Below are 141,351 nucleotides of genomic sequence, written 5' to 3'. Positions count from 1 at the left end.
TTCAGACTCTGCCTCCAGTTCAAAAGAGAAATTAAATTACAATAAGTTTGCTTTATATGGAATTGATTCATCAGGAGGCAGAGTTCCTCTAATCATATTTAAATATAAGCACTGGGAGCCAAACATTGACCGGGGGTTAAAGGAATATTGTGGGTGATTTAATGGAAACCCATTTATAGAGCACAAAAAGAATTTTAAATCACATCGGAGTAGATTGAGGTGATCCCAAATGTGGCAATGAACTTCCACAGCCACTGCTATGTCTTGGAAATGAGATTATTTTAAAGCATTATTGGGCTGGTTGTGGAAGTGTAAAAAAAAATGGTGAGAAAGGAGCAGGAAAAATGTGAATTTTGGCCCCAGGGCAGCTGAGATTTTCACAAGGTAAATAAAAAATGTGTTCATGGCTCCCAGGATTTTCTTTACCTTTGTTCATCTCCAGCACAGCTGGAACTCCGTGGATGGGAGAAGAGCAGCAGGGAAGGGTGTGGAGCCCCAGGAGGGGCTGAGGGAGCTGGGAAAGGGGCTGAGCCTGGAGCAAAGGAGGCTCAGGGGGCCCTTGTGGCTCTGCACAAGTCCCTGGCAGGAGGGGACAGCCGGGGGGGTCGGGCTCTGCTGCCAGGGAACAGGGACAGGAGGAGAGCTCAGGCCTCAGGCTGGGCCAGGGGAGGCTCAGGGTGGGCAGCAGCAGGAATTTGCCCATGGAAAGGGAGCTCAGGCCTTGGCAGGGGCTGCCCAGGGAGCTTTGCAGTGCCCATCCCTGCAGGTGCCCAAGGAAGGGCTGGACGTGGCACTCAGGGCTCTGGGCTGGGGACAAGGTGGGCATCGGGCACAGCTGGGACTCTCTGGGCTGCGAGGGCTTTTCCAACCCCTGGATCCTGGGATTCTGGCATGGAGCAGCACTTTTGCCACTGTTTCGGGATCTCTGCATTTCTCCAGCCTCCCTGTGCCCCTCAGCAAAGGAGAGCACAGGGAAGGACAAACTAAGACATCACAGCCTTTAAAAACACCAAAATCCAGCAGCCAGGGTACAAGGAGAGAGGGCAGGAGAGGTGGGGTGGGAGCCCTCGCTCCTCCTCAGCCAACACCTCGTTTTGGAAGTGCCACCTCCATGATTCTCCTCAGGCACCTCAGCTCAGAGCTCCTTTCTCTGAGCCCTTCCAGCCTGGCCTCAGCAGGGTCATTTCACCTCAGCCTGGCACTCCCAGCATTCCCTGTGGAATATCTCGAGGCTACACAACCACAAATCCTAGAGAAACAATATTTAAGTTTTCGAAGACAATTGCCTTGTTTTTAAGCCCAACCGCTGGCTTGGCCCAGGGTATGGATTTTGTGCCTGGCAATCTCCAATTTGCAGCAGATGCGAAGGAAAAATATTCCCTGCACATCCCCCAAAGTGCCCAAATTCCTTCTCCTTTGTGTTCACTTAACCTTGGCTTCCATCCCACATAACTCCCCTCACCTCAACTATGTTCCATGGAATAACATTGAGTTTTGGTCAGTTCATTGTTGGCTTTGTTTGCCCTTGGTGTGTGACAGCCTTGGCTGGGGAGGCTGTGGAGAAGGAATCCAAGATGGGAATCCAATCCTTTGCCTACTACTGCAGGAATAGTTTCCATTCTGGCCTCTGTTTTTCACACTCTCCTAACTTTCCAAAACACCTTTGGATATGGAGTTTTCCATGGGTGGTGTTTGCCTGGAGGTGAAATTTTCTTGGGTGTGTGAAAGTTGGAGCAAAGACGTCGCTTTTTCTTTATAGGAGAGTGGAAAAACCCCACTTTTGTTGTTCCAGATTGAGGGGGAAACTGTGTAGAGTTTTCTGCTGAGAGTTGGGATTTGACAGCACAGCCAGAACTGCTGGACTCATCCCTGTGTCTGCAGGGCACGGTTTGTGTCCAAGCAAGCAGTCACCCCAACTCATTCCTGGCCCTTTTTCCCTGTGGAAGCACAAACCCAGGAGCTGGGTCAGCTCTGAGGGGCTGGAAAAGCTAAAGTTAAATTTCTAATCATTTGTTGGAATGTGTTTCATGAGCTTGTGTTGTCAGGGTGTTGTTTGTCCAGCTAAATCAGGAGAACTGAGTGGGATTAAAAGGGTTGGAATCTTCCTTGTGCCATTGCATTTCTTTTTGCTGCCTAAAACATCTCCCAGATGTCTGGAATAGCAGCTGAGGAATCCTACACAGAGCCTGGTGTGGAGGAACAATTATCCTGCTGTGGAATCATGGAATCCCAGACTGGTTTGGGTTGGAAGGGTCCTTAAAGATCATCCCATTCCATAGGCAGGGACACCTTCCACTATCCCAGGTTGCTCCAAGCCCCATCCAGCCTGACCTGGATCACTTCCATGCTTGTACAGCTGAGAAGACACTTTCAGGTCACCTTTATTAATGAACAGTAATTAGCAACTCATCAGGAATGAACAGCAGTGGAAGGGGTGAGGAGCTGTAGCTCCCCAGGAAGTTGTCACTCCATGGGTGACACTGGACAGGGAGAAGTCCCACAGCCACTGCCCCCAGCGGGGTGGGACATTCCAGCAGCAATTCCAGAGCAGGAGCAGTGGATGAACAAACCCAGGGATCCCTGTCAGTCTGTGCTGCTCTGGGGAAGGAGCAGAGCAGCCCATCCATCTCCCTGGAGGAAATTCCATAGGTATGGCAGTTCTCCCACAAATCCCAGCAGCATTTCAGTCCAGCTCAAGCCTTGCCCTCACTCTGGACTTCTCAGGAGCACGAGGCCAGACCAGGCAGCTCCTGAGGTCACCTCCAGCCTGACTTTCCCAGGATCCCACACCACATTCCAGGGCAGCTGCTGGGTGGTTGTGCCACATGTCCCCCGTGGAAGTGGCACCAGGGAGCTCGGCAGAGCCACGCACTGCATGGATTATTCCCAGTTCCCACTGCTCAGGAACTGGGAAAGCATCTCCCCCTCTTTGGATGAGTGTTGTCCTAAGGAGCTCCCCAAATTTATCACTCACGTGAGGTCTGGCTGTACCTGGGCCTCTCAGGTCACCACAATCCCTGTCCCTGCTGGAAGTCCCCACCTGCCACCCCTGCCAGGTGTTTGCTGTCCTGCTGTTAGCACGAGATACCAGCCCCACACTGGGATTATCTGCACTGCCATCGTTATCAGCCCTGGGACCCCATGCTCTGCTCCTGCTAAACGTGTCCAGAGTGCCTGGGAGAGATCACAGGAACCCAGAATATCCTGAGCTGGAGGGACCCACAGGATCAGCCAGTGCCCTGCCCAGACCCCCCAACAAGCCCAGCCTGGGCATCCCTGGATGCTCCTGGAGCTCTGGCAGCCTCGGGGCCGTGCCCATTCCCTGGGGAGCCTGGGCAGTGCCAGCAGCCTGTGGGGAAAGAAGAGCCTTGCCCTAAAAGCCAACCTAAATCCCTGCTGGGCCAGCTGCAGCCGCTCCCCGGGTCCTGTCAGGTCACAGGGAGCAGAGGTTGGAGCATTCCCTCCTTTTCTCCTCACACGAAAGTTGTACCTGCAATGAGTCGCCTCTGAGTCTCCTCCACTCTCCCAAGTGGGTCATGTCCTCACCACTCTGCCCCAGAGGGGAGCAGCTGGTCCTGCAGTGATGGGACAGGGTGGGAACGTGAGACACCAGGGACAGAGGTGAGGACTGTCCTGCGGGTCAGCGAGTGCAGAGCGAGGCACGCGCGGTCAAAATCCTTTGTGGCTGGCAAGTGTAATCCTGTGGTCAAGGACCAGCAATCAGCACTGGCCTCACACAGAGGAGCTTCTGGCAAGGAATCATTCCTGAAAGTCAGCTTCCATTTCATTGCACATCTGGAACCAGTGGCAGCTTGCGGTTCCAGAGGTCACTCACATTCCCTGTGCCCAGGGAGAAGGGTGATGGCACTGGGAGGAAGCTGAGGGGGGTCATCACATGCTGTCCTGACCTTTTCCTTCTCCAGGCTGCAAGGCACAGCTCAGATCCCTCTGCCAGCTGCTCGTGGTGATGCCTTGGAGCAGCACCTCCAGGATAAGGGGGATTTGCTCTTCTGCTTCCCAAACTCTGCGGTAACAAAGGCTGGAACAAAGGGGGTCCATAGCACCTCTCCCCAAGAATGACCAAAATCAAGAGGACCAAAAACTAGGAGAGTTGAAACAGCCCCAGGGCCCTCAGTTCCCTGCTGGCCCCATGTCAAGGAGCTCTGTGATCCTGCAGGTCCCATTGCAGCTCCTCAGAGGGACAGCTCCAGGCTCTGCTCCTGGCACAGGGACAGCAGCAGGGAGCGGCTGGAACTGGCCCAGCAGGGATTTAGGTTGGCTCTTAGGGCAAGGCTCTTCTTTCCCCACAGGCTGCTGGCACTGCCCAGGCTCCCCAGGGAATGGGCACGGCCCCGAGGCTGCCAGAGCTCCAGGAGCATCCAGGGATGCCCAGGCTGGGCTTGTTGTGGTGCAGTGATCAAAGCAGGAACAGGCAGATCTGTAGGGCAGTGAAATGACCTGAAAGAAAAAAAATCCCATTGGAGTTGGTAGCTGGAGCCCAATCCTGGCCTTCCACCAGGAAGGACCTCAGAGCTGCTGCTCAGCACCTGGCACTGACATCTGTGTGACATCTGTGCCCCAGCTCGGCTCGTTGGCACTGCTGGAGGAACCCCTGACTTCAGCAGTGCTGGCCCCATCTCATTTACTCCATGGTATCCCTCACACAGTTCACAGAATCCCAAGATTCCAGGGGCTGGAAAAGCCCTCGCAGCCCAGGGAGTCCCAGCTGTGCCCGATGCCCACCTTGTCCCCAGCCCAGAGCCCTGAGTGCCACGTCCAGCCCTTCCTTGGGCACCTGCAGGGATGGGCACTGCAAAGCTCCCTGGGCAGCCCCTGCCAAGGCCTGAGCTCCCTTTCCATGGGCAAATTCCTGCTGCTGTCCACCCTGAGCCTCCCCTGGCCCAGCCTGAGGCCTGAGCTCTCCTCCTGTCCCTGTTCCCTGGCAGCAGAGCCCGACCCCCCCGGCTGTCCCCTCCTGCCAGGGACTTGTGCAGAGCCACAAGGGCCCCCTGAGCCTCCTTTGCTCCAGGCTCAGCCCCTTTCCCAGCTCCCTCAGCCCCTCCTGGGGCTCCAGACCCTTCCCAGCTCCATTCCCAGCTCCCTCAGGAGATTTTTCCTGTCCCTGAGCTTCCTGAAACTCTTCACAGTTGAGGCAGAACTTTCCCCATCCCAAATAGTTGCTCTTCTTTCTGGCCTTGAAGGAATCCCTTCATTTTTTTCCCTTTTGCCCTCCAATTCCTCCAGTTTGGCCAGAGACCTCCCTGGATCCCACAGCTCCTGAAGCTCCACTCCATGAAATATTCCTGAAGACAACACTTCCAGGGATCCAGGGACAGCCACAGCTGCTCTGGGCACCCTCACAGGGAGAATTTCTCCCTAATTTCCAACCTAACCCTACTCCACATCAGCCCCTGGTTTTGGGACGTGTCAGAGCCCAACACGAAACTCATTATGCAAACGAGGCCGGCTCCTGGTGTTATTCCTCAGTAATGAGCAGCAGACCTTGAATGGTGACCTTTCCCTGTTGTTGAGTTTTCTCTGCTGCTCGGTTTGTTGGGTTTTTTATTTTTATTGTTACAACTCCGTCCTCGCCTCACCAGGCCCGAGCCGGGTGGATTGGGCACAGCTGAAGGTCAGGAGCTTTTTCCTGCCAGCTCTGCCCATGGAAGTGGCTGGAGCAGAGCTGGAGGGGGGAGTGTTTATGGCCATGCAGATGAGCTCGCACTTGGACGAGTTCCTGCTGGAAGGAGCAGGGTTGGAGCTGGGATGGAAGCACAGCTCTGTGGGGACACGCTGTGGTGGCTCCCGAAAAACACAACCCAGCTTTTCCTTGGCTGAAGGAGGGAGTAGGAGCAGGTGAGGAACCCAAGATGCCAACTCAGAGGGACAGCAGGGACCAGGGTCTGGTGGCCAAAATCCAGCACTGAGCGCTTTGAACTGAGGAAAATGTTGATTCCAGTTCTGCACTTGGTGTCCTGTTAATTCAGCTGGATTCAGAGGAAAGGCCAAGGGCATCCCAGCTGGAAATCAGGAGCCAGCCAAACTCTGGGATTGCCTCTGGAGTAACCCCAGGGGTGGGCAAGGATCCCTCTGGGAGCACCGACTGAACTGGGGGAGTTATTCCCGTGCAAGGGAATACATAACTCCAATACCCTGCGGTATTCTCAGCAGGCTTGTCCAGCTCCAGCTGCCCTTCCAGGGGAAATTCTTTGATTCTTTCAAAAGGAGGCTCAGGGGGCCCTTGTGGCTCTGCACAAGTCCCTGGCAGGAGGGGACAGCCGGGGGGGTCGGGCTCTGCTGCCAGGGAACAGGGACAGGAGGAGAGCTCAGGCCTCAGGCTGGGCCAGGGGAGGCTCAGGGTGGGCAGCAGCAGGAATTTGCCCATGGAAAGGGAGCTCAGGCCTTGGCAGGGGCTGCCCAGGGAGCTTTGCAGTGCCCATCCCTGCAGGTGCCCAAGGAAGGGCTGGACGTGGCACTCAGGGCTCTGGGCTGGGGACAAGGTGGGCATCGGGCACAGCTGGGACTCCCTGGGCTGCGAGGGCTTTTCCAGCACCAGGAATTCCAGGGATTCTCCTTTGACTCCCTCTCCAGCCCCTTCCCAAGCTCCATTGCCTATCATGGAAGTTTCAGTCCCATGGGACTAAACCACCCAAATTCTCAAAGTTGTTTTGGTTCCTCAGTCCTACTGATTAAAATATGGATAATACCCCTTGAAGGTTTACACTTTCCTTTGCTTCCCTCGGAAGGCAAATCCACATTTTCCTTTGAAATTATGGAGTCTGTGGTGGTCCTGTCACCAGGAAACCTGGCCTTGGACACTTCAGGGATCCACGGGCAGCCACAGCTTCTCTGGGCACCCTGTGCCAGGGCCTCACCACCTTCACAGGAAGGAATTTCTTCCCAATATCCCATCTAATTCCACTCACTGTCAGTTTGAAATCATTGTCCCATGTCAAAGGACAGGTTTAAGGACCTGGTTACACCTTAGAGAATTCCAGACAGGAATGTATCCATCATTCCAGCCAAATAATCACCTGTAATTTATGGGGTCAGAGCATATTCCTATTTGGCCATTTCTTCATGGCTTGTTTGGTTTCTAGTTTATTTTTTTTTATAGTTTTTTGTTTCATAGGGTTTTTTTTTGGTTTATAGTTGTTTTTTTTTTATCTACATGTGTAAAAAGCAGGAGGATCCCGTTTTGGCTCACCATGGATTCTCGACATGGACTTTTTTTGCTGGAATGATATCCTAGAGAAAAGATAAACATTTTGCTTTTTTAATTGTCCCTTCCAATCAGAAATTGGATTGAGAGCAATGACTCGACTGGAGCTGGGACCTTCATCCTCCAGGGTGCTTCAAGAGAAAAACCAAGGGATGTCCCGCTGCCCTGATTGATGGAAAAATGTGCCTCTGTATGAGATTAAATCTTCTCCTGCTTCCCTGGCAATAGTGCCCCAGATATTTTTCTATCTAATCAGGCTCCCTCTCGTTTATCAGGATGTTTAGGCAGAGCTGGAGGTCAAACAAACGTCTCTGTGCTTGGCCAGGCACAGGCTGAGATGGAGCCTTTGGAGTGAGGAATGGGAAGAAATCTCCTCCCCACAGGTTTGGGCTCCTGATAAGTGGGGACACGAGTGTCACATCACTCCCCTACCCACTCTTGGCCACTTGTGGTTTTAAATCTGATATTCTCAGCAATATGTGGAATGTTTATCAAAATTAAAACCTGAATAAAGCACAAAATATGAAGTTTTAGGGCTCAGTTTTAAGAGAAATTCTGGGTTTGATGAGAGGTTTGAGACCTCCCTTCTGGGATCAAATTACTCCAGGTGAGCTCTGAGCTGTGGGATCTGTGTTTGTATTTTAATGATGCAGAATTTGATCATTCTGGGTGTGGGTTGGCAAAGTCGACCCCCAGAGATGGGGATCCCTCCAATTCAAGGCTCTTTGTCTTCAGCCAAACCATCCAAATACATTCCAAATTCGGAATTTGGGTGTTTGGGGTTGTTCTGGAGGAGGATCAGTTCGCCAGGAGGAGCCTTTCCATTTGGGATCAGCTCAGATGGGAATGGATCAACACGAGGAATATCCAGAGCTGAAGCTCAGCTCCTTCCACACATGGATGAGTGGGATGCAATCCAGGTCTGAATTCGTATTTGAGGGAATTGCGGACAAGGAAGGTCAGCTCTGTCTCCTGGTCAAACAAAATTCCTGACTTACATCCCTGAGTGCTGGCTTTTCCTTTGGGATATCTTTTGGGATAACCTCAGTGGAAGCACACATGCAAAACCAGGAATCTATCCCGTGAAATCCACTGATTCCCAGCTCCACAACAAGCTGAAGGTCACTGGAGCAGACAAGGAGCAGACAAACAAATAAACACCCACTTGACTCCAGACTCTTGGATGTTTGTGGGACCAAATCCTGACTTTTAGCTGGAATCTGGTGTCGGTTATAACCAGTTTGCATTAGGAACCTTGTGCTGCTTTTTTCTGCCACAGAACATCAAATTCCTGAAAATCAGACTCCAGGATTTCCCCGCCAAGTCAGCACTGCACACAGTCCCAGATTTACACACGCACCAAAGTCTGCAGACACACTGTGAAAAATTGGATTTATTTTCAAAATGAACACGAATTTTGATGAAAATGGTAATTCCTCATCTTTGTTGCATCCTCAGGTCAGCAAAAGGCAGTGCCAGAAATACTCAGCTCATGGTTCTTAAATGTGGCACTGCAACCAAAAACAAAAGCAGGATCAAAAGGCACCTCCATGGTTTTGGTGGGATAAATGTATAAGCCAGGCTTTTCTGGACATCACATTCAGAGTAGTTGAGAAATTCCAAGGTGAATCAAGACTTCCTGGCTTTTTCCTGAAGCTGTTTCTGGAGCCTTCCATGGAGACGCCAGGATGTGTTTCTAGAGAGCTGGACACGAGCAGCTCCAGCAGGGCAATTATCCGTAGGGAATCCAATTAAAAGATTACTGTTCTCTTGCCAGGGTGTTCTAGAGATGCACAGAATTATCTGTTGAAATCCCTCAGGCAGCTTACCCGGAATAACCTTCTCCTGGATCCACTCCAGCTCCCAGGGGAGGCTCCAGCTCAGGAAATCATCTCTGTGTGGAGCAGCGCTCCAGCTTCAGCTCCAAGTCAGGCACGGATGTGAGAGGCACTTCCCAGCAGGATGAAGGGAATTGCACTGTCCCTGCCTCCCAAAATGCAGATGAACGGCAGCAGGAAGGTTCTGGTGGATTTCAGAGAGCTGGGAGGAGGCTGCTGAAAATCAACATGGATTTGCTGAGCTTTGTAGAGTCATGGAATGATTTTTGGGTTAGGAGGGATCTTGAAGATCATCCCAATCCTACCCCTCTGCCATGGACATTGGGACACCTCCCACTGTCCCAGGAGCTCCCAATGCCCAGCCTGGCCTTGGGCACTGCCAGGGATCCAGGGGCAGCCCCAGCTGCTCTGGCAATTCCATCCCAGCCCCTGCCCACCCTGCCAGGGAACAATTCCTGCCCAAGATCCCATCCAGCCCTGCCCTCCTTCAACCACCCTCGGTGCTACCACTCCATGCCCTCTTCCAGAGTCCTGGAGTGGAGATTATCTCCCAAATCCCACATCCCCTCACCCTGGGAGCCATCCCAGCGAGGGAGATGACCCCATGTGACCCAGCAGACCAGCATGAGGACTTCCCCTGGCTCCCAGAACCATCCTGAGGGAGCTGGTGCTGGATAGGGGATATTGGGAAGCCAGCCCAGCTCAGAGCAGGCTCAGTGCAGGATCCAGAGCGTTCCCAGGGGTGCCACCAGACCCTCACCCCGGAGCCCAGGCTGGCTGCCAGGGCAGGGCTGGCCTCTGCCTGCCCCTCCAGAGGCGAGGATTTTCTGCTGGAAGCAGGAGCTGGGTTGCAAGACCCGTTTGCACAACAGGATCACAAATGGGCCCAAGGTCAAGGCAGGGGGAGGAAACAAGAAACGAGGAATGTTCTTATGTTCATGCAACACATCCCACATTTCATGGGCAGGGATTTCTTAACTCCTGTGCTGACACCCATGTTTGCCTCCCTTGGGTTGGAAATGATCAGCTCTCCTTGCTTTTAACCATGTGGGAAGCCCCAAATAACCCTGAGTCTCCAGGTTTTCTGCGGCCTCGGGATGAGTTTTGGCCTCCGTGACCTCCTGGGATGGTTGCGTGTCAAGCTGGGATTTTTCCTGCCAAAATAAACAGCAGTGGAAATGCAACTTTCTCCGACAGCTGGCCTCAGGAGGTCGTGTGGGGTGGCTGCTCTGGTTTTCTGGGTCATTCAAACGTCCTGACCTAGCCTTTGCTTCCCCTCTGTCTGTGCAGCAGCCACTGGGTCCACAATTCCAGGATTCCATCACTCCCAGGAATGGGAACGAGCCTCTCTGGGCTGTATCAAGTGAAAAATAACCAGCACTTCTTTAATTGTCAACTACAGGGTGCAGCAAACCCAAAATATGCAGCAGTTCTAGACCTGACCTGGTATTTCTGCCAGACTCTGAGCTCGGCACAGGTCGTACCCAGTGGCCAGGTGCTCATCCCAGAATTCTGGTGGGATTTGTTCCTCCTGTTCCTGCCTGTGGCACAAACACAGACCTCACCATCCCAGAATCCCGGAATGAGCAGGTTTGGAAGGGCCCTCTGGAGATCACCCAGTCCCACCCCCTGCCCAGGCAGGGTCACCCTGAGCAGGTGACACAGGAACACATCCCGGTGGCTTTGGGATGTCTCCAGGGAGGGAGAATGCATCACCTCCCTGGGCAGCTGTTCCAGAGCTCCATGGAAAAACACCTTTCCTCGGATTGAGGAGATTGAACTCCAACCCATTTCTTCTCCCTGACTATTTAGTAATAAGAATAAAACAATCATTAAAAATAGAAGGGATTAAGATATGTGAAATTGTGAGTTCCTACATCTGGTTTGCAACCTGGTCTAGGGGATGTTCCCTTCCCATGGCAGTGGGAACAAGATGAGAATAGCGGAAAAAGCTTCCAACAGAACAAGGCTCAGGAGCATCCTGGATTTTTTCAGAGCTCAGGAGGGCTGGGATTTAATCCTTGGCTCCAGGCCTCTGTTTTCTAAACAGCCTTCATTTAAAATGTTCCTTGCTAAGGAGTCAGGGAAGTGGTGGAATTCTCCTGTCCATGGGGATCAGGTTGACTGTTTTCCTGAGGAATTGTGGGAACAAATCCTTCACAGCTCCATGAACTTTTCAGGAATAATTCTGTAGTTCCATGAACATGTGGGTTACCAACACCACACTCCATGAAAGTCGGTGTTGATGGGAACTTGGCTCCAGTTCAGGCTCTCCAGGTGCTGTTCCATCCCAGCTCCCCATGGAATTCCATGGACTTCAGCCAGGAGAGCAGAACCAGTTTGGTTTTGATCCATGCCAGCAGGGCTGGAACCAACGCGAGCCCAAATATCCCTGCACCTCCATCCTGATCTACTCCTATCCACCTGCCATCAAACCCTCTCTGAACATCCATGGAACGCACCCATGTCCATGGAATTCACCCACATCCATGGAATACACCAACATCCATGGAATTCACCCACATCCATGGAATGCACCCACATCTGTGGAATTCACCCACATCCATGGAATTCACCCACATCCATGGAATATACCAACATCCATGGAATTCACCAATGTCCATGGAATACACCAATATCCATGGAATGCACACACATCCATGGAATTCACCCACATCCATGGAATGCACCAGCATCCATAGAATACACAGCATCCATGGAATACACCCACATCCATGGAATTCACCAATATCCATGGAATGCACCCACATCCGTGGAATGCATCAACATCCGTAGAATATACCAACATCCATGGAATACACCAATATCCATGGAATACACCAATATCCATGGAAAACACCAATAGCCATGGAATACACCCACATCCGTGGATTACACCAACATCCATGGAAAACACCAATAGCCATGGAATTTACCCACATCCTTGGAATAAACCAATATCCATGGAATACACCGCATCCATGGAATACTCCAACGTCCATGGAATACACCAACATCCACCCACATCCATGGAATACATCAACATCCATAGAATACACCAATATCCATGGAATACACCAGTGTCCATGGAATACACCAATATCCATGGAATACACCAATATCCGTGGAATACACCTCCATGAGGATTTCTGTCCTGGCTCAGCCATGAGTCCAAGAGGGACACTCTGGCACACAAAGCACCCTGAGGGGGACAGGTTGTGATTTCTCTTCTGAGCCCTGAAGAACCTTCTAGAAAGGCTCTGGCTGTTCCCCTGCGCTCCCCTTTTTATTTCCCTTGTCCCATCCGGAGCTCCATGAAGTCCCAGCACCTTTGCCCCAGAAGGGAAGCTCTGACAGGAGCATCCAGGTGACCTTTGCATCCTTCCTTGGTCTCCTCTGCATTTTTTTTTCTCTTCCCACCCTTCTCTTTCCTGCCTCTCCCTCCCCTTTCCCAGACAGGGTGGGGAGGTTTTAGGTGAAGAAATCCTTCAAGAGGATGGACAAACCTGAGGGATTAAGGAAGGACACGCAAGTGGGGCAGGCATGTGGTCACACCTCCCCAGACTAATCCTCTGCTGGGACTGGACACCGTGTCCTTTTACTCAAACTCTCTGGATGCATTTTCCCTCCGTGAATCAAACTCCTTTGGAATGTTTGCACCTACAGGGTCCTGTGGCACAAAAGTCCCACAGCTCAGCAGTGTGAGGGAGAAGGGGATAAGGTAAATCGGGAAATCCAGGAATTGGATCCAGCTTCCAGGCCACCGTGGTGAGGAGATGAAAGGAGAAGGAATGGGACTGGAAAGCAGGAGTGCTGCTGTGGGAATTCAGCCCTGTCAGACTCTGAGCTGTCCCTGCCCACGCGAGCTGTGGCAATCAGTGGCCTCTGGCAGAGCCCTACTCTCCTGCCAAACCCAGGGCCTGGAGCTGCAACTGCTGCTCTGCCTCCCTCTGCTTTGGGAGGACAGGACTTGGCAGGAAAAATGGGAATTCAGCAGGGCTGCCTCACCCAGTTTCCATTCCCTGGAAACCCCCAGGCTCTGGAGGAATTGATTGTGACAGTGGCAGGTGGGATGGGATGATGGTGACCATTGCACACCTGGGCTACAGGTTCTGGGAACTGTTTCCCACTGCAATCCCAAATAAAACCTCAGGTCTCTCCTTGAGGCCAACCACAAACTTTTGTCCTGGTACCATCTGCTGCCTCACTCGCCTGTCTCTGGAGTCTTGTGTGGATGTGGAGAGAACCTGGAATGGTTTAGGTTGGAAAAGACCTGTAAGATCCCATAACAGCACCACTAAGTCCACCCCAAAATCCTGTTCCAAAGAGCCACATCTACATGGCTTGAAATCCCTCCAGGGATCTTCTGGGCAGCCCCTGCCAAGGCCTGAGCTTGGAAATCCTTGGAAAGCGATTTCCATGGGGAAATTCCTGCTGCTGTCCACCCTGAGCCTCCCCTGGCCCAGCCTGAGGCCTGAGCTCTCCTCCTGTCCCTGTTCCCTGGCAGCAGAGCCCGACCCCCCCGGCTGTCCCCTCCTGCCAGGGACTTGTGCAGAGCCACAAGGGCCCCCTGAGCCTCCTTTGCTCCAGGCTCAGCCCCTTTCCCAGCTCACTCAGCCCCTCCTGGGGCTCCAGACCCTTCCCAGCTCCGTTCCCTGCCCTGGACACGCTCCAGCCCCTCCAGGGCTCTCTTGTGAGGGCCCAACATGATTCTTCAGTGAGGCTTCAGCTCCACAGGTTGTGTTCATCCAAGCAAATGCCAGGATGACAAAAAGCCCATATGGATGTGATAGATCAGGACCCACTTTTATTTCCAGGACTCACAGTTGGCTGTCAAGTGTGTAAAGATGAGAGCAGAGGGCCCAGCTCAGAGCCTGGATGAGGGAAATGAGGGACATGAGGGACAGTGGGGCCTGCACACCAGCACTGCTGCTGGTTCCGGCCACTGAGGGCAGAGCAGCTCTGGATTCAGATTTTCCACTTCATGGAAGGAGAGGAGAGGTGGGAACAGACAGCACCTTGCTGTGTCACTGTCCTTGGTGACATTTGCACTTTTCATGTACCTCAGACCCCCTTCCAAAGCCTGAAGGAGCCCCAGGAAAGCTGGAGAGAGACAATTGCCAAGGGCTGCAGGGCCAGGAGCCAGGGAATGGCTGCCAGGGGCAGAGGGCAGGGCTGGATCTTGGGATCTTGGGCAGGAATTGTTCCCTGGCAGAGTGGGCAGGGGCTGGGATGGAATTGCCAGAGCAGCTGGGGCTGCCCCTGGATCCCTGGCAGTGCCCAAGGCCAGGCTGGACACTGGGAGCTCCTGGGACAGTGGGAGGTGTCCCTGCCATGGCAGGGCTGGGAATGGATGATCATCAAGATTCCTTCCAACCCAAACCATTGAAAAAAACCCCAAACGTAAGCAATTAAACAAACCAAAAAACCCCAAAAACCCCCAGCCATTGCTGCTGCCAATCATTTACTTTGCCTTTCTTGATGTTTTGAGCAGACATTGCCCTCAGGTACCCACAGGTTGTTGCAGTTCAGCTGCAGCACCAAGATTTTCATTACAGCTGAAAGAATGGGGAACCCCCCAATATTTCAAAGGGATCAATGTGGACACCTCAAGTTTCTCTTCCCCTCTGAGGGATACACACACACCTGAGCATTTCAGGTGTCACATCTGCTCTTCCCAGCCAGAAATATCCGTGTTTGCATTTTCAGTTCAAGGCTCTGTGCAGCCAACACCCTCATTTATCCCCTGAAGCTTTTGCAACAGCAACACATAAAACCATGGCAACAAAGCTGGGCACTGCAGCCTCCTCCTGCCTCGGATTTCTCCATCCCTGCAGCCTGGGCTGAGGCAGCAAAGCTTTTCTTGGCAGGACATCATTTCTCTCCACCACTCCCTGACCAGAGGGCACAGCCAGGTCTCTTCTGCCGTGTCCCAAGCGAAAGGAGGAAAGGAAATAGCCTCAAATTGCACCAGGGGAGGCTCAGATTAGGGATTAGAAACAATTTTTCTCTCACAGAGTGGTCAGGCCTTGGGATGAGCTGCCCAGGGAGGTTTGGAGTCCCTGGAATTGTCCCAGAGGAGTCTGGATGTGGCCCTTGGGGACAGGCTTTGGGCTGATGCTGGATGAACACAAAAGTCTCCAGGTGATTTTGGGACTCTGGGATTTTTCTTCAGCCACAAAGAATCATCCCAGGTGTCCCTCTCCACCAGGAATTACAGACAGAGCATCCCAATGTGGTCTGTGACCCTCAGCCACGGAGTTACTGGAACATTTAGAGGCAGGTTTTTACCAGACATGAATATTTTGGGGGCAGCCTGTCAGGATCCCTCTGGTTAGCAGCCAACATTGCAGCTGTTCCTCTGATCCTATGGGAAAAGATGGGGGTCAAACAAACCCAAAGTGTCATTACAGGTGATCAGACTCTGTCACACTAAATGAAGTCTCAGGATCTCTCAGGAATACCCCAATGATTTCACTCAACAGTCAAAGACCCCAAGAGATGGAAGAGCAGTTCCATAAGAAATAAACAATTCCAAAGGGTTTCCTCAGTTAAAAAGAAAACCCAGCCTCAATAGGGCAAGGCATCCAAAGTACCACATTTGTTTATTGTAGGTGATGGAGGGAAACAGTGGAATATTGGGAGAGAAAGGGATCGAGAAAACTCCTCTGGAAGGAAATGTCTGGGGGAGATCATTATTAACAACAGTCTTCTGCTGTCCAGAAGCATCACAGAATCATTTAGGTGGGAGAAGGCATCCTGTAGTGGTTCTGGTTCACTAATTTGAATTTTTTTAGCTAATATACTAATTGAATGTAGTGGGTTTAATGTTGGCTAAACTTTTTTTTCACTTATTAGAACTATTTATTTATGTTTTATTCTGAGATATCACAAATCACTTCCATACCTAACGTTTTTCTCTATTCACTACAAACCAATTAATACAAAACTAGCACACCTCCAAAACATGGGTGATCCCTTCCCACACAGGAATCCCATTATTCTATTACTCCATGAGCTCAGGAGCATTTTGCTTGGCAATAGTTTCAGACTAATGTTAAGGTTTCCAGTTTTCCTGCCCTTTGTCTGCTCCTCCTGTTTAATCATTCCCACCCTGTCTGTCCTTGACCATCTCGTTGCTCTCCAGACTCAGCAAACCCTGAGCAAAGGGGGACAAGCAGCAGACTGGGATTATTCAGGGAATCTTTGGTTTCATTTGGAACAGGCCTGGCCAGGAACAGCTGATAGAACAGCTGATAGAGGGGTTGAAGGAGGGATAAATGTAATAATTAATTGCCAATACCCACGTTATTGGCAGTTATTCCTGAACTTGGGAACTTCCAGGCTCCTGTCTCATTTCCATAGCCAGATAAAAGAGCTCCAAGTGACTTTCTCCAGCTGGGATCATCCAGGGGATGTCTGTGCACGGCACAGGGAGGTCCCTCTGGGGTTCTCAGAGCACACCGAAGCTGTGCCAGCTCCCTGGACTCCTGGGGGCAAAGCCAAGGGAACCTGCCAGGAAAAATGTGGGATCATGAGGAAATGCTGCCAGCAGCTCATCCCTGTGCTGGGAGGTTTCATCTCAGAACATCTCCAGGAGCAAGGAGAGCAGTAACCATGGCAATGGCAGGAGTTCCCACAGGGATCAGCCACACCAGGAGCACATCTCTGTCTCTCTGGGGTGTGCTGTGGCTTCAGGGTCGCTCCACGCTGCCTTCCTGTCCCTCAAAGATGACATTTCTTAGGCAGGACTGGCTGTAAAATGAAAATGTGTTTTTTACAGCAGGCCTGTCCCAGCCCAAGTGCTTGGGGAGCATTTTGCACCTCAACCCCACCATAATCCCCTTCCTTGGATGTCCCCACCAGAGCAGGAGCTGCTGCTGATGCTCCTGACCAAAACATTTTCCTTTTCCTCTCTCTTTTCAATCTCATTTCCCTCAGCAAATTCCTCCTCCCTCAGGTGTCTCAGAGCCTCTCAGAGGTGTCAGCATGTGCTATTTGCCAGAAAGAAAGTCAACACTCATCCATTCTCTTTTTTTTATTGTTTGGTTTGGTTTTCTGGGGGTTTTTTTGGAAGTTTTTGTGGTTTTCTGCTCCAGCTCATGAGTGAGGAAAGGGAAAGGGAAAGGGAAAGGGAAAGGGAAAGGGAAAGGGAAAGGAAAAGGAAAAGGAAAAGGAAAAGAAAAAGAAAAAGAAAAAGAAAAAGAAAAAGAAAAAGAAAAAGAAAAAGAAAAAGAAAAAGAAAAAGAAAAAGAAAAAGAAAAAGAAAAAGAAAAAGAAAAAGAAAAAGAAAAAGAAAAAGAAAAAGAAAAAGAAAAAGAAAAAGAAAAAGAAAAAGAAAAAGAAAAAGAAAAAGAAAAAGAAAAAGAAAAAGAATACCTATTTTGGGTGTTGAGTAGTCTGACTGCTCAGTGCTCACCTCTTGTGCCCAGACCAGCAAAGGAAATTCTTGTTTTTATTCCTGCTGGTGCTACTGGTTTATTCATAGAAACAGGGAATGATTTGGGTTGGAAGGGACCCTAAAGATCATCCCATTCCACAATCCCAGGTTGTTCCAAGCCCCATCCTGGCCTTGGGCACTTCCAGGGATCCAGGGGCAGCCACAGCTGCTCTGGGCACTCTGTGCCATGTCCTCACCACCCTCACAGCCAAGAATTCTTCTCATCATAATTATTATCATCATAATTTTACAGAGTTGATCTTTACTCTTCTGGCTCACCAAAAATGGAGTTGCATCCACGTTTATCCCCAGGAAAGCTCTTTTCCAATACCTAAACTTGCAGCAATCAGCACAAAGGCTCATTCCCAGATCCGACAGGATGACTGATGCAAGCTGTCAGCCAATATTTGACTTTCCAGGTGAGATTAGATTTAGCTTTTAATTTAATATAAACATAAAGCGTGCAGTGCAAGGCACTTATTTCACAGGCAGCTGTTCCAAGCTTTGTGCAGGTTGGAGGCTCCTTAAAGACAACCCTGATCTTTTTGGGGAGTTTCATCCCATTAGCCAGTGGAGTTGGAAAATCCTGAGTGTTCTGAATCTCCTTAGGGAAAGACACAGCAAAGGTAAGTTGCTGTTAGGTCTATTTCCTCTTGAAAAATGATAGCAAATTTGGATGTAAATCAAGGAAAAAACAGATTTTACAGACAGTAAAGGCAGTCTGTATTTCTATTTTCTCATTAAGTTTGATTAATTACCTTTATCCCCTATATCTGAGCACGTGTGAGGGTGTAACTGCAGAGGGATCCACCTGCACGTGTACCTGAATCTTTGTGTGCACACAAGGCTGAATTCCTGAATTCCTGAATGGAAAGACATCCCTAATTTTTTATCAGCAATGAAAATTCACTGCCTTTTCCCATTGCATGCAGCGAATTCCTTGTTCTTGAGGACTGGACTGGGAACAAAAGGCTTTTGGGGAAAGATTTCCACAGATTTTAGGGCTTAGTTGGCCTGAAGAACTGAAGGAATTGCCCACATTAAAGTGGGACAGCCTGGGTGGGAATGGGATCTGGTGGGAAGGAATGCTGCAGGGGGATTCTCCTCCTGTGGGACACACACCTGGTTCATGGAGTCTGAGAAGCACAAGGGTCTAAATTTTGGGACAAATGGGATCAAACGTGGCTTTGCAGCACCAGGCAGTGTCTCTGCCTCTCTGGGGACTTTCCCAAATGGTCCCTGAGGCAACTCCAGGGATGGAGACTCAGCCTCCATGTCCCTCCCATGTCTTTGTCTTCTCCTCAGGAGAAATCCTTCTTCCCCTGGAGTTTCTGTAGTGAAGGGACAGTGTACCTGTGACAGGGCCATGGGGACCCTGACCATAATGTCCCCCAGAGCAAAGGGACCTGAGTGGGCTCCAGGATGAGCAGAGGGATGGAGCAGCTCTGCTGGCAGCAAAGGCTGGCACAGCTGCCATTGTTCAGCCTGGCCAGGAGAAGCTTTGGGCTGAGCTCAGGGTGGCCTTGCAGGGCCTGAAGGAGCCCCAGGAAAGCTGGAGAGAGACAATTGCCAAGGGCTGCAGGGCCAGGAGCCAGGGAATGGCTGCCAGGGGCAGAGGGCAGGGCTGGATCTTGGCATCTTGGGCAGGAATTGTTCCCTGGCAGGGTGGGCAGGGGCTGGGATGGAATTGCCAGATTAGCTGGGGCTGCCCCTGGATCCCTGGCAGTGCCCAAGGCCAGGCTGGACATTGGGAGCACCTGGGACAGTGGGAGGTGTCCCTGCCATGGTTTGTGGTGGAATGGGTGATTTTAAGGTCCCTTCCAGCCCAAACCATTCCAGGATTCTGAGTAGGACCTTCCTGGGTCTCTGAACATATTGAACCACCCGGAGATGGGGATTCTCAGCTGAACTAGAACTGCACCTTCAACTGTCAGAGGGTGACTGTTATTAGATAATTGTCATAACACTGACAAAATACTCCAAACCAACTCTTTTAATACAGTCATCTGATTAAAAATAATATTTTCTTGAATTTAGCAGCATAATTGTCAAGGATGGCCAAGCTGCAAAACTTCACTTGGGCAGTGGAAGACATTTTCAAGGACACTTTCCTCAATTATATGAACAGCTGGAGGAGAAACATGACAGAAGCAGCGAATAAACTGCAGGCTGAGGTGGCTGCTGAAAACTTTGACTACGTTATCCTCTATCTGATGGTGATGATTGGGATGTTCTCTTTCATCATCGTGGCCATCCTGGTGAGCACGGTGAAATCCAAGAGGAGGGAGCACTCCAACGATCCCTATCACCAGTACATCGTGGAGGACTGGGGAGAGAAGTACAAAAACCAGGTTCTGAATCCAGAAGATCTCAAGTGTGTGATCCACGAAAACCTGGGGGCGAGGGATAAAACAAACCCGGAATCACCTTGATTTTCTGGGAATGCCAGCAGTGAGGGATTAATGGAGTCACACAGAGGCAACTCACTGGAATTCCAAAGAGCTGTGGAAGTGTTGACTAAATTAACACACAGGATAATGGAGTCCTGAGGAAATCGATGTGGTGGTTCCCGTGAGGATCTTGGGAAAGTCCAAGAAAAATCTATGATTTGATCTTCTGTCCTTTAGGAAAATAAAGCCAAGACAAGGATAACTTGATTATTTGAGCATTTTTTTTAAATCCACAAGTAGATGCGGAGGTTCTCACCTCAGAATAACTGCGAATTTGTGGTCAAAAGTGACGATTTAGATCCAAACTCTGTGACTTAAGCCCACCTTAAAAAAAACAACTTTAAAATGTCCAATAAAATCATCAATCTCCACGGATTGACTGAACAATCAATTAGGGAATGAATCACAGGAGGGACCTGATACCTGCACACACATTCACTCCCAACTCCTTTTTAGTGATCTGACTCCTATTTTCGCTCCTGTTAAATATTAAATTACGAAAGGTTTTTCTTTGGGAACCTTTGGCTTGTCCTGGACACAGGTTTTGAGATTTGAGCTGATACCATCACGCTCCAGATGTGCTGGTGGTGCAAGAGAAGCACAAGCAGGAGGCTGAAGGAAGGGATTCTCCTCTCCTCTGCTCTTCTGAGCTGCCTCTGGATCAACACCAGAAAATGTGGAGCTGCTGCAGAGTCCAGAGGAAACCACGGAGCTCCTTTGCTCTGGAGCCAGGCTGGGAGAGCTGGGGGTGATCACCTGGAGAAGAAAAGGCTCCAGGGAGAGCTCAGAGCCCTTTCCAGGGCCTGAAGGGGCTCCAGGAGAGCTAGAGAGGGACTTCTCATATATTAATGTATTGACAGTACAATGGCCTTCAGTTGAAGGAGGGCAGGTTTATGTCAAATGTTAGGAAGAAATCCTTTAGTATGAGGGTGGTGAGGCCCTGGCACAGGTTGCCCATAGAGGCTGTGGACTCTCCACTCCATTCCTGGAAATATTCAAGGCCAGGCTGGACAGGGTTTGGAGCAACCTGGACATGTCCCAGGAGCTCCCAATGTCCAGCCTGGCCTTGGGCACTGCCAGGGATCCAGGGGCAGCCCCAGCTGCTCTGCCATGGCCTCCCCACCCTCAAAAGGAAGAATTTCTTCCCCATATCTCACCTAAATCTCCCCCATTTCAGTGGGAAGTCATTCCCTGGCTCCTGGCCCAGCAGCCCTTGGCAATTGTCTCTCTCCAGTTTTCCTGAGGCTCCTTCAGGCCCTGCAAGGCCACCCTGAGCTCAGCCCAAAGCTTCTCCTGGCCAGGCTGAACAATGGCAGCTGTGCCAGCCTTTCCTGCCAGCAGAGCTGCTCCATCCCTCTGCTCATCCTGGAGCCTCCTCTGGGCTCTCTCCAGCAGCTCCAGCTGCTCCCTGGGCTGGGCCCCAGGGCTGGGGCAGCTCTGCAGGTGGGGTCTCACCTCAGGGGGCTCAGGGCACAATCCCAATCCCTTTCCTGCTGCCCACGCTGGGTAGGGGGGCTCTGGGATGTCGCCGCGGTTCCTGCCGGAGCTGCTTTAGCTGCTTTAGCGCAGCGCTGTTCATGTGGGGGAAGCAAAGCGGAGCACTCGCAGCCGCAGCCGAGCGGGCGGAGCGGCCCCGGCCGGGCCCGGCGCTGCCGGGAGCGCCGTGAGGGAGCGCCGCCCCCGCCCGCCATGGCCGCGCTGAGGTAGGAGCGGCCCGGGCCCTTTCCTTCCCCTCACGGCCCCGCGGGGCTCCGGGGAGCCGCATCTCCGCTCCCCGCAGCCTCCCTGCTCTCCCTGCCCTGCCCGGCCTAACCCTACCCCTTCTCCACCCCCGCTCTTCGCTCTCCAGGCCTCGTCCTTGCTCTCCAGGCTTCGTCCTTTCTCTCCTAACCCCGCTTCCATCTATTCCACCCCCGCCCCCCCCCCTTCCTTCTCTCCAGTCCCTTCTGTGTTTCTCACCCCGCTTTCCTTGATCTCCAGTCCCCGCTCTTGCTCTCCAGTTCTGCCACCGCTGTTCTCCAGCCCCCTTTCTCGGTATCCACATCTCCCTCCTGCTTCACCAGCCTCCTTTCCTACCTCCATTGCCTTCTTTCCTTTCCAGGCCCCCCGTTCTTGTTCTCCACTCCCCTCCTTTCCCTTCAGCCCCCCCCTCCTTATTCTTAAGACATCCCCCCCTTGTTCTCCAGCCCCCTTCCTTATTCTCCATCCCCTTTCCGTGCTCTCCATCCCCTTTCCTTGCTCTCCATCCGCTTTCAGTGCTCTCCATCCCCTTTCCTTGTTCTCCATCCCCTTTCCTTGTTCTCCATCCCCTTTCCTTGTTCTCCATCCCCTTTCCTTGTTCTCCGTCCCCTTTCCTTGCTCTCCATCCCCTTTCCTTGTTCTCCATCCCCTTTCCTTGTTCTCCATCCCCTTTCCTTGTTCTCCGTCCCCTTTCCTTGCTCTCCATCCCCTGCTTTTCTTGCTTTCCACCCTCTGTCCTTGTTCCCCAGTCCCTTCCTTGTTCTCCAGCCCAGGACAGAGCCGGGCTGGGATCAGGGGCAGCCCCAGCTGCTCTGGGCACCCTGTGCCAGGGTCCCCCACCCTCCCAGGGGACAATTCCTCCCCAATATCCCATCCAGCCCTGTCCTCTGGCAGTTCAAAACCATTGCCCCTTGTCCTGGCACTCTCTGCCCATATAAAAAGTCCCTCTCACTCCTTTTTATAAACCCTCTTAAGTACTGGAAGGGGCTCTAAAGTCTCCCTGGAATTTTCCTTTCTCCAGACTGGACAATCCCAGTTCTCCCAGCCTGTTCCCAGAGCAGAAAGGCTCCAACCTTGGGATCATCTTTGTGATCCCTGGTGATGCCATGGTGGAACAGAGTTGTGCCCCTGGCATTTCTGGGTTTGATTTTAATCCAACCAATGTGAACAAAACACCCCATCTTCTCTGTTCCTGTTTTCCAGAGTTTGGAGTATGTGAGAAGCTGCCAGAGGAATCACTCATATTTTAATTTCTGCTTCACCAGGTATGAAGATCTTGATTTTTTTAAAATTATTTTGATGTTGCTTGAGTTGCTTGGAACCTTGAGTTGTTCCAAAATCAGAATCAGGTTTGGGTTGGAAAGGACTTTAAAGATCATTTCATTCCAAGGCCTGCCATGAGCAAGGACACCTTCCAGGTTGCTCAGAGTCCCATCCACCCTGGCCTTGGTGAGTGACACCCCTTTTCTAGCTCAGAAATGTCACATTTAAGTGCACTCAGATCACTCAGTAGCTCAGGGCTTTCCAAGGCCTCGTGGCTGGAGTTGTTCAGCAATCCCCAAAGGAATATCTCCAGCCCTGTCTTGTGGGAATGATGGAGCTTTTGGCAGGCAGGCCGAGATGTGCAGCCAGGACACCTCCAGAGGGTTTGGATGCTGAGGATGTTGTGTGGATGTGGTGCCTCGGGGCTGTCCTGCTCTGCAGACAATGCCCTGAGAGCCTGGGCTGGGTTCCTGTGCAGGGCTGGAGCTGCAGTCCAGGGGCTGGGATGCAATTCCTGCTGCTCCACAGGCCTCCCTTGTGCCTTGGGCCCAGCTGTGGGGCTGTGCTGCACAAGGCAGAGCTGGGCAGAGATCCTGGGGCTGGAATTTGGGCTAATCCCAAGCTCTGGGATGTGGTGCAGGGAGTGAGCCACGACCTTGCTGCCTGCTGTGCATGCAGAGGATCCCAGAGGATTTGGGGTTCATTGGGAATTGCTGGCACAGCCCTGAGGTGGGACACCCTCTCCTCTTTCTCATCTGCAGGAGTCTGATCTGCTTCAACTCCCTGGGACAAGGCTGCACACATCCCAGAATCCCAAAATCCCAGAGTGGTTTGGGTTGGGAGGGACCTCAAAGCCCCTCCAGTGCCAGCCCATGGCAGGGACACCTCCCACTGTCCCAGGCTGCTCCAAGCCCCATCCAGCCTGGCCTGGGACACTTCCAGGGATCCAGGGGCAGCCCCAGTGGGATGGCTCTGCTCATGGCCACAGCAGCCTGGCAGGACAACCAGCTCCCATTTGTTAAGGAATAAAACTCCAGAGGAAAGCTGGGAGTGAGCAGCCTGGCAGCTGCAGTCCCAGGCAATCCATGTGAGCCTGGTGCCATTTTATCCCAGCTTGTGGAGCAGCTGTCAGGGAATATCTGGCAGAGCCTGGTGCTGCTGTCCCTCCTCACGTGGCTGCACACGGGAGCTCCTTGCAGGTGAGGGGAGGGAGCAGTGCCCTTGTGTGGGGCCCAGGCCCTGTGTTTGCCTGCATTTTCCTGGGGAAGGAACAATGCCTGCCTGTGGATGTGTTCCCAGCTCCTATCTGTGCCTTATCTCCTCGGGAAAGGCAAACACAGAATTCCAGCTGTTTGTTTGCCTGCGGGCTTTTAAGATATCCCAACCTTGAAAAAGCAGTGTCAGAGCTTTTTGCTGTTGCACTGATGACCTCAGCACTCATAAATGGTGTTTTTTAAATGTGAAGGGAACCCTGGAATGGTTTGGATTGGAAGGGATTTCAAAGCCCATCCAGTTCCACAGGCAGGGACACCTTCCATTAATCCCAGGCTGCTCCAAGCCCCAATGTCCAGCCTGGCCTTGGACACTTCCAGGGATCCAGGGACAGCCACAGCTGCTCTGGGCAAAATCTGCCCCTTTTCCCATTTTCTCCACTCTTCCCACTTTGTTCTCCCTTCCCTGTGCTGCAGCTTCTCCTGCTTTTTTCAATGCTGAGCTGGATTTGATAAGGGCTGGGATCAGATGGAGACTGGAAAAGCCAAGAGATGAGATGGGGAGAAGTGCTTGGCCACTGGAGACTGGTGGATGTGGGGATAGAGCCTGGAGGGAGCAGTATCATTCCCACTCAGTTCCAGCTGCACAGGACACTGTGGGGACACAGCAGCACAGGTGTCAGCTCTGGGAAACATTTTGGGGTTACATGAAACATGGAGAGAGACAATTGCCATGGGCTGCAGGGCCAGGAGCCGGGGAATGGCTGCCAGGGGCAGAGGGCAGGGCTGGATCTTGGAATTTTGGGCAGGAATTGTTCCCTGGCAGGGTGGCCAGGGGCTGGGATGGAATTGCCAGAGCAGCTGGGGCTGCCCCTGGATCCCTGGCAGTGCCCAAGGCCAGGCTGGACATTGGGAGCAGCTGGGACAGTGGGAGGTGTCCCTGACATGGCACTGGATGATCTTCAAGATTCCTTCCAACCCAGACCATTCCATGATTCCATGAAGTAAAAATACATTTCTTTTGGAGGTGTAATGACCACCCTGACATTTCCCCAGCAGGATAAGGAGCTGCACAGTCAGGATCAGCACAGAAATAGTGACTGATGAACAGGAATTTTGTGGTGGCTGCCACTCCAGGGCTCTGGTACAGTTGGATTTTGTCACAGAGATCTCTGGAGGAGCTGGAATGTTTCCAGAGGGGTCTCAGCAGGGTGAGAGGGAAGTGGAGAGGAGAGGATCCTCTGGCTGGGGAAATCAGAACATCTACCCAGAAGCTGAGCAGGAAAGGAGCTGCAAGAACATTTAATTTCTGCAGGAAGCTCAGCAGCAGCTCTCTGGTGCGGTGCTGATTTATTCAGCCCAGCTTTTCACCATGCTGGAGTGTTCCCTCCTGCTTTCCCACTCTTGTTCCATGGACAGGAAAGGCCTCCAGAGGTTAATTTGGATTCCAGCAGCTGAAGAGTTGGAGCAGAGAGCCCAGGGCAGTGCTGTGTATGTTGCAGCCTCCAGCAGGCTTTTCATCCCAGGAATTCAGCTCTGGAATGGTTGGTGACCACTCAGGGCTCCAGGGAGTGCTTGCTCTGCTAACCTCAATGTTTATAAACTGTTAGTATGGAGAATTAAATTAATCAACCACAGAGGACTGATAAATTAGAGGATTAATTAGATGTTCAGGCTCCAAACAGAGCAGGTGGGCTTAGAAACCCCCAAAGAGCCCCCAAGGCAGCTCCTGTGGGGCTCTGTGTCCCTCAGGTCCCAGCACAGCCGGGCAGGGGGAGCACACACAGCTCCAGCTTCCAAAGGCAGCCGTGTTCTCCATGTCAGGATGTGGAATTCCAGCCCCAGCACCTGCTCTGGGGCTGTCAAAGCCCTGTCTTGCTCCTGTCACTCAGCCCCAGAAAGGCCCTGGAGGTCACTGGGGGTTGCTGGGGACGAGCCCTCAGAGGGGCAGGGTGAGTTCAGCAGCAGCTTGCCTAATTCTCTTTCAATTTCTATTTCTCCAAGAGTTCATTCTGCTTTCTTTCTTTCCCATTTCTCCAAGATGCTCCTGCCCTGCCCTGTGCCTCCAGGAGTGTGACCCCCCAGTCCTGGGGCACCCACAGCTGAGATGGTGGCCTTTAACTGGAAGGTGAGGCTGGTGCACATTCCCAAAGCAGGGATGGCTGCTCTTTCCATGTGGGATGTGTTGGGTGGGTTCTGATGATTCCTCTCCCAGGGGAGGGTTGTTTGACCCCCACACTCTCAGGGACAGGGGATTTGTTGTTGTTTCCTCCCTTGCCAGACGTGCTTGCTCCAGGATTTGCAGTTGGGAAATAATTCCACATAAATTCACCACAGCTCTGCTCATCCCTGCTTCTCCTACCTTTCCTCTTTCCAGGTCTTTCTCTGGCTGCTCTTCCCTCAGCTGCTTTTGTAACTGGAGGGGAATTTCTCTCTGTATTTTTTGGGGTTCTGGGGCCATGAGAGCTCTGCAGGGTTTTGTGTCAGGCACCACAGTGCTGGAGCAGCTGCATGGAGCTGCTGGAGAGAGCCCAGAGGAGGCTCCAGGATGAGCAGAGGGATGGAGCAGCTCTGCTGGCAGCAAAGGCTGGCCCAGCTGCCATTGTTCAGCCTGGCCAGGAGAAGCTTTGGGCTGAGCTCAGGGTGGCCTTGCAGGGCCTGAAGGAGCCCCAGGAAAGCTGCAGAGAGACAATTGCCAAGGGCTGCAGGGCCAGGAGCCAGGGAATGGCTGCCAGGGGCAGAGGGCAGGGCTGGATCTTGGGATCTTGGGCAGGAATTGTTCCCTGGCAGGGTGGGCAGGGGCTGGGATGGAATTGCCAGAGCAGCTGGGGCTGCCCCTGGATCCCTGGCAGTGCCCAAGGCCAGGCTGGACATTGGGAGCAGCTGGGATTAGTGGAAGGTGTCCCTGCCTGTGGAACTGGATGAGCTGTGAAATGCCTTCCAATCCAAAGCATTCCATGAGTCTGTAATTAACAGTTTGAACACATGAAATTAAACTTTCCCCCAGCCCTGCCTCCCCTGCCCTGGTGTTGGACTCGGAGCTGTTGCTGCTGTCAATGTGGGGAGATGGACAGAGCCTGGTGGTGTTTTTCCAAACCCCCTGCTGGTGTCTGGACACAAGGCTTGGCCCAAATTCACTGCTTTGATGGTGTCCTGACAGCTTTGGGAGATCCTGGGGGAACAGGGTGAATTCCAAGTTCACAGAGTTACCACAGAACCATGGAATATCCTGATGGGAAGGGACAGGGATCACCCAGTGCCCTGAATAGACCCCCCAACAATCCCACCCCTTCCCTCACTGCCCACCTCCCATTTCCATTGGATTTTCCTCTCCAAGTTCCTGTTTTTATAGCACTGAAACACTCTCTGCAGTTCCAGGCATTCAGTACTGGTACAACAACCCTTGGAAGCTGTGGATATTTTACTTTTCTCCAAGTTTAAAGGCATTTATCTGCACCTTCCACATCTGAGCAGGTTGATTACAAAATTGCTACAAATTAAGATTTCCTAGAGTGTTTCTGGGGATCCCATCACTTGTAAGGATCCTTCAGCAGCATTTCCACTTTCACAATTTCCCTGAAATACTCAGTTCTTCCCTTTTTTCAGCTCCAGATGGCACAAATATTGCTGGGAAATGAGTAAAAAGGAGTTCAGGACTTGAGGGAAGGGGATTTTTCTTTGGCTCTGCCTGGTTTAACTTCCCACAGAAATAAAAACCATGCAGAGAGAGGAGTGTTACTATTGGAACAGAAGATGCAGAACATCCCTATAAATTCACTTTTAATTGTCCAAGTGTTCCAGAAGTGCCTAAATAGATTCTTTGACATTCCAGGCTCTGGAGAACTTCCCACTGCTGATGTACATTTTGGCAGCTAAAACACTGATCCTTTGCTTGGCCTTTGCTGGAGTCAAAATGTACCAGAGCAAGAAAATCGAGGAGAAACTGAAGAGGGAACGAGAAGAGAAGCTGAAAGCAGAAGCAGAGAAGAAGGATGAGTGAAGAGTCCCTCAGGTGTGGAATTGATCCCAGTTCCTGGGCCTTTGAGGATGCCCTTGTTCCTCCCAGTGGGATTGATTTGGAATGTGAAATTGGAATATGATGAGCTCTTGGAATATTTGGGACTCATTCTTTGTGGGAGTTGCATGAACCACTGTCCTGTTTGAGGATATTTTAGCACAATATTCCCTCTCTGTTTTATCTCCCTGGATTTCCATGCCTGATTCACAAAGAGGGGGGATAAATTTGGAATAACTGCAGGGGAGCAGGCAGGCAGGATGCTGCAATCAGAACTCTGGATCTCAAGGCACAAAATAAAGAGAAAAAATAATCAGCCTTTCTAGATGAGTGGAATTATTGACAGCTTGGGGGTGGTTTGGCTGGGAAGGGCAAATTCCACACCTGGAATTCCCAAAGGGACAGGTTATGCCATGGAACATCCACCATGTAGAATTCCCTGAGAAAAATGCACATTCTTCTGCTTGAAACAGCAAAATTAACATTACAAAATTCCATAAATTTGGGATTTTCATTCTGAAATTCCCAAGTTCCTCCCCTCTGTTTCCAAAGCTGAAACAATCCCTGCTTCCTTGGAGCAAATCCATGAGCAGAATGAGTCCTGCCTGCTGCTTGGATTCTGTTCCCTGCCTTGCTTGTCGTTTTTTTGGAGCACTTTGCTTCACTTCTCCCTGTTCTGCAGCAAAATGGGAATTCTATTCCTGCCTGCCCTTTGGAAGCTCAGTGGGAGTTTGATGTCATGTTGCTCTTTATTGAAATAAATTCTTCTTTCCCTTTCTGAGGTCATCCCCTCCTCTCTAAAGACACTTTTCAGTTCTTAAAATCTTTCCTAGATTTTATTTCCACCCTGTCACTGTTTTATTCCCTTTGTTTTATTCCCTGTTTTATTTGTTTTATTCCATTTATTCCTAAGGATTGGGAATTGTGCCTAGAAATGAGGCCCTGGGAATAACCATGGGAACAAAGTGGGTTTTTTTGTTTACACAGGGAAAAAAAAAAACCAAAAACTAAAAAACCAAAAGGGTTTTTCAGTCTCCTGTTCCCAGCAAATTCAGGACTTGATTTGGGGCAGATTTTGGCCACTTCCCTGGAAAGGGAAAGGTTGGACAGGGCTTGGAGCCAGCTGGGATAGTGGGAGGTGTCCCTGGCCATGGCAGGGGTGGGTGGGATGAGCTTGAAGATCCTTCCAAGCCAAAGCAGCCTGGGATTCTGGGCACTTTTATCCCAGGGAATTCTGTCTGGCAAACCCCAGAGCTCCAGGGATTTCTGCACCAGGATCATCACACAAAACCTCAGTGCCCAGCAGGTGACAACAACCGGTGTTAAAACCTCTCTGATTCCACAGCAATTCCCTCCCCAGCCCCCATTGCTGCCCAGCAGAGGCTCTGTCCTTCCTAAATCCTGGGATTAAGAGGGAGGAATTCCCCCATGGAGCAGGGAACAGCTCCAGAGGTGCCCCTTTGGAGCCCCTGTGCTCTCCCTCTTGTGCCTGCTGTTCTCACTGCTGTCTTCCCACCCTGCAGGTTCCTGACACTTGGATTCATTTCCCAGAAGGATGAAGCCTTCCTGGAAAAGAAGGATGTGTAACCTCAGGGTGACAGTTAAATTATCTCCGTTTTTATATGTGCAGCAAAGCATCTGAGCCTCTATTTATGCAATAAAAAAGCCTTTATTTAAAAAATTAAAAATAAAAAAATGAACTTGGGTGCTGCTTCCTCAAAGGGTTGGAGCTGTAGGGGAGGCACTTGGGAAAGATCAGCTGCAAGGAGGTGGCTGGGATGGAAAACACTCCGGAGGGATAAACTGAGGAGGAAAATGCTCTGGATCCATCCTGGGAGGCTCCAAAGTTCATGGAGAGGCAGAAGAGAAGGCTCAGTGCAGCTTTTGCTGCTGCTTCCTGCAAGGGTCAGGCTGTGGGGTCTGCATGGAATCCAGGTGGACAAACCCAGGAGAGGAGCTTTTCCAGGCACTTTGTGCATCCAGGACTTCCTTGGATCTGTGGAAATCACGGTGTCACCTTAAGGAAGTTCCATGGAAGGAGGTTTATCCTGAGAAATCTCTTTGGTTCTGTTTTCTGCGCAGCCTGGGGGCAGCTCTTTAGGCCTGGGCTGATCCTGGAGGACTTGGGCTTGGAATCCTGGAATGCTTTGGGTTGGAAGAAATCTTGAAGATCATCCAGTGCCACCCCAGCCATGGCAGGGCCACCTCCCACTGTCCCAGGAGCTCCCAATGTCCAGCCTGGCCTTGGGCACTGCCAGGGATCCAGGGGCAGCCCCAGCTGCTCTGGCAATTCCATCCCAGCCCCTGCCCACCCTGCCAGGGAACAATTCCTGCCCAAGATCCCATCAAATCCTACTCTCAAGCCATTCCCTGGCTCCTGGCCCTGCAGCCCTTGGCCCCAGTCCCTCTGCAGCTCTCCTGGAGCCCCTTCAGGCCCTGCAAGGGGCTCTGAGCTCTCCCTGGAGCTTCTCCTCTCCAGCTGAGCACCCCCAGCTCTCCCAGCCTGGCTCCAGAGCAAATTTAGGTTAATCAAGAGAAATACAGAAATACAGCAATAAAGGCTCAGGTGTGGCAGTGCCTCAGGTGCCTTTGCCTTCACATTCCCATTTCCATTCCAAAGCACTTCCTAGACCCTTCTGGGATTTAAGGAGAAGCAGAAATTTGCCAGTGGAGTGGGGAGAGGAGGGAAGAGGAGGCTGGAGAGCCCTTGGAGAAGCTCTGGGCCTCACCTGAGTGGGAGCTCAGGGAATGCTCAGGGGGCTCCAGCTCTGCTGGAATCACTCCCTGGAACTGCAGGGGTGTTAAAATCTCACTTTTCCTGCTGTCTCCTTGGAGACTGGAGAACAAAAGCAGTGCAGAAACCCATTCCCAGCACAGAGAAACAACCTGCTGTGCAATATCCTGCTGTATCCTAGAGAAATACCCTGCTCCAGCAGCCCTAGGGCTGCCAGGCTCAAGAATTCCCAGAATCCCAGGGAATCCAGCACTTCCCCTCTGTTCCCAACACTCATCTGGGCATGCCAAGGTGAGCTGGGGTGGAATTGAATTCAATACCTGTGGTGCCAGTGAGAACAGCCTGGTGCCCACCTTTGCTGAGGGAAACACGGGAATTCTGCTGGAGCCACTCCCCAAACCTCCAGGGAATTGTCAGGTCTGGTGACACCAGTGGCTTGGCTCTGTGAAATCACTGGTTCATTTTGTATATTTGCCCAAATCTGGAGTTTTTAGGCTCTCCAGAGTAAGTTTTTCTAGAAAAAAATAATAATGAGGAGGGGATTTTAATTCATCTTTTCAACTTCTGCTCTGTGAGGAGAAACAAAGGGACACAATCTCCCTTTATAACTTAATTTACCACCAAAGCCACGGGGCACCAAAAGCAATCAAGCCTGGCTTAAAATCATCCCTGGAAAAGATGTGCAAGAAGGGAATTAATGCTCTTTTCTTGCCCCTGAGTATCAGGGAAGGAGCTGTGAGGAGTCTCCTCAGAAATCCTGCAAATTATCCATTTTTGCCTCTGCAGCCAAATCAGAAAAATCTTTGCAGGTAAAAGATTTCAAATCTGGTCCAGCCTGATTTTTATAATCCCAGAGTGGAAGGGATTTTAAGGATCACCCATTCCCAGCCCTGCCAAGGCAGGGACACCTCCCACTGTCCCAGGAGCTCCCAATGCCCAGCCTGGCCTTGGGCACTGCCAGGGATCCAGGGGCAGCCCCAGCTGCTCTGGCAACTCCATCCCAGCCCCTGCCCACCCTCCCAGCCAGGAATTTTCTCCCAATATCCCATTTATCCCAAGCCTTCCTCCTGCATGAGGCCGTTCCTAAATCTCAGTGCAGCATCAGAGCTCAGATATTCCCAGATCTTGGCATGGGGAATATCCAGTGATTTCCAGGATAAGAATTGGTCTTGTCCAGTCCTGTCCCTTCCCAAACTGAACCAGTGCCTGTTCCCTGATATTCCATGGGGAGTTTGACCTGTGCTGTCACAGCTTCCAGGTGATTTTACCTTTGGGAATTCTGTGTGCCACAACTCGAACAGGAAAAATCTGCTGTCACTGGGGGGAGACAGCAGCTCAGCTTTGCTGCAGTTTCTCCTTCAGAAACCAGCTGGGGACCTCGAATTCTGAATGAATTCCAGGATCCCGGGATCCTGAGGCTGGAAAAGCCCTCGCAGCCCAGGGAGTCCCAGCTGTGCCCAATGCCCGCCTTGTCCCCAGCCCTGAGTGCCACATCCAGCCCTTCCTTGGGCACAGAAAGGTTTTATGATTAAAAACACATTTGAAAGAAGAAAATTCAGTCCAGTTTAATTTTTGAGGAAGAGGAGGAAACAAGGATAGAGAGCCTTGGAGTGCTTGGTGTATGCCAGAATCATGAAGGTGGGAAGAGCCCTCCAGGATCATCCAGTGCCACCCCAGCACCACCAGCATCACCCCAAAACCTGTCCCCAAGGGCCACATCAACAGCTTCAGCACCAGAGGATCTACATGGGAACCTCTTGGAAATATCCCCGTCCCAAAAAATGAGGCAGGTCACTGTGGTGCCTACAGAACTCTCCTTCTCCCCTAGTCCATAAAATTCCTCTTTTCCAAACCAGAGTTCAGGCTGTACCTCCCTTGTCTGTATTTCTGATATTGGCATTGGCACCTGTGCCAAGTGTTGAAGACAAAAAAATTAAAGGTCTAAAATTAAAAAGTGGCTTCTAAATTCCCAGTGTTTGCACTTTTAGGGCTCCTTTTATTCACATGAAATCTCTGTGTGTTTAAACAAAAGCTGCAGTCCTTGTGGAGTGATCAGGAAAGGAGATTAAGGGATTTTAAGGGAAACAAAGGAAAGTCTCCCGAGGTTCTGAGGTGGCTGCTGGAATAGGGAGCTCAGAGCTCTGGGGTTTCTGAGGTCCTTAAAATGAAAAATGAACCTTCACTAGGACAGTTTTGTCATTAGACTTTAGCTGAGATGAGCTCAGCTTAATTTTAGTAGCACTGAAAGCTTTTAGTCTGGACTTCTGCCAGAATCACCCCAGAGCGGGGCTGGAGGGAGGCAGAGCTCCCTGAGCAGCATCCCCAGGGCCTCACATCCAAACAGTGATTCCAACATTTCCTTCCCTGTTCTTCCTCTTGGGAATCAGCAATTCCACCTGCTTTATCCTGCTCTGCAAATGTTCTGTGTGGGGGAGACTCCTTCATAATTCCCTGGGATCCCAACTCCAGTCTTGGCAGGAATGCTTCCAGTGATGCAGTGACTTGTTTCATCCTCTAATTACAGCACAAACTACCTAGTTAATTAGTTAATATTTATGAACTATTATTAACCTCAGCCTAGTTAATTAGTTAATATTTATGAACTATTATTAACCTCAGCCTTCAAGGCTATTGAGGAGCTGACAGACCTCACATGAGGGAGCTGGAATATCCTGAGTGGGAATGAACCCCCAGGGATCCCCCAGTGCCCCCCTGCCCTGCCCAGACCCCCCCAGCAACCCCAGCCTGGGCATCCCTGGGCTGTGCCCATTCCCTGGGGAGCCTGGGCAGTGCCAACAGCCTGTGGGTGCCCTAAAACCCAACCTAAATCCCTGCTGGGCCAGCTGCAGCCGCTCCCTGCTGCTGTCCCTGTGCCAGGAGCAGAGACTGGAGCTGGCCCTTGGGATGAGGAGTTTCCTTCAGGCTCCTCCAGCTGCTCCTCGTGTGGCCCCTCCAGACCTTTCCCCATCCTTTGGACACTCTCTGAGGTCTGGATCTTTCAGCTTTGGATTGCAGCCCCACGTGGAAAACAACCCAATGTCCAACCCATGAGCGTGTGGGGACAGCTCAGGTAAAATTCCCAAAACCTGGGCTGATGTTTCCCCCTGGATTTGACCCAAGGGCTGATTTTTGGCAGTGAGTGACCAGGGATTGGAAGGTGGCACAACCCAAGCCACTCCCCAGTCTGGCTTTGGCTTTGAAACTGCTTTGTCTTGGCTGCTGGAGCAATTCCAGCGTGTCTGGGCTCAGCTGGACCTTGCCTGGCTCACCTGTGGAGCAGTTTGGGATAATCCCAGCTGATAACAGGAATTCCTGGTAGCTGCCACAAGTTATCCCGTGGCAACAGGTTCCTCGTGTGCTCCTGCAGAGGGAAAGTTTGGGCACAAATGAGTGATTAGGCTTTTATCCATGTGGATTTCCATCTGGCAGCCGTTCCTGCTGGATCAGAGCGAGCTCCTGGAAATGTCCATGTGTCCCAGCATCCCTGCAAGGCTGTTGCAGTCTGTCCCAAGGCTGGGATGTGGCTGTCACGTGAAGGAGGATGGATGTGGCTGCTTCCTGTTGATCCCCTGGAACACAGATGGGTGACTCTCCTTTTTGATTATCCTTTAATTTTTTTCCTGGGCTTCCTGCTGCTGCTTGGCTTTGCTCCCCAGTGCCTCAGCTTCCAGTCCTCCAGCTCTTTTTATCTGCTCTGACTCATTTCTCCAGCCTAAACTCGGGCTCATTTCCCAGCCTGGTGCTCCTTGAATGGGTCTGGGCCTTGTGTTTGGGCTCTAAACCAGCTCTGTTATTCTGATTTTCTCACACAGACCATCCCCAGCGTGTTCCCTCTTCTTCCCAGGCCTCCTCCTTTCCCCCCTGGGCCCTGCAGGAAGAAATTCCAAGGAATGAGTTCAGAGGGATAGAGCAAGAGCTTTGAGTGACGTCTCCTGGCTTTCCATTCCCAGCCACCCTTCTCCCACTTTTCAGTGGGTTCCACTTTGCCTGCTCGCTCAGAAAAGCTTTTATCCCAAAATCCCAAACCACCCATCTTGGGAGGTACCTCCAGGATCATCCAGTCCCACCATAATCACCCCTAAATTATGTCCCCAAGTGCTTTTGGGTTGCAGAAAGCTGTCAGGACTGGGGACTTGAAAACGGAGAAAAATGTTCCCGTTTAAAATGTTCCCATCCCAAAATGTCTTGGGTCACCCATTACAGACCTGCCCCAAGAGCTGGGGGGAAAATAAATGTTTGTGGGTTTGTTTCCATGAAGATGAGGCTTGGAAAAGCATTTAGGAGTCATTAGTCAATGAGACATGATGGAAATCCGAGTGATTTGCATTCCAGCTCCAGCACATCTGTGGCAGCTTCTCCCCCAACATTTGCATCTGACTCTGTCTCTTGTGCAAAGATCCTTTAATGATTTTTATTCCCACATTTTAAAGAAAAATCTCCACACACACACAGAGATTCCTGAGTGGGACCAGAGCTTGGCTTTGCTCTCCTGCGTTGTTCAAGTGCCCTGAGCCTCCCTCCAAGAGCTCCTGCTGGCAAACCCAGTAAAATAATTGGGATTTCAAACCCTGCTGAGGAGCTGGGATGTTATTTCAAGAGCTCTTGACTAAGGTGCTGCTATTGGGTAACATCCTCCCATTAACTTGAGTCAGATGTTGAAGGAATTGCTTGTCATCCCAAATTACCAGTTGAGTCACACGGCATCAGCCACAATATTCCCCAGCAAGGGTTACAGGGTTTTGTGGAAAACGTGGGCTGTAATTATCCTGCCCAGCAGCAAAGGGGGGATGGAGGAAAGGCAAGGACTCGTCTTGGAGGGGTTTCTGTAAAATCCCAAAGTTCCTTGGATTTCAGACTCAGCTCTTTTTCCTGCCCACAGGTTTCTATGCTTGTTAAAAGGGAATGGGGAGAAAAATTCTGCCAGGCTTCAACCTCCCAGAGGGAAATGGGAAGGGATTTGACAAAGCTTTTCCAGGAAAAGGAGATTATTCTATTTTTCCCTTTGTTTTCTGGGAAACTGGCAGCAAACACTTCCTCTTTCCTAAGGTTTGTTTCCATGAAAACCTTCATGGGGGGGCTTCCCAAAGAATACAAACCAGGAAGGACAATTCCTGTGGCACAAATTCCTTCCTTGGGATACCTCTCCCTGCTGAATGGATGGGAAGCAGCTGATTGGAGTTGTCCAGCCTGAAGGAAAGAAGGTTCTGGGGAGATTTTAGAGCCTTGACAGAGCCTGAAGGGGCTCCAGGAGAGCTGGAGAGGGACTGGGGACAAGGGCTGCAGGGCCAGGAGCCAGGGAATGGCTGCCAGGGGCAGAGGGCAGGGCTGGATCTTGGGATCTGGGGCAGGAATTGTTCCCTGGCAGGGTGGGCAGGGGCTGGGATGGAATTGCCAGAGCAGCTGGGGCTGCCCCTGGATCCCTGGCAGTGCCCAAGGCCAGGCTGGACATTGGGAGCTCCTGGGACAGTGGGAGGGGATGGAACAAGATGATACTTGAGGTCCTTCCAACCCAAACCATCCATGACCCTCTGACCCCATTGCTGCTCCCATGGACTCTGCTGTGCCAGGGAGAGCAGGACACACCTTTCCATGGAACAAGGAAACTCTGCCTGGAACCCACAGCAGCTGAGCCCTGGAACCAAATCCCAGGGAGACAGCGGAGCCAGGACTCGGAGCCTTTCAGGTTTGGGCTTGTTCTCCTTGCTGTGAGCCCAGACACAAGCGAGGTGTGCTGGGGGTTGTGCTGCTCTCACTGGGGCTGTTCCGTGTCCCCAGAGGCGCCGGCAGGGCAGGGCAGCGCTCGCTGGGCCATGGGGTGAGCAGAGCTGTGTCCCAAGAAAAGCCCAGGGCTGTGCAATCCCTGCCTTTCCCCGGGGGACAGAGGCACCACAGTTGATCCTTTCCTCATTCTGGTGTCACAGCACTCCCAAATCATCCTGGCAGGAGGGATTGAGGGAGCTGGGAAGGGTGTGGAGCCCCAGGAGGGGCTGAGGGAGCTGGGAAAGGGGCTGAGCCTGGAGCAAAGGAGGCTCAGGGGGCCCTTGTGGCTCTGCACAAGTCCCTGGCAGGAGGGGACAGGGAAAGGAGGTGAGGAAACGGCCTCAAATGGCACCAGGGGAGGCTCAGGGTGGAGATTGGGAAAGAAAATTTCCCTGGAAGAGCGGCCAGGCCTTGGGATGAGCTGCCCAGGGAGGTTTGGAGTCCCTGGAATTGTCCCAGAGGAGTCTGGATGTGGCCCTTGGGGACAGGCTTTGGGCTGATGCTGGATGAACACAAAAGTCCCCAGGTGATTTTGGGACTCTGGGGTTTTTCTTCAGCCACAAAGAATCATCCCAGGTGTCCCTCTCCACCAGGAATTAAGGACAGAGCATCCCAATGTGGTCTGTGACCCTCAGCCACGGAGTTATTGGAACATTTAGAGGCAGGTTTTTACCTGACATGAATATTTTGAGGGCAGCCTGTCAGGATCCCTTTGGTCAGCAGCCAACATTGCAGCAGAGCAGCTGTTCCTGTGCACCCAGATCCCAAATGCTCAGGAGGAGTCTGGATGTGGTTCCTGTGCACCCAGATCCCAAATGCTCAGGAGGAGTCTGGATGTGGTTCCTGTGCACCCAGATCCCAAATGCTCAGGAGGAGTCTGGATGTGGCCCTTGGGGACAGCTTTGGGCTGATGCTGGGTGGGACTGGCTCATCCTGGAGGGCTCCTCCAGCCTTGAATCTTCTGGGATATTTAGTGGAGCAATTACTGCTTCAAGACAATGTGGAATTATGTGCAGGGATAAGATACCAGGGCAATAAAATCATTCCTGCCCTTCTCCAGTCTCTCCCTCCTCTTTCCTCTATTTCCCATTCTCTCCTTCTTTCCTGATGGTCAAAAACGAGCAGATGTTTTTGCTGAGGAATCTGAAGCTGAGAAAAGCTAGTTATTTTATTTTTCATATCCACATCTCAAGAGATGGAGATTTCAATCTGTGGATTTAATTCTCTGGAGAATTAAATCTGTGGATTCTTCTGAAGGTAGATGAGATTCCCTTGGTTTAGATCTCTCTCTGCCACAAAAATTCCCATTTCAATGATTTCCATGCACAGGAGAAACACAGTACAGGTTTAGTGAATCATATCTTCTGTCTTTATGTTTTTATGTGTTGATTTTGTCAGAAATTCACAAGAAACACAGTAATGAACACAACAGCGTAAATTGGGAGCCACATCCAAAAAAAAATTTAAAAAAATTAAAGAAAATATTAAATGAACTGGAAAAACTGTTAAAAAATACCACTTTGCATCACTCAGCATGGGGAATCATTGAATTTTACTAATTAACAGCATGGGGAAGGAAAATCTGCCATGAAGAGGTGCCAGATTTTACCCTGAGAGACTGAATTCGTGCCTTAAAGCCTGAACCAACCACTGATTGCTGGGATCTTTCCTTTCAGGGAGATTTCTCCTACCTGTCCCTGAGAAGTTCCTTGCAGATGCTGGAAGTGCTTGGTGTTGGGAAGCACTGAGCTGGCACCAGGTTTTAGGAGGAAAATTGGAAATTTCCCATTTTTGCCAGATTTGAATTTGTCTGCAGTGGGAAAGTCTTCTTGGAATTCTTCATCCTTATTCAAGTCCCTGCTCAGGAGCAGATCCTTGGAATCAAAGACAAGCTTGATCTGTAAAATTCATTTTTCAGCCCTTTCTTTGTTGAAATGTGGGGAATTTACATCCAAGGCCTGGTCTCATGACTCCCATATCAGGAATTTGTCACAAGGGTGGTGAAATTGGATTTTTGGCCCATTTTTGTGTAAATTATGTCTCCCTGATCCAAGCAGAGCACAGATGCACCTGTCATGGGATACACCTGAAATGAAACACCGGGATTTCAAACTTGCTCTTTTATTAGTGTTCTTTTAATATGTGTTTTTATCCTTAATGAAGGATACCAGGAGCAGAACCTGACAGGGATAATCCTGCTGGAATTATTGATTTCATGCAAAGAGCACATGAAAGATCTGATGGTGGCCTGAGGTCCCCCAAAAAAAGTCATTCATGGACCTCACTATTAAAGAACTGGTTGTAAAGTGTGGGAAGAAAAGTCTGGAGGGAATTATCCCCTAATTCTTGTGGGGTCCTTGGTACCCACTGGAAGTGCTAATCTTATTCTCTGATCCCTAATTTGAAGGTGTTGTTTCACAGAATCACAGGGTGGCTCAGGTTGGGACATCTGGTGCCACCTCCCTGTTCCAGCATCATCCCAGAGCTCAGGGCACAGATTGTGGATATTGTGGAATATCCCCAGGAGGAGACTCCAGCCCCTCTCTGGGCACTGCCCAGGGCACAAGTTGTGCCTCCTGTGCAGGGGGAATTGCTGGGCTCAGCCCCTGCCCGTGGCTCTGGTGCCATTGCCGGGCCTGGAGCAGAGCCTGGGCCTGCTCTGCCCCTCCTGCACCCAGGGACGGACAGGGACGGACAGGGATGGACAGGGACACCCCAGAGACAGCCAGGGACAGCCAGGGACACCCTGGGACACTCAGGGCTGAGGCCCCTCTCAGCTGGGGCTCCTCTCCAGGCTGAGCAGCCCCAGCTCCCTCAGCCTTTCCTGGGCACGGAGATGCTGCAGGCCCTTCCTCAGCTCCAGGAGCTCCTGTCCCTGCTGTGCTGAGGAACCAGTGCTGGACATTCCAGAGGTGCCTCCCAGGGCTGGGCAGAGGGGCAGGATCCCTCCCTGACCTGGCTGTTTCCTTGTTTGATTATTTCATGGATTTGTTTTGTCCTGCACCATCAGAAGGTGCCATTCTTGAGACAGGCACAACAAGGCCCTGTCACTTTTGTCACTCTTGCTTTTGTCTCCCTCCTGACTGGACACCAGGAGGAAAGCAGTGAGGGAAGAGCTGTGGGAGCAGCCTGGGGTACAGGAATGAAGGAGGGATTCCCTTCTTCTCCCTCCCTGAGCTGCCCCAGGCTGAGGATGGCGTCTCCAAGGCCGTGGGGACAGGCACTGCAGTGGCCCAGGTGGCTTCAGCTCAGCTCCTCGAGGGGCAGGCAGGGACCCCTCCCTGGGACAGGGACAGGATCCTGGCTGCAGCTGGCCCAGCAGGGATTTAGGTTGGCTCTTAGGGCAAGGCTCCTCTTTCCCCACAGGCTGCTGGCACTGCCCAGGCTCCCCAGGGAATGGGCACGGCCCCGAGGCTGCCAGAGCTCCAGGAGCATCCAGGGATGCCCAGGCTGGGCTTGTTGGGGGAGCTGGGCAAGGCCAGGAGCTGGATCCATGATCCATGAGGATCCTTTCAACTCGGGATATTCCATGATTCTGTGATCTGGAAATCCCAGTGTCCCTGAGCAAGGGATTCTCCTCTGTCCCAGACTTACAGCAGTGACATAAAGCAACCCAACCACCAAATTCACCACTTACCCCTGAACAAAGCCCCTATTAATGGGGCAATTAGGTGGCAATTATCACTTACACCCCAATTAGCCAGTTCAGGAGTCATTATGTCATTACCTTGCCAGTTACTACATTTGAGATTACAGCTAAAAATCATCACAAACCCTTTATTTTAAAATGCCAACTAAAAACAGCATGAAATACAGAACATAATGAAATACACAGCAGGATTTTTTAGACAGTAGGATTTTTTTACTGCTGTATCATATTACAGCTAAAATTAAGTTTGAAATTTAACATTTTATTTTTATCTAAATTAAATGTTTTGTAGGTTTAATTTATTTTTTTTCCCCAAAACCAACTCTCCACAGGGAATTTGGTTCTCTCCTGATCTTTCACAAAGTGACAAAGATTAGGATTCTTTTTCTAATCAATACCATCCCCAGTTTAAATAATCTCTTTTCCCTCCTCCTGGCTGATGAATTTCTGAGCATGAGCTGAAGTACTCATCAAAGTCGTATTTCTGGTGTCAAAAATACTTTCCAAAAGTGGGTAATTTTAGCTCTGCTGGAACCAAGAGGGACAAATCTGCCCTAATCAAAGATGGCCTCAGGATGGAAACAGAAAAAGGTGGGAAATTAAGAAAAAAAATGAAGCCAATAATTAAATTTAGAGTCTTTTACTCCTCAGAACAGAATCACTACAAGAGCTGGTGCTTTCCTGCTAAACCAGGGAGAGACTTTGTGAAAAGTGATGGAGTTTGAGGTTCAGCATTGGGAATTCTCAGCCAAGGCTGAGTTTATCACACTCCTCTTGTGGCTTCTGCCTCCTCCCAGCCACTATCCCCGGTGGAAATATTGAGCATCTCTTGCCTGGCCTCTGTAGGATCAGGATTTCTTTAGGAGTTGGAGCTTTTATCAGTGTGGGTGAAATGGTGCAGGCACAGCTGCATCTCCCTGGGGTGAGGAGAGAAAGCTCCAAGGGGCTGGGACAGAGTGGTTGGAAAGGGAACAAAGCCACCAGATCCTGAGTGGTCAGAATCTGATTTTCCCCTCTCTTTTTGGGATGTGGAGCTGCCAGTGCAGAGAGGAGGATTCACCTCAGCCACCTGCAGGAGCTGGTGAAGGTGTGAGCAGGAATGGGCTCATTCCCAAGGGAATATCAGAGTTCTGCCATCCCTCAGCAGGGAATTTGGGTCTGGAAGCTCAGTTTGCCCTTCCCTGCAGAATTCAACAGCCTGGCAATTCCTTGCAGCAGCCAGTGGTGCAGGAGGTGAAATCCCTGCCCAAAATCTGGAGTGGGTGATGGAAGCTGAAACCTGGATCTCACCATGGAATGAGGCACCTCCAAAACCTGCATCTCACCACGGAATGAGGCACCACCAACTCTGTTTCCTGATGCTGCTGGATGGAAAAATGGAGAAGCTGAATGTGCAGAGCAGGAATTCTCAGAGCTGGAATCTCCACTCAGTGCTGGCATGGCAGAAATTGGATCCAGTTTTGGATGGTGCCCCACTGGGGAGAAGGAACAAACCTGGGAGCTGCAAATGTTGTTTCTACCTTTATACATCTTCCATTTTCCAGCTGAGCAGCATCAATGGGAATGTGGCTGACAGGAGCTGGAATTGTGGATCCTGGCTCCAACAGAGCCAACATCACATGGAACAGGATCCAAAACCAACTCCAATCCCTAAGTGGCCTCTGCTGGAGCCAGTGGCTGGGAATATGCACCTGTCCAAAAAAGGAGAGGTCTCTGCTGGAAAGCTGAAGCTCTGGAATTCCAAGGATAAGTGTGGAAAGCCAAGAGAGTGGTTTGGATTTCAGCTTGGATATCAGCTGGAAGTAGCAGCCTTGGAACAGTTCTGAGGAGATCAGGCTTTGAAAACTCTCTGTAAGGATGTGGCCCACGTGGAATAAATCAATTCCAGGTGGCAGGATTGGCCCAAACAGTGGCAAAATCCCAAAACAGCAACACTTTATCATGGCGGAAAATGATACAAGGAAAACAGGGAGAGAAAAACATCACAGCAGCAAAATGTGAAGTTCCAGACAGTAAAAACCTGTGGAAGGAGAATTAGGAAATAATGTTTCCTGTAAAATTGTTGGGAATTCTTTTCCTGTCAGTAAGAAAGAGCAAACACATAAAGGAGGTTGAGAAGAACCCCCAATGTTCAGACTCACAATTTTATAGGATTTCATAGGATTTTTACTCCTATAACCAAATGCCTCAAGGTTCTCACAGTATCTGCCCCACTGGTCTCCAACCATTTGGATTTGCAGACTCCAGAGCTTTTGCCAATGAATTCTTGGACCAAGTGTAGCAAGCTGGAACCAGCATTTGCCTCTCCACACCTCCCATCCTGGATTCCAGGACTCTTCAGGGCACAGATGGAGCCCTCCTGGGCCCCTTGGGGACCTGCAGAACACACCCCAAAACTGCAACACCCCCCTGGGGAAGCAGCAGCAGCTCTGTGGGATTCCATCAGGAGAGGGGCGGCACTAAACCCTGAAGGAATTGTTTGGGATTGTTGGCACAGCAGTGTCACATCCCAGAGGGCTCCAGATGAGAATTATCAGCCCTGAGGCTGCCCAGGGGAGCTCTGGGAGGGACATCAGGAACGTGGAATGGGTTGAATTGGAAGGATCTTAATGATCATCCCATCCCAGCCATGGCAGGGACACCTCCCACTGTCCCAGGAGCTCCCAATGTCCAGCCTGGCCTTGGGCACTGCCAGGGATCCAGGGGCAGCCCCAGCTGCTCTGGCAATTCCATCCCAGCCCCTGCCCACCCTGCCAGGGAACAATTCCTGCCCAAGATCCCAAGATCCAGCCCTGCCCTCTGGCAGCTTCAGGCAATTCCAGATTGTCCCATCTCCAAGCCCTTGGGAATGGGATGTCCTGGCGCTCCTCATTTTCCTGGTTTAGGGCAGCCAAATATGGAAGAGCTGCTGAGAAATGCACGACCACTGTCCAAAACCTGCTGCAGACCAAACAAGTCCAAGTCCAGCTGTGCCTCCAGATCCTTGAAATAACCTTTGTTCCTTGTGGAATGGCTGGACACAGATCATTGACCCTTCCCCATCGTTTGAGGTCACACAGAGGCTGCAGTGGCTGTTCCTGCTGGCACAGTCACAGCCAGGGCTCTCTGGCACCTCTGACCTCCCAAATAAATTAGGGAATAAAGAATTCCAGGAAGCAGGCACAGACACATCGTCCCAGCTGGACACGTCCTGGCCCGGCTGGAAACAACAGCAAAGGAAGGATGATCCCTTCTCCCGAGAGCCAAGCCATGAAAACACAACAGGAACAGCCATGGAAGAGCAGCCCAGCAGGGAATTCACCTCCAGCCTCTCATCCAAAGGCCTGGAGCTGCAGTAACAGAGGTTCCACACCAACACCTTCACCGTGGGAACACAGCTATCCTGGCACGGCTCTTCACAAAGGAAAATCATCCCTGGCTAGGCTGAAGAGAAGAAAAATGAAAGAAAAACCCATTTTCACACATCCCCAAGGGCCGAGTTTGTGCTCAGCCCCTCGGTGCCGGGCTGGTTTTTGCCCTCCTGCCGCTGCAGGTCCAGGAAGGCGGCGCTGTTGATGATGACGAAGGTGTCCCTGCTCTCGTCCCCGCGCAGCTCCAGCGGGCCCCGCGGCGGGCTCAGCTTCCCCGAGTACAGATAATCCATGTAGTTCTCAGGCTTGCTGGAAACGATGTTGCTGAGCATCATGACAAAGAGGAGGAAGCCAAAGAAGCCGACGATGATGAGGATGTAAAACGAGGCCATGATCTCCTCCTGCAGCTCCAGGGCGGGGTTGCTGTAGTTGTTGAACCTCAGGGCCTTTTTTTGTTCCACAGACATGTGGAGTAAATTGGGCAGCACCGAGCTGCTGTTGGTGTGGTTGCTCAAATCCATCGTGGCTTCCACTCCAGAGGCCAGATCTGAACAAAACAAAGCGAAAAGGAACCGATTAACAGAGCCCAGGACCTTCAAACCATCCCCTGTCCTCTGCTCTGGGGATTCCTGCACTTGGAATGTCCAGCCTGGGCTGCAGATCTGATCTCTGCTCCTGGGACAGAGGTTTAGGTTGGCTTTTAGGGCAAGGCTCTTCTTTCCCCACAGGCTGCTGGCACTGCCCAGGCTCCCCAGGGAATGGGCACGGCCCCGAGGCTGCCAGAGCTCCAGGAGCATCCAGGGATGCCCAGGCTGGGCTTGTTGGGGGGCCTGGGCAGGGCAGGGGGGCACTGGGGGATCCCTGGGGGCTTATTCCCAGGATATTCCATCATTCCACCCTCCAGCTGCACATCTGCCAGGCAGAGATCCACAGTGGAAGCCAGCTAGGGCAGGAATTCAGGGAATCCATGGAATCTGCACGGAAAATGGGCATTTCCACTCATGGGAACACACAATTACCCTGAGCTGGTTTTGTTCTGCTGCTGATGCAGCATCAAAGTCAGAATTTGGGAATAACACTGCCAATTCCAGGGATTTATCTCAATGGAAACGGGATGAAAAGTGACCTCACCAAGAAGAAGGGAAATCAATTCTGGGATTGGCACAGAATCAAGGAATGGTTTGGGTTGGGAGGGACCTTAAATCCCATCCCAACTCTGGGACACCTCCCACTGTCCCAGGAGCTCCCAATGTCCAGCCTGGCCTTGGACATTTCCAGGGATCCAGGGGCAGCCCCAGCTGCTCTGGGCAAACCACAAAATCCTGCCATTCTGAAAAATCTAAAGATGAAACAAATCATTGCTCCATCTTCCCAGTCCCACACACAAAAAAAAGCTTTCGGCAGCAACAATTTCCCAATTTTGACAGAAATCCATGGATCATTTTTAGCTCTCTGAAATGCCTTCCTGGAGAAGAATGTGACAATCTTAGAAGAGTTTTGTGCCAGAGCTGCTTTACAACACCTGAGGGGTTGACTCTGCCTGAAATTTCCTACAGGAACCCATTTAAAAAGCGAGCTGAAAAATTTTTAAAGTGGGTTTTAAAAAGTGGGTTTAAAACAGTGTTTTTATATTTAAAACTTCAAATTAATGTAAATGAGAGGGTAAAAAAAAAAAAAAAGAAAAAATATGGAGATTAAAGTGTAGCTCTTCCTGCCAGCATTCCCTGAGATATTTGGATGGTAATCCATGGAAAAGAGAGCAGCTGACCCCCAGGTGAGGCCAGCTGGGATCCCTGCCTGGCAGCTTCCTTCCCTTCCTCATCCTAGTGGCAGGAATTTTTTGATCCTCCTTCCCTGGGGGACGTTCAGCACTCCTGACTCAGGGAATTGTGGAATTTCCTCCCCTTTCCCCATCCCCAGACCCCTGGAGCATCCCCCTGGCACGGTGTGGATATCCTGGATGATTATTCCCTCTCCTCGCAGCCATTCCCGGTTAATGGATGTGTTTATCCTGCTGGGCTCTGGCTGCTCCACCTGGAATCTCCTAATGCCCAAATAACCAGCCCTGGGTTTGTGGGATCCGGGATTGTGGAGATTTACAGCCACAGCACAGGAGCTGAGGATGTTCCAGGGGAATCCAAGGAATTCCAGCAGCTCTGGGTTTGTGGGATCCGGGATTGTGGAGATTTACAGCCACAGCACGGGAGCTGAGGATGTTCCAGGGGAATCCAAGGAATTCCAGCAGCTCTGGGTTTGTGGGATCCGGGATTGTGGAGATTTACAGCCACAGCACGGGAGCTGAGGATGTTCCAGGGGAATCCAAGGAATTCCAGCAGCTCTGGGTTTGTGGGATCCGGGATTGTGGAGATTTACAGCCACAGCACGGGAGCTGAGGATGTTCCAGGGGAATCCAAGGAATTCCAGCAGCTCTGGGTGTGTGGGATCACGAGGCCCATGTGGAGCTTGGAGCTAAACAGGGAATGTTTGTCTCTACAGGAAAATAGGAAGGGAAAAATCCCTTCCAGATTCCAAGTGAATTATCCATGGATCATAAAACTCTTCCCTCTGCTCTAGCCCAATCTGGCTTCTTAAAATTAAAGGATAATTTGAAAGGGACCTTTGAGATAATTTTGTTCCACCTCTGCCATGGCAGGGACACCTCCCACTGTCCCAGGTGCTCCCAATGTCCAGCCTGACCTTGGACATTCCAGGGATCCAGGGGCAGCCCCAGCTGCTTTGGGAATTCCATCCCATCCCTGCTAGGGAATAATTCCTGCCCCAGATCCCATCCAGCCCTGCCCTCTGGCCCTGGGACCATTCCCCCTGCCCCAATCCCTGATGCTCCTGGAAATATTCTCTCCCCAGGGCCTCAATCCGAGATCTCAGCTCTGCTCAGGAGTGAAACCGGCCTGGCTGCTCACACAAAAAGTGGGATTTATCCCTTGGCTGGGCCCCAGGTGAAGGTTTTCATCTGGAAAACACTGACTGAAAATCCAATGTTTTTCTGAGCAGATTTTCTCAGTTATTGCCCCAAACCCAGCTCTCCTTTCCCTGCCCTTCCAGATTGTTCTGCTCCATGGGATTTTCCGGCAGTGCCACGAGGATCAAAATTCAGGGATAAATCCCCATCCTTGCTCCTCCTGATGGAATTCCCAACTCCCTAAAATCCTACATCAAAAAAAACACCAGCAACCCCTCGTTCTGCCCACCCTCAAACCATCCCAGCCCCAAACCATCCCATCCCCAAAATTCCATTTATTTGCTGGCACAGGAAGTTGAGATTGAGCTTTGGATGCTCCTATCCATGTTTTTTATGGATACTGCCCTACCTGGGATTGTGGAATTCTATGGATACCTGAGATTGGTCCTTGGAACAAAGTGTACAGGTTTTTTTGGGATTTAAAATGGAATATAAAGCCCAGAGTTTTGGTTTGCAGGTGCTGAGAATTTGCTTTCTAAAGAAAACAGTGATTTCTGTTCAGTGAGATGTTGGATTGGCACTTCAAATATCAATATATATATAAAAAAACTATGATATTAAAGAAAAAGTCACCATAAAAAAGTCACTTTTAAAAAAAAGTCACTTTTAAAAAAAAGTCACTTTTAAAAAAAAGCCACCATAAAATAAAAGCCACCATAAAATAAAAGCCACCATAAAATAAAAGCCACCATAAAATAAAAGCCACCATAAAATAAAAGCCACCATAAAATAAAAGCCACCATAAAATAAAAGCCACCATAAAATAAAAGCCACCATAAAAAGAAGGCAATTAAAAAGTCACAATAAAAAAAAGTCACCATAAAAAAATTCACTATGAAAAAAGTCACTATCAAATTAATATAGAAATACAAAACACTTTTAAACATTCAAATTTTTTTAAATATTCAAATTTCAATCTAAAGCTTCAATAGAGAAATATTTTTAGATCATTATTTTAAAAATCAATATATTAAAAGATCAATATCTAGAAAAAATCCCAGTACATAAAAAAACCCAACGTATTAGAAAGGCTGAATATATTAAAAAAAAATCTCAATACATTAAAAAAAATCTCAATATACATTAAAAAACCCATTTTTTTAAAATATATTGAGGGGGTTTTTTAAATATATTGAGGGTTTTTTTAAAAATATATTGAGTTTTTTTAATTTATATTGAGATTTTTTAAAGTATATTGATTTTTAAAAAAATATATATTGAGATTTTTTTTAATATATATTGATGGTTTTTTAAAATATATCGAGATATTGAGGTTTTTCTAATTTATTTTGAGATTCTTTTGATGTATATTGAGATTTTTTTTAAATATATTGAGATTTTTTTTTTAAATATTGAGATTTTTTAAAAAAATATATTGAGATATATTGAGTTTTTTTAATTTATATTGAGATTTTTTATGTATATTGAGGTTTTTTTAAATATATATTGAGTTTTTTAAAAATATATTGGGTTTTTTTTTAATATATCAAGATATATTGAGTTTTTTGAATTTATATTGAGATTTTTTAAATATATTGAGATTTTCTTCAAATATATTGAGGGGTTTTTTTAAATATATCGAGATATATTGAGGTTCTTTTCATTTATTTTGAGATTTTTTTATGTAGGCACTGGGATGCCTTTTAGGTCACCACAAACATTCTGAGATGTCCCATCAGTCCAATTACCAAATTATTAATTATAATATAAAATAACAATAAAAATGAATTAAACAAATGAGAAATCAGCGCTTTTTTGGGTTGATTTATATCTTTTTTGCTGTCTGTTTTTCCAGGGTTGAGCTCATCCCTTTTCCAGAGGCTCAGGAATGCTGGGATTTATTGGGTGTGGCTCTCCCAGGGGGCGGGGCTAGATCCCAGCAGGAACAAATTCCTGGCATGGAATTCCCAGGAAAATCGGGATCAGTGGAATGGAGCCAGCTGGGAATGAGGCTCTGGAAGAGCCGGAATCCAGGAAATTCCAGCAGCACCAGCACAAATTAATCAAAATAAATAAAATCCAGCAGGTTTGGGGTAAATTTCTCCTCTCCCTACACACGCAAACACATTGAAATATAATAGCTTTTTATATATTATATAAATATATATTATATATATATCTATATTATATGCTACACCTTTTTATATATATTATATATAGACATTATATTATATATATAATATAAAGGCTCTTTTTATATATATTATATAAATATATACATTATATTTTATAAATATATACTAGGTCTCTTTTATATATAGACATTATATATATAATATAATGGCTCTTTTTTATATATATCATATATAGACATTATTTTTTATATATAATATAATGTCTCTATATATATTATATACAGACATATATATACAATGTTTCTTTTATATATATTATATATAGACATTATATTTTATGTATATGTCTCATATATATTATATATAGACATATTATATATACAATGTCTCTTTTAAATACATATTATATATAGACATTATATTATATACAATTTTTAATATATGTTTATATATTGTGTATATATATACAATATATATTTCTCTTTTATATATACATTATATTATATCTATTTTATATACAATGCCTCATATATATGATATATATTATATGTTTTTAATATACAAGGTCTATCTTATATATATATTGCATATATACACATATTATATATTTTATATACAATGTCTCTTGCATATAATATATTATATATATTATAATATACAATATCTCTTTTATATATGTATTATATATACACATAATATTATATATATTTTATATACAATGTCTCTTTTATATATATTATACATACCTTATATATATTTTTAATATACAATGTCTCTTTTATATATATTATATTATATGCATTTTAATATAGAATGTCTCTTTTATAGATATTATATACACATTATAGTATATATATTTTATATACCATGTCTCTTTTATATATTAAATATATTTTATATGTATTATAGATATTAAATTTTTTATATAATATGTATTTATATTATATAAATATATATTATAAATACATACATTTTATATATAAATTTCTATAAAATATATCTATATAAATTAAAATAAATATAGAATAAATATATATTAATTATATATTATATTATAGATATGATATAGTTCTATATTTTCTATATATTATAAGTATTTATAAACACTAATATTTTAATATATAGTATATTCTATTATTAATGTATATTATATATTTACATGCTTGAATTTTTTATATATATAGTTATAATATATATTCATATATCATATAAAAATATAATATAATTTATATGTATAAAATATATATTACGATATCATATAAAAATATATAGTAATATATAATAATATATAATATATAAAAATCATATAGAAAATTCAATACATTATTTTAAATCAATCTATTAAAATATCAGTACCTAAAAAAATCCCAGTATAAAAAACATCCCACTTTTCTTATTAAAAACTCAATGTATTAGAGAGGCTCGAGGTACTTTAAAAAAACTTCAATATATTTTAAAAGAAATCTTAATATACATTAAAGAAACTCAATATATTTTTTTAAAAAATCTCAATATACATTAAAAAACTCAGTATATTTAAAAAACCTCAATATATTTTAAAAATATCTCAATATGCATTAGAAAAATCTCAGAAATTTTAAAAAAGTCTCAATATATTAAAAAAATGTCAATATATTTTAAAAAAATCTCGAGATACGTTTAAAAGTCTCAATATATTAAAAAAAATCTCAATACACTTCAAAAAAAACTCAGTATATTTTTTTAAAAATCTCAATATATCTTTAAAAAATATCAATATACATTAACAAATCTCAATATACATTAAAAAAACTCAATAAATTTATAAAAAAAATCTCAATATAATTAAAAAAACTCAAGATATTTTAAAAAATCTCAATTTAATATAAAAATCTCAATAGACATTAAAAAAATCTCAATATACTTCAAGAAAAACTCAGTATATTTTTAAAACACTTCAATACATTTTAAAAAAAATCTCAATGTACATTAAAAAACCTCAGTATATTTTTAAAAAATCTCAATATAGCTTTAAAAAATCTCAATATACATTAATAAATCTCAATATATTTTAAAGGCATCTCTCTATATTTTTTAAAAATCTCAATATATTTTTAAAAAATCTCAACCTATTTTAAAAAACCTTACTTTATCTTTAAAAAAATCTCAATATACATTAACAAATCTCAATATAGTTTAAAGACATCTCCATATTTTTTAAAAATCTCAATATATTTTTTAAAAACCTCAATATATTTTTTAAAAAACTCAATATATTTAAAAAAATCTCAATATACATTAACAAATCTCAATATATCTTTAACAAATCTCAATATAGTTTAAAGACATCTCTATATTTTTTAAAAATCTCAATATATTTAAAAAAATCTCAATATATTTTAAAAAAATCTCAACGTATTTTAAAAAAACTTACTATATCTTTAAAAAAATCTCAATATACATTAACAAATCTCAATATACATTAACAAATCTCAATATAGTTTAAAGACATCTCCATATTTTTTAAAAATCTCAATATATTTTTTAAAAACCTCAATATATTTAAAAAAAACTCTATATATTTTTTAGAAACCCCAATATATATTTAAAATATCTCAATATACATTAAAAAAAATCAACATATTAAAAAAACTTATACCTATACATACCCAACACCATATATAACTATTTTTTTTTAATTATTCCTAATAACAACCAGTTAAAAAAAGCTGATTTTTGACTGGGAAAATAAATAAAAAAATCTAATAAATACACACAAAATAATTAAAGAAAATAATGACAATTAGCAATTAAATTAATTAAGAGAGGAAATTGCTCGTGGAGTTGTTTTTCCTCACCTGCAGCTCCGGCTCCTTCCTGGCTCCGGCTGCTCCAGGGATTTAACTATTTATGGAGCGGAGGGGAGGAGGGGCCTTGGATTGGAGGGGAGTGGCCGGGAAGGCGGGGACGGGAAACTCTGGGAAAAGGGATGAAAATAAATGGGATTAAGAAAAAAAAATGGGATAAAAATATGGGTTTAAAAATGGGGTAAAAAAAATGGGTTAAAAATGGGATAAAAAAAATGGGATTAAAAAAATGGGTTAAAAATGGGATAAAAAAAATGGGATTAAAAAATGGGATTAAAAAATGGGATAAAAAAATGGGATTAAAAAAAAGGAATAAAAAAGGGACAGAAAAAATGGGATTAAAAAAATGGGGTTAAAAAATGGGATTAAAAAATGAGATTAAAAAATGAGATTAAAAAAAAGGGACAAAAAAATGGGACAAAAAAATGGGACAAAAAAATGGGATTAAAAATGGGGTAAATAAAAGGGATAAAAAAAGGGATAAAAAAAGGGATTAAAAAATTGTATAAATAAAAGGGATTAAAAAATGGGATAAAAAAATGGGGTAAAAAATAAAGGATTAAAAAGGGACAAAAAAGGGATAAAAAAAGGTATGATAAAAAAAAGGGATTAAAAAATGGGATAAAAAAGAAATGGGGTAAAAAAATGGGATTAAAAAAATGGGATACAATAAAAATGGGATTAAAAAAGGGATAAAAATGGGACAAAAAAAGGGATTAAAAAATGGGATAAAAAAATGGGACCAAAAAATGGGATTAAAAAATGGGGTAAATAAAAAAGATTTAAAAAGGGATTAAAAAAAAGGGGATAAAAAAGGGATTAAAAAATGGGATAAAAAATTTGGAAAAAAATAAGGGATTAAAAAAGGGACCAAAAAAAAGGGACAAAAAAAAAAAGGATAAAAAAAGGGATGATAAAAAATGGGATAAAAAAAGGGATAAAAAAACAGGGATTAAAAAATTGATTAAAAAATGGGATTAAAAAAAAACGGGATTAAAAAAAAAAAGGGGGGGGATAAAAAAAGGTGTCAAAATCGAGGTGTTAAAAATTGGGATAATGAGCCAGGGAAGTTGTGGTGTTGGACAGGAGGGGGCGGCTTTTTGTGGGGGTTTTTGGTTATTTGTCATAAATGCCCGGAAATTTTGGTTGTTTTTAGATTCTGGGGATGTTGGAAATATCCAGGGCCTCCCCTCAAGGGGTTTGGATGTAGCAGAGGAATCAGAATTGTGGAATCCCCTAAATTGGGAAGGATCCATCAGGATCATTGAATCCTGCTCCCTTCCCAGCCCAGACCCCCAGGGATTCCCAGAGTTGGGAAGGATCCATCAGGATCACCCAGTCCTGCTCCCTTCTCTGTCCAAACCCCAGGAATTCCCAGAGCTGGGAAAAATCCATCTGGATCTTTGGATCCAGCTCCTTTATCTGTCCAGACCCCCAGGAATTCCCTAAATTGGGAAGGATCCATCAGGATCCCCCAGCCCCGCTCCCTTCCCTGTCCAGACCCCCAGGAATTCCCTAAATTGGGAAGGATCCATCAGGATCATTGAATCCCGCTCCCTTCCCAGCCCAGACCCCCAGGAATTCCCTAAATTGGGATAGATCCATCAGGATCACCCAGCCCCGCTCCCTTCCCAGCCCAGACCCCCAGGAATTGCCCCTATCCCTGGAAAAGCCGCCCGGCTCTCCCTGCTCCGGGCACACCTCCAGCCCTGCTCCTCCTGCTTCACCTTCTGGAGAAAGGATGGGCAAAGAAAGTAGCCGGGAATGGGCAAGAGGATCCTGGATGAGGCAACTTCCCTATCTCAGCTCCCATCTTCCTGCCCCAAGCCCTTCCAGCCTGTTCTGCCAGCTGGGCAGGGGTGTTTTATTCCACTCACACGTAAAAACAGCCGCAGTTCCACCCCTTCCCAGCAAAATCCCCAAAACACCGGGCAGCCCTTGCAACATCCCACATTTCATTGGGATTTGGAGCACAGACAGCTCCTGGCTGGTTCCTCCGGGAGAGCAGCTCAGCTGATTTTTCCTGGGAAGCAGGAGGGAGAGGCAGGGCAGCCAGGAGCCTTTGGGAAGCAGCAATTCCATCTGTGGGGCAGGAACGTTCCTAAATCTGCCTGTGGGACTCGGCTCCCTTTTTTTTTTCCCCATGTCCAATCTCCTCTGGAGAATGCACAGAGCTTTTAAAAGTCTCAGAGGTCGGGAGTGAGCGCCGCCTTTGGCTGAGAAATGCAGAAATGGGAAGAAAATCAGAAGCAGGAGCTACTGCTTGGAGGAGAGGAGCTCCAGGGGAAGGAGAAGTCTGGGAAACTCCCTCGTTCCTGGATAATGCTGGTGCTGCCAGGCTGAGGGAGCTGGGTACAGCTAAATCCCAGATTTTGGGGCAAAATGTGCTGCTGAGAGGAGCCACCGTTTCCAAGAGCCAGACTCACAGCTCTGGTTCTCGGAGCTGGAGCTTGGACATGGAAAATCCACCTGGTTTCAGAGGATCACCAAGGTGGGAAGAGCCCTTGAGGATCACCCAACCCCACCAGCACCACCCCAAACCCTGTCCCCAAGGGCCACATCCAGACTCCTCTGGGACAATTCCAGCGACTCCAAACCTCCCTGGGCAGCTCATCCCAAGGCCTGACTGCTCTTCCAGGGAAATTTTCTTTCCCAATCTCCAAGCTGAGCCTCCCCTGGTGCCATTTGAGGCCATTTCTTCTCATTTTTCTCTGTCCCCTCCTGCCAGGGACTTGTGCAGAGCCACAAGGGCCCCCTGAGCCTCCTTTGCTCCAGGCTCAGCCCCTTTCCCAGCTCCCTCAGCCCCTCCTGGGGCTCCAGACCCTTCCCAGCTCCCTCAGGAATTCTCCAGCCCCTTCCCAGCTCCCTCAGGAATTCTCCAGCCCCTTCCCAGCTCCTTCAGGAATTCTCCAGCCCTTTCCCAGCTCCATTCCCTTCCCTGGATACGCTCCAGCCCCTCCAGGTCCTCTCTGAAGTGAGAGTTTCAGACTCTTCCCTGGATTTGATGGTTCTTTGTCCCTGGAAACCGAGTCCAATGGAAATGCAGGACATGGATAAGAATCCCTCGGGAGTGCTGGCCCTTGATCACCTGCACAGCGAGGGGGGATGAGCGGTTTGGGGGGATTTGTTTCATTCCAGGAATGTGGAATGAAACAAATGTGGGAATTTTCCTGATTTTCTGGGAGAGACACAAAATCCAACCTGCCCTGGAGAGGAGCTCGATTGCTAATTAACAACCGTGATTAGTGTCAGCCTCTAAGTGGTGGCAGGAAAAGTGCAGGGGGATGGATTCCTTCCCAACCATTCCCAGGAAAAAGGGGCAGGATTCCTCAGCAGGGATCCCAATCCTCCAGAGGAGCATCCAGCTGCCACTCCCAGGGCTGAGAATGAAGGAGCTGGGGTGGTGTAACATTCCCAGGGTGGGAATTCTGGGATTGTGGATGGAGAGGGACACACGGACACAGCCCTGAGCCATTCCCAGTGACCCCTGCCCTGAGGTGTCCCCTCCCTCCTGCAGCCCTGGAGTCTGGGCTTTTACACAGGAATGAGGGAAGTTTGGAGCAGGGATCCATAAGAAATAAACCTGACAGTCTTCCAACAATAGCAAATAAACTGGGAAGCTTCCATCAGCTTTATGGGACACAGGCCTGGGCACAGCTGAGGATTTGGTTCCCTTATTCCTGAAATTCCATTTTTTTTTACACACACAAGGCAAGGAAACAAGCAAGATTTTTTTTTTTTTTTTTTTTTTTCCCCAAAATATTGGATTTTAAAGCATCAAAACCCCTGGATGGGATTTAGGAGCTGGTGGGAATTGATCTCTGTGTCCCCACTTCCAGGAGTGAGGATACCTGGAAGCACAGGCAGGACGTGACCAAGCTCCTTTAAAATCCCAGGTGCTGGAATGAGGCAGGAGTGGAGGATTCACAGACAAGCCCAGATGAGCTCCAGCCTGGAGCATTTCCCAGCCCCAGTTTGTTTTCCACGTTCCCAGCCCCGGGACACACAGGGTGGATGGTGTCTGACATTTCCTGTCGGGCCAGGGCTGCGGGAAGGAAGGAAGCACGGGAATGTCTGGATGTGACACTCTGGATGTGACACCGCTCACGTGAGGAGCCCTCCCAGGCCAGCGGTCACCGAGGGCCTCGGCCATGGGTGGATTTCTGCACCTTATCCCCGTGACTCCTCCCAAAAAATCTGGGTCATGCCCTGGCAGGTGTTTGCTGCAGGAATCAACCCTTCCCAAGGCTGGGATGATGAGGGATGTCCCTTCCCCAACATTCCTCCTCCTCCAAACTGCCTTGGAGGCAGAAGCCTTAAGGATCATCCCATTCCCAAGGGCATTTCACCTTTCCCCATCCCAGCTTGCTCCAAGCCCTGGCCTTGGGCACCTCCAGGGGGATATTTTGGGGCTGTAGAGCTCTGCAAGAGCTGGGGGAGATTTGTTTGAGCCCAGAGAGATTTTGCATGAAAAATCCCTGCCCAGGACCCTCCTTGGGCAGTGGGAGGATCTGCCCTGTCCTTCTCCTGGTCTCAGTGGTGGCTGAGCCATCCTGGCTCATCCCAGGAGCTTGGACAGGGCTTGGAGCACCCTGGGACGGTGGGAGGTGTCCCAGCCATGGCAGCAGGGTTGGAAATAAATGATCTTTAATGTCCCTTCCAACCCAAAGCATTCCAGGATCCCGTGGATGTTCCCAGTGCAGGTCAGACCAACTCGAGGATCCCATTCCCAGGATTTTGGTTCCCAGGCCTGGCTCTCTGTGACCTGGTTTGTCTCTCCCCACACTCAGTGCAGGTGGCAGGAAAAGCTCCTCTGAATCCTCCAGCATTTCTACAAAACCTGCTCCTGCTCCAGGGCTCAGTGGGAACAGCTCAGAGCTCTCTGCACTCCTGAGCTCCTTTTTCCCTCAGGATATTCCCAAATTCCTCCTCAGCAAGAGGAGAACTCCTTGCACAGGAGCACATCCCATGAAAGAAAAGGCTTTGTGTGAGGCAGAGGGTAAAAGAGATGATATTGGACATTGTACAATGAGGGATTCTGATGATAAAAGTCCCAGGCAGTTCCGTTTCTTTCTCCCTTTTATTCCCAGCTTTCCCAGCATTTTTTTCCAGCATGATTGGCCTTGAATGCATTCAGCTTTCTCACCACTCCACCGGGACAGGACTCCCCAGGACAGACCTCCAGAGATTTTGCTGCTTTCATGTCCTTCTCGGGCTCTCCCTTCACCAAAAAATTCCATTTTTTGATGCTGCTGTGACCCCATCCATGGGCAGTTGGGCATTTCTAAATCCACAGGGATTGGGAACAGCTGGATTTTCTGCCCAGAAAGCTCCAGAAATGGAATCAGGAGGTCTCAGCAGGGCAGGAATATTTGGGATCTGGGAACAGATCTGCCTGTGGCCAAACTGGGTGGCCCCAGGGGCTGGGTTGGACCCTGCTGTCCCTGACAGTGGAAGGAATTCCTGGGTTTCTCTTCCCCCTCTCCTGAAGATTTCCAGGTAAAATGGGCTCACCTGAGCCACCTGCTCTGGGATTTCATGGGAATCCCCAGAGCAGGCACTGCTGGAACTGGGAACCAACTGGGACACACTGGTGTGGTCCTGCAGCAGGTGCAGCCTCGTCCTCCTCCTGGAGTGGGAAATTGAATGGAATAAAACCCATTAAATTCAGGTAACAAAGCCACAAACACATCTGATAAACTCAGCAGGTTGGGACAGCCTTTTTCTCCTTTTCTAGAATTCCACAGGCAACTTAATTCTCTGCAAATCCCTGAAGAAATCCCACATCACCAGGAGGCTGCCAGGACCTGTCCTGTCCCACAGAACGAGCTCCAGCCTGTTCCTCATCCCAGCCCCATCCCAAATCCCCATCACGTGCGGGATCCGCGCAGCCGCGTCCAGGCCTGGCTCCCAGCCACATCCACCTCCTGCCTCTCCTGACTCAGCCCTGGCAGCCAAACCCTGGATATCACCCTTCAATTGTGCCTGAGGAGCAAACAGAAAAAAAAAAAATGATAAAAATAAATCCCCATTTCTGCGGCCTCGCGTTCACGTTTTGGGCTCGGCTCCAGGCACGCGAGCGGAGCGCCGTCACCTCCAGGCCAGGGTGAAGGCAGCTGCCACTCCCATCCTGTGCTTCACATCCTGTTTCCACCACAGGCTGCACATTAAGGAGCCCTTGGCCAACACAACGTCACGTTGGGCCAGCCAAGGCAGCCGTGGTGGCCGCGGGGACACCGCGGGAGCAGCGGCGCCGTCCCCGCAGGAAAACTCAACCTCAAAGGTTGGCACCTCCTGATAAAAGCTGGAGATACCCATGGAAACATCCATGGAACTTCTCAAAGGGCTTCTCACCTCTTGTGTTTCACTCCTGGGAACCGTCAGGGGTCAGAGGTGGAAGAGGAGGGCTCAGAGTGGGGAAAGCTCTGCCTGTCACCACAGCTGGGACAGAGCAGCAGCTGTGCTGGCCTGGTGGCCCTGCAGGGCGTCCTCTCTGCTGTGATGAGCTCCTCAAAATCCACCTGGAGTTCCCAAAATCAACACACAATCCCAGAATGTGGGAGCTGGAGGGGACCTTAAAGACCATCTCGTCCCACCCCATCCATGGGCAGTTGGGCATTTCTAAATCCACAGGGATTGGGAACAGCTGGATTTTCTGCCCAGAAAGCTCCAGAAATGGAATCAGGAGGTCTCAGCAGGGCAGGAATATTTGGGATCTGGGAATAGATCTGCCTGTGGCCACACTGGGTGGCCCCAGGGGCTGAGTTGGACCCTGCTGTCCCTGACACTGGAAGGAATTCCTGGGTTTCTCTTCCCCCTCTCCTGAAGATTTCCAGGTAAAATGGGCTCACCTGAGCCACCTGCTCTGGGATTCCATGGGATTGCCCAGAGCAGGCACTGCTGGAGCTGGGAACCAACTGGGACACACTGGTGTGGTCCTGCAGCAGGTGCAGCCTCGTCCTCCTCCTGGAGTGGGAAATTGAATGGAATGAAACCCATTAAATTCAGGTAACAAAGCCACAAACACATCTGATAAACTCAGCAGGTTGGGACAGCCTTTTTCTCCTGTTTGAAAATTCCACAACTGAATTCTCTACAAATCCCTGAAAAAATGCCGGTGGGTAAATCCAGAGGAGAAGCTGGAGCAGGGAATGCTCTGCCTTGGTTCTCACTGACTGAAATTCAGGAGGGAAGAAGAAATCTGCCCAGAGCTGGAGAAAAGAAGGATCCTTTGGAATTCCTGGCGATTTCTCCATTTCAGTGACCTCTGGGAGTTGAAATGAGGAGCAAAACACACATGGAAAAACCCAGGAGAGGCTGTTTAATGTGCAGAGGTGGGATTAAACGATTTGTTATTAAATAAAGACTCTGTTTCTGTTGCCTGTGTTGTGCACTGAGCTGTGCAGCACCTCTGGGATTTGGATCAGGATCAAATCATGGAATATCCTGAGCTGGAAGGGATTGAATCCAGCCCCTGGGCCTGCACAGATCCTCCAACAATCCCATCCTGGGCATCCCTGGCAACGCTGTCCAAACGTTCCTGGAGCTCTGGCATGAACCAGGGTGTTTCTCAGCTTCTTTTATTCAAAATGCTTTTTATTCTGTCACAATCCCTTTCTTCAGGTCAGGATTTGGATGGAAAGACAGCTGGGCTGCTGGTAAAGAAAAATATCTCCCTTTTTTTTGAGGGAAAACCAGAAACAGAAGGAGAACAGAGAGTGGATTTGGGTGTCAGCCTCGTCCCTGAGTGATGTCCCTGCTGGTTTTCCTATTCCTGCACCACAAATTTTGCACATTAAGGTGAAAAAAATAAAAATGTGGGGGTGATTTGATGTTTTATCCCTCAGGATTGGATCCCAGGGTTGGGATTCCCGGGAACGGGGCTGCTGGGGAGGAGGTCCAGAGGTGGAATGAGAAGGATCTGCCTGCAGGGTCGGTGTGAGATCCTTGTCTGCAGCATTTTCCCAGCTCCCTTTGGCTCTGTCAGGTGGGAAACAGAAAATAAAAGCTTGAGAAAACCCTGCCAGGACAAAAAGTCCTGGAAGTCCCCACACCTTCCTGGATAGAGCACAGGCTGGAGGTTCAGGAGCACAAGCAGCTGCTGAATCCATGGCAAAGCCCCGCTGCCACTGGAGCTGGAGGTCACAAGGACAAAGGAAATGGAGCTCAGGGTTGGGAACGATGGGAAAGATCCTCCTGAGAGGGCTGGGGAGAGGGGGCAGCTCCTGTGGGGTTTGCTGGGAAAGCTGGAGAAGGATGAGCATTGAAGTGGTGGGACAAGGAGGAGACAGAGCTGGTGGGGCTGTGCCAAGGGAGCATTCCCTGGACAAAAACTTGGGATCGATTCCTGATCCTCAGGGTTAATTCACAGAATGCCAGGCTGGGCTTGGGCTGGAAGGGACCTTAAAGCTCATCCCATTCCAACACAAACCATGGCAGGGACACCTCCCACTGTCCCAGCTGCTCCCAGTGTCCAGCCTGGCCTTGGGCACTGCCAGGGATCCAGGGGCAGCCCCAGCTGCCCTGGCAATTCCATCCCAGCCCCTGCCCACCCTGCCAGGGAACAATTCCTGCCCAAGATCCCAAGATCCAGCCCTGCCCTCTGCCCCTGGCAGCCATTCCCTGGCTCCTGGCCCTGCAGCCCTTGGCAATTGTCTCTCTCCAGCTTTCCTGGGGCTCCTTCAGGCCCTGCAAGGCCACCCTGAGCTCAGCCCAAAGCTTCTCCTGGCCAGGCTGAACAATGGCAGCTGTGCCAGCCTTTCCTGCCAGTAGAGCTGCTCCATCCCTCTGCTCATCCTGGAGCCTCCTCTGGGCTCTCTCCAGCAGCTCCAGCTGCTCCCTGGGCTGGGCCCCAGGGCTGGGGCAGCTCTGCAGGTGGGGTCTCACCTCAGGGGGCTCAGGGCACGATCCCAATCCCTTTCCTGCTGCCCACCCTGGGGCTCTCCCAGGGCATGGGGGGCTCTGGGATGGGGCAGGCCCAGCTCTCCCAGGGCTGCTCCCTCTGCTCATCCCAGCCTGGATTGATCTGGGGGGTTGCCCTGACTCAAGTGCTGCACTTGGCCTTGTTAAACCTCATGAGATCCCACGGGACACTTGTGGAGCTTGTCCAGATCCCTCTGGCTGGTCCCTGCAGGGCAGCTCCTGCCACGTTCCCGGTGAGCTCCCGAGCTCCTGTGCAGGGTTTGTGCTGCTCCCTGCAGCCATTCCTTGAGAAAGGCTCCATGGAGGATCGTTCCCATTCCCAGCCCAGGGCTCCAGCTGGATCAGGAGATCAGGGACTGAGTTTGGGGCAGTGATAACAACGTGTAAAACTGAAACAGGATGCCAGAGAAATATTACATGAGATAAGAGCAGTTATCAGCTGTAAAGAATGTTCTGCTCGCTTCTGATTGCTCCTATCTTCTACTTTTATCAGTTTCCTCCTGCTTGTCTCTGAACAAGTTTCCAGGTTTAGCAGGTCTGACCCAGCCAGCTGCAAATAAAGATAGCACTGATAACTCCAAATGGCACAGGGGACTCGCTCTGGACTCTCTCAGCCCGTGGCTGGGAAGGATTTTCCAGCTGGACTCTTTAATCCCAGGGGTCTGAGCTCCCATCCCTGTAGCTCTGAAGATTTCTGCTGGTGAAATAAAAATCTGCCTGCTACAGGTGCAAGGTGTCCATGAGATAGGAAATAAGAGCTTGGAGCTCTCCAGGGTGGGGAGGGTGAAGGATGAGCCCTGGATCTCGGCACGGCAGAGCTGCCTCACATCAGCACTGATTGGTTTCCCTGGATGTACTTCCCTCACCTTTTCTTGCAGCTGGAATTGGGACCTGGCTGTCCCAAAGCTGGGCCTGGAGCGCTCCCACACCCCTGTGAGAGTGGATTTATTGTGGGCAGGTAGAGACAGGCTCTAAACCAGCAGGGTTAGATTGGAGATTGGGGCTGCTCTGGACACCCTGTGCCAGGGCCCTCACCCTGCCAGGGAACAATTCCTGCCCAAGATCCCATCAAATCCTACTCTGAAGCCATTCCCTGGCTCCTGGCCCTGCAGCCCTTGGCCCCAGTCCCTCTCCAGCTCTCCTGGAGCCCCTTCAGGCCCTGCAAGGGGCTCTGAGCTCTCCCTGCAGCTTCTCCTCTCCAGCTGAGCACCCCCAGCTCTCCCAGCCTGGCTCCAGAGCCCTCAGAGCATCTCCACGGCTCCCTCTGGACTCATTCCAACATTTCCATGTCCTTTTCTGTCCCCACTGTCGTTTCACGGAGCTGGAGGTGCCACAGAGCCCGGCCCAGGCTGCCCTGGGCAGGAGCAGCTGGGGAGGGAACCGTGCCCAGCACCGGAGCCAAACTCACCCTGGGAGCTGCAAGCCCCGGGAGCCAGCTCCAGGTGAGGAATTTGCTGCTGACATTTTGATTTTTGTGCAGATCTGGGTGCCCTGGGAGAGATCCCAGCACCTGCCTGGCCCTGGTTAATCGGGTGGAGAGAGGGGACGGGTGAGTGGGTGCCCGCTGGGGAGGATCTGCCCCCTTCCCTGAGCCTGTGGAACAGGTTGGGAGGAAAAAACAGCATCTGGGGCCACAAGCAGTGCCTGAAACTCTGATTTTATTGCTTTGTACACGTGAAAAAACCAGGGGGGAAGGAGAACTCCAAGGCTGGAAGGTGCAAGCCCACGGTGGGAATCCACAGGAGGCACCGAGGGGTGAGGGTGGCACAGCAGAGCTGAGCTATGAGACCCCCTCTCCTTTTTCATTTCAATTAAATAAAAGGATAGAGCTGCTAAAAGAAAACAAAAAAATGGGATACAATTAATGCTGAGAATCCCCCTCCTCACAAATAACCCCCCTGGAGGTATGGAAATAACATGATCCAAAATCCCTGAAAATTCAGAGAGCAGCAGGAGGGAGCCCTGGGCACGAGCTTCATTCAAAGGGTTTCACAGCATGGAAGGTTTTCATGTCATTAAATGTTTTCATGAATTAAAGTTTTGAATTCATTAAAGGGTTTAATGCCATTAAAGGCAATTTTTGGTGCAAGTTTAAGCCTGGCTCTGCAGCTCCTCTCCCAGGGCAAGCCCTAAACAGTGAGATCCCAAAAGAGCAGCTGAGAAATCAACATTTTTCCAAGCTGACCTTGGGTTTCCATTCCTCTAGAGGAAAAAGTGACTGGGATAATTAAGCTGCTGGAGATTTTCCAAGCTGCTCCAGACACCAAAAACGTGGATCTTGTCCTCAGCTTAATGGTAGGCACTATATAAATATCTTTTTAAAAAAAAAACAACCCAGCATTTTGAGTGTCCTGAGTGTTCTGGGAACACAAACACAGCTGGAATATTACTCAGATGAAAGTGCAGTGCTAAAGGAGTGCCTGGAAAAGGGCTCTGCTGGAATTGCTTCCCTATCCCAGCTCCCTTCCTCGCCTTCCCTTGGAAACAGCTGCTCTGCTCCTCTTTCCAGCCTTCCCCACTTCTCTTTCCTCTCCAGCAGCTAAAAATGGGATTTGTATCTGCAGAGCAGAACTAAAACCCCCACTCCTGTCCAGACTGGTGTTTCCTTCATCCCAAACCAGCTCCAAGCTGTTATTTTAAGGAACACGGTGTCCAGGGGAGATGGATTTCTCCTTTTGACAGGCAGGTTGGTGCCACAGCAGCTGAATTTGGCTGTCCTGTCCCTCCTGACACAACCTCTGAAGAAGGGAAGGGCAGGAAAACCTTCCTGCCATGGGTTTTGTGTTGGATCCTTGGGATAAATCCCTGGGAGCTGCAGGAGCTGCTCCTGGAATCTGAGCTAAGCACAGACATCACCTCCATGTGATTAAACAGCAGAAATTACAGAATTGTTCTTCTCACAGTGGGAATTCCCTTCCCAACCAGGGGCTGGAACTTGGGAATTGTGCAATAATTAATTGGGATTGAAACTTGGGAATGTTACCCACATTCATGGCAAGGACCTTGTGGGCTGCTCAGTCTTTGCTCGTGGATTTTGCTGCCAGGATCAAACCCCATCCATAGGAAGGAAATGAAATGGAGTGGTCCCAGCAAGAGCAGTCTGGGAGACCTGCTGGGAATCCAAATCATGGAATCAGTGAGGCTGAAAAAGCCCTCCAAGACCTTGGAGTCCAACCCAGCATTAACCCAAGTCCCCACATCCCACACCCATCACAGTCACTAAAATTCCCTCCAAAGTCTGTTCTTCCATGGAAATGTTCTTCAGGGAAAAAATGGGGAACTTTTCCTAATGTTTTATCACCAAGAGGGGCACGATTCTGAAGGAAATAGGTGAGCACAGCGTTGTACAATTTATAAAATCACTCTTCTAAGCTGGACAAAAATGCCAATGAAATCTTTCAGCTGCTTTTTCTTGGGAAAATTTGGTCTTTCTGGAAAATTATTGTCCAAGCCACGCTTGGCAATTAACATCCCTGCCCTGTGTTTGGTTCTAATTAGGTCCCAATTAGGTTCTAATTTCACACCAACACCACCAAGATCTGTCTTTGTATAGAATCAGAGAACGGTTTGGGTTGGAAGGGAGATAAAACTCGTCCCATTCCCATGGCAGGGACACCTCCCACTGTCCCAGGAGCTCCCAATGTCCAGCCTGGCCTTGGGCACTGCCAGGGATCCAGGGGCAGCCCCAGCTGCTCTGGCACCCTGTGCCAGGGCCTGCCCACCCTCATGGGGCAGGATTCATTCCCAAAATCCCATCTATGCCCTGGCAGCCTGAGGCCCTGGCTCGGGAGGTGAAGCTGATGAGTCCGTGACATTCCGTGCGGATCCCGCCTCACGGCGATCCCGAGGCGGCGCCGGTGCCGGGCTCTGGGGCAGCTCTGGGATATCCCAGATCCATCAGCTTCACCAGCACTGCTCCTTCAGCCTGGCCAAGGCTCTGAGCAGGGCCAGCAGCTCCCCTGGCCCGCAGCAGGCACCACTCACACCGTCCCCATGCCAATCCATTCCCCCATTTCCTCAGGAAGATTTCTCCTCGGGGATCTTCGTGCCCGGCTGCTCCACGGCCAGCTGGTTCTCCAGGACGCAGCAGAGCTTGTAATTCTCGATGATCTTGGCCTGGAAGTACTCCCTGTCCTTCTTGTGCCAGGTGTCGGTGGCGATGTAGGTGTTGTAGGGGTCGCGGGGCCCCTCGAGGCGCCGCGCCCGCAGGTTGGTCACCATCACCCCCACGGTGAAGAACCCGAAGAGCCCCAGCATCAGCAGCACGTAGATGATCTCCAGGTTGTCGCTGGTGCTCCTCACCTGCGAAGGGGCTGAGCTGTTGCTCTGTTCCAGGCAGTCCTGGAGCAGTTTGGAGAGGAGCAGGTTCAGGGCCGTGTTGTTGGACAGCACCAACATTTTGATTTTCTGTCCTTGGTACTTCTTCCTTCCTTTGGCTAGGATAAAAGGAAAGGATAAAAATCAGGTAAAGGTGGGATTTATTCTGTCTCCCTTTCCTGGTTCCCCTTCTCAGGGAGGGATTTACCTCAGAGAGCCTGGGCTGAGCCCATCCCCACCAACACCTTCAGAACACTCTTGGGTTTCACAGGAGGTGTGGAGCTGTCACAGACCCCACCCCAACCTCCCTGAGCCCCCCAGGCATGAGGAGTGTCCCAGGCTGAGGGAATCTCTGCTCCTGCCACAGGGACAGCAGCAGGGAGCGGCTGCAGCTGGCCCAGCAGGGATTTAGGTTGGCTTTTAGGGCAAGGCTCTTCTTTCCCCACAGGCTGCTGGCACTGCCCAGGCTCCCCAGGGAATGGGCACGGCCCCGAGGCTGCCAGAGCTCCAGGAGCATCCAGGGATGCCCAGGCTGGGCTTGTTGGGGGGTCTGGGCAGGGTGGGATTGATGATCCATGAGGATCCTTCCAGCTCAGGATATTCCATGATCCTGTGATCTCTCCCAGGCACAAGAGGCTGAAGGTTCCTTTTCCCTCTCCAATGCCACCTGTGAATCACTTAAAAAGAGGAATCCTGTCAGCACCACATTCCCAAATCCTCAGCAGCCAGGTAACATCAAATGATAAAATCATTTTGGGGTTGGAAGGGACCTCAAAGCTCATCTTGTTCCAGCCCTGCCATGGCAGGGACACCTCCCACTGTCCCAGGAGCTCCCAGTGTCCAGCCTGGCCTTGGGCACTGATCCAGGGGCAGCCCCAGCTCCCCAGTCTCCCAGGGAGGAAATTTTTCCTAATATCTGATCTAAACCTGTAATTTTTCAGTTTGAGGCCATTCCCTGGCTCCTGGCCCTGCAGCCCTTGGCAATTGTCTCTCTCCAGCTTTCCTGGGGCTCCTTCAGGCCCTGCAAGGCCACCCTGAGCTCAGCCCAAAGCTTCTCCTGGCCAGGCTGAACAATCCCAGCTCTCTCAGCCTTTCCCCATCCATGAGTGACAGCCCCAGCAGATCCCCTCATTTAAACGAGTCTGGAAGACACCAAAGTCCCTCTGCTTCATTCCCTGACCACCTGAATGGGGCATTGTCATTCAAGGTCACCTCTGGGGCAATCCTGTCCCCCCTGGGGTGGCTGCCAGGGCTTCCCACAGCTTTAATTCCACAGGAGCAGCTCAGCAAATCCTTCTCCAGAACACTCAGCTATTGTTGGCTGGGGATTTTGAAGAGGAAGTACATTAGAACCATTTCTAAATCCATCCAGGCTGAAAAGGAGCCCGGGGCAGGAGTGACACCTCTGGGAGGGGATGGTGGAGGCTCAGGGATGTTTTCCAGGAGCTCTGCGTGGGAGGGAGCTCGGCCTGGCACAGCCTCCAGCTGCTGGGAATGACCCTGCAGGAACAAGAGGTACCTGGAGGCTTCCTTGGATTTGTTTGTGCCTTGTTATGGCATAAAAGGTGCACAAGGAGCTGCTGAAACACAGGGACAGAGCCAGGACTCTGCTCTTGTGCCTCAGCTTCCCTCAGGAGAACATTTCCCTGGAGAATTCTGTGCCTGCAGGTGCTGCCACAGCCAAGGGAACACAACTGCTGTGGACATGGAGAGGGTCCCACACAGGACTTAATTGTTAATTAACAGCTCCTTGTGCTGATTGTCACTGTGAACCCTTTATGTGAGCACTCAGGAGTTTGAGTGAAACACAGAATTCATCACAGGCTGGTGAATTCTCATGGAATCATGGAATGGGTTGGGAAGGACGTTAAAGCTCATTCCATTCCAACACAAACCATGGCAGGGCCACCTCCCACTGTCCCAGGAGCTCCCAATGTCCAGCCTGGCCTTGGGCACTGCCAGGGATCCAGGGGCAGCCCCAGCTGCTCTGGCAATTCCATCCCAGCCCCTGCCCACCCTGCCAGGGAACAATTCCTGCCCAAGATCCCAAGATCCAGCCCTGCCCTCTGCCCCTGGCAGCCATTCCCTGGCTCCTGGCCCTGCAGCCCTTGTCCCCAGTCCCTCTCCAGCTCTCCTGGAGCCCCTTCAGGCCCTGCAAGGGGCTCTGAGCTCTCCCTGCAGCTTCTCCTCTCCAGGTAGGACATTCCCAGCTGTGCCAGCCTTTCCTGCCAGCAGAGCTGCTCCATCCCTCTGCTCATCCTGGAGCCTCCTCTGGGCTCTCTCCAGCTCCCAATGCTTGGGAACAAAATTCCTGTTGAGCTCCAAAGCCGAGCACCACAACTTTCAGGTGCATTCCAGGACAGAAATTTTCCCTCTTCCCTTTTAAACCCTGGTGGCACCAGCAGCCTCTGGCAGCGCCTGCTCCTCTGGAGCTGAGCTGAGATCAGCCCAGCTCAGACAGGGGAGGGAGGGCTGGGGCTTGAGGTGCCCACTGGGCTGGGTGCCCTCCTCTGGGAGCAGGATCCAGGCTCTGGGAGCAGGATCCAGGCTCAGGATCCAGGCTCAGGGAGAAGGATCCAGGCTCAGGAAGGAGGATCCAGGCTCTGGGAGCAGGATCCAGGCTCTGGGAGCAGGATCCAGGCTCAGGATCCAGGCTCAGGGAGGAGGATCCAGGCTCTGGGAGCAGGATCCAGGCTCAGGATCCAGGCTCAGGGAGGAGGATCCAGGCTCCTTTGGAGCAGTCAGAGCTGCTGTGCTGTGCCTTTGCTGGGAAGCAGCCGGGTGTAAGTCAGTCCTGCTGTTCCCAGTGCTGGCAGCAGCTCCATGAGGTGCCAGATCCAGCTGCAATTCCCTGTGTTTGGAGTCCAAAGTCAATCTGCAGCTCTGCTGTGACCCTCCCCATGGCCTCAGCACCCAAACAGGCACCACGAGCTCCCCTTGGCCTCTCTCCACACCCAGCTGGGATCAGACTTGGCAGCTCTGGCTCCTGGAATGGCTTTTACAGCTCTGGCACCCCATGGCTGCAGGGATTTGGGTGTTGAAGAGATCAGGGACTCATAAAATCCTGGAATCTCAGACTGGTTTGGGCTGGAGGGACCTCAAAGCCCACCCAGAGCCACCCCTGTCATGGCAGGGTCACCTCCTACTGTCCCAGGAGCTCCCAATGTCCAGCCTGGCCTGGGATGGAGCCCCAGGAGAGCTGGAGAGGGACTGGGGCCAAGGGCTGCAGGGCCAGGAGCCAGGGAATGGCTGCCAGGGGCAGAGGGCAGGGCTGGATCTTGGGATCTTGGGCAGGAATTGTTCCCTGGCAGGGTGGGCAGGGGCTGGGATGGAATTGCCAGAGCAGCTGGGGCTGCCCCTGGATCCCTGGCAGTGCCCAAGGCCAGGCTGGACATTGGGAGCACCTGGGACAGTGGGAGGTGTCCCTGCCATGGCTGGGGTGGCTCTGGGTGGGCTCTGAGGTCCTTCCCAGCCCAAACCATTCCATAATTTCATGAAAACTGACTCTTGACTGCCTTTATTTCCCTTCCCTGCTGAGGTTTCAGTGTGATATTTATCACACAAACCAAGGTAGATGTCAAATGACAGATTTTAACACCATTTCCTCAGCTCTCCCAAATCAGAGCACCTCAATTTTAATTTCCACCAAGCAAACATCTCCAACCCTCTCTCCTGTTGCTGCCAGAAGCATCAGCAGCCATCCCCAGAAACCCAGGCTGTCCAGAGGAACTCTCACCTTTAGAAAACACAGCTCTAGCACATCTTCCTGTGGTTTGCTGGCACAGAAATAAACCCTGTGCTACTCTCCGAGCAAAAAAATCAGCGCAGCACATCACCCACCTCCCAGATTTTCTGCCTTCCCAATGTTCTGGTGCTTCTCCAGAGCCATGAAGGATGCACTGACCTCCCTGGCTCGTTTCCCTGCCATTCCTTCAGGGCTGAGTAGGTCAGACACCGTTCTTCATTGCACAAGGCTGTGCAGTTTCCTCACTCCAGCTCCCGGGAGTTTTGCAACCCAGCAGCATGCAGGGCACCCCGAGCTGGGGCAGCAGCACATCCCTGGAGGAAGAGCTGCAAACACCTCCTGCAGCCCCCACCTGTCTGGGGCAAAGCTGGAGCCTCTCCCCACCTGGGCAGGGCCGTCCTTGGCTGCTCACCTGGGCAGGAGCTCGCTGGATCTAAAGAGCCCCTAAAGAGTGTCCTGTGTGCTGAATTCTCCCCAAAACCTCACTTTTCTCTGATCACAAGCCAGAAATTCCGTTTTGCTTGCACACAGAATATACATCCCACTATTCCCAAGTGGAAAATCCAGCAATCCTCCCTAAAAAATAAAACCTGATCCGAGGTTGATCCAGGGATGCCTTGGGATTGCTCCCAGCCCCAAGGAGCAAACACTGGCACGGCTGGAACAGCAAACAAACCCTGGCAGCAGCTCCTGCTCCTCCATCAGTTCAGCTCTGCTGGGCTCCTGGAGCTTCCCAGATTTCCTCCAGCCCCACTCCCATCCCAGAGCTCCCGGACAGACCTGGCGGCTCCAGCCGCTCCCGGGGAAGGAGGAGTGGGAAGATGCCAGCTCTGGGAAAGGCTCTGGATGATGGGTGTGGGGGGCTGAGCTGGCTCCTGGCTCCTGCAGGGCCACCAGCCCGGCTGCCACTGGCCCGGAGGAGAGAGGGAACAGGGAAACACCCGGGCTGGGAGGGAGGGAGGGAAGGAGGGAGGGCAGCGGGAGCCGTGCCCGGCTGCAGGTGCCCAGGTGGGAGGTGCTGAGGGGGCAGCGGAGCTCCTGGCATGGGAAATGCAGAGCCAGAGGCACAGCAGCACAGGAGAGAGGGGATTATGGAATTCCTGAGTGGGAAAGGACCCACAGGGATCATGGATCCAGCTCCTGGCCCTGCCCAGACCCCCCAACAAGCCCAGCCTGGGCATCCCTGGATGCTCCTGGAGCTCTGGCAGCCTCGGGGCCGTGCCCATTCCCTGGGGAGCCTGGGCAGTGCCAGCAGCCTGTGGGGAAAGAAGAGCCTTGCCCTAAGAGCCAACCTAAATCCCTGCTGGGCCAGCTGCAGCCCCTGCAGAGCTGAGCTCAGGCTCCTCTGGCCCAGGGAGGTGCTGGATGTTGGGACATTCCCGGCGATGCTGCCCCGAGCTCCAGCCTGCAGGGACAGGGAACATTTTGGGGTGTGAGGAGGAAGGGGAGGTCATTTCAGGGCTCCCCTCAAACACCTCACCTGATGGGAGCCCTGGCTCTCTCCAGCCACCACCAAAACATCAAAAACCCCTCCCAAAATCTCACCCTCTGCTTTCCAGGGGAGGAAGAAGCGTCTGTGGTTACCAGAGAGCCAGAGGGGGAGTCATGGATGGCCACCTGGAAGCTACAAAATGAATTTATCAGATTTGAAAGATGCATTTGAGGATGCTGCTGGTGTGGGGTCATCTCAGCATTCCTGGGGGGCAGAACACATCCATCCCATGGGCCCTGGCAGGGACAGTGGCCTCCGGGATGGGATGGGATCCATGGGACGGGATGGGATGGGATGGGATGGGATGGGATGGGATGGGATGGGATGGGATGACCTCACCTGACACTCTTTGCCAGCTGCTGTTGCCTGGGCAGCAGCTGGAGAGAGAAATTGAGGTGGTGATTGAGGCATTTAAAGAAATGGATGAAAACACCTCAGCATTTCCTTGCTGCTCACTTTTCCAGAGCTTTATTCCATTTCTCCTCAGGGTGAGGATGCAGCCCCTGCTTTCCTTGCCTGAGCTGTTGCTGCCTCTAAGTGAAGGAGCAAATTGTGGGAATAATTTCTCAGAGTGGCCCAAATCTCTGTTGAAATCTGGTTTTCTGCTGGCCCAGCCCCTGCCTGCTCAGTTTCTCCCCTCCAGGGCAGCCCAATTCCGTTTTCCTTTGCCCCTGGGAAGCCTGGAGCAGGATCTGATCTTCTCATTTTCACATCCCCCAGGGAATTCCCCTTTGAGATGTTTTAGGTGAATTTTTGAGATGTTTTAGGTGAATTTTAAGGCCTGGCACAGGCTTGGAGGTGCCAAGGAAGAGGGAGAAGCTGAAGGCCAGCAGTTTGAGGACCAAAATCCTGGAATATGAAGAAATGCTGTCCCTGAGTGTGTGAACTCAGCCAGGTGGCTGAAGGGTGTCCCAGAGGGGAGCCCAGCACTGCAGCACCACCAGGAAAAGCTGCTGGAAGGATGGGCCAGGCTGATCAGGGAAATTGCACTTCTGGATAAATCAGTTGGATGAAATAAATGGATTAAACCAGAAATGCAGAAGGCTCAGAAATGGAGTTAGGGCAGCAAAGGATCATCTGGGATGGGCACAGTGCACTGGATCCAGGAGAGATCCAGACTGGGATGAGGGAGGAGGAGGAAGAGGAGGAGGATGTGGGTGGTCAGTGACAGCAGAGTCAGGCCCTGCTTCCTCCTCACAGGAGAAATCTGGGACAAAACCAGATCCTGTCACATCCTGGCCCAGCCTCCCTCTTCCCTGAGTGGCTGGGAAGGGGCTTTGGGGTGGGAGAGGGCACCTGGAGCCATTCCTGGTCCCCTTGTGCAGGGCCCTCGTGTCCCTTCCACCCCAAAGGGAGCGGGGAGCTCCCCGAGCTGCCGGGGCAGAGGAACAATTCCTGGGACCCAGCTGCACTGCTGGGCACAGCTCTGGAATTCCCAGCCCAGGGAGCAGCTGGAGCTGCTGGAGAGAGCCCAGAGGAGGCTCCAGGATGAGCAGAGGGATGGAGCAGCTCTGCTGGCAGCAAAGGCTGGCCCAGCTGCCATTGTTCAGCCTGGCCAGGAGAAGGATCAGGGACACCTTCAAGCCCTTGCAGTACCTAAAGGGGATAAGGAAAAGAAAGAGAGAGGGACTTTTAAAGTGGGCAGAGAGTGACAGGACAAGGGGAATGCTTTTAAACTTCCAGAGGGCAGGGCTGGATGGGATCTTGGGCAGGAATTGTTCCCTGGCAGGGTGGGCAGGGGCTGGGATGGAATTGCCAGAGCAGCTGGGGCTGCCCCTGGATCCCTGGCAGTGCCCAAGGCCAGGCTGGACACTGGGAGCAGCTGGGACAGTGGGAGGTGGCCCTGCCATGGGAATGGGATGAGCTTTAATGTCCCTTCCATTTTGGGCCATTTTAGGATAAATTCTGTGAGATCTCCAGGTCTGTGTGGGCCCCACTCCCCTCCCAGTCCCACCAGTCACTCCCAGCCTGGACAAGGTTTTGTCTCCTTTAGAGCAGATCCACTCTTCCAGAAATAAATCTGTAACTTCTATTTGACTTTGGGGGGACTTGAGAGCACCTGTGACAGGAAGATATTAAATTATTATTTAATATATTTTTAAAGAGCTCCAGCTCCATGTAGGAATTCTCTTTGCCCTCCTGGATCTGTCAGTAGCCAGAGATTTCATTTCCCCAGGTCAATGATGAGCTGTGGAGTGATGGGATCCCTCAGGAAGTTTTCTCTGGAAGGTGACAAAGGACATTTCACAGCACAATGAAAATGCATTCCTGGAAGCCTCTTGGTTTTAAATTGGCCTCATTTTTGTCTCGAGGAAAGAAATACTGAAATAAGGATGGGGAGCAGAAAATACACTTTATTCTTCCAATGAATTTTCCCCTTTTCCTTGGAAAAGCTGCTGCTGTGGCTCATGGCCAGAAATAGATGAGGTTTCTGTCCAGATCTTTATCTGTGGCATGGTAACCCCTGAAAATCAGGGGGAAGGACCAGAGTTGTACAAACCCTCACTGGCAGAGTTCTCTGGGCTCCTGAGCAAGAGGGAGGGAGAAATAATTCAGAATTCATTCAAGAATTCAGAAATAATTTGGTCTCTGGCCCCAGAGTGCCCCGAGCTGGGCTCAGCTCCTGGCAGGACCCAGGCCAAGGGGACAGGAGGTGACCAGGCCCTTCTCCAGCTCCATCCCCCATCCCAAGCATGTCCCCCCATCCAAGAGCTCTCCTGCCAAAGGGCTTGGCCAGTCCCTTTGGGATGGGACCTCCAGTTCAGCCCAAACCCTGGAGAAATAATGTTGGAGTGAGGTTTTCCAAGTCACCCTACGAAGGATGTGCTTCCAGGAAACCCCTGGCCGAGAGCGGGATGTTAATTCACCTATTAATACATTATTGGGCATTAATAGAAGCCCAAAGCCCTAAACACAAGGGTTTGGAGCACCTGGTCCCCTCCATCTGCACAATCTCTGCCAGGATCCAGGGATGCAGCAAAGGCACTGGAGCTGTGGGAATCTCTGCACTGGGAAAAGTGGCAGGGCTCTGCAGCCTGCCACTGAAATGCAATTTAGACTGCATAAAAAAACCCCAGTGTTAAATGAAAAATGTGCTGACAGCTGGAAGGGGCTGGATGGGGAGGCTTCCAACCCCCAGAGCGGGGTTAAATGGAATTAATTCCCTTCCTGCAGAGGAATTGGGAGCTCTCAGCTGAGGCACAGGGACTGCAGGGTTTATTTTGGTGAGGATGATTCAGATGGGTCATCACCCATCACCACTCACGGCTTTAATGACCAGACAGAGGAAATTTGGTTTAGTGCTGGCCCAAGTTGGAGTTTATTGTTCCCAGGGCTCCTGGGAAGGTTCTTCCCCTGAGCTACAAACTCATCTCCACTCCTGACTGAGGCTCAGGGTGCCCAGAGCAGCTGGGGCTGCCCCTGGATCCCTGGCAGTGCCCAAGGCCAGGCTGGACATTGGGAGCTCCTGGGACAGTGGGAGGTGTCCCTGCCATGGCTGGGGTGGCTCTGGGTGGGCTCTGAGGTCCCTCCCAACAAAAACCAGTTTGGGATTCTGGGATCCTCTGAGAGAAAGTTGGGGTTATCAGTTTCCCCAGGCTGAGCAGAATCCTGTGGGATCAAGGCAGAGGAGGAAGGTGAGACTCTGGATCCCAAGTTCAAACAAGTTTCCCAGGAGCACACAGAATCCAGAATGGTTTGTGATGGAAGGGACCTTAAAGATCATTTCATCCCAGCCCTGCCATGGCAGGGACACCTCCCACTATCCCCAATGTCCAGCCTGGCCTCAAATCACCACATCACTGGAGGTTGGTTCATCCTCCCAGCATTTAAAGCATCGAAAACCTGACCTCCTTGATCTCCTTCAACAGGGTGATCCTTCAGCAAAAATATCATTGAACCTTTGGCTTTTCCTCCACAGAATCCAACCACCTCAGAGGGCATTTTATGCCCTCACTTTTATCAGCAGGATCCCTGGTGCTGGAAAAGCCCTCCCAGCCCAGGGAGTCCCAGCTGTGCCCGATGCCCACCTTGTCCCCAGCCCAGAGCCCTGAGTGCCACGTCCAGCCCTTCCTTGGGCACCTGCAGGGATGGGCACTGCAAAGCTCCCTGGGCAGCCCCTGCCAAGGCCTGGGCTCCTTTTCCATGGGGAAAGATCTCCCAGCACGCTGAGAGCAGAGATGTTTTATGCTCAGAAACCAATTTTCATGGTGGCATTGTCAGTAGAATGAAAGATCAAAGATGCTCCAGTGGTGCAGGGAAAAGGATCTGTCCAAACATCCTCTCCAAGCTCCCAGGAATTTGCACCAAATCGCTGGGGAATGTCCTCCATGCACAAGGAAGGACCTCAAAAACACCCTCAGTTCAGGAAAAGGGACAAATCACAGGGCCAGGGCCACTGTCAGACCTGAGAAGCAAAGCTGAGAAAAGCCTTTCTGTTAATTGAGCTGAAGCTTTCTGCCCACAGCACCCACAGCACGAGCCCCAGCCTTGCCTCCCTTATCAAGGAAGTGTTTCAGAGGCAGCAGCAGCCCTGAGTAATTTCTTTATCTCATTTCCTCTTCTTTACAAGTGCCTGTGTTATGGTGTGAGGCCCAGATAAGCTTTTCTCTCCAGGCAGCCCCGTGTCTTCCTGCTGGGCTGGTTTTCCCCTGAGCACACACCAGATGGGAGCAGCACCAGCTGATTCCCACCTTTCCCAAACCTCTCATTCCCACCCTTCCCAAAACTCTGGAGTCTCTGTTCCTGCTCCACTGATTCCCAGTGGGGTGAGAGGGCTGGGAGTGCCCCTGGATGTGCAGCTACACCCCTGCAGCCTTCACTGGAGAACTGGTGTGGATTTGTTCCATCCTGAGCTGCTCATCCCTCCTCACCCCAGTTTTCCATGGATTTAACCATGTCAGGAGGAGCAAATTCATTCCAAGCGCGGTGTAAGTGAAGTCAAACCTCATTTGTGGTCTTCAGGCAGAGCCAGAACTTTTGGAATTGATCCCAAAACACCTTCCTGAGCAGGAACAGAGCAGGCAGGAATCAGGAATGGGTTGGGTTGGGTTGGGTTGGGTTGGGTTGGGTTGGGTTGGGTTGGGATGGGTTGGGAGGGACCTTAAGGATCATCCAATTCCATGGGCAGGGATTTCCACTGTCTCAGGTTGTTCCTGGCCTTGGACACTTCCAGGGATGAGCCAGCCCAGTTCCTCCTGGACTTCTGGAAGGTGTCCACCATGGCAGGGGTGGCACTGGATGGGCTGGAAGGTCCCTCCCATCCCAGTCCACCCTGGGATTCCACAGCCATTCCCTGGTTTGCCCATGGGACAAACACAGTGCTTGTGTTTCCTCTCTGAGCTTATGCAAATCCAGTCAGCACTGAAATCCTTACCTGGGGCTGAGGAGGAGAACACCGAGTCCCTTCTCCAGGAAAATCCTTCTCTTCCTTCTCTTCCTTCTCTTCCTTCTCTTCCTTCTCTTCCTTCTCTTCCTTATCTTCCTTCTCTCACTTCCTCTCCCTTCTTTCCCTTCTCCAGGCAAATCCTTCTCTCCCTTCTCTCCCTGCTCTCCCTTCTCTCCAGGTCAGTGCCGTGCGCTCTCTGGAGCTTCACAGGATCCCTGAGGTTGGAGAAGATCCCCAGTTCTGAGCCCAGCACTGCCCAAAGGCTGCTCCTCCCCAGCTGCTGCTCGACTGAAAGCTCTCAGAGCTGGGGTGTGCGAGGCTTGGAGGAAGTGCTGGTGACAATGAATTGATTTTGGAGTGATCATCTGCCCTGGGTGGCTGAGGAAGGGCAGAGACAGAGCTCCCCAAAGTGCCCGAGGCTGCAGCTGCCCCTGATGACATCCTGGAACTGCTCAAAGGGAACTTTTTTAGCTTAAAGCTCATCCCATCCCAGCCCTGCCATGGCAGGGACACCTTCCACTGGCCCAGGTGCTCCCAGCCCCATCCAGCCTGGCCTGGGACACTTCCAAGGATGGGGAAACCACAACTTTCCTAAGCTCTCTGAACTTCAGAGCTCCTTCCTTCTCCTGAGCTTCCTGCTGCACTTTGCATGACTGATAAATGTGTTTTCCTTTCTTTCTTTTATGTCTGAAGAGAAGAAAAAGGCCATTAGAGAGAGGGGCTGGGCTTTAGGGCTCTACTGGAAATGCTGGGGATCATCAGAGCTCCAAGGGGAACTTACAGAAGCTTTCCAGGACCTGAAGGGGCTTCAGGAAGGCTGGAGAGGGACTTTTCACAAGATGGAGGGGCAGGACAAGCAGGAATTCGATATTAGGGAGGAATTGTTCCCTGGCAGGGTGGGCAGGGGCTGGGATGGAATTGCCAGAGCAGCTGGGGCTGCCCCTGGATCCCTGGCAGTGCCCAAGGCCAGGCTGGACATTGGGAGCAGCTGGGACAGTGGGAGGTGTCCCTGCCATGGCTGGGGGGGCTCTGGAGGGGCTCTGAGGTCCCTTCCCAACCCAACCCAGTCTGGGATTCCATGGGAATTCCTCTGGAGTGCCCACACATGGCTGCTGTGGATGGACAGGACCAGGCACTGCCCCCAAAGTCCTTCCCACCACATTCCCCAGCCCAGAACCTCACCCAGGTCCTGCTCTGCCCCTGCCCTTCTCAGGTGCACTTTTTTTCCACACAGGGACTTTCTCCTCTCATCCCCCATATTTTCCTCACTTCAGGAATTTCTTTTCCTCCTGGGCAAACAAGTTTTTTTGAATTCCCTCCCACTCAAAACAATAGGGCAGGCAGAGAGTGAAACTGTCCCCTCCTTAACTCCGGCTGCCACACATTCCTCCTGCTTTCAGTGAGGGACTAAACTCAGGATTCTCCTTCTTCCCTGGCCAGCAGAAAAGGCTGAATCCTCTTCTGGATCTCAGTCAGGACTGAAAAAGCTGCTGGTGTTGCCCATCCTCTGTTTGTTGCCTGAGTCACAGACCAGGGATTACACCAGCACAAGCAAGGGATGAGTTGACCTTAATCACAATGTCTGTAAACGAGCTGTGCTTCATTAATGAGATGTTTTAATGAACTACTCTGGTTCCCTCCTTCTAAAAATTCCCAAACCTCTGCTGCCTCATGATTGAAAAGGAAACATCCTCAGAAAACCGGGTGCAGGTAAAGGAAAAGCTGAGGGTGAGAACAGCTTCAGATCCACACAAAGACACTTTGGAAGATCCAAACCGACCATGGGAGAGCGGCTCTTTCATGGAAATCCCAAACTGCTACAAAACCTGTTGGATTCTGCAGAATCCCAGGATCCCTGGTGCTGGAAAAGCCCTCGCAGCCCAGGGAGTCCCAGCTGTGCCCGATGCCCACCTTGTCCCCAGCCCAGAGCCCTGAGTGCCACGTCCAGCCCTTCCTTGGGCACCTGCAGGGATGGGCACTGCAAAGCTCCCTGGGCAGCCCCTGCCAAGGCCTGAGCTCCCTTTCCATGGGCAAATTCCTGCTGCTGCCCACCCTGAGAGTAGTTTTGGATTAGAAATTGGGAAGGAATCCTGCCTGTGAAGGTGGAGAGGCCCTGGCACAGAACAGCTGTGGCTGCCCCATCCTTGGGAGTGTTCAGTCCCAGCTTGGATGGGGCTTGGAGCAGCCTGGGACAGTGGAAGGGGTCCTTGCCCATGGCAGGGGTGGAATTGGATGATCCTTAAGACTCAGCCATTCCATAACTCTGTGATTACTCCATTCCTAATGCCATGACTAAAGAATTTACTAATTTTAAGCCTCCTCTGTTTGTTTCACCCAAGGAAATGGAAAAAGCGAATTCCTGTTGATCCACCCCTCAGCCAGATATAGCACATTATTCCTTTTGTTTGGAAAGTTTCGTTTCCAAACACCATCCATTAATCAAAACCCATGAATGGAACTCTTTTACCATCCAAATATTTTCCAGCAGATCTCACCAAGGGGATGTTTTTTATCCTGCTGTTATGACCAGCTCCATTCCCATCAAAAAGCTCAGCATGGCACCACCTTTTATCCCAAAATAAGTGGGATTCTTGTCCATTTAGGAGTTTTAACCACCTGTGACCATCACTGGGAATGATGAAGGGATGGGAGGAGGGGGAACACTTTAATCCTTTGCCTGGATGCTGGGGTTTGGTTGGAATTCTCCTCCACTCAGCTCTGTCCTAGCAAAGCTGAGCTTTATCATCTCCAGTGCTTCCCATCCTTTATTAAATGTAATGAACTTTCTGATGGCAAATTAATTCAAGGTGTTGACAGCCATGATTTAATTGTGGGGGATGAGGGAACCTCTTGAGAAGAGTCAAAGAGAGGTGTCCCTCAAAGTGAAGCTTTCTAGGGCAAAGCAGAGGCTGGGAAAGGAAACCTTTGTTTGCTCTACTGCACTTGAAGTTCAAAATCAACCCCTGATTTTTCCATGTGATGGAAAAACATTCCATGGGATTTTATTATTTTTGATTCTCACCCAAAAATTCACGTACACAATTAGATCTAATGGTTTGGTGTGAGAGGGACCTTAAATCCCATCCCTGCTATGGGCAGGGACGCCTTCCACTCTCCCAGGTTGTTCCAAACCCTGTCCCAGTCCAGCCTTGCAGAGGTTTCCATGATCTGGATGTTGCTCATCACACCTGTCAATAAACCAGGACACAAACCTGCTTCAAATACCAAGAAACAAACCTGAAATAATCAAGGTATCAACACTTCTGCTTAATTAAAGCTGCAACATCCAATTTCTCCAGTGGGTTTGGATCACCGAATGGGTTGGGCTGGGTTTGGGGTTGGCTTTTTTTTTAAAAAAAAATTGAGATCAACAATAAATTACCTGCAAATGTGGATTTACAGGGTCAGAGAACCATCAGGGACACTTCCAAGAATGGGGAAAACACAACTTTTCTAAGCTCTCTGAACTTCAGAGCTCCTTCCTTCTCCTGAGCTTTCTGCTGCACTTTGCATGACTGATAAATGTGTTTCCCTCTCTTTCTTTTATGTCTGAAGAAAAGAAAAAGGACATTAGAGGGAGGGGCTGGGGAGACCTTCAAAATCAGCCAGCACCACCAGCATCACCCCAAGGGCCACATCCCAACTCCTGAACACTTCCAGAGAAAGAGACTCCACCCTGGGCAGCTCATTCCAAGGCCTGACCACTCTTCCTAGGAAAAATATCCTGTAAATGCAATCTGCACCTCTGTGAGCTCCCAATTCCACTCTGGAGAGCACAGATCGAGTCTGTGGTGGCTGGGCCAGGCCTCCAGCAGCCACCCCTGGCCAGGTGTGTCACCCCAAGGCTGGTTTTCCTTTCAGGGTGTGCCAGGACTCGCCTCCATGCCCCAAACAGCCACTGGCCAAAAGAGCAAATGCACTGAGGGCAAAGGCAGGGCAAATCATTGGGGAGTTTTCTGCAGTTCAAAAGGAGGAGGATTGCTTCCTCCTTGCTCCACCCACAGCAAACCCAGCACAAAAGCCTTCTGTTCCTCTCCCAAAGAAAAATCCCCTGGCCTTTCACTTTGATTGATAAAACACAATTAACTGAGGCTGGAACCAGTGCATGGGTTGGGTTGGGACACAGGGACTCCCAGCATGGATCCTGTCCCCAATCCTGGAGCTGCTCATGCACAGATCCCAGCCCAGGGAGCAGCTGGAGCTGCTGGAGAGAGCCCAGAGGAGGCTCCAGGATGAGCAGAGGGATGGAGCAGCTCTGCTGGCAGCAAAGGCTGGCCCAGCTGCCATTGTTCAGCCTGGCCAGGAGAAGCTTTGGGCTGAGCTCAGGGTGGCCTTGCAGGGCCTGAAGGAGCCCCAGGAAAGCTGGAGAGAGACAATTGCCAAGGGCTGCAGGGCCAGGAGCCAGGGAATGGCTGCCAGGGGCAGAGGGCAGGGCTGGATCTTGGGATCTGGGGCAGGAATTGTTCCCTGGCAGGGTGGGCAGGGGCTGGGATGGAATTGCCAGAGCAGCTGGGGCTGCCCCTGGATCCCTGGCAGTGCCCAAGGCCAGGCTGGACATTGGGAGCTCCTGGGACAGTGGGAGCTGTCCCTGCCATGGTTTGTGGTGGAATGGGATGAGCTTTAAGGTCCATCCCAACCCAACCCATTCCATGTTTCCATGCTTGTCCCTGGCCTGATGCTGGGATCTCCTGAACTGGGATCTCTCCTCGTGTTTTCTGTCCCAACCCCTCCGTGTGGAGCAGGATTTGCTGCTCCCTCTGGCAGCCTCATCCCACGGAGCACCGGGAAATGGAGACCTCTGGGACCAAAGGAAGTGGCTTTGACAGACAGCAGAGCCCTGGTGGCAGCCAGGCTGGGATCAGCTGGCATCTGCCATTCCCAGAGCCAGGATCCAGGGTTCTGCAGGCTCAGCTGGAGCAGCACTGAGGTTTGTGGTGACAGATGCCGAGGTCGGATAACGGCACCGAATCCCTTCCCACCCCCTGGGCAGGAGGCAGCAGCTCCCTGGAGCATCCTTGGGAATATAAGGAGTTATCCCCTGGGAATGGAGCAAATCCAGCCCTTGTGAGGCTCTCCTGGTGCCCAGCAGCCGGGCTCTGGGTGACTCAGCAGGACAAATGAAGGCTGAGGTAACGCTGGCACTGCTGCTCGCTCCATCCCTGTTCCCGACACCGCTCCTGAGAGGACTCAGCTTCCCAGAACTCCCGTCAATCCTGCCTGCACTGGGGTGGAAGGAATGGATTTCCAGTAGGATTTCATCTCCAAAGTGTTCTGGTAAAGAGCTCTTGAGAGCTTCCCCTGTGCCAGGGAGCTGAGCCGTGGATTGGGGTTGTTCCTGTTGCCCCCCAACTTGGGCACAGGGATTTGTTCCTCCCGACCTTTTCATCTCTCACAGCTGAGTTTCTGCTCACACTGCAGCTCTTGGGACAGATTTTTTCTGGAGCCTGATATTTGCCAAGTAAAAACATCACCTTTGGTGAGCTTTGGTGGGCAATTAATCAGAGTATTTGATTGCTCCTTCCTCCTCCTCCTCCTCCTCCTCCTTCTGGAATCATCTGTCCCATTCCAACCCTTCCTCAGCTGCTCCTCCTGATCTCAAGAGCTGCAGGAACAAGCAGGGAACTCAAAAAGCTGCAAGGAAAGTTCTGTGCATGGCAGTCATTTCTCAATTTGAGACGCTGTGTGCTCACCCTGTGCCTGGTGGAGGATGCGAGGAACAGAATTCCTGGAGCAGGGAATTGCAGGATCCTCCTGGTTCTCACCCTGAAGGTCAAAGCTGCTGCCTGGCAGGACATGGAGAGTCCTGGAGGGAATTGGGGCAGGTGTGGTGAAGGACACTTGGAAGGAATTTTACTTCTTGTTAGAGAGGAAAAAAGCTGCAGGGAAAAAATCTGGATTTTAATTGAATTTCCAGCCTGTGTAAGGCAGCTCTGGCTGGAACAAGGCACTGCCCAAGATGTCCTGTCCTGGATTTCACAGATTCCTGGTGCTGGAAAAGCCCTCCCAGCCCAGGGAGTCCCAGCTGTGCCCGATGCCCACCTTGTCCCCAGCCCAGAGCCCTGAGTGCCACGTCCAGCCCTTCCCTGGGCACCTGCAGGGATGGGCACTGCAAAGCTCCCTGGGCAGCCCCTGCCAAGGCCTGAGCTCCCTTTCCATGGGCAAATTCCTGCTGCTGCCCACCTTGAGCCTCCCCTGGCCCAGCCTGAGCTCAAGGAACCTTCCAGAAGGGACACAAGGAATGCTGTTCCCACCGGAAAAGTCTGGAACCCATTTGGATGAGCCCCAGCTGAGACTCCAAAGTCTCAGACAACACTAAAAACCCACAGGATATTAAAATCCTAATTAAAAACCACCCAAGCAATTTGCTGAGTAACCCTCCCTTCTCCAGGAGCTCAGCTCTGGCAACTCTCTCCTTGCAGGGCAGAATGGAAACTTTGACACGATTTTAATGACAGAGCAGCTCCCAAGGGAGCTCAGGAAGTTCCCAGCCCAGCATTCCTGCACCTCCCAGCTCCAAAGGCTCCTGCTGCTTCAGGAGAGAGCTCGAATTTGTCCTGCAGATTAAAGAGCAGGTGCAGCACAGGGCAGTGGTAATCCCTCTGCCAAACTGGGCTGTGTGGGAGAGGAATCCAGAACTTTCCATGCCTTGGCAGCACCTGGAGCCATCCAGGCTTCCACCACCTTCCAGGGAAGGGACTGGAACAGTTTTGGGGAGGGTTGTGCTGCTGAGCAGGAAAAGCTGCTTTTTATAGCAAGTCCTGGATTTTCCCACTCAAATAACATCAATAAATGGATCATTGCTTTACTTAGAAAGGCTCAACCCAGCGTGGTTCAGCTCCTAGGAAAAGTCAAAATAATCCTTGCTGCTGTTGAAGAGAATTCTCACTTAGGAGAATGGAAGGAAGGGATTTTCAGGATCAGGCAGGGACACCTTCCACTATCCCAGGTGGGATGTCCAGCCTGGCCTTGGGATCCAGGGGCAGCCCCAGCTGCTCTGGGCACCCCGTGCCAGAGAAGAATTCCTGCCCAAAATCCCATCCAGCCCTGCCCTCATTCAATTTAAAACAATTCCCCTTGTCCTGGCACTCTCTGCCCATGTAAAAATCCCTCTCCCTCCTTTTCAGAGCCCCTTCAGGCTCTAGAACGGGCTCTGAGTTTCCCTCTTCCCATCAGGGAATTACTTGGATGGACTGTTTTGTAAATCCCACACACCCTGGAGCCTCAGGTGGTGCCCAAAATTCACCTTTTCCATCTGGAACCGGCCTCTGTGTGTGGCCCCATGTGCTCCTTCAAAGCACAGATTTCCAAAGAGGAGTGCACAAAGGCAGTTTGTAAAGGTGGGATCACAAAATCATGGAATGCTGGGGGCTGGAAGGGATGGCAAAGAGCTTTTCCACATCTGCTGTGGGGATGGGAGCCAGAGCTGGAGGCTGAGCCTGGAACTGGTTTCATTCAGGATAAATCCGTTGTTGGGTGTTTAGCTCCACCTACGGGCACCTCCTCGTACCTCTGAAAATCCTTCAGAGCCAGAGCTTTATTCCTGCTTTAAAACTCTAATCCCGGAATATTCCAGGTGGGAAGAGCCCTGCAGGAGCATCCAGTCCCACCCCAGCAGTACCAGCATCACCCCAAGGGCCACATCCAGACTCCTCCTGGACAATTCCAGAGTCAGGGGCTCCACCATGCCCTGGGCAGCTCATCCCAATCCCATTTTCCTTTCCCAGTCTCCAATCTGAGCCTCCCCTGGTGCAGTTTGAGGCCGTTTCCTCTCCTTTCCCTGCCCCTCCTGGAGTTTTGGGGAGCACTGAGGTTCCTCCTCTGGCCCATTCCAACCCCCCCAGCTCCCTCAGCTGCTCCTCCCAGGATGTGTTTTCCAGCTCCAAAGGAACTCCACACAAAAGGAATTCCTGGCAGGAATATCTCAACATGACAGAAAGTCTGGAATGTTAGAGACTCCCCCCCTTATCAATGGAAATTTTGTCTGGGAAGATAAATCCAGCCCTGGCAGCTCCATCCTGTCATTGGAGTCACCTCTGCCTCACTCCCTGGAACACTGAAAACTGGGAATTATCTGAAAGTTTCATGTCAAAATGTTCTTTACCAGCATCTTGGGGAATGTCTTTATCATTGTTTTGTCTTTCCAGAGCCAATTATGATTTATTAAAAACATTAGCAAGGAATAATTCTCTGGAAAATCTTCCTGAAGTGTGTTGGGCAAGGCAGGATAAAAGCAGAAATGAAGAATTTGTGTTCCCCAAGAGAAGCAAAAAGCAGAACTTGAGCAGGCAGGTGAAGGTGCCAAGGGCAAAATCCCTGCTGGAATTGTTCAAAGATGATCCAAAAATTGTTCAAAGGTTTCCAGAGCTGCTGGAGTTCCTTCCTTCCTTCCCCACCCCTGGCACACAAGGACTGATCCAGTTTCAAACAGCAAAGTTCCTACACTGGGTGCTGGAAAACAAAAGTGATTAAAAACAAACTCTGCTCCTTCAGAGCTCGTTACCTTCACTTGCTAACGAGGAAAGGCTTTAATTGAGTACCAGGAATTCCTTTTTCCATCCCTTCATAGCAAAGCCTTTGTGGTTTTCCTTCATTTCTTTTGCAACAAAAAGATTTAAAAGTTTTTAGGTAAAGCCATTTAAATACAGATGTATTTTCATATTCCAAGAGCTTAAAAATCATGGGATCATGGAATGTTTTGGGATGGAGGGACCTTAAAGCTCATCTCATTCCACCTTCCACTAACCCAGATTGCTCCAAGCCCCATCCAACCTGACCCTGGACATTTCCAGGGATGGGGAATCCAGAACTTCTCTGGAAAAAAATTCAAATTATTCTTCAAATATTCCTCAAATTATTCTCTTTTTTATATATAAAAATATTTAATGTATTATGAATGCAGAGGGATTATTTTGCAGCAGGAAGACCTTGATACCTTTATTAGGAACTTGAGGCACAGAAAAATCAGGTTTTCACTGGAATATCCCTCACTGGGTTTTATTCCTGAGCAGATTCTCACTTTTGGAGATCAGGCAATTCTGGAAAAGCTGGAAAAGCTTTTCTGGGAATCAATTTATGAGGGCCTGGCACAACATTCTGCCCCTTTGGAAGCTGAAAATTCCCATTTTGGCGCCAAACTTTGAGTGGTTCCATGCAGGAAACACCAGGACATTTACAAGAAGACAACAAAATATTTTAATTTCAATCTGCCCCGTGCTATCCAAGTGTATAAAATACCAACTAAGCATCCATTGGAACATTACAAAAATAAAAGAACCAGAAAAAAAGCAAGCAGCACGCTGGAGTCGAGAGGACAGGAGGTGGCAGATCCAACCAGGAACATTCCAAGATTTCTGTGGTTCCCACCTCAGGGATCAGGTATTCAAATAACAAAAATCAGACTTTTTTGGATGGTTTGGATTGAAAAGCAGCTCTGCTTTTGTAGGAAACACAGCAGCAGCCACCTGGGTTTGTGCTGCCAAACTCATGCTGTGATTTCTGGGATTATTCCCAATGTTTTGGACTGGATGTGGTGAGACACAAAGTCCAGCAGTCGTTTGAGAGACGTGGAAAAGTCTTGGAAAGGCTTCAAGGCAGTTGTGACAAACCTCCCAAGTTTTTCCTCCACTTAATTCCTCTCTTTTGGGTGTCGAATGCAGCACGTGGAGCCAGCTGGGGGTAACCCAAAATAATCTGATTTTCCTGGGTGTCCAGCTCCAGCAATCCATGGAATCTGCTCTTCCCAACAGCTCCCAGGGAACCAGGGCCACTCAGACACCAGAACCAGGCTTTGTTCCAGTTTCCAGGGAATAACAATCCAAGCTAGAGCAGAAAATTCAGTGTATTCCTGGTCTCTAGGCCCAGATTTCTGTTCCAGTCAGGAATTCCAGGCCTTCCAGAACACCCTGTTTCCCTGAGCCTGGAATGGTTCTGTTCTTTTTAAAACAAATATTAATTAAAAAAAAAAACCAAGGTGAGAACCAGGAATTTCAGGCAGTATTTGTTTCAATCGCTTCTCAAACCAAGTGTGGCAAAAGCAAACCAAGAGAGAGCCACAGTTTGATTCCCAAAAACACAATGAGAGCCTCAAACATCCCTTTTCCAGGACCCCCAAGTGGTATTTTCCATGGATAGCAACTCCTACCTCTTCCCAAAAATCCTGAATCCTGTTTCAAGTTGAGGATCTCCAGTTTAAAAAACAGTAATAAAATATTTCTGCCATCTTTCTTCTTTGAAATTTGCATTTAGGAGCCTTTAAACACTGCCATAAAAAAACCCTAAAGCTTCTCCCACATTTGCCACTGCTTAAATCAGCATTTCTTGGCATTTAGAAACGTTTCATCCCAGCTGAGTTTGGAAGCAAAGCTCAGAAAATTCAGATTTCTGGATATTCAGTAGAAAAAGATCCAAGTGTGCAGCTTGGAGTAGGAATGGATAAGGAAAAGGCACTCCAGCTTTCCTCACTGCTTCCTGGGTGGAATTTTTCCAATCTCTATCAAATCTCTATCAAATCTTTACTCACCAAAGATGCAGATTCAAGTTTCTCCATCAATTTTTTTTTTTTTTTCCCCAAAAACACCCCAGCTCTGAAAATGCACCATCAGCGTTATTTGAGTCCTTTTCCCTCCCAAAGTCAAAGCTCCCAAACAAATCTTATTGAAGATATAAATTACCTGAACTTCCAATAATTTAAAATCCATGGAATTCCACCAACTCTCCTATTGCACCTTTTTTTTTCCATCGCTTTGCCAGGTTAAAAACCCTCTGCAGGAATTTCAAAGGTTCAAATTTTAAAAGCACAATTTCAAAACCCTCTGCAGGAATTTCAAAGGTTCAAATTTTAAAAGCACAATTTCTAAACCCTCTGCAGGAATTTCAAAGGTTCAAATTTTAAAAGCACAATTTCTAAACCCTCTGCAGGAATTTCAAAGGTTCAAATTTTAAAAGCACAATTTCTAAACCCTCTGCAGGAATTTTAAAGGTTCAAATTTTAAAAGCACAATTTCAAAACCTTCTGCAGGAATTTCAAAGGTTCAAATTTTAAAAGCACAATTTCAAAACCCTCTGCAGGAATTTTAAAGGTTCAAATTTTAAAAGCACAATTTCAAAACCTTCTGCAGGAATTTCAAAGGTTCAAATTTTAAAAGCACAATTTCCAAAGCACCAAAAAGCAGGTGCTGGAGGAATTGGATCCTGCTGGAAAGGAGCTCCAATAAAATCAAATATAAATATATCATGTATGTACACATCCAGGAGGAATTCTGGGATGCTGAGATAATAAATACTTGATTCCCAGATTTCCAAAAACTCGGGAGAAACTCTAGAAAAAAAAGCAAATTACTTGAGAAGACCAAGAAGAAACATGCACAAAACCTAGTGTCAGAAAAAGGGTTAAATTCCCAAAATTCCCATCATTTTTCCAACCCTGTTATCCCAAGCTTTTCCACACAACCATCAGCTGGAGGATTTCTGGGAATCAGAACAAGGAAAGCCTCCCCCAACTGCTTTTCCCCCTAAAAAAAGAATCCCAGTGTTGTCCTGTAATGTCCCAAAACGTCCCCTTCTCCCATCCTTTGTTCCCAGGGATCCGGGAATTCGTGGATCAACACCCGGCAGCCAAACTGAGCCTGGAATTCCTTCATTTGGAGCCAACTTAGCTTGGAATTCTCCTCCTCGCTGCTGCCAAAGCCGGGAGGCGCCGTTTCCCCGGGGGATTTTCCCTCGGAATCCTTGGAAAAGCGGCTGGAGCTCAGCTGAGGGGGGCGGGAGCGAAGTCGGGCCGGCGGGTCTGGATGGTTTTGGGTTTGGGTTTCTTGGTGTCCCCCTCGAGGTCGCTGTCGCTGTCGCACACGTGAACGACAACGCTGGGAGTGGTGGCAGTGGCGGCGTGCAGCTCGTACTTGTCACCTGGAAAGGGAGCAGAATTCCTTAGGGAAAAATTCCTTAGGGGGGAAAATTCCTTAGGGAAAAATTCCTTAGGGAAAAATTCCTTAGGGGAAAATTCCTTAGGGGGGAAAATTCCTTAGGGGGGAAAATTCCTTAGGGGGGAAAATTCCTTAGGGGAAAATTCCTTAGGGGAAAATAAATTAGGGGAGAAAAATTCCTTAGGGGGGAAAAATTCCTTAGGGGGGAAAAATTCCTTAGGGGGGAAAATTCCTTAGGGAAAAATTCCTATGGGGAAAATTCCTTAGGGGGAAAAATTCCTTAGAGAAAAATTCCTTAGGGGAAAATAAATTAGGGAGGGAAAATTCCTTAGGGGAAACTCCTTAGGGGGGGAAAATTCCTTAGGAAAAAATTCCTTAGGGGAAAATTCCTTAGGGGGGAAACTCCTTAGGGGGGAAAAATTCCTTAGGGGAAAAATAACTTAGGGAAAAATAAATTAGGAGGGAAAAATTCCTTAGGGGGGAAAAATTCCTTAGGGGGGAAAAATTCCTTAGGAAAAAATTCCTTAGGGGAAAATTCCTTAAGGGGGAAAAATTCCTTAGGGGAAAAATAACTTTGGGAAAAATAAATTAGGAGGGAAAAATTCCTTAGGGGGGAAAAATTCCTTAGGGATAAGTAACTTAGGGAAAATTCCTTAGGGGGGAAATAATCCTGAGGTGGGAAAAATTCCTTAGGGGGAAAAATTGCTTAGGGAAAAATTTCTTAAGGGGGAAAAATTCCTTAGGGAAAAATAACTTAGGAGAAATTCCTTAAGGTAAATTCCTTAGGCGGGAAAAATTCCTTAGGGAAAATTCCTTAGGGGAAAATTCCTGAGGTGGGAAAAAATCCTTAGGGGGGAAAATTCCCTCGATGGGAAAAAATTCCTTAGGGGGGAGAAATTCCTTAAGGGAAAATTCCTGAGGGAAAAATTCCTGAGGGAAAAATTCCTGAGGGAAAAATTCCTGAGGAAAAGATTCCTGAGGGAAGAGGACACGGAGCCTTTGGAATGGGGTTGGAAATGGGAAAACGGGGGAGGAATAAAGGGGAAAAATCGAGAGCAGCCGGAGGGATTTGATGGGAAGTGGATTATCCAGGATGGAAAAATGATAAAATGTAAAAAGTTCTGGATGAATTTAAAAGTATATAAAAAATTGGGTAGAAATGTATAAAAACTGTGTATAAATTATATAAAAATTTAAAAATTGTGTCTAAATTTTATAATATATATATACATTTTATAATATTTTAAAACTTGTGTCTAAATTTTATAAGATATAAAGATTGTGTCTAAATTTTACAATATGTAAAAATTGTGAAATAAAATGTTTGGTAACAATATTTCATAATAATTAAGAACAAAATTAACTAGGAATAAAAATAAATAGGAATAAAAATAAATAGGAATAAAAACTGAAATAGATAAAAATAAATAGAAAGAGAAATAGGAATAAATAGAAATAGAAATAAATAGAAATAGAAAATATAAACAGAAAGAAAATAAAAATAGAAAGAAAAATAGAAATAGGTACAAAAATAAATAGAAATATAAATAAATATAAATAAAAATAAACAGAAATAGAAACAGAAATAGATAAAAATAAATATATAGATATATATAAATAAATAGAAATAGAAATAATATAAATAGAAAATATAAACAGAAAGTAAAAATAGAAATAAAAATAGAAATAAAATAAATAGACATAAATATAAATAGAAATAAAAACAAATAGATAAAAATAAATAGAAATAGATATAAATAGAAACAAATAGAAATACAAATAATAGAAATAAAAAATATGAACAGGAAGAAAATAAAAATAGAAATAGGAATAAAAATGAATAGAAATAAAAATAAAAATAAATAGGAATAAAAATAAACAGGAACAAAACCAGAAATAAATAAAATAAATAGAAATAAATAGAAATAGAAAAAAATAGAAACAGAAATAAAGAGAAATAATAGAAATAAATAGAAAATATAAACAAAGAAAATATAAATATAAATAATATAGAAATAAAAATATTTTTTAAAATAATAGAAATAAATAACAAATTACAAATAAATAAAATCATAACTAGAAATAAATAGAAATAAAAATAGAAATAAAAATAAACAGAAATAAAAACAGAAATAAAAATAGAAATAAATATAGAAATAAAAATAAATAGAAGTAAAAACAGAAATAAAAATGTAAATAAAAACAGAAATAAAAATAGAAATAAATATAGAAATAAAACTAAAAATGAAAATAGAAATAAAAATAAAAATAGAAATAAAAATAAAAATAGAAATAGAAATAAAAATAGAAATAAAAATAGAAATAAAAATAGAAATAGAAATAGAAATAAAAATAGAAATAGAAATAAAAATAAAAATAGAAATAAAAATAAAAATAAAAATAATAAAAATAGAAATAAAAATAGAAATAATAAAAATAGAAATAAAAATAGAAATAGAAATAAAAATAGAAATAGAAATAGAAATAAAAATAGAAATAAAAATAGAAATAAAACCAAAAAGACACAGAAATATAAATAAACAGGAATCAATTTTCTGGAAGGGTTTTAGAGCACTGAGGAGGTTGGGGGGTGTTTGCCATGTCCTCACCTGGCCCCAGTTTGGAGATGGCATACAGGAGGTCGTAGTTGATGACGGGAGTGGCGTCCTGCACTTGCTCCCAATCCACGGGCGGAGACGCCGGGGGAGAGATCAGGAACTGCTTGTCCGGCTTCGGGGGGGCCAGGTGGGAACTGCCGATGTGCAGAGTCTGCAGGGGAAGCACAGCACAGCCTGGGCCTGCATCCATGGATCCATGGGGTCCCTGAATCCCTGGGATCCCTGGATCCCATAACCCCTGAGATCCCTGAACCCCTGTAATCCCTGAGATCCCTGAATCCCATAACCCCTGAGATCCCTGGACCCCTGAATCCCTGAGATCCCTGGACCCCTGGGACCCCTGAATCCCTGAGATTCATGTATCCATGAATCCCTGAAATCCCTGAATCCATGTACCCGAGATCCCTGGCATCCCTGAATCTCTAGGATCCTTGAACCCCTGAGATCCCTGTGATCTCTGGATCCCTGAATCCATATATGCCCAATATCCCTGTGATCCTTGTGACGCCTGAATCCGTGTGACGCCTGAATCCGTGTGACCCCTGAATCCATGAGATCCTTGTGATCCCTGAATCCCCATCCCTGAATCCATGTGATCCCCATCATCCCTGAATCTGTGTGATCCCTGGATCCATGTGATCCCCTGAATCCCTCTACCCGAGATCCCTGAGATCCCTGTGATCCCTGAATCCATGTGATCCCTGTATGCCTGAGATCCCTGTATCCTTGAATCCCCATCCTCCCTGAATCTGTGTGATCCCTGAATCCATGTATCCATGTGATCCCCTGAATCCCTCTACCCGAGATCCCTGTGATCCCTGAATCCCCATCATCCCTGAGATCCCTGTATCCTTGAATCCCCATCCTCCCTGAATGCCTGAGATCCCTGTATCTATATGATCCCTGAATCCCCATCATCCCTGAGAGCCATATGATCCCTGAATCCCTGTGATCCCTGTAATCCCCATCATCCCTGAATCCCTGGGATCCCTGGGATCGATCCCTGAATCCCGGGCTCAGAGGGTTGGGAAGGGGGCAGGGATGTCGTGCCCTGCCCAGCACGCAGGGTGGCAGCAGCAGCCAGGATCAGACTCCAAGGGAAATTCCAAAGGGATGTTCCTCCCTTCCAATGGAACAGCTGGGAGCTGCAGCAGGAGAACGGAGACAAAAGGACAAACAGCGCTGGGAACCATCCCCAAAAGTGAGAGAGGAGGGAATTCCAGCAGGGATAAAAATAACCCCGATCGTGGTGGGGTCCAACACTCCTGGATTCGTTTTCCCACTCAATTTTCAGAGGGAAAAGCAGCTGGAAAAGCAGCTGGATTGCCAGAGGCTGAATTTCTGCAGGAGCAGAGAGCTCCAGAGCTGCTCTGGGGGAGATGCCAAGGCTGGAATGGGCAGGGAGAGCCTGGAATGGGCTGGGAGAGCCTGGAATGGGCTGGGAGAGCCTGGAATGGGCTGGGAGAGCCTGGAATGGGCAGGGAGAGCCTGGAATGGGCAGAGAGAGCCTGGAATGGGCTGAGAGAGCCTGGAATGGGCTGGGAGAGCCTGGAATGGGCAGGGAGAGCCTGGAATGGGCAGAGAGAGCCTGGAATGGGCTGGGAGAGCCTGGAATGGGCTGGGAGAGCCTGGAATGGGCTGGGAGAGCCTGGAATGGGCAGAGAGAGCCTGGAGTGGGCAGAGAGAGCCTGGAATGGGCAGAGAGAGCCTGGAATGGGCAGGGAGAGCCTGGAATGGGCAGCTCCAGGCATGGAATGGGCAGCTCCACACCTTGGATCCCCAGGGATTCCCTGGATGCTGGCAGAGCCCACCCAGCCTCCCCCACATTCCCTTTAAATTCTTGGGATGTGCTCATTCCCATCCAAGATTACCCAAGAAATGGGAAATACCAAGAAATGAGAAATACCAACAGCCTCCAAATCCAGGCAGCTCTGGAACAACTTCAGATTCTCTAATTTATCTGATAAAAAAATGATTTTTTGGGAGAATTCTGGGATGCTGAATTAATAAGTACTTGAAACAACTCCCAGATTTCCAGAAACTTGGGAAAAACTCCAGAAAAAGAAAGGAAAAATGTAAGAAAAAGGGTTAAATTCCCAAAATTCCCATCATCTTTCCAACCCTGTTACCCCAACTTTTTCCAAACAACCATCAGCTGGAGGATTTTTGGGAGTCAGAACAAAGGAAGCTTTAATCATCCCAAGGATAATCCCAAAAAAAAAAAAAAAAAGCTTTTTATTTTTTATTTTTACCTGAGCAAAATAGAGTTTGAGTTCTTTTCCAAGGAATTCTGTCTTGTCCAGCTGGATCCTGGCATCTGCTGCAGACAAGGGGTTGCTGAAGTTTATTCTCACTCTTTTGAAGCTTTTAAAATACTGAAAGGTGAGGTCCCTGTCGTAGGGTCGGAACAGGGATTCAAATTTAGCCTGGAGAGAAAAGAGCAGAGGGAAAAATCAGCATTAATCACTAATTAATTAATAATTATTAATATTTAATATATATTTCATAATATTTATATTTATATTTTATATTTTGTATTATATATTTATATCTGTATTTATAGTTATATTCACATTTCTATTTATATTTTTATATATTTATATTATATTACATATTTAGATTATATTATATATTATATATTATATATTATATATTATATATTATATATTATATATTATATTAAATTATATATGATATATGATATATGATATATGATATATGGTATATTATATATTATATATTATATATAAATAAGTGTTTAACAATTATTATTTATTAATAATAAATAATAACTAATGAAGAAATTAATCATAAATGAAAAGTTATTATTAAGGGCAAAGTACCACTCTTGAATATTGATTATTGTAACAGCTTCATTCCTTTTTCTTTCTAGGATAAAGTTTTCTACCTTATCAAAGAGATTATTATCATTAAAAGAGATTATTATTATTATTATTATTATTATTATTAATAAATGATATTTTCACTTAGTATGTTATTATCAGGAATAAATGCTGGATTTAGCCACAGTGAGATGTTGAAAAGAAATGTTTCCTAAAAAAATCAATACCCAAAAAACTTGAAAGAAGTTTTTTTTGAGCTTTTGCCCAAATATTCAAATTTCAAGCGAACTGACACAAGTTTTGACAGAGAAATAATGGAAAAAAATCCTGATTTTCAAGCTGAATGTGATTTTTTTTCAGTGACTCAGCAGCCAGAATGAAGCCCATGAACGTCTCCTGCCTTCCTGCTATTTTAAACTGAATTTTTGGAGAGTGTTTCCACTCTCCCTGCAGGACTCCAAGCCACAAGAGGAGGCTCTGGAGCTGCCAGGCCCTTCCCAAGTGTTTTATTCCAACGGGGTCAGGATTCAAATTTGAGGAATTTCCAGATATTTTCTCTCCCCTAAAAGCTTTCTAGAAACTCAGGATAAAGCCACAATAAACATTACTTCAGTGAGGGATTTTTACTACAATATTTTGAATTAGGAGGGGGGAAAAAAAGCAGGGAAATTACCTAAGAAGGCAGAAATTAATTCAGAATTTTGTTTTTCTCCCTGAGAAGCTCCACTCACCACAGCTGGGTATAAAATCATTGCATTTCAAAGAGATTTTAAAATCAGAGCTGTTCTGCTTCTCCAACTTCTTTAGAATGAGCTCTGAAACAGGAGCAGGATGAAAATACACCCAAAAATTGCATTTCCAAGTTCTCATTCCGTATTTAAACCCAGAGAGATCTGTTACTTTAAAGAATTTATTTATTTATTATTGAATTTAAAATTAAAATGTGATTAGAGAGGTCAAAAATGTCACTGTGGCACTATGACACTAAAGAAAAAAAATAAATTGTTTTTGTCCTTAAGGTACCTTAGCAGTAACAATTCACTGTAACATGACTGATATTTTATATTATTTTATATTTACATTACTTATTATTTATATTATTTTAGATTTACATTATTAAATAAGACACTTAAGGCATCTTAGCAGCAACAATTCACTGTAACAGGACTGATATTTTATACTATTTTAGATTTACATTACTTATTATTCATATTATTTTATATTTACATTATTAAATATTTACATTATTAAATAAGATACTTAAGGTATCTTATTTAATAGCAGTAACAACTCACTAACACAACTGATATTTTACATTATCTTATATTTACATTATTTATATTATTTTATATTTACATTATTAAATATTTACACTATTTATTTAAGATACTTAAGGTACTTTAGCAGTAACAATTCACTGTAAAAGGACTGATATTTTATATTATTTTAGATTTACATTACTTATTATTTATATTATTTTAGATTTACATTACTTATTTATATTATTTTAGATTTACATTATTAAATATTTACACTATTTCTTTAAGATACTTAAGGTACTTTAGCAGTAACAATTCACTGTAAAAGGACTGATATTTTATATTATTTTAGATTTACATTATTAAATATTTACACTATTTCTTTAAGATACTTAAGGTATCTTAGCAGTAACAATTCACTGTAAATTTTAATTTTAATAAAATATATTATTTTATATTTACATTACTTATTTATATTATTTCACATTTACATTATTAAATATTTATTTAAGATACTTAAGGGATCTCAGCAGTAACAACACACTAACAGAACTGATTAACAATTCACTGTAACATGACAAATACTTTATATTATTTTATATTTGCATTATTTATTTCTTATTTTCTATTGCAAATCAGCTAAATACAGACCTAAGGAGATTTCTTATCGTTTTACCAGGATAAAAAAAGAAAATCCCAGGAGAAGCAGCAAATGGATCACAAATTAGTGGATTTTGCTATCATTAAAAATTATATAATTACTAATATTAGAATTAAATATTTGCTGAAAATTCAGAATACACAACGCAGTCAAAGCAGTCTGGAGGGAAAAGTTTGAGATCATTTTCCCAACCACACAAATCTAAAATTGAATCATTCCCAGAGCTGGAATCATCCCCATCACATCAGGCTGCTTCAAGACTTTCAGGATAAATTGGAATTTTTTTTTCCAAGTGCAAATCCCGTTTGGAGCAGCAGGATTTGCCGGGGATGAAGGCGTGAAACGTACCCTTGTTTCTGGCTGGGTGAAGATCTCCCCATCCGCCAGGCAGGCGATGAGCGAGCTGAAACTGTAATGGAAATTACGGAAATGCATTTCGGAATTCAGAAATCCCGGGATTTTCAGGATCTCTGCCTGCTGCACGTAGAGTTTATAAAGCAAAACCACTCCAGCTCTTGGTGAAAAATAAAACTCCAAAGCTCTCAGAGCATCCTGTGTGTGACAGGGAATTCCTGCACGCTCCGAAGGAGTCGGGAACAAAATATAAGCGGGACTGGAAAGAGGTGACGTCAGCAATTAGTCAGCTTCCCTCTGCTAATTACCAGGAGCATGGAAAATCCAGCTGAGCTGAGCAGGGCAGCTGCTGTGGCCAGGATCTTGCAGCATAGTTTCCACTGGCAGTAATTCCATGCAGCTCCCACTCCGAGCTGGGATGGAAAATGTTCCTGCCTGGGCAGAACGCTGCGGGAATGGAGCGAAGGGAGCAGGAAAAGTGCCCAATTCCTGATTCCTTGGGGATGGAAAATAAATCCCACAGCTCGCTTCTTGTTCCATGAAATGCTCACAGGTTGAAGTCTCAGACTGATTTGGGAAAATGATTCTCATCCCATCACAAGGAGGATTTATTTGGAAGCTTCTTCAAAGCGATTCCGTGGGTTAATTATCGTTCTCGCCTTATTAAAAACTCTTTCCCAGCCTCATAAAGCCAGGAGGGTTTTGTTGGGGGCTGCTTGAGGAATTTCCAGATCTTTTCTCTCCCTAAAAACTTCTTAGAAACTCATAAACAATCCTAGATAAACTCTAGGATTTTATATATATATATATATATAGATATAGATATAGATATAGATAGATAGATATATAATATATATATTATATATATTATATATATTATATATATTATATATTATATATATATATTATATATATTATATATATTATATATTATATATATATGTATATTTTATATATATGTTTTTACATTTATATTTATATATTTTATATATAACTCTATTTTATCTCCTAGATAAAATAAAAAAATCCTAGATAAAGCCACAATAATCATTACTTCAGTGAGTGTTTTTACTCCAATATTTTGAATTAGGAAGGGGAATTTTTGCTTCTTTTTTCCTACCAGGGGCTTGTTCAGCAATCTATACCAGAACCTGAGACACAGCAGCAGGGAGCAGGTGTGGAACCCAAATTCCTGACATTTTCTGGGGCACCTGTATCCCAGTTTCAAAGCTTTTCCCAAAAAAAAAGCAGTACAGAACACAGGTTTTTGTGGATTATTTTTGGGAGCTTTTTTGTTTCGTGTGGTTTTTTTGGGGTTTTTTTTAATCAAGAACCATTAAAAAAACTCATCAGCATTTCAAGTAATTAATGAAGTTTATAAACTGAAGCTTTCACAAGCTATTTGAAACTCTCTTATGCTCCAAAATGATAATGCAGCCAAAATCTCAAGTGCCTTTAGTTCACTCTGTTTTAACACAGGTTTATGACAGAAGCACCAAGTTTTAAGGAAGACCTGCAAACAATGCACAGTGCCAAGTTTAAAACCTGATTTCACCAATATTTAACTTTTCACATGAAGTTTATTCAAAAGTTTATCAATTTTTTAGAAGTAGATTGATTTTTAGAAGACTATTCTCCATTTTTAGGGGGTCTACTTGCTAAATTTAAAGTCAAATTCTCTGCTGTTCTTAGGTTAAAAGTTACCACAGCATGAAAAGAATAAAATACAATTTCTTAGAACTTTTTCTCGGAAGTCCTCACTTAAAAAATCCCAGGATCACTGGAGTTGGAAAAGCATTTCAAGGCTATCAAATCCAACCTGTGACTGATTCATCACCCCCCTGTCCCCAGCCCAGAGTGCCACATCCAGACATTCCTTGGACACCTCCAGGGATGGGGAATCCATCCTGCCAAGGCTCCTTTCTGGGAAGAACGGGATAAATTCCATCAGGGAGGATGGGATGAGAGCTCTGCACTGGGCACACACAGAAATTCAGGATTCACAACCAGCCCTGACACCTCTGATCCCAGAAAACCACACCGAGCACATCCTAAATCCTGTCCCTGACCTGGAATCTGCTGCCAGGTATCCTCAAGATATTTGGGATGTGGAAGGAACAGGCAATGACTCCATAAAGCAGAGGTTGGGATGCTCACCTGGAAGGAATGGCCATGAATCACCTGAGCACAAAACAGGCTGCACAACACCGGCAACGCTGCAGCTCTGAGAGAGAGCAGAGCAGGTTCCTGGCCCAAGCTGGGTCACTGCAGCACCTCTGGGGGACACTGCTGGCCCTGGAGCTCAGGAAGAGTAAAAGAGTAAAAATCTCTCTGATCACCCTCCTACAATTTACTGAGAGCCAGGGAAAATGACTTCAGGAGCCACCCTTCAAAATCTGTCATCTAATCCAATCTGGCTACAAACAAACCAAGTGGGTCTGAGAATTTTTCCACAGTGTTCTCCAGATTTAAAAGAAACATTTAAGTCCTACTGATAGACACAATGTTTTTAATTTGCCTTTTTAAAACTCTGAAGAAATCACTCCTAGTATGTTCCATTTTGTCACAATCATCATGATTTTTTGACATGGTTGGGTGAGAAATTATGGAATTACAAAAAGGTTTGGGTGGGGAGGGATTTTAAGGATTATCTCATTTCCAGCTCTGCCATGGCAGGGCCACCTCCCACTGTCCCAGGAGCTCCCAATGTCCAGCCTGGCCTTGGGCACTGCCAGGGATCCAGGGGCAGCCCCAGCTGCTCTGGCAATTCCATCCCAGCCCCTGCCCACCCTGCCAGGGAACAATTCCTGCCCAAGATCCCATCCAGCCCTGCCCTTCTCCAGCTCAGCTCAGGTCTCTCAGTGTATTAAATAAACCACTTTGAGTTATTAACATCAAACATCAAAATGGCATTTTGTCAAAAGAAAAGCCCCAGTTCCCAGTGCCCCTGGAGCAGGTAAAGAAGAGGTTGTTTAAGGCAGGGTTTGGTGTGGAGAGCCCTGAGCTGATGTGGAAACCACGAGGCAAAGTTACAAAAGCCCCATTGCCAAACCCTGAGTGTTGCAATGTTCCCTCCACGGGCTCAGCTCCTGGAAGGTTTGGTACCCCTGTGCAAAGACCTTGGCTGGGACAGGAACATTGCAGCACCTCAGGAGTCCTGGATTTGATGTTCTGATATTATCAGAGGGCACCTTTTCTGCTCCCTTATCTCCCTTTGGAGAGGTTGCTGCTTCCTGTCCTCTCCTTGAGCCTCCCTGGTGAGCGACAGCCAGAACAAGGGCAAAAATCACCTGCACAGGAGCTGCTGGAGAGAGCCCAGAGGAGGCTCCAGGATGAGCAGAGGGATGGAGCAGCTCTGCTGGCAGCAAAGGCTGGCACAGCTGCCATTGTTCAGCCTGGCCAGGAGAAGCTTTGGGCTGAGCTCAGGGTGGCCTTGCAGGGCCTGAAGGAGCCCCAGGAAAGCTGGAGAGAGACAATTGCCAAGGGCTGGAGAGAGAGGATCCAAGGAATATCTTCCCACTGCCAGAGAGCATGGATAGATAGGATTTGGGGCAGGAATTGTTCCCTGGCAGGGTGGGCAGGGGCTGGGATGGAATTGCCAGAGCAGCTGGGGCTGTCCCTGGATCCCTGGCAGTGTCCAAGGCCAGGCTGGACATTGGGAGCTCCTGGGACAGTGGGAGGTGTCCCTGCCATGGCAGGGATGGCACTGGGTGGCATTCAGGGTCCTTCCCAACCCAAACCATTCCATGGTGCTGCTGCTCTTTGGGAAAGAAAGCAAAGGGGTCAGAGCAGTGGGACAGGACAGCAGGATCAGCTCTACTCAGCTTTCACCTTTCCCTTGAAAGCTGCAAATTCCTGGGCTCACATTCTGGAAACTGAGTTCTAAAATTGCAGACAAGGTGCTCCCAAACACCAAGATCACCTGACAGATCCTCCAGCACTTCCCAAGGACAGAAATGTGACAGAGATCATTTTTTGAACATTTTTGGGGGCTTGGAAGGACAATCAGAGAGTCCAATAAATATTTGGAATAGTGTGAACACAGAATGATGGAATGCCATAATTACCCCCACAATTTCATTTCCATGTGCAGTGGAACAAGTCAGGCACAGGAGAGAAGTGAGACCACAGAAGCAGAAATAGGGCAATTCACCAAAAATACCAATAACAACAACAGCAAAGTGAACAATCAGAGAAATAAAATCAATGTGAAGTTAAATATGTTGGGAATTCTTTAAATCAATAAAATTACCCCATAAATCAGAACAATCCAGTCCATTCTCCCTCCTCCCTGGCAGGTTTTACAGCTGCCCTTGGAGGTGCTCTTTGTGTAATCCCTGTACTCCCACTCCAGACCTGCTGCTCTTTTCCTATCAACACACAGCTTCTATTCCTGTCTCCATGTTAATTATCCTGCCTCACCCCACCACAGGGATAAACATCTTGGAGTTATCTACAATGAAAATCACACGGGGTTCATTGTGCTGGGGGTTGCCAAAGGACAGGGAGGAGCAGCCAGAAAGGCATGAACAGGTTCCAGAGTTATCTGTGCATATTTGGGGTCAGGAAGCTCTGTGGGCACTGGCACAAACCTGGATCAGATATTGGGAAGAAATTCCTCCCTGTGAGGGTGGGAAGGCCCTGGCACAGGGTGCCCAGAGAAGCTGTGCCCCATCCCAAATTATTCCATGATTCTGAGCTGCCTGCTCACCCAGAGCCAGCAGTGAGGGCACTGAGTTAAAATCATTTGCCTCCACAGCCCTGCACAAGCCTTACTCTCATTTTACTGGCCAAAAACAAACCCTTGCTCCCCACAAAAATATAATAATAAAAAATACCCCAAAACAAAAATGATAAATTCCCAGACTGGTTTGGGTTGGAAGGGATATTAAAGCTCATCCAGTGCCCCCTCTGCCATGGCAGGGACACCTCCCACTGTCCCAGCTGCTCCCAATGTCCAGCCTGGCCTTGGGCACTGCCAGGGATCCAGGGGCAGCCCCAGCTGCTCTGGGCACCCTGTGCCAGGGCCTCATTGTCCTCTGAATAAATTTCTTCCTAAAATTTCTTTAACATTAATATTGGGTGATAATTCTGCCTCCCTTCTCCTCCCTGTGTTTGTGACCTGGCTGTGCTTGGCATGGGAAGAATTTATAGGGCTAAGTTAGAGGCATGAGTGGGTGTGCCAGGCTCCCAGTGCTCAGACTGGAGAATTCTGGGGAGAAAAGTGTTCCAAAGTAGGATTGGTCTGCCAGGGAATTTTACTTCATGAGAAATCCTGTCAGATTTACAGAAAGCAACCGTGCGCAGGTTTATTTTCAGAGAAAGGAAAACCTCGTGTTCACCTTTCCCAGAGAAGCTGTGACTGCCCCTGGATCCCTGGAAGTGTCCCAAGAGAAGCCTGGGATAGTGGAAGGTGCCCCTGGATCCCTGGAAGTGTCCCAGGAGCAGTCTGGGATAGTGGAAGGTGCCTCTGGATCCCTGGAAGTGTCCCAGGAGCAGTCTGGGAGAGTGGAAGGTGCCTCTGGATCTCTGGAAGTGTCCCAAGCACAGCCTGGGAGAGTGGAAGGTGCCCCTGGATCCCTGGAAGTGTCCCAGGAGCAGTCTGGGATAGTGGAAGGTGTCCCTGGATCCCTGGAAGTGTCCCAAGCACAGCCTGGGAGAGTGGAAGGTGCCTCTGGATCCCTGGAAGTGTCCCAAGGACAGCCTGGGATAGTGAAGCTGCCCCTGCCCATGGCAGGAGGGTGAAACTAAATCATCTTTAAGGTCTCTTCCAAATTGAACCATTCTGGAATTGTGTGAAAAGTTCTGCTTTGTGGTTATAAAAAGCTGTGTTTTAAAGTTACATTTTCCAGGTTATATTTTCTGCATTCCTCAGAAAGATGTAAGAGAAATAAATACATTCCCCCAGCAGGGAAATCATCTGCACAAAGCAATTTGTTAACGAGAATAAATCTGTGGGATGACAGAATGAACTGCACAAGGATTATCTGCAGACTTATTTACAGTAAAGAAATCAGAGCACAGCAACACAAACTGGTTTTTCCAAATGACACCATGCCCTGGATGGAGCCAAGGAATGCCCACAGGGTGACTCCATGGAAAAGGGGCAGGAGCTGGGTGGGGCAGCAGCAAACACAAGTTCTCAGTGCTTCACAACCCTGCAGGTATTTCGTCCCCACCAGTGCCCAGACAGACAAACAGAGCCTGATTAACCATCCTGGAATTGTGTGAAAAGTTCTGCTTTGTGGTTATAAAAAGCTGTGTTTTAAAGTTACATTTTCCACATTGCATTTTCTGCATTCCTCAGAAAGATTTAAGTGAAATAAATTGAAGGATCTGATTCCATGGAAAAGGGAATGGGGCACAAAGGGCTGCCTGGGCCTCTCAAAAGAGGATTCCATGGTTCTAGAAGCCCACTACAGGGCAATTCTGAGATATTTTCAGACATAAAGACTGCTAGAAATATTTATCAGAGCATTCACTCAGCACACTTTGCACTGCAATGCTCTGTAAGGTAACACAGATATTTACTGCAAAGAATAAACTCAGCTGATAATAAAAATTGAAGACCTCATGTCTGGGCTGCAGTGTCAGCTCTGGTTTGGATTTCCAGCTATTCCAGGAAAATCTTTTCCTGTTCCAAACAGAAGCAGAAGAATGAGTGCTCATTTTCTAAGATGTCAGGCAAAGCTGAAGACACAAGATTCAAATACAAACTCAAGACTCAAACACTTTTCTACACCTGAAGTTACAGAGGGATAAACGTCAATGAGTTGGTTAAAAAAAAAAAAAAACTCTGCCTATTTCTACTGGCTTTATTTCTGGTTAAACTCATTAACTGCTTTATTCTAATTCCAAAATTATCTACAGGTAATGTATTTATAGTAGAAAAAGCACATTATGAAACACCTTTTGCAGTAATTGGGTTGGGAGATTAAAAAAGGGGAGAAAGTTGTTGCAAAGTCAATCCAAGAAACACATCCCTCAGCACAGAGAGAGAATTTGGGTTCAGATCATCAAAACAACCTTCAAGAAGGTGTTTTTTAAAAGTCTATGAAAATTCCTGAGGAGGACTGTCCAGCAATATTTTAATTAATCCATGATATCTTGGGGTGAGAGAAAATAAACACACAAAAACAAAAAAGCCAAAGATGACAATAAAACCCAACAAAAATGAACAAGATCATCCCTATGGGCAGCTGCAGTGTTGATTTTTATTTCTATTTATGGCAGAAAGGAGGAAAGAAGGTGACAGGGACAGGAGTGTCCAGCTCACCACAGAAATTGTGCACAGGCCACCCTAGGAAAAGCTAACTCTGGAAAGGGAAGGGCAGGAAATCCTCAAACAACTCCTCTCCAGCTTGCTGAAGAGCTTCTCTAAATATAGCTGTCTATATAAATCCTTCCCTCAGAGGGGAGGTTAAAAAAGGGGGAAGAGGTGGAAATTCCCCAAAGATCACCTCTATTTGTTAGGAACTAAAAAAGGACAAGGACTTTGAAAGCAAAATGGGTAAATAGGGCATTTTTCATGCTGGATAAAATCTATTTACAGCAGAATTGAAGGAAGTTATTTGTTAAAAATGCTCTTGCAGACCTCAAGACAAAAAAGAGCTTTCTCCCAAGCACTGGGTAACAATGAAATAAAGGAAGCATGAGAGAACCAGGAAAAATCAGCTCCACTCTGACCTTTTCAAGGTTATTTATTTGAATTAATAGCTCAAAGGGGGAAAAGAAATCAATCTAGAAAGTAATTAAGAGATCTGTGGAGCTGCAAAATGAAATAATCCAAGCCAGAAAGAAGGGACATGTTCAAACACATCACTGCTGAAGCAAAAAGGGGATTTGGACCATGATTTCTTGAGTGAGGGAGCACCTTCTGCATGAGGATCTGGCTGTTTTATGAAGAGGGAACAGCTGTCAGGTTATAAATAAGTGAGAGTGAGCAGAGGGAGAGGTGCAGGGAATAGGACACAGGCTCCCAGTCGAATTCCTGGATTCCTGGAGCGTGTCCTGCGTGCTCTGACAGTGAGCACAGCTGGAGCCCTGCACATCACCGGGAATGCAGGGACAGGGAGAGCTCCCAGTGCCACCTTTGGGGACTGAACAGGGACCACATTTTGGAGAAATGTAACCCAGACCTACTGAAATGGTGCCAGAGCCACAAGGAGAACAACCCAGAGCAAACACAAAGGGATGGGGAATGGAAGCTCCCACACAAACACAGCCAGGCTGTGACAGCTCACCAGAGAGGATGGGGGTGAAAGGTTTAGGAACAAAGCTCAGGGAATCACAGAATCCCAGAATTCCTGAGGCTGGAAAAGCCCTCCCAGCCCAGGGAGTCCCAGCTGTGCCCGATGCCCACCTTGTCCCCAGCCCAGAGCCCTGAGTGCCACGTCCAGCCCTTCCTTGGGCACCTGCAGGGATGGGCACTGCAAAGCTCCCTGGGCAGCCCCTGCCAAGGCCTGAGCTCCCTTTCCATGGGCAAATTCCTGCTGCTGCCCACCCTGAGCCTCCCCTGGCCCAGCCTGAGGCCTGAGCTCTCCTCCTGTCCCTGTTCCCTGGCAGCAGAGCCCGACCCCCCCGGCTGTCCCCTCCTGCCAGGGACTTGAGCAGAGCCAGGAGGTTCCCCCTAAAAAATTCCCTAATTCTCCTTCATGGGAAAAAGGGAAAGTTCCCCACAAACAATCCAGCAGTGCCACAATCCAGCCCCAGAGCTGACAGGGCTTTACTCAAACCCCATCCAGTCCAGGTGGTCCTGATCCCCCTGATCCCATAGGAAACACATCCTTTCCCAATCCTTGCCTTCCAACAACATAAATGAGATAGAGAACACTGGACCCAAACATGGTTCATTATTTAAAACAACCCAGTGCCAACAAGCTGAGCTCAGTTTTGCTCTCATGTGTAAGAGCAGTGATGGAGACAGAATGCATTTTACAGGAGAGGATTTTAGAAGTTAAATTCTCAGCTGGCTGTGTAAAGCTGGGATCCAGATTCACATTCCAGGACCTGAAGGGGCTACAAGAAAGCTGGAGAGAGACTTTTCCCAAGAAATGGAGGGACAGGACACAAGGAATGTCTTCCCACTGCCAGAGAGCATGGATAGATAGGATTTGGGGCAGAAATTGTTCCCTGGTAGGGTGGACAGGGGCTGGGATGGAATTGCCAGAGCATCTGGGGCTGCCCCTGGATCCCTGGCAGTGCCCAAGGCCAGGCTGGACATTGGGAGCAGCTGGGACAGTGGGAGGTGTCCCTGCCATGGCTGGGTGGCTCTGGAGGGGCTTTAAGGCCCAACTCAAACCATTCCATGATTCCAGTATATATTACACATTATGTCTTCAGAATATATAACCACTTTATAATGTTAGATTAAGAGCCTGGTGTCAGAATCCCAGTCTTGTAAATATTCCTTGAGGAAAAAAATATTTCCTTGGCTGCCTGGCTTGATGACACACACACTGATCATCACAGCAGTTCCAAAAGACAGGTGGAAATTTTACTTCAATATGATTCCATCTTCACTGAAACTTTTCTGAGAAGACCGAAGAACTCAAGATATTTTTATCCCACTGTGTACATTCCCAGTAATGAAGGAGGTTAAGATAAAAGGTCAATACAGAGGAAAAAAACAAAAGGAAAGAATCTGTGTCAGCCTGTCTGTACTCCCTGCTCAACATCTCAACCAAGAGTCAATCAGTGCATATTAAAGGTTCAGGTAAAGCAATTAAAGAAGCCAAACTACTTTTTCCTTGAGTAACCAAGGCTTTGTTTCCAGATCTCTTCTGAAAGTCAAAGGGGCTGGAGCGTGCCCAGGGCAGGGAATGGAGCTGGGAAGGGGCTGGAGCCCCAGGTGGGGCTGAGGGAGCTGGGAAAGGGGCTGAGCCTGGAGCAAAGGAGGCTCAGGGGGCCCTTGTGGCTCTGCACAAGTCCCTGGCAGGAGGGGACAGCCGGGGGGGTCGGGCTCTGCTGCCAGGGAACAGGGACAGGAGGAGAGCTCAGGCCTCAGGCTGGGCCAGGGGACTTTTCCCTTCTTGGTTTCACTGGCACTTTCCTCTTGGAAGGCCTTCAAATTCTGCAGGCTGGAGTTTCTCCAGCAGAAATGCACATTCCTCACAGAAATGGAACAGGCAGCCTGGCCATCACTGCAGTGAAATCTGTATTTACACCCCCCATAAGATCCAAATGCCACCTTTATCCAGGAGTGTCTTAGTGGTCCCTGCTCCCAGAGGCTGCTCCTCAGATATTCCAGGTGGCTTTTGGGAATTTGGTGTAGCCTTACAGCCAGGATAATGCACAGGTGGCACTGATGGGCTGATCCAAGCCCTCCCAGAGCTGTTTCTGCTCCCTGATGACATTTGCTGAAGGAACAACAGTGATTTCTGTGCAACAAACAAAGCTGTGGAGAACGGTTTGGAACAAGCAGTTTTTCCTCAGGGGATCTCCAAAAGCTTGGAGATAATTTTGTTCAGCATTTCATCCCAGACTGGGTTGGGCTGGGAGGGACCTCAGAGCCCACCCAGTGCCAGCCCTGCCATGGCAGGCACACCTCCCACTGTCCCCATGTCCAGCCTGGCCTTGGGCACTGCCAGGGATCCAGGGGCAGCCCCAGCTGCTCTGAACAACCTCCCCACCCTCCCACGGAAGGATTTTTTCCTAATTCCAATCTAAAGCCTCCCTCCATCAGTTTGAAGTCATCACCTCTTGTCCCGTCACCACAAACTGCTATAAAAACTTCTTGAAAGTTCCAACCATATTTTTTCCTCCTTCACTTTAAAATCTCACCTATTCCAGGGCTGTGAATTGCCAACTCAAGCTTGTTCCCATTTCACTTCCTAATTTTCTGGATCTTAATTCAACAGCTGTTCCTGGGACAGAAAAAAGAAAATCTTCCAGAAGGTTTTCTGCATCTATTGCTATTATTTCAAAAGGAAAATAAAGAAGAATCATGGAATATCCTGAGTGGGACCCCCAGGATCATGGATCAGCTCCTGGCCCTGCCCAGACCCCCCAACAAGCCCAGCCTGGGCATCCCTGGATGCTCCTGGAGCTCTGGCAGCCTCGGGGCCGTGCCCATTCCCTGGGGAGCCTGGGCAGAATTCCTGCTCCAATTAATTCCTTCTGCAATCACAAACATCCATCTGCAGGGCCATGCCCTGGAGCTGTGTGTCCTTCCAAAGGACACATGTCCATCCCAAAGCTGCAATGCTGACCCCAGTTCTGCCCAGGTGGGAGCAGCTGTGGATGTCAGGGAGGCTCCTGGGAAGGCAATTCCTGAATTCCCACACAAACTGCAGCCACTCCACAATGACTCCACTGAAAGATTAAAAAAAAAAAAAAAAAATTCAAATAACCCTCTGATGGTTTTTTAATGCAAATTCCAGCTGCAGTGCCAAGAAGGAGCTGTTTTTCCTGAAGACTTACAGGATACATTAGAATAACTTCAAATGAGCTGGTGTCATTTTTGCATTAGGAGATCCAAATATATTCAAATAAAATATCCAGAGTTGTGCTCTGTCATACAAGGGCCATTTACAGATTCCATGGGCCACACTTTTCCAGCCAACCATCTGAAAAATAAATACCTCCAGTGTGCTTCTTCCAGCCTTGGAAAAATCTATGACTTCCATTTCCAAACATTAAACACTGAATTCCTGTTCACTGTGTGGGAATACAAAAGTGAGCATTTGGAAATTCCACTACAGAGTAGCTGAGTAATCACCAGCCTCATTTAGAAAACTTTTGAATGTGGCAAATATATTCCAAAATGTAAAGGCTTTTTCCAACACGTTTCCACTCCTGCAGGGAATATACTCAAACGATCCAGAGTAAACTGAATGATGATTTTGCCCTCATTTGGCTACTTCAAAAGGAAATAAACATTTTCAGAGAGTATTTTGTAGCAATTATTTTTCTATTTATCTAAAAAAAACCCCAACATTCCATTTGGAAAAACTTTCCAACACCTGTTCCATCCAGGATTTTTAACCAAACCTGCTGAAAGAAGAACAAAGCCCTCCAAGGAAAATCCAGAAATCACTCTGCTTTGTTCAAAAATTCCTCAAAAAATTCCTCAAAAAATGAGGAATTGTGATCTCATTTATCCCTAATCCACCTGGCAGCCTGATCAGCACTGGAATTTCTTTGGGCTCATCCCCACCTTGTACTTGGGAGCTCACCCTGGAATCTGTCTGGAAAACATGGAATATTGCTGGCTGCTGAACGCCTGGGGAGGGTGGCAGAAATCTCCCACTGAGTTTGTTCTCACTGAAAGAGGAAAACAAAGAGCAGGATAAAGGTTGGGAATTTCTGAGGATTACTGGGAGACTGCTGAGACATCACCCAGGGATAATCTCCTCAGGACACTCAATCCTTACAAGAATCATCTGGAAACAAAGGCATTGAGTTTGCCTTTGAAAAAGCTCCTTCAGGGAAAGAAAATGTCCCTTGAAGAGCTTTCTCCAAATCATCTTGAGAGACATTTCCCCAAATCATCAGAGAGCAGCCAAATGCTGGAATGTCTGGAGCCTCCAAGGGAATTTCCACCAGGAAAAATGGTTAAAGGAGGAGGGAGAAATGAAAAGTGTATTCAGCAGAGGATGCAGGCTCCGGGTTTTAAGATTCAAAGAGCAAAAGTGACAGGAAGAATTCCAAGTGGCTCTCTCTGAGGCATTGGAAAAGGGACACAAATCATGGAGAAGTAAAAATGCCAATGGATGGAGAGGTGCAGTGAGAGGGTGAAGCTTGGGAAGGGAGGGGAATGCTCAGCTCTGTGGGATCTTGAATGGCTGAAAATTCACGTTTAAAATGTCTTCAGGTGGTCAAAAACTTCTTCAGGTGGATTTAAGTGAGGCACCATCCACTTTCTCAAAACACCTTTACTTTGCCCTCTTCCCAAAGCAGCCCAGGAACTGAGCAGGGCAGTTCACAACAGCTGAACACAAAATAAAGGCAGCAGCTTTCATTTATTAATAACAAAAATTCAACCTATTCCCCCTGAGCTGGCTGCTTTAATCCAGAATAGATCCATGCACGAGCTGTTCCCACAGGAAAAGAAACCACTACCACCAAACCAAACACACAACAAACCAAAAAACCTATTAAAACAAACCCAAACACAACCCAACTTCCTCTGCAGTTCTCTAAAAACCTTGGATGCATCACCTTTGGCAGAGGCAGCTCTTGGCAAGGAAGCAGGAGCTGCAGAAATTGGGATTTGTCAGGCTGAATTTAATATTCAGCTTCATATCTCTGACAGGAGAGAAGCAGATTCTTGCCAAGCCCAGGAGCTGCCCCAGACATTTGGATCCGTAGCCCATTCACAAAAATTCCCCCAGGACTCACTCCAAGAACACTGAAAGCTGCAATTCCTCACCCTCCCCGCTTCATTGTGGCATTTCTGATTTCTTTCAGCCCCGTAACACCAGAAAAATGAACACAGATGATGTTAAAACCATGGGAAGGAGTGGGAAAACCATGGAAGTTCCCACACTTCCAAGCATTTTGCAGGGGGCAAAGCAAACACTGGAGAGTTTGGCTGATAATTACACTGATAACATGAAATAATTCATTCATTATCAATCAGGAAAGAAATATTTGGCCAATTTGCTGCCTGTGAGGACACCAATCACTGCCAGTTCCCCCTCATCCAACTCCCTTGATTATTCCAGCAGGAAAATCCAGGGAGAAAAGGGAAAAGCCCTTTTGGCTGATATGAAATGTCAGTATTCATTTCAAAATAAGCATTTTTAGAAAGTCAATGAGCAGCAACTTTTTCCTTGCTCTTTTCATGAGAGCTTTTGGAAATGGATGTGCCATGATTTGTATAAAATCATGGAAAGCTGCCCCATTTCCTGATAGGCAGGGGATGGCTACTGCAGCATTTCTTTGACTAATTCCTTCCACTGGGTTTTCCATAAGTGATTCATGGCTGTACTCAGCTTTCCTGGAAAACATTTCTCAAAGTCTGCAAGGTATGGAAAGCAGGATATTCTCCTGGGCTGGTTTCTAACTGGGAATCTTTGTGTCTCTCTCTTTAGGGACAAAAGCAGTTTAATGACTTCATTCTATCAACTCTGATTTAATTCTTTTTCCCCTAAATGTCAGAAAAAAATATAACTTAAACACATCTTTCACCTTATTCCTTGCATATCCTGATTTCTTAGAATTCCAGCCTTAGAAACCTAAAAACCAGGTGTCTTTTTCTATTATTTTACTTTTATTTAAAGGAAATTTAGAAAGAGCCTACCAGAACACTTGTATCACCTATTAAATTTTGTTCTCTTCTTGGAAGTCACAGCATTAAAAAGACATTTTTTACATAGAGGTACTGTGAAATAATTATACATTCCCTGAGACTCCTTGCTTGACTAGTTGCTACAATCCCTCAGGTGGCACTTAAACCCAAAACACAGCAGTGGGACCAACTCAGACCTGCTCAAAGTCCTGATCCAGCTGAGCATGGAAGGTGCTGCTTAAATAAATGTTCAAAGATGTTCCCAGGCCCCTCATCTCCTCCCATTTTCCTTAAGAAATTTAAGGGAACTTCATTTTTGATTCCCATGCAGATCAGCTGTGGGGATAATAAAGCTCCATGGGACATTTTCCACACTATTTATACCTGGGCTGCTGCCTCTGTGCAATTCCACTGGAAACAAATTCTGCACTCACTGCCCAGAGCAGCTGGGGCTGTCCCTGGATCCCTGGCAGTGCCCAAGGCCAGGCTGGACATTGGGAGCTCCTGGGACAGTGGGAGGTGTCCCTGCCATGGCTGGAGTGACACTGTGTGGGACTGAAGGTCCCTTACAACTGAAATCCTTCTGGGATTCTTTGAAACCTTAAGAATTCCATCCAAGTGTGCTATCACACTCAGATTTGTTATTTAACCTTCACCTGGAATATTCTACAACACTGGAAACCTGTTTTGATCTTGGAACAAATCACAGAACCATGGAGTGGTTTGGGATGGAAGGGACATCAAAGATCACCTTGTTCCACCCCAGCCATGGCAGGGCCACCTCCCACTGTCCCAGGAGCTCCCAATGTCCAGCCTGGCCTTGGGCACTGCCAGGGATCCAGGGGCAGCCCCAGCTGCTCTGGCAATTCCATCCCAGCCCCTGCCCACCCTGCCAGGGAACAATTCCTGCCCAAGATCCCAAGATCCAGCCCTGCCCTCTGCCCCTGGCAGCCATTCCCTGGCTCCTGGCCCTACAGCCCTTGGCAATTGTCTCTCTCCAGCTTTCCTGGGGCTCCTTCAGGCCCTGCAAGGCCACCCTGAGCTCAGCCCAAAGCTTCTCCTGGCCAGGCTGAACAATGGCAATTGTGCCAGCCTTTCCTGCCAGCAGAGCTGCTCCATCCCTCTGCTCATCCTGGAGCCTCCTCTGGGCTCTCTCCAGCAGCTCCAGCTGCTCCCTGGGCTGGGCTCCCAAACTGCTTTCACAATTTCTGTTAACTGTTGCTTCTTTCAGCCCCCAACTCCTGATTTGATAAATCCCCCCACTCCTTTCCCCAGGGAAGGCAGAAAGGCCCACAGCTCCCAGGAGGGCGCTGCCCTGAGCTATTCCTGGTGTGTTTGCCAGTTGGTTCCACTCTCCAAGGTATTTCTGAGGAACCTCATTAAGCTCCTGCAACAACATCCCAGTCGAAGGAAAAGCTTCTGTTGTGTGCTCAGCCTTTCAGCAAACACTGATAGGGGGACTGTGCCCATGGGAGCAGCTGAGCCTTTTTTCCAGATCAACTGGGTTGTTATTGAACTACTCCTCTAAAAAGCTTGGAGTGTTTTATTGCATGAGCTGGACTAGGAGGAAAGCACATGAATGTGCTCAAATGTTCTCCATAAAAACAGCCTGGGCATGATTAAGAGCCCCTTTTAGGAGGCAGAGTTTCACAAACACTGTGTTTTATATTTTTAACCACCAGAAATCGGGCACTTCTCAGAGTCACCTGATTTAACAGCCTCTACCTTGATTGTCTGTAAATCCAACTCAGAAAATCACAGCTGACATCTCCAACCTGCCCAGCAGAGCAAAAAAAGAACTTAGACAGCATTTCCAGTTCCACCTTCTGCAGTCTCAACAAGGGCTGTGCAGAGAGAAATGCCAAATTAGAGAGTCTTCAAATCAGAGCATTTGCAAGGCAAAATCCAAATCAGGACAGGCAGCAATAAAGGGAGACTCAAATAACTGGGGGGGAGAGAGATTAAACAATAATTTGCAAATACTTGAAATAAATACAGACAGAGCACTCTGCTCATTAGTGAATTTGGTGTCCCACATCCAATCTGTTTTAAAAAATAAAGATTATTCACTTTCAGGCTGATACATTAAAGCCTTTCAGCACTTCTTTGTTTACAGTGTTTGTTTGGTTTTAGGTTTATTGACCCTGCAGTTTTCCCCAAATCCTCATGGTCTGTCATGTTGCAGCTGGAGTTTGTTCTCCTGTCACTCATTTTTCACAGGATCCTTTCCCCTGGGCTCACAGTTTATCCTTGGGCAGTTTTTAAGGATAAAATAATGGGGGAACTGCTCTCCCACCGACAGTGATTAAACCATCAGCACCGAACACTCAACTGGGGGAGTTTAAACCAGATTTAGTCCAAGATAGGGTGACACAGAAGGAAGATTTAAGTAACTCTGCTTTCCAATTTACAATCACTGAGTAATCAACAACTCATTTCTATCATTCCATCTGCTCCTCCTAGAACCAAGGATTTTTTTTTGAAATTTATATCTTTTGGAGTTTTTTAGACTTTACCTTTTAAAGCATCATTACTCACCAAGGCACTGAAAAGGATGGATCTACTACAAATAACTCCAGGAGCTGATGAACTGTGAGAAATAAACACCTTTCAAAAATAGCCCCCAATGTCAGCATTTGTTTCCCAGCCCAAAGTGGTTCCTAAATAGCACCAAGCCAGGTCCCAGCTGTGTCCCAGCAGGGGCTGGACTGCACTTTTCATTCACCTCCAGCACTGATGAGTCCACAGGAACCCACCAGAAACCATCACTAAAATAATCTTAATTTAACCAAAATCCTCTGTTCCACAAGGGCACAGAGGGACAGGAGCTAGGACCAACTTTGATCTCCCATTCTGATTCCATTAAATAAAAATCTCATTCTGAGCATTTCCAGCTCACCCCTGTGAACCAAGAAAGGCACTCCCAACAGTGCCTATGAATTAATCAGCTGCTCATTATTTTATACTGGTTAATTTGCTCTGATTAGCAAACATTTTGCAGATATTTTGTGCTTCCCACACACCTTGAGGACTCAGGTTTCATCTGTGGGGTCAGAGGTTTAGGATTTTTTTTTTTTTTTCCTTTTCCTGTTTAACTGCCATTTCTGAAAAGTAAAAAAAAAAAAAAAATAAATTCTAAGATGTAAAAATCTAAAGATCTAAAGTATTTTTCAAAAATTTTATGGTGTTTTTTTTCAGTTGTGACAGGTATAAGAGCTGTGTCACTGAGTGAAGATATGACCATAACCCTGATGGAAAAGGATGACAAATACTTCAGTAATTAACAATTTATTATCATGAAAAATGCAGCTGTATTATGCCAAAGCTGTGACTTGGGGGAGAGCAAAGATAAGGATGAAAACAGCAGGTGCTTGGGGTTATTTTAATTTCTAGTTCCTTCTAACATGACAGCAGGATTTGTTTAACTCAAATATTAAAGATATCATCCCAGGCAAGCAGAAGTTACGTGTTCATCCTCTGACACATCCCCTGTGACTAAGGGAAAAACAAAAGGAAATAAAAAATAAAACTTTAACACTGGAGGCTTTGGAAAACCACAGGAGCTGGTCAGGAGCAGGTTGGTATTTCTGTGATCTTTAAAGAATGACATTTTCCACTGCAGTCACAGAAGGAAGAATGGAAGATAAACTTCAAAAACATTTTCTAAGAATGTTCTGGGAAAGAAGGAAAAAACTCAAAGCAATTACAAGAAGTTTCTGCATTTCAAAGAACAAATCAAGTGTACCTGGAAATTTCAAAAGGATTTAAAAGTTACTAATAAAGATCATGGAATGCTTTGGCTGGAAGAGACTTTAAAGTTCATCTAATTCCAACCCTCTTCCACTATCCCAGGTTGCTCCAAGCCCTGTCCAGCCTGGCCTTGATAAAATAATAAAAGATAATAAAAGGAGTCACAGAAGAGTCTGGAATTTATCCCAAATCACCTGCATTTGTGGTGAGGTTAATGCCTGATCCACTGTAATTATCTTAGATGTTAATTAGTGCCACATCAGCAGCACAATGGCATTTAAAGCTTTTGAGGTATGTAACAACAGAGCTTTGAGGATGCAATTCATTTATTTATTTATTCATATGGCAAGAACCCCCCTTTTTTGATTAAAGGGGCAAAAAAGTCAGCATTAAAAAATAATTCTTGAAAACATTTTAAATTCCTGAATATTCCAGGCAGTGTTTTTTGGGTTAGGAACTCCCACTTGCTGAAAGCCAACACGGTCCTGTATCTCCTTCTAACTTCTGCCATGGGAATGTCTGGATTTGCCTTTTTTCCAGCAGGGGAAATGAAAACATCATTGCAGAGCAGTGGACAAGAACAGAATTCCACTTTGGCAGCTTAGGAACCTCTCCTGAAACCACCTCCTGTGAAGAATTCCTGCACTTCAGCTGCTCTGGGCGAGGTGAGGAGCTTTGATGTCGGGAGAGATCCCAAAAAAACCTTCCAAAAATGTCTTTAAAGTTGTTCTATACCTTCTGTAGATTCCAAGCCTTTCCCAAGGGGAGAACATCCCACTGCTGTGGGAAGCTTTATGGGGTGAGCTGTCTTTAGTGGGGTTCCAGGGCTGTGATCAGGGGTTCAGAGAGGCCCTGCTGGTCTCACCTGCTCTGAGCTGATTTTCTCTGGGTTACACAACCCCAGGCAGGAGCTGTTCATACTTTCCACTGCCTGCCCCAGCAGCTGCTTCATCCTGGAGCCTCAGGAAAATTCAAGCCTTTAATCAGAGTTTCCATGAGCCAGGCAATGCTGGCTCCCAACTGGATGGGATGTGGCCCAAGGGCCAATGAATCCTGCAAAGGAATGGCCATACACCCCAGGAACTGAGCAAACACCCCCAGGAATTCCCAATGATTCCCTCTCCACAAGTTTTGGTTGCCACAAGAAACTCTCTTACTATTAAACATCATGACCTGCAAGAAATGGACATTTTAGTTCTTATTTAATTTTCTATTTCTATAGTAATGGACATTTTAGTTCTTATTTCATCTCCTTTTTCCACAGTAATGGACATATTCCTACTGCAGCTTTCAGTAATTATCAACAATTCTATACTAAAATAATCAGAGATGGGAGTTGTTCTTAACTTATTTAATAATATTATCATACTTGTTGGGTTATCAGAAAGGAGGAGGATATTTTTAACTACAAACCCACAGAAGTGTTTTGTTTAACTATATGGATTATGAATGGCTAAAAAAAAATACAAATAGGAAAAAAAAAAATCTATTTATTGTAACAATACAGCTTTGCTCTTCTGGCACTTCACCAGCTCAGCTTCCTACCTTCAGAGAAAGGAAACAGCACCTCTAGGAAAAAAAAAAAAGAACAATTCTCCTGCCTTTCAGCTGGTTCTTCTTGGAAAACAGCCTGAATTTTAAGAGGCTTCCATACAAACAGCCACTTGTTTTGAAATCAGGACCAAACCTTCAGGGAAGTTTCCAGAATGGTTTTTAGTCCATGCAAGAAAATAAATTGATTTTTGTTTACTTGGCTGCATCTAAAAGTCAAAAACTTACATTTATGGGCATTTTTAGGATTATTTTTTTTCCAAGCTGTGTGATACAGACAATATCAATAAATCAATTTATCAAAAAGCCCTGAACTCACACAGCTGCCACTCCCACACCAGAGGTGCTGTCTCAATTTTCCCTCTGCCTTTTGCATTTCAGCAACAAAAACAACTCAAATCCATCTGCTGAGGTTTGGTCTCTCAGCTCAATAACCAAGAGTTGTTTGCCAGCACCAAAATAACTCCAAAGAAAACCTCAAGAAGCAAAATCAAACCCAATTCCTCACTGTGTCCCTCTGAAAATCTGCCCAGGGAAGAGGGAAGATACATTTTAATAAATTAAATCCACTGAGTATTGACAGCTCTGCTTTTGTGAGAGGAGCCAGTGATCAATGATATCATTAATGAAATTAATTCTGGCTATCTCTGGCAAATGCTGAAAGAGACAAAAGACCTAAAGCTGGAATTTATGGATTATTTTTCTCCCATCTAAAGCTGGCAGAACCTCACAAACTTTATTTAGGATATTGTCACATCCTAAACCCCTGTGCCTGGCAGATCCCACTCACCAAACACCTCATTTTTAATATTGGGATTCCATTATTTATTAACAATGACTTTCATAGTTTAATTATTCAATACACCCACCAAAAAATTATAAAATGGTATTTGAGACCCCAGTCCCAACTTCAGGTTCAATGAACACAGCCCAGATTTCAATCATTCCCAGAATATTTCCATATTTTATGAGGAAAAACAAGAGCACCTGATTTAGGTATTTTTAAGGCACCCAACAACCATTTTGTGCAGCAAGAGTTATTTGAAGATTTAAATAAATATAGAAATATGTTTTCATTTTATTTCTACCCACAAAAGTATTTGTATTATTTTCTTGAAGCATTGACTGATCAGCCCACTTTGAGGACTTAAATAAGTGGAATAAAGAATAAAAATAATAATAAATAATAATATAATATTTAAAAAAAATAATTTCTGAGACCTACAGTGTGTCACAAAGCTGAAGCTTCTCAAAATACCTCCACTTAACTAAACACTTCCACAAGTTCTGTTGAAAAACTTTTCATAATGGAAGGTTTCTCATTTTTTTTGTAATGGTTTTACTGTTCAAAGTAAATCTGGATTATTGAGATGTGATTTTGAACCACAGTCTTAACCCTGGGCTTTATTTGGAAAGCAAAAGCATTAAAAATGATAAACATTGTCACCAAAAAAAATATTAAAACATTAAAAATATATATAATTAAAAATACATAAAATATAAATTACATATTTTTTTGGCAGAAAAATAATTTTAATCCTCAAAATTTATGCAGATGCCAATGATTAAGTTTTACATTCCCATTAGGGAATATTTTGAAAATCACAGCTGTGGACACAAAAATCTAGAAACATGTAAAAACACTCATCTTTTTGGAAATCTACTTTTAAAATGTTTTCTTTTTAATGTGATCTAAGAGGCTTAAAAAACGTGAAGTAAAAGGATTATGAGGCATGTGGCTGAGGCAGGAAGAGATTACCAGAAAACTGAGATTATTTGTAAAGAAAGTTTTGTGAATACTCCTGAGAAATCTGCTAAACTTCCTGCAGAGCAGAAGTAATTCTTTAAGTACTTCAAAACCCCAAAATCCACCTCAAGATTATTCCAGTGGCCTGCAAGGCAATTAAAAATGTCTTTTTTTTCCTTTATTTCCACCTTTATTTCCAGCTGAGTTCACAAAAGGCTTTTCTGCAGTGAAACCAAACAAAGCTGAAAGGAAAAGAAGAATTTGGGAGCTGGAATTCCCAAATTTAGAATTTGGAAATTTGGATTTTGAGAGCTGCTCTGCTTTTCCTGAGTTACACAACTCACCTTGGTGGGCTTTACCTTTGAGCACAAATTAAATATTTCTATTTCTTTTTAATAAATAATTGCAGAGAGTGGTTCCCAGCCAGTTCTGGGGGTTATGTGAGGACACAAACTCAACTCTGAGTGCGCTTCCAGCAAACTGAATTTCTTTAATAATTCAGTTTTCCAGAAAAGTTTTCCCAGAGAAAATCTGTTCCCATGATAGAACTGTCTGCTTTCAGTTTCTCTAGGAATACAACTTGTTGTTAATTATGGAAAACTTGCTGCTAAATTCATTAATTTGCACAAATTAGCAGATTAAGGTAATTATCACAGAATCATTAAGGGTAAAGTGACTTTTCATCACGGAAATAGGCAAAGATATGTTCTAAAATATGGAAATAGGTCTAAAATATGATTTTTAAACACCTAAAATGTCCCCCAAGTGCCACATCCAAACACCTCTGGAACATTCCCAGAGATGGAGACTCCACCACCTCAAAATTTAAAAATATTTGCAAGGAATTTAAGGAACTTGAGCCATTCTAAGGAAAATTATCTCCATCAAAAGTCTCTCCTAGCCCTAAAAATCAGTGATTTTTCTGAGAAATTAAATTATTTGTAGGAGCTCTTTGAGCTCCTCTTTGCCACTGCCCAAATGAAAGGCGCCCACAGCGAAGGGGAAATGGAAACAGGCAGAGCACACCTGGGTAACCTCCTCAGCAAGAGGCATAAATAAAATTATTCCATTATTTAGCCCTCCTGTGACTGCACCACAATTCCAAAATTCAGCAGAGCACATTCCTTGGGATGGCAGGAGCCAGGGAAGCGCTTTACCTGCTGCACTTGGCTTGGATTTGACAGCACAAATTCCATAAAAAAACCCTGAGTGTCTTCTGCTGACATAAAACAGCTCTTAAAAATGGAATATCACACGAGGAGGATGGAAAAACACAAAAACCTCATTGGAGATCAGCTACTGACACCTTTTCTTAAATAAATGAGTGTACAGGAACACAGTTTTAAAAATAAAACTCATCCATGTGTTGGATTAAGAATTACAATTCCTCAAGCACACAATCAACACTGAAGCCACCAAAAACTGCAGATCCCATGGAAAAGACAGTTTCAGAAAATCCTAATTTTTCCAAGGTAATATGCCAACTTGAAGATCCAGAAAAAGGGTTTTATTTGAGGTAATTTCTTATATTTCAATAAAAAGAAAAAATACAGAATTTAAAGGAATTCCTGCACTGTGCTTTAGAAAACTTGAGAGTATTTAGGTATTCTCTGGAAGATTCTGGGACTGATATCAAAAATATTTTGATTTCTTCTGAGAATAAACTGTCATTTAGCTCAACTATTACCTTGATAGGAAGGTCTGGTTTTAAAAGATTGATCACAAACCATTTAAAAACTTCTGAATTCTCAACTGGGATTATCAACACCTCAATTAAAAACATTAAAAAACTGAAAAGGGGGAAGAAGAGGAATATTCAAGCAGCACTTCCAGTACAAATCATGATTAGGGAAGGGCAGAACAGAAATAGTTGTCAGTAGCTGTCTTGTCTCACCTTTGATTGGATCAATCCTCCTCAAATAGGGCAATCCAGGATTATTAAGGGGCCCACTGAATGCAAAAAAAAAAACCCATTTAACTCTAGAGAAAAGGTATTTTAGGACTGTTAAATCTGCTGGGGAAAGCAGAACGTTCACAGAATAGAATCAACCCATTGTTCACACCAAAATTCAGAATATTTGCAAACACTGCGTGTGAGGATCACTTCATCATCACCAAACTCCACACCTCTGCAGCACAAGTTTGAATTTTCTGTGCACATTCTACACCAAACCAAGGGAATTGTCTTAAAATTCACCCCCTAAGCAGGTGCAGGCTTTTAAAACTACCCTGGAATCTTTCTCAGGTGGTCCAGACAGCGACATTTCAGCATGACCACCATCACCTCACACATCTGAGTGACAAAACTCCTGCATTTCCTTGGACACCAGAACCGCCACATGCTCTGGAAAACTGGATACACCGTGGGACGATGCAGTATTTTCCTCATTTTTAACATAATTTTGTTTTTCTTAAATCATCCAAATGCTGAGGGCACCTTTCACACCTCCAAAATCTGGGATACAGCCTTAGGGCCTCGTTCCACTTTCCCTCTCTGCAACTTCCTGACATTTGGCCAACAAAAGAAATTAAAAATGCAGCCAGTCCATGTGTGCTCCTATCTAGAAGTCACTTTAAAGAGTTATTAGCTCTTGCCAAGCTCTGTACCTTTAATAATTGAAACTAAATTATGTGTTTCAGTGCTGAAATTCAGTGACCAGACACCTAAACTGATTTTTTGTCTGTTAAAAGTTTGTGTGCACTTACCATGTTTAAAAATCACCAAGTTTAAAGCATCTCCACCTGCCTTTTTTTTTAAGTTTTGTGCTATCTATAAGAGTTTTCTTCCCTCCTGGAGATAGGTGTTTATTCAAGTTCAAGACAATTATCCCATTATTTAACCTTAGAGAAGTAATTTATGCAGATTTTGTACATGTTTGGTGTTTATGGTGATAGAACAACACAGTTTATGTTAAGATTATGAAACTCAATTTGCTATCACTGCTTAGTTTTCCAAGTCAGTTCTGTTTAATTTAAATCTGTTTAAAACTCCTCTTTCAGTATGAAAGGGTTTGATAGCAAAACCAACGACAGAAACAAGAAAGAAAAGACCAAAGCCACAACATCGGATGCACCAAACAAAACCTTAAGCACAAAGCTCAGGGTAGGATGGTCCAGGAATATTTTATTTCACTTCTGGCTTATGCAGAGCTTCACTCTGAGCTACAGGTTCCTGAATCAGAGGAATCAAGGTAAAAGAACTGTTTCTGCTGGAAGTCCCAGAATCATGGAATTCCTGGTGCTGGAAAAGCCCTCGCAGCCCAGGGAGTCCCAGCTGTGCCCGATGCCCGCCTTGTCCCCAGCCCAGAGCCCTGAGTGCCACGTCCAGCCCTTCCTTGGGCACCTGCAGGGATGGGCACTGCAAAGCTCCCTGGGCAGCCCCTGCCAAGGCCTGAGCTCCCTTTCCATGGGCAAATTCCTGCTGCTGCCCACCCTGAGCCTCCCCTGGCCCAGCCTGAGGCCTGAGCTCTCCTCCTGTCCCTGTTCCCTGGCAGCAGAGCCCGATTCCCCTGACTGTCCCCTCCCGTCCGGAGCCGGGAGCGGGCTCAGCCCATCCCCGGCCCGGGGCTCCGGCACTGGCTGCCGGCAGCACCGAGGGGGCGGGCGGGGACGCGCATGAGCCTCGCCCCTCATCTCCCCCGACACCTGCCGAGGGCGGAGGCGGCCGCAGAGAACCGCGGCAGCCCCGGCCCCGCACACCGCGCTCCCCTCACAGCTCCCGGCCCCGCTCACCCGGTACGGGCCGTCCTGGAAGACGCGCGGGTCCAGGTTGCAGGCGATGGTGGCGGTGGGCAGGTCCCGTAGCGCAACCGCTTCCATCTCGCGGTCAACGAAGCTCCACTCCGCGTCCGTCTCCTCCTCCTCCTCCTCCTCCCCTTCCTCCTCGTCTTCCCCGGGCGGCAGCGGCTGCTGGAGCGGCGGCTCCTCCATGGCCGGAGGCGAGCGGAGGCGGCCGCGGCGACGTCGTTGAGGCGGCTTCTCCCACCCCCCGCCCGCCATCTTGTTTCCTTAGCCCCCGCCCCGCAGCAGCCAATCGGAAGCCGCAGCCTCGCCCCCGCGCGCCGCGTCAGCCAATAGGAAGCCGCCGCTGCCGCCGCGGCAACAGGTGGCGGGTGAGGCCGCGTCCGCCATGTTGAGTGAGGGCAGCTCCGTGAGGGAGAGGCAGAGCTCCAACACACAAAATAAACTATATAATTAGAAAATATACTAGCTTCGCTATCTGTACTGTATATGTAGTATATGTAATACGTGTACGCACTATATATAATATGCTAGAGATGAAAATTTACTGCCTATAATACACCATATATATACATCCTATAGTGTGTGTACTGTATGTGTAATATATTTATACATTATTTGTAATAAACTATCTATAAAACTATCTGTATAATATGCTGTATGTCTATGTGCTATACATCTTGCATACAGTATATAGTATATTAAAAAATGCTTTATGTAACAATATACTGTATGTATATGTGGGAATATATAAAACATACAGTATATATAATACATACAAAACTGACTATATTTAATAATATACTGTATGTATACATATATACATATAAACATATATACATATAAATGTATATATAATGCTATATTATTGCTAGAAAGAGAAAGACACAAACTGTCCCATCCCTGGAAGTGTTCAAGGCTATGTTGGATGGAGCAAAAATTAAATATTTCTATTAAAAAAAACAGATGAATATAAAAATTCCTCACTCAAAGACTTACAAGTTAGCTGAAAATTGCCACTGTGTGTGTTATAATTCTCTTATCTGCATTAAGGACAAGCTGACCCACCCTTGGTGTTCTGCGAATGTGCTTGGCTGGTTAGTCTGACGTAAGAGATTTAGACAAATATTTTTATTATATATCTATTATATTTCTAATATCTAATTGTATAAATGCCTGTAGCTATATAAATATTTTATAAAATATTATGTTTATGTATTTATTTTTATATACACACATAGCACCACCTTCCAAGGGAAGGCCCAAGAACGAACTTCAAAAGTCATGGAATTTTTTAAATGAAGAAATTAAGTTATTGTGATATTCACACATCTCCAAACTTCTCCTGACCCTCTAATCCATTTGGCACCAGTTAAATCTTTTTCAGAGGGGTAAGCTAAATACAGAATGTTTTTGTCATCATTTCTGCTAAGTGACATAAATCTTCATGTTCTCCAGACAAATGGTGTCTTAAAAGAAAAGTAATTTCTGTGAGCAAGCCTGAAGTATTTAATGCTAAATCCAGCTGTGAAAAAAAAAAAAGTTCACTTTTTTTTTAATAGAATTTAAAAGTTTAATAGACAATTAGGAGATAAAAATAAAGTAAAATATACAGATACAGCCAAGTGTCTCTGCATTCAGCTAAGAGAGCACACCTTACTAACCAAGGATTGTCCCTTAAAAACAGAACCCCACCACATATCCATAAATTCTTATACATATTCAAACATTCTTCTTAAGTTTTAGATGTTTCTTTGTTCAGTTTTCACCTTGCCCCCTTCACAATAAATCAGTTCTCTTGGCACCACTGGGTTTTATATCCTCTGATAAGGGTGCAATAAATCCTTCTCTTGGAGGTCTTGGAGGACAAGATAATCTTAAGAATTCAGGGGGGGTCTCTGACCATCTTTTCAGTCTCTGGGTTATATAAACAAAAAGTAGTTTGTGCTTTAATATCATGGTATAGCCTAACATATATATGTTACCTATATATATATGTATGTATGTATGTATGTTATATATTACACCATTATTTCTAAATTTCATCAATAACAGAAATTATATTACTAAAACAAAGTTTTCTAACCTTATACATATAAAATTTATCTCAATATTTGCAAAAAGCCAATAATATAATATGCACATATAACACAACCAAACTAAAGCCATTTTTAACCATGTTTTTTGATGCCAGAGCTGCTCCCTGACAGGGCTGGGGACTCTTTTCCCTCTGGATTCATCAGCAGCTCCAACCCCCGCTAGAAATTCCACCTGAGGAATGCAAATGGAAATCTGCAGTTCCACAGAATTTAAAAAATAAAACCTGCCAGCAATAAATTCCTGTCACTGCAGCCTGGCATCTCCCTGGTAGGAAAACCACTGGGAAATACTCACTGCTGCTAATGGCACAAGCTGCTTATTGCAATTCGGGTGTCAGATTTGAGGGGGGGAAAGACCTTATTAATTATATTTTATGTAATTAATTGAGGTTAAAGGTCGGCTGAGATCATGCTGGGCAAGCCCTGAAGGGCTCCAGAGCCAAAGGACCTCTCTGCCCTAAGAGCTTAAAAGTTCTAAGCATTAATTCAGTCACAGACGTCAGGAAAAGAAAAAAATAAATGAAATAAATAAACCTGAATCTCCCTAATCTGAGGATTTAATTGTGAATCCTGTCTTCTCGCATAGGAAGGGAACGCGACAGCCGCTTTTGACTGGAAGAGGTGGCGAGACAGGAAAAAAAAAAGGATTTTCCCCGCAATCTTTGGAGTCAATCGTTGACTGTAAGTGATGGTGATTAACGCTAATGATTTACCCGCAGGAAAATCGCTGAGTGCTGCCTGGAACGGAGCCAGGGAAATGTTCCCAACACGGACATCACCATCTAGCGGCACGATGAAACCTCCAGGGGAAAATATAAAATAAAATAAAATAAAATAAAATAAAATAAAATAAAATAAAATAAAATAAAATAAAATAAAATATTTAAAAACCGATGAAACCTCCAGGGAAAACAAAATAAAGTAACATAAAATATAAAATAAAATATAAAATAAAGTAAAGTAAAATAAAATAAAGTAAAATAAAATAAAGTAAAATAAAATATAAAAAAGATGAAATCTCCAGGGATAGCAAGATAAAATAACATAAAATAAAATATAAAATAAAATATAAAATAAAGTAAAATAAAATATTTAAAAAAGATGAAACCTCCAGGGATAACAAAATAAAATAAAATAAATAAAATAAAATATGAAGCCTCCAGGGAAAATAAAATAAAATAAAATAAAATAAAATAAAATAAAATAAAATAAAATAAAATAAAATAAAATAAAATATTTAAAAACCGATGAAACCACCAGGGAAAACAAAATAAAGTAACATAAAATATAAAATAAAATATAAAATAAAGTAAAGTAAAATAAAATAAAGTAAAATAAAATAAAGTAAAATAAAATATAAAAAAGATGAAATCTCCAGGGATATCAAGATAAAATAACATAAAATAAAATATAAAATAAAATATAAAATAAAGTAAAATAAAATATTTAAAAGAGATGAAACCTCCAGGGATAACAAAATAAAATAAAATAAAATAAAATAAAATATGAAGCCTCCAGGGATAATAAAATAAAATAAAATAAAATAAAATAAAATAAAATAAAATAACCGATGAAGTCTCCAGGGATAATAAAATAAAATATTAAAAAACTGATGAAACCTCCAGGGATAACAATATAAAATAAAATATAAAATAAAGTAAAGTAAAATAAAATAAAGTAAAATAAAATAAAGTAAAATAAAATATAAAAAAGATGAAATCTCCAGGGATATCAAGATAAAATAACATAAAATAAAATATAAAATAAAGTAAAATAAAATATTTAAAAGAGATGAAACCTCCAGGGATAACAAAATAAAATAAAATAAAATAAAATAAAATAAAATAAAATATGAAGCCTCCAGGGATAATAAAATAAAATAAAATAAAATAAAATAAAATAAAATAAAATAAAATAACCGATGAAGTCTCCAGGGATAATAAAATAAAATATTAAAAAACTGATGAAACCTCCAGGGATAACAATATAAAATAAAATATAAAATAAAGTAAAGTAAAATAAAATAAAGTAAAATAAAATAAAGTAAAATAAAATATAAAAAAGATGAAATCTCCAGAGATAGCAAGATAAAATAACATAAAATAAAATATAAAATAAAATATAAAATAAAGTAAAATAAAATATTTAAAAAAGATGAAACCTCCAGGGATAACAAAATAAAATAAAATAAATAAAATAAAATATGAAGCCTCCAGGGATAATAAAATAAAATAAAAATAAAATAAAATAAAATAAAATAAAATAAAATAAAATAAAATAAAATAAAATAAAATAAAATAAAATAAAATAAAATAAAATAAAATAACCGATGAAGTCTCCAGGGATAATAAAATAAAATATTAAAAAACTGATGAAACCTCCAGGGATAACAATATAAAATAAAATAAAATATAAAATATATAATAAAATAAAATAACAAAACCGATGAAATCTCCAGGGATAACAAAATAAAATAACATAAAATAAAATATAAACTATAAATAAAATTAAATAATAAATAAAATTTAATATCAAATTAATAAAATACTAATATATATAAATAAGATAAAAATTGGTTATAACTAAATGGAGAAAGAATAAACATCACAGAATCCCAGAATCATCAAGGTGGGAAGAGACCTTTAAGATCACCCAGCCCCACCAGCATCAGCCCAAACCCTGTCCCCAGGGGCCACATCCAGACTCCTCTGGGACACTTCCAGGACAGAGACTCCAAACCTCCCTGAACAGCTCATTCCAATGCCTGACCACTCTTCCCATGGATTTTTTTTTCTAAAATCCAATCTGAACCTTTAGCTTGTGCTGCTGCAGACATTTTGCTTTAAGACCCAAAGTTGTGAGATATTTTCAGCCAATACAGCTGCAAATAGTGAATGTAAATGGTGAATTCCTTGAAAGCTGTTGATAAAAATACCAGCAGATATAAAAAAATTATATATTTAAAGGAAAAAAAAAAAAAAAGCCAACAAAGGAATGAAACAACTGCGTTGTTTAAAATGAGCATTTCCCTTGGGGAGAGATTTAAACAAGGTGTGAAAACACTTTTAGAAGCTTTAAGAGGAAAAAAAAACACTCCTGAGATGTTTTCAGAGCTGGATCTCCTTAGCTGAGCAAGAAGAATAGTGAGGAGAGGCTGCAGCTAAACGTGGAGCACTGGGGGAGTTTTTGTCACAGATTAAGGTGATTAAACAGATTTATACAAGAGATAAAACCTAACTTTAACAACATTTCACATCAGAATAAACTGTTAAGTGAGGCTGGGGATATCCTTTATGTCTGTTTTATTTTGGAGGGCACCTGCTTTGCTCTAAGTAAGGTAAAATTAAAGTATTGAGATTTTGGGTATTTTATAAACTCACTTGAAATGTCTGGCTTGTGTTGGAGAGGCTCAGACCTCTGTCAGTGAGAGACTCTTCAGGGGAACAATCTGAGAGAAATGAGCCCAGAGGGGCTGCTTGGAAAGCACCTCACAAAGGTGAACGGGAGACTTGGATGAGCAGGATTTTTAGTGCAATGTGCCAGGAAATGAGGGATGCAGCAAACAGGAGGCAAAGCCCTTGGGGCAGCCTGTGAAGGAGTCACTGACTGGAAAGGTCAAGCTGCACTTGGGAAAAGCAGGAGTTGTCCCAGGGCTGGGAAGAATCACAGAATCATGGAATGGTTTGGGTTGGAAGGGACCTTAAAACTCATCCAGATCCATGGCAGGGACAGCTCCCACTGTCCCAGGAGCTCCCAATGTCCAGCCTGGCCTTGGGCACTGCCAGGGATCCAGGGGCAGCCCCAGCTGCTCTGGCAATTCCATCCCAGCCCCTGCCCACCCTGCCAGGGAACAATTCCTGCCCAACATCCCAAGATCCAGCCCTGCCCTCTGCCCCTGGCAGCCATTCCCTGGCTCCTGGCCCTGCAGCCCTTGGCAATTGTCTCTCTCCAGCTTTCCTGGGGCTCCTTCAGGCCCTGCAAGGCCACCCTGAGCTCAGCCCAAAGCTTCTCCTGGCCAGGCTGGACAATGGCAGCTGTGCCAGCCTTTGCTGCCAGCAGAGCTGCTCCATCCCTCTGCTCACCCTGGAGCCTCCTCTGGGCTCTCTCCAGCAGCTCCAGCTGCTCCCTGGGCTGGGCCCCAGGGCTGGGGCAGCTCTGCAGGTGGGGTCTCACCTCAGGGGGCTCAGGGCACAATCCCAATCCCTTTCCTGCTGCCCACGCTGGGGCTCAGCCCAGGGCAGGGATGGAGATCAGAACCCCCAGGGCTGCTCCCAGTCCCAGCTCGTGTCTGGCATTGTCCCAAACCAGGAGCAACCCCTGGTCCCTGAGCTCCTGTGGGCCACTTGTAATGAAAGATGGGAATAAAACACCATTAAACAAAAGCAGCAGAGTGGAGTTCAGTTTCCCCTGGTGTTGGCAGGAGGCTGGGACAGCTCTGAGGCTGCTCGGGAGAGGCAGAAGGCACAAAGCTCCTGTCCCAGCTCAGACTCAGCACAATCTCCTCTCTCTCGCAGCTCTCTCCATCCTCCCGAGGCTCTCTCTGCTCCTTCCCTTCCCGAGGAGCTGGGAAGCAGCTCTGGAACGCCTTTCCCTGGATTCCCCTGGTGCCGGGACACGCTGGGTTCCCCGAGGCCGCTGCCACCCTTGGATGTCTCCCCAGATCTCCCAGATCCCTTCTCACCCCACATCACCCCGTTCCCCTTTCCCAAATTCCCAGCTCTGCCCCGCTAAACCGGCTCCTAAACGAGGTAGGGAAAAGAAATTACAGGAGAGGTAAGGGCTGCCTTTTTTTCTTTATTTATTTATTTTTTTTTAAATTATTTCAGAGCAATCAGTAACAGCCCCCGGTTACTGATTTACAGCAGGGCTGGGTCACGAGTGCTGTGGAACAAACAGGTTTGTCAGGCAGAGCTGCTGAAATGAAATAATAAAAATAAATGTATCAACATTGCAATGAAATCTCTGTTCAAAAGTGTTGGGAGAAAGAGGAAGTTGGGGAAGAAAAAGAGGGAAAGGAAAGGAAAGGAAAGGAAAGGAAAGGAAAGGAAAGGAAAGGAAAGGAAAGGAAAGGAAAGGAAAGGAAAGGAAAGGAAAGGAAAGGAAAGGAAAGGAAAGGAAAGGAAAGGAAAGGAAAGGAAAGGAAAGGAAAGGAAAGGAAAGGAAAGGAAAGGAAAGGAAAGGAAAGGAAAGGAAAGGAAAGGAAAGGAAAGGAAAGGAAAGGAAAGGAAAGGAAAGGAAAGGAAAGGAAAGGAAAGGAAAGGAAAGGAAAGGAAAGGAAAGGAAAGGAAAGGAAAGGAAAGGATTTTTTAAAAAAGAGGAACAATAAAAAGAAAGAAAAAGGAGAAGAAAAGGAGAGAAAGCAAGAAAGAGAAAGAAGAAGAATAGAAAGGGAGAGAGAAAAAAAGAGAAAAGGGAAAAGAAAAGAATGGGAAAAGAAGAGAAAAATATAAAAAAAGAAAAGAGAATAAAAGAAAAGCAAAGAAAAGCAAAGCAAAGAAAAGCAAAAAAAATATTTTTTAAAAGGAGGAACAATAAAAAGAAAGATAAAGGAAAGAGAAAGCAAGAAAGAGAAAGAAGGAGAATGGAAAGGGAGAGAGAAAAAGAAAAAAAGGGAAAAGAAGAGAAAAGAATGGAAAAAGAAGAAAAAAATAAGAGAAAGGAAAAGAAAAAAGACAAAAAAGAAAGCAAAAGACAAAGAAAAAAGACAAGAAAAAGAGAAAGGAAAGGAAAAGAAAAAGAGAAAAAAAAAATTAAGAGGAAAAGACAAACAGAAAGAAAATTGAGAGAAAGGAAAAAGAAACCAGAGAAAAAGAAAAGGAAAAAAGAAAAAATAAAAAGAAAGGGAGAAGGAAAAAGGAAAGGATTGTGGCATAACCTGGATGAAAATAAAATAAAAGGTCATTATGAAAAAGACAGATTCTCACTGTACCTCTTGATTGCACATGTAACCTAGTTCTGTATCAGCAACTGGAATATTTATATTGCTGCTTTGAAATATTCCAAGTTTTATTCCCAAAAATCCATAATTATCCCAGGTTCACTGAGGTGGGAAGAGCCCTGATGTCACCTCAGCACTGCCACCATCACCCCTGACCATGCCCCCAAGTCATTCTTGTAAAAGACATTTCAAACTTCAAAATTCCCTTAGTCTTGCAAAGAAGAATTGGAATTGAAAGCCAAGATTGAGTGGAAATGGTGCAGAATGAGGGGAAATGACAAGTGATTAAATTTAAAACAGGAGTATAAAAAAAGTCAAATGAACTGTGATTAGGGGTTATAATCCAAGAAATTATTTTCTTGAATGTAACAGGCACAATAAACCAGGAATCAGACCAAAAAAAATAAAAATTAATATTAAATTAATAATAGCTAAAAATATATTAAATTAAAAATTAATATATTAAAATATATTAAAATGATAATTTAAATATTAAATTAAACATTAAATATATCTTAAAATATTAATATAAATATTAAAATAGTAAAAATAAATATTAAAAATAAATATTAAAATAAATATTAAAAATAAATATTAAAAATAAATATTAAAAATAAATATTAATATTGTTAAAAATAAATGACAGTTTGATGGAGCAGGATTTAAATTAAGAGTTCCAGACAATCTGGATATTTTAAATAAAGTGAAAAAAAATCTCTGGGAGCTTCCTAAAGCTCTGAATTATTTCCAGGCTCCCAGTAAAATGCTCTGATGGATCTAATTAAGGCTCTCAATGGAATTTTACAGAGAAAAGCAGCGTTACTAACCCAGAAAACACCGAGTTTATTTCTTTAATTCAGAGTTTGAAGTCCCAGGCACTGGGCACAATTTGATTTTAAAGATTGCTTTTCATTTGTCTCCAACAGGTGAAATCCAGCTGAAGTCAGAGTGGTTTCCCACCCTCACATCCCGAATTCCAGGAGCAGAGGAAGGAGGAGGGAATAATAAAATCACAGCTCCTTGATGAGCCTCACCTTTCAACACCTCCAGAGCAAGGTGGGCTTTTAAATGGGGGTCCCTTCCCTAGGGCAGGAGGGGGCTCAGGAATCTTGGAAAAGCCTCTGGAAGCGCTGGAGAGGAGGGAATTCAGTGCAGGGAGCTCCCAAGCAGAAACAAAAGCCTGGAGTTGTCCAAAACACGAGGTTCCAGGGGAGCCACCAAGGCTTTGATGCTTCCCAGTTAATTCCAAACCAGGGTTTGATTGGATTGGACTAAAAAAACCCCCATATATAGATATATATATATATATGTATATGTGTGTGTATATATATATATATATATATATATATATATATACACACACACACACATATATAAAAATATATATAATATATATAAAATCTATATATATTTTAATATCTATAAATATATATATAATATATAGAAATTGTATATATATATTTTTATCTATAAAAATATAAATAATATATAGAAAATGTAGATATATTTTTTATATATGTAAAAAATATAATATATAATGTATATAATTTTTATATATAATATATAATGTATATATAATTATATATATAAAATATATGTAATGTATATAAAATGTATATATAATGTTTATATACATAAAAATACATATAAAATGTATATCTTTTTTTATATATAAGTATATATATAAAATGTATATAATTTTTATATATAATGTATATAAAATGTATATATAATTTATATAAATATATATACTAAATATGTAAAAATATAATATATAATGTATATACAATTTTTATATATAATATATATAATGTATATATAATTATATATATAAAATACGTGTACTATATATAAAATGTATCTATAATTTATAAAAATATATATACTAAATATGTAAAAATATAATATATAATGTATATATAATTTTTATATATAATATATATAATGTATATATAATTATATATATAAAATACATGTAATATATATAAAATGTATATATAATTTTTATATACATAAAAATACATATAAAATACATATAAATATATTTATATTTATATATAAATATATAATATATAAAATGTATATAATTTCTATATATAACGTATATAAAATGTATCTATAATTTATATAAATAGATATACTAAATATATAACAAATAAATATAAATATATATATTTTTATATATTTATAGAATAAATATATAAAATACAAAATGTTTCCTTTTTACCTCACCTGCTTCATCATTCCATTGCTTCATTAGAATAGCGCTGCTTAACCAAAATAAAAAGGAAAATAAAATAAAAGGAAAAGCAAAGATTCTTTTGGGCAATGAGCAGGTTTAAAATACTTAAATAGAGGGAGAATGACAGGGTTTAATTTTTGTTGCAAGCATTTTTGCTGTTTTTCTCCTGGTTTTTTAACACTCTCTGGAATGATTCGTTCAGAATTTAAGTCCGGGCTGCTCCGGTCCCTGGGGGATGCTGAGAATTCAGGAATTGAGTAAAAAACAGAAGAAAGAGAAGGATTTGGCATGAAGGAGCATCTCCTCCTCCTCTCTGCTTGTTCAGCCTCACTTTTGAGGAGTTCCTTGGGTTTCTGTTCTTCCCAGTCCAGCCTCCAGAATTCCCCCTCCTTTTTCCTGCAGGTTTTTCCCCAGCTTCAGAAGCAGCTGGGAAGGGCTGGGGTTGTCTCTAATCACTTTAGCACAGATGGCATCACCCTGAGATTTTCCATCCCTCCCTTTTCTCTGAACACCCTCCCAGCCACAAATTGATGGAGTTTCACACCAAATTAATGAAAATTAAGCAAACCAGGACGAACATAGCAAACATCCACATATTCTGAAAACAGTAAAAAAAATTCTCGTCCTTCAACATATTTTTGTTCACTTGCAACTTTGTCTTTCCCACAGTTAAAATAACATTTTAAATAGGATATAGAACTGATTTATACACAAATACAGGGCTTTGGGGTTCTTTTTTCTATCTCAAAATGTATTAATATTCAGTATTAACATATAAATATTGATAATATTGTATTCATATTCTTATATAGGTAATTTTTTTTATACCACAATTAATTCTTGTCTCCAGCCAGGCAGTTTGTACCTGTCTGTGTTTACCCTGACAAATCCCTCCCTCCATCCCATGCTGGAGAACCCAATTAAATTCCACCCCATTTCTGGAGCCTTATCTCCCCTCTAATTCCCAGTGCAAAATATCAGGAGCAAATGGAATTTTTTTTTTTTCCCCTCACCTCTGGCTGCAAAAAATAAAATAATTACAACTTTGCAACTTATATAAAATTATTTTGCAACTTATTATAAAAAAATTACAACTGCAGTCAGGAAGGAAAATGAGTTACAATAATCCAAATGAGTCCAGCCTAATTAATAACCCCCAGGGATAAAAGTTGTTCCCACCAGACTGTGAGGGGTTGTGGCTAAAGTCTGGCATCTGTGAGCGTTAATTAATTAATTGATACCTTTAATAAAGAAGGTGTGGGCTAATCCTTCCCAATGCTGAACTCTGAAAATCAAATTGATTAGCTGAGGGCTGTTTTGGAAACAGATGGGGTGTAAAGAGCTTGAGGGAACAGGGGGAGCGTGGAGAGGGAGAGATTAATTGTTAATTAATTGAGTGATGAGTGTGGGCAGCACAGAGCAATAAACCCAAAGCTCCAGGATCCCACTGGGACAGGTTTAACATCCCTGAAATCCCAAAATTCCTTTGGGAAACAGAAGAGTGATGCCTGTCCCTGGCTCTCTGTGTTCTTGCTTTCCTCACAGGGCTCAGGTCCAGCAAAATGACAAAAATCTCTGTTCCTGGTCTGGAGGGAGAGCACAGCAAGGTCTGTAACAAATTATTCCTGTTGTGATTGTATCGAGCACTCCTGAAATTTGTGTCCTACAAAGAGAATGAACAACGTGGCTTTGGGAGCTGTTAGTCCTCAGCTCTGTCTTTGTAAGGCTCAGGTGAATATTTAAAGATTATTTAATATTAATATTTATCTTTTGTTGGGGTTAAACCCTGCGCCGATGCTCACCAGCAGGCACCGGGTAGCACCGAAAGGGATTTTTGTTGGCTTTTGTTAATGATCAGGGACTGGTTATCACTGAAAGGGTTTGTTTTTTGCTGGCCTTGAAATCCTCACCTTGTGAGAATTGAAAGCAGGGACAGGTAAATAAAGGAAAATGGGATTGTGGTGTTAATGGATAAGCTGTGCAGGGAACGGGACAGGCAGCTCTGCTGTGCTTCCTTCAGATCAACAGGACACAAATCCTGGGTCAGACTGGAAACCTGAGCAAAACCAAACATGTACCAGAGGAGCTGTGTGAGAACCCCAAATCCTGGAACACCCAGAGGAGCTGTGTGAGCCCCAAATCCTGGAACACCCAGAGGAGCTAAATCCTGACACACCCAGAGGAGCTGTGTGAGAACCCAAAATGTTTCTCCAGCCAGAGGAGCTGTGTGAGAACCCAAAATGTTTCTCCAGCCAGAGGAGGTGTTTAAGCTGCAGGGAGCCTGAGGAGGCTCTGCCACAGGGAGATCCAGAGGGAGCCTCCTGTCCCAGCCCATCCAGAGCAAAGCTGAGCTCATGGGGCCCCAAGGGCTTCTCAAGGGTGCAGCCAAACACAGGATTCATGGAATATCTGAGTTGGAAGGGACACACAAGGATCACAGTCCAGCTCCTGGCCCTGCACAGACACCCCAGCAGTGCCCCCTGTGCCTGGGAGCGCTGTCCATGTACAAATTAACCTCAACTCCTGGCTTCAGTTCTCGTGTCCTTCACCTGCACCCAGCTCCACACAATTCCCACCACTCCTCTGAATTTTGCTTTGTTGTTCATTCCCACTGCAAAATCCTGAGGTGAGGCGTGTCCTTCCAGCAGTGCCCTGTCCATGGAGACATCAGGCAGAGCTTTGGGATGGGCTGTGGCTCATAGCTGAGAGTTTTGTAAGATATGTTAAACCTGGGGAACACAGGGAGCAGCTGGAGCTGCTGGAGAGAGCCCAGAGGAGGCTCCAGGATGAGCAGAGGGATGGAGCAGCTCTGCTGGCAGCAAAGGCTGGCACAGCTGCCATTGTTCAGCCTGGCCAGGAGAAGCTTTGGGCTGAGCTCAGGGTGGCCTTGCAGGGCCTGAAGGAGCCCCAGGAAAGCTGCAGAGAGACAATTGCCAAGGGCTGCAGGGCCAGGAGCCAGGGAATGGCTGCCAGGGGCAGAGGGCAGGGCTGGATCTTGGGATCTTGGGCAGGAATTGTTCCCTGGCAGGGTGGGCAGGGGCTGGGATGGAATTGCCAGAGCAGCTGGGGCTGCCCCTGGATCCCTGGCAGTGCCCAAGGCCAGGCTGGACATTGGGAGCTCCTGGGACAGTGGGAGGTGGCCCTGCCATGGCTGGGAATGATCTTTAATTTCCCCTGGGACCCAAACCTGGATTTCTCTGATATGTCCAACCTTCAGGCCAAGGATTAAGAGCCTTTCAGAAAGGTGAGGATGAATAAATCAATATTATCCCTCCAGAGGTCACCAAGTTGTGTCATTTGATATCTCAAACCCTATAAGAGATAGGGGAAATAATTCCTCAGGATGGTTCCACCTGCAACACCTCCACTGGCAGGTGCTGAGTCCCTGCTCCTAAACCTTCATGAGCCTCTGTTCCTAAAACCTTCCAGGAACGTTTCTTCTGAGCACAGCGACCTCCATCCATTCTTTTGTCTCGTTTGCAATGAACCTCATCATCAAAGAGCTGCAGGATTGTTCTTTGCTTTGGCTGTTCATTTTTTATCAGGGCAGAGCGTTTGACCTCCTGCCATGATTTATTCTGTAGGATTTCCTGTTGGCTGCATCTTCCCCCTTCACACCCCTTCCAAACCCCCGGGTTCCATCCCTGCTCTGCCCCCTGTTAAATATAAAAAATGGGTTTATACACACAAATATAAACTGTGTTTAACTGTTGGGGGTTTTAGTTAGGATACCTCACTCCTGCCAGCCAATTCTGCCTCCGCTGTTCTGTCTGCACCTAGAAAATGAGGATTATTTTCCTTACCCGAAGGAGAAGTTGTTATTTCTCTGCCCAGGACCCGGCGTTTCTCATCCCATTTAAACGCAATCTCGGAGAGCATCCTCGCACATGAACGAAAACCACTTCAAAGCGTGCAAATCCAGGTCTTTCATTCTTTACAGAGGGTTGCGTTGTTCCCTTTTACAACTTTCACGAGCACACATTTCCCTTTTTAACAACCTTTGGAGCAGCCCGATGTTGTTTTTAACAAGCCGGGGCTGTGCCAGTTCCAGCGCCTCAGCAGTACTGTGGATGTTCAGAGGGTGCCTTGCTACACCTGCTGTGGGAAATCAGCCTCACCCTCCTCAGCCCGGTGTGTGCCAGGCTGGGGGCAGCAGTGCCAGGGACACCCGGCCACAGAGGGGGTTTGGGGAGGTGGGGTGCGAGGGACACACACACACACACACACACACACACACACACACACACACACACACACAATGAGAAGATTTTTGGCCACTCCGGTGCCTGCGGGGCGGGGGTGGCCGGGGCAGCGCTCGGTGCCCCCCGTGGCTTCTGCACAGCGTGGCTGGGCTGGGGCTGTGCCCGGGCAGGAGCGGGACGGGGCAGGAGCTGTGCCCGGAGAGGGGCAGGGACAGTGCCCGGGCAAGGACAGGAGCTGTGCCCGGGCAGGGACAGGGACAGTGCCCGGGCAAGGACAGGAGCTGTGCCCGGAGAGGGGCAGGGACAGTGTCCGCGCAGGGACAGGAGCTGTACCCGGGCAGGAACAGGAGCTACACCCGGGCAGGAACAGGAGCTGTGCCCGGGCAGGGACAGGGACAGGGACAGGGACAGGGACAGGGACAGGGACAGGGACAGGGACAGTGTCCGGGCAAGGACAGGAGCTGTGCCCGGGCAGGGACAGGAGCTGTACCCGGGCAGGGGCTGTACCCGGGCAGGGACAGGAGCTGTGCCCGGGCGGGGACAGGGACAGTGCCCGGGCAGGGGCTGTACCCGGGCAGGGACAGGGACAGGGACAGGGACAGGGACAAGGACAGTGTCCGGGCAAGGACAGGAGCTGTGCCCGGGCAGGGACAGGAGCTGTACCCGGGCAGGGACAGGGACAGGGACAGGGACAGTGTCCGGGCAAGGACAGGAGCTGTGCCCGGGCAGGGACAGGAGCTGTACCCGGGCAGGGGCTGTACCCGGGCAGGGGTTGTCCCCGGGCAGGGACAGGGACAGTGCCCGGGCAGGGGCAGTGCCCGGAGCGGGGCGGGCACAGGGGAGGAGCGCAGCCCCGGCCCCACCGCCCCGGGCCCCGCGCTGTCCCCGCCCCGTTCCCCCCGGCCGTGCCCGGCGCTGCTCCGCGGCCGCTCCGCTGCTCCGGCTCGTCCCGCGCGTCCCGGCGGTCCCGGGCAGCCCGGCATGGCGGAGAGCCCGGGGCGGCCCCCGGAGAGCAGCGATGTCCCGCGGGAGGGAGGCGAGGACGAGGCGGCGGCGGGGGCCGCTGGGGCCGGGCTGTGCCCCGAGGCCGCGGCCGAGCCCCCGGACGGGCCCGCGGAGCGGCCGCGGGTGAGCGCGGAGGCGGCGCCGGAGCCCCCCGGGACCGGCGGCTCCCCCGACAGCCCGGGGACACCGAGCGCGGAGCGGCGGGAGCCCGGCGGGGACAGCCCGGGGGACCAGGGGCAGCCGGGGGCCGCGGGGGCGATGGACGGGCCCGAGGGCTCCGCGCCGGCCGGGGCAGAGCCCGAGGGAGAGGCGGTGGCACCGGCGGCGGGCACGGAGCCCGAAGGGGCAGCCCCGGCGGGGACGGAGCCCGAGGACGCGGCCGCGGTTCCGACGGAGGCGGCGAAGGAAGAGGCAGCCCCGGAGCCCGAGGATGTGGGGGTGGCCCCGGCGGGGACGGAGCCCCAGGTGACCGAGGCGGTGACGGAGGAAGCCCCGACGGCAGGAGAGCCCGGGGAAGCAGAGGCGACAGAGCCATCGAGGACAGAGCCCGCAGAGGCGCAAGGACAGGCGGCCCCAGAAGGAACAGAGCCCGAGGAGGCTGTCGCGACAGCCCCGTCCGGGACAGACGCCGAGGGAGCTCTGAGAGAGGAAACTCCGTCCGGGACAGTCCCTGAGGATGCGGAGCGAGAGGCAGCCCCGACAGAGCCCGAGGAGGCTGCGGCGACAGCTCCAGCGGGGACAGTCCCCGAGGATGCGGGTGCGGTGCAGGAGGCAGCCCCGGCTGATGTGGCAGTCCCCGAAAAGGCGCTGGGGACAGTCCCTAAGGGTGAGGTGCAGGAGGCAGCCCCGGCTGGGACAGTCCCTGAGGAAGGGGCGGCCCCGGTGGGGACAGTCCCCAGGGATGAGGTGCAGGAGGCAGCTCAGGCAGGGACAGTCTCTGAGGAAGTGCTGGGGACAGTCGCTAAGGATGCGGTGCAGGAAGAATCCGCATCTGGGACAGTCCCCAGGGAGGTGTTGGAGACAATCCCCAAGGATGAGCTGCGGGACGTAGCCCCGGCAGGGACGGTCCCTGAGGATGCGGTGCAGGAGGAAACCCAGTCTGGGACACTCCCCAAAGATGAGGCGCGGGAGGAAGCTCCAGCAGGGTCCGAGGATGCGGTGCAGGAGGCAGCCCCGGCAGGGACAGTCCCTGAGGAGGCGTTGGGGACAATCCCCAAGGATGGGGTGCAGCAGGAAACTCCAGCAGGGACGGTCCCCGGGGATGCGGTGCAGGAGGAAGCTCCAGTCCCCAGGGATGCGGTGCGGGAGGCAGCCCCGGCAGGGACGGTCCGCAAGGATGAGGTGCAGGAGGCGGTTCCAGTCCCCGAGAATGAGGTGCAGGACGCAGCTCCAGCAGATGTGACAGTCCCCAGGGATGCGGTGCGGGAGGAAACCCTGGCAGGGACAGTCCCCGAGGATGAGGCGCAGGACGCAGTTCCAGTCCCCAGGGATGCGGTGCAGGACGCAGTTCCAGCTGATGTGACAGTCCCCAGGGATGAAGTGCAGGAGGCAGCCCCGGTTTCTGGGACAGTCCCCAGGGATGAGGGGCAGGAGGAAACCCTGGCAGTTCCAGTCCCCAGGGATGCGGGGCAGGAGGCAGCCCCGGTTTCTGGGACAGTCCCCAGGGATGCGGTGCAGGAGGCAGTTCCAGTGCCCAGGGATGCAGGGCAGGAGGCAGTTCCAGTCCCCAGGGATGAGGTGCAGGACGCAGTTCCAGTCCCCAGGGATGCGGGGCAGGACGCAGTTCCAGTCCCCAGGGATGAAGTGCAGGAGGCAGCCCCGGTTTCTGGGACAGTCCCCAGGGATGCAGGGCAGGAGGCAGTTCCAGTCCCCAGGGATGCGGTGCAGGAGGAAACCCTGGCAGTTCCAGTCCCCAGGGATGCGGGGCAGGACGCAGTTCCAGTCCCCAGGGATGCGGGGCAGGACGCAGTTCCAGTCCCCAGGGATGCGGGGCAGGACGCAGTTCCAGTCCCCAGGGATGAGGTGCAGGAGGCAGTTCCAGTCCCCAGGGATGAGGTGCAGGACGCAGTTCCAGTCCCCAGGGATGCGGTGCAGGAGGCAGCCCCGGTTTCTGGGACAGTCCCCAGGGATGAGGTGCAGGAGGCAGTTCCAGTCCCCAGGGATGCGGGGCAGGAGGTAGCCCCGGTTTCTGGGACAGTCCCCAGGGATGCGGGGCAGGACGCAGCCCCCGCAGGCTCGGTCCCTGCGGAGCGCAGCGCGGATGCTGCCGAGAGCCGCGGGGCACCGCAGGTGGCCTTGCCCGCCCAAGGGGTCCCCGCTGGCGCTCCCCGGTCCCCGGGCGGCCCCGGTGGCGATGCGGAGCGGGGACCGGCAGCGGGGACAGGAGCCCCGGGGCCAGCGGGCAGCGGCAGCCCCGGCCCCGAGAGCGGCTGGGATGCCGAGGATCGGAGCCTGAACGGGGAGCGGCACCGGGCGCTGCTCCGGGAGGACGGGACGGGCTCGCCGAGCGCCCTGGAGGAGGAGGAGGAGGAGGAGAAGCAGGAACACGACATCTCCCTCTTCGTCAAGGTAGGCGTCTGGGGCTGCCGGGGAATGTCCGTAGGGAATCTCCTCTTCCAGGATCCCTGCGGTGAGAGGCATTTAAATGTGGCCTGGCTAAGGTGATTTGGTTATTAACGCCCGATGTAAACTTGTCTCTGGCTCCTCATCCCTTCAGGAAACGTAAGGAGTTCTCCGTGCATTTTCAGGTGTCCAAAATGCAGGGAGAGGGGTTCTCATATAGGGGCTGACAGGGAAGAGCCTGGGAAATGTCATTTCAAAGGTGATGCTGGGATTTTCTAACACGAATTACGGGCGACATTCAGAGAATCGTCCCAAATTTTGGCTGAATTCACAGTCAGTAAAGAGTAATTGTAATTGTCCAGTTGGTGTTTGTTTGAAAGTAAGATCTGGGTTACAGGGAAATGGGGGGAAAAAAAGGGGGGAAACCAAAACTAATTTGTGGTATTTTATTGAGTAGAGCTTTAAACATTTCTATCCTGTGGCTGGGATCCCACCAAAATCCCTGGGATTTGGCATGGGAACAGCAGCCATCCACAGAGTCTTTATCAGATGGTGATTTTCAGTGTGCAGAGAGCATCTGGAGGTGATTTCTTCCCTCTTCTCTGACCCCTCTGGACTAAAATGTGGAGTGGGGTGGGATAAACATAAAGCTAAGGAAATAAACCTGGGGAAGCAGAAGGCATTTGGGACCTTTTCCTCTACAAACCATCCCATCCTGTTCCTCCTGAGCTGGCTGAGGCTGCTTCTGCCAGCCAGAATTCACATTAAAACGAAAATTAAAATTAAAACTTGGTGCCTTCCACTCTATGGGAGGAAAACATGGCCAAAATGAGAGAGCAGCCTAGAGAATAAGAGCATTTGTTGTGACTCCGTGGTCCCCAAATCTTGGGATTAAATGTGGGCTTTGAAAATATTTGTGAATTAATAAAGGCAGAAGGAGAAGGGAGGAGCATTTTTGTGATGGGTTTAATATTGGTAATTTAAGAATGCTTAGAAAACAATCCAGCTGCTTTTCTAATTATTTCTGTATTACAAAGCTTGAGTATTTTTACCTCACCTGGAGCTGGATTTTTGTAGTTTGGATTGGATTTGTTTTTAGTTACAGGTTGGCACGAGTTTCTCCAGGAAAAGGGGGAAAAAAAAGCCAAATGGTACCAGAATGGCCATGCCGTGGTTTGATAGCACGATACAAATACAGAGAAAAAATAAATCCCTAAATGGGAGAAAATGCACAAGAAAACAACACAGGAATAGTGCTGGAATAATCCTGGCAGTTCCCCTGCTGGGGAATTTTATCCTAGCTCAGGCCAACATTAAAAAGCTTGGTGCTCTGTCAGTGATAATCTAAGAAGCATCAGCCTCAGGGGAAAAAAAAACCCTGGAAGAACAAAACATCAGAATTCCCTTGAGGCTTTCCCTGGCTGCTCCCTGATTTACACTTGCCCATGGAACAATAGCAGTTGTTTTCTTTAGATAAGAATACCCATTATTCCAGGTGTTTCAAAGGTAAATTTCCCCAAAGGTCATCCAGATCTCCTTTCCTTGGGAATTCAGTGTCCCTGGTACCTTGTGCTCTCTGCTCCTCAAGGGCTTTTTACCCCTCTCTGTAGCAAAAGCCCTTTATGGATCAGAAAACTTCTGTAAATGTCTGAATTTATTCCTTTTTAACCATTTGAATTCTCACCAAAATTCACTCCATTAATTTTATGCAACAGAACATTTATCTAAGACTTAAGAGTTTATTTCTAAGTTGAAATGATTTAATTATTTATAGATGGAAAACTCAACAGAATCACAACTGATTCTTCCAAAAAAATTCCAAAGACTCCCAAGGATTTCCCTGTACCACAAACACTTGGCCAAACAACCCAGTTGGAGCACAAGGCCTTTCTCATCTCCAAAAACATTTCTTCTTCATTTTCAGGGTTAAATGGATTTTAGTCAAAGCTGACCATGAGCACAAGGTGATAGATTTTATCCAAGGAAAAGCAGGGGGATTTATCCAGTTTGGATAAATCATTTATCTGCATTCAGAGGATGATTTCATTCCCATCAGAGCCAGGGGTTATTTATCTGCAGCAGAATTTCCTTGCCCCTCTCCTGAGATATCCTTGAGTGACTTTACACTGGGCTGTGCAGAGTTACAGAAAGGACTAAAAAATGAGAAAGGAAAAGCTTTGCTGGGAGTACAGAAATGGGAACAACTCCATTCCTGCCTCCAGAGTCTGTGCCCCCAGTTTAAATGGGAATGGGGGCTTCCTACAAAAAGAAAAAATTTTAAAAAAAATTCTTTTCTCTGATGTGATGAATCTGGGCCTTAAATAGAACTTAAATTATAAAGTAGCAGCTGAGCTGTGAGTGCTGTAGGTAAGAAATCCGTGGATTTCTTACCCTCAGCTCCCTGGAACACCTGGATTCCCATTGAGTGGAGTCTGTGCTGCACCTGGTGCTTGCTGTAAACTTTGGCATTGGCATCACTGAGCAGGTGCTGGTGCTGAAAATCTTGATTTTTCAACCTCACTCAGGGTGTAACTGATTGAGGTGAGTGGGGTTTATACAGCCAAAAATTGTGCTGTGTCCAAATCCAGGTGGGCAGCTGTTTATGGACCTTTTTTTAGTGCAGATTCACCCCAGGAGCTCAGTATTTCAATGGTCTCAATAAGTGAAATTAAAGATTTCTGTGTGCAGAGTTCCACCAGCTCCAGGGTTCTGCTCCCTTCTCCTCACTCCTTGTTTTCATCCTTCCTGAGCTCCACTCCTTGGATCTTCTGCAGGACCTCAGGTGCCACATCACAGCCACTTGAAAAGAAAAGTTAAGATTTAACTTTAAAAATCCTGTCATTTAAAATCCTGACATTTTTCTGTAAGTTTCTCCCCTCCACCATTCCTTTGGATATTTTCATTTGCATCGTCAATGAGACCTTTTTGCTTTTTTAACTGAGGAGTTCTGAAAGCTTTGGGCTGGTGACAAGGTGGGCATGGGGCACAGCTGGGACTCCATGGGCTGGGAGGGCTTTTCCAGCCTCAGGGATTCAGGGATTCAGTGAAAGTTATCCCAGAAATAAAAAAAAGGTTATAAAGTTGTGCCCAGCAGGATCAGCACAGCCCCAGGGCTGTGTGATTTGGGCTCCTTGGCTGCACAAAAAGCACCAAAGCAGCATTTCTTCCAAAGCAGGAAGCTGGCTCCCCT

The 141,351-nt window shown here is 47.1% G+C and overlaps 6 protein-coding genes and 1 long non-coding RNA gene across 13 annotated transcripts in view; 3 read left to right on the top strand and 4 right to left on the bottom strand.

Moving 5' to 3' along the window:
- Window positions 1-19,554: 19,554 nt before the first annotated feature.
- On the top strand, window positions 19,555-19,932 carry KCNE2 (potassium voltage-gated channel subfamily E regulatory subunit 2). Its single transcript, XM_023926182.2, has one exon. The coding sequence runs from the start codon at window positions 19,555-19,557 to the stop codon at window positions 19,930-19,932; it is 378 nt and encodes a 125-aa protein (XP_023781950.1).
- Window positions 19,933-21,512: 1,580 nt separating this feature from the next.
- SMIM11 (small integral membrane protein 11) lies at window positions 21,513-29,884 on the top strand. 3 transcript variants are annotated; one of them, XM_086883926.1, is made up of 5 exons: window positions 21,513-21,653; window positions 22,894-22,955; window positions 26,206-26,292; window positions 27,997-28,176; window positions 29,703-29,884. In XM_086883926.1, the coding sequence occupies exons 3-4, from the start codon at window positions 26,272-26,274 to the stop codon at window positions 28,162-28,164; spliced, it is 189 nt and encodes a 62-aa protein (XP_086740052.1). In that variant the 5' UTR covers window positions 21,513-21,653; window positions 22,894-22,955; window positions 26,206-26,271; the 3' UTR covers window positions 28,165-28,176; window positions 29,703-29,884. The 3 variants fall into 3 exon arrangements, with proteins under 3 accessions (XP_086740052.1, XP_086740050.1, XP_086740053.1); XM_086883924.1 differs by lacking the exon at window positions 29,703-29,884 and having other exon boundaries at window positions 27,997-28,495; XM_086883927.1 differs by lacking the exons at window positions 21,513-21,653; window positions 22,894-22,955; window positions 29,703-29,884 and adding an exon at window positions 26,095-26,116 and having other exon boundaries at window positions 27,997-28,495.
- A 10,546-nt stretch (window positions 29,885-40,430) lies between these two features.
- LOC147653872 (uncharacterized) lies at window positions 40,431-51,596 on the bottom strand. The gene is made up of 2 exons (XM_086883922.1): window positions 51,565-51,596; window positions 40,431-44,219 (listed from the first exon to the last, which is right to left on the bottom strand). The coding sequence occupies exon 2, from the start codon at window positions 44,191-44,193 to the stop codon at window positions 43,780-43,782; it is 414 nt and encodes a 137-aa protein (XP_086740048.1). The 5' UTR covers window positions 44,194-44,219; window positions 51,565-51,596; the 3' UTR covers window positions 40,431-43,779.
- Window positions 51,597-62,136: 10,540 nt separating this feature from the next.
- Window positions 62,137-75,650, bottom strand: KCNE1 (potassium voltage-gated channel subfamily E regulatory subunit 1). 2 transcript variants are annotated; one of them, XM_086883923.1, is made up of 3 exons: window positions 75,424-75,650; window positions 70,103-70,181; window positions 62,137-64,931 (listed from the first exon to the last, which is right to left on the bottom strand). In XM_086883923.1, exon 3 carries the CDS (start codon window positions 64,891-64,893, stop codon window positions 64,513-64,515), a length of 381 nt encoding a protein of 126 aa, XP_086740049.1. In that variant the 5' UTR covers window positions 64,894-64,931; window positions 70,103-70,181; window positions 75,424-75,650; the 3' UTR covers window positions 62,137-64,512. The 2 variants fall into 2 exon arrangements, with proteins under 2 accessions (XP_086740049.1, XP_023781999.1); XM_023926231.2 differs by lacking the exons at window positions 70,103-70,181; window positions 75,424-75,650 and adding an exon at window positions 69,338-69,475.
- An 8,953-nt stretch (window positions 75,651-84,603) lies between these two features.
- RCAN1 (regulator of calcineurin 1) lies at window positions 84,604-120,414 on the bottom strand. Of its 4 annotated transcripts, none has more exons than XM_086883919.1 (5): window positions 120,105-120,414; window positions 92,227-92,400; window positions 89,966-90,125; window positions 86,394-87,339; window positions 84,604-86,196 (listed from the first exon to the last, which is right to left on the bottom strand). In XM_086883919.1, the coding sequence occupies exons 1-4, from the start codon at window positions 120,369-120,371 to the stop codon at window positions 87,182-87,184; spliced, it is 759 nt and encodes a 252-aa protein (XP_086740045.1). In that variant the 5' UTR covers window positions 120,372-120,414; the 3' UTR covers window positions 84,604-86,196; window positions 86,394-87,181. The 4 variants fall into 4 exon arrangements, with proteins under 4 accessions (XP_086740045.1, XP_086740043.1, XP_086740047.1 ...); XM_086883917.1 differs by having other exon boundaries at window positions 84,604-86,337; window positions 86,583-87,339; window positions 120,105-120,404; XM_086883921.1 differs by lacking the exon at window positions 120,105-120,414 and adding an exon at window positions 95,086-95,333 and having other exon boundaries at window positions 84,604-86,337; window positions 86,583-87,339.
- A 15,161-nt stretch (window positions 120,415-135,575) lies between these two features.
- CLIC6 (CLIC family member 6) overlaps window positions 135,576-141,351 on the top strand; it is a 22,640-nt gene continuing 16,864 nt past the window's right edge. The window contains exon 1 of the mRNA XM_023926774.2: window positions 135,576-138,167. Coding sequence (XP_023782542.2) covers window positions 135,576-138,167 — 2,592 coding nt within the window. The remainder of the gene's footprint in view (window positions 138,168-141,351) is intronic.
- LOC147653871 (uncharacterized) overlaps window positions 138,596-141,351 on the bottom strand; it is a 4,355-nt gene continuing 1,599 nt past the window's right edge. Inside the window, exon 2 of the long non-coding RNA XR_015285323.1 lies at window positions 138,596-140,960. This is a non-coding gene — a long non-coding RNA (uncharacterized LOC147653871). The remainder of the gene's footprint in view (window positions 140,961-141,351) is intronic.

The sequence above is a fragment of the Cyanistes caeruleus genome, chromosome 3 (assembly GCF_971803275.1).
Source record: "Cyanistes caeruleus chromosome 3, bCyaCae1.hap1.1, whole genome shotgun sequence".
NCBI lineage: Eukaryota > Metazoa > Chordata > Aves > Passeriformes > Paridae > Cyanistes > Cyanistes caeruleus.
This window is presented reverse-complemented; position numbering and strand designations above follow the sequence as displayed.

Coding starts and splice junctions, on each gene's coding strand:
- KCNE1 (XM_086883923.1), bottom strand. CDS start 64,893: ATGTTGGTGCTGTCCAACAACACGGCCCTGAACCTGCTCCTCTCCAAA.
- RCAN1 (XM_086883920.1), bottom strand. CDS start 90,892: ATGATGGGGATTCAGGGATCATATAGATACAGGGATCTCAGGCATTCA. Junction 90,248..90,303: donor GGGATTCAGGGGTCCCAGGG/GTCCAGGGATCT, acceptor TATGGGATTCAG/GGATCTCAGGGATTACAGGG. Junction 87,340..89,965: donor CATCTCCAAACTGGGGCCAG/GTGAGGACATGG, acceptor CTCCCTTTCCAG/GTGACAAGTACGAGCTGCAC.
- LOC147653872 (XM_086883922.1), bottom strand. CDS start 44,193: ATGGATTTGAGCAACCACACCAACAGCAGCTCGGTGCTGCCCAATTTA.
- SMIM11 (XM_086883926.1), top strand. CDS start 26,272: ATGGTGGCCTTTAACTGGAAG. Junction 26,293..27,996: donor TGGTGGCCTTTAACTGGAAG/GTGAGGCTGGTG, acceptor TTGACATTCCAG/GCTCTGGAGAACTTCCCACT.
- KCNE2 (XM_023926182.2), top strand. CDS start 19,555: ATGGCCAAGCTGCAAAACTTCACTTGGGCAGTGGAAGACATTTTCAAG.